At 45.5% G+C, this 144,179-nt stretch overlaps 1 protein-coding gene across 1 annotated transcript; it reads right to left on the bottom strand.

Annotated features, from left to right (window-relative positions):
* Positions 1-15,696: 15,696 nt before the first annotated feature.
* On the bottom strand, positions 15,697-76,013 carry LOC136573472 (vomeronasal type-2 receptor 26-like). The gene is made up of 4 exons (XM_066574764.1): positions 75,825-76,013; positions 50,120-50,281; positions 20,414-20,537; positions 15,697-16,604 (listed from the first exon to the last, which is right to left on the bottom strand). Exons 1-4 carry the CDS (start codon positions 76,011-76,013, stop codon positions 15,697-15,699), a joined length of 1,383 nt encoding a protein of 460 aa, XP_066430861.1.
* Positions 76,014-144,179: the final 68,166 nt, after the last annotated feature.

Here is a 144,179-nt window from a genome sequence, read left to right on the forward strand (position 1 = left end):
ATATACTCACTTTTCCTGGCTCTCTGCATGTCACATGCTGCAGCTCTGGGTCTCAGCTATGCTATATTGTTTACAGGCTGCAGCAGCGCAAAGCTATGTGATTGGCTCCAGAAGCATGTATACAGAACATCAGAGGTTCCTGCATTTAATCATAAACCTCAATACTTGAAGGGCTATGTAATTGATTGCAGTCATTCCTTGACATCCCGTGTAGAAATGAGCGAGCATCAAAATACTCAGGTGCTCATTGCTCGAGTCGAACTTTTCGCGATGCTCGAGAGCTCATTTCGAGTAACGAACCCCATTGAAGTCAATGGGTGACTCGAGCAGTTTTGTATATGACCGATGCTCCGGATAGGTCTTCACTTGTGAAAAACCAGAAAACATCTGAAACCTATGGAAACACCACAAAAACGGATAGGGCAGGGGCAACATGCAGGGTTGCATCTCAGGCTCCCAGGTCCCACTATTAAGCCACAATAGCGGCAAGAGTCTGCCCCCCCCCAACAATTTTTACTTTGAACAAACCCTCATTAGCAAGGCACACCTTAGCAAAGTACCACACTACCTGCAACCAAGCACAATCACTGCCTGCGGGTCACACCACTGCCTCTTCTCCTTGGTTACATGCTGCCCAACCCCCTGCACGACCCTGCGTCCACAGCGCACACAAAAGTTTGCCTGCCCAGCCTTCAGCTGCCCTCATGCCACATGCTCGCTTCATAGCTACACCACCCTCATGTCTATCTCCAAGTGCGTCTGCGATGAGGAGGAACCGGAGGCACACACTGCAGAGGGTTGGCAGGGCCAGGCAGCGACCCTCTTCGAAAGGGGTGGGCGATAGCCCACAATGCTGTTGAGAATTGATGAGAAATTGACGTTCAGTAACATTTCTGTAGCAGCAGTATAGGCAGACCCCTGTAACATTTTTGTAGCAGCAGTATATGCAGACCCCTGTAACATTTCTGTAGCAGCAGTATCAGCAGACCTCTGTAACATTTATGTAGCAGAAGCATATGTAGACCCCAGTACCATTTTTGTAGCAGTAGTATAGGCTGTGAGGAAGGAGAAGCAGCAGCCAGAGGATTCAAAGTTTCAGCAGTGGACTGCGTAGAGGACTGGGTGCTCAATACATTGCTGGATGCATTTTCTGCCATCCACGACAGGATCTGCTCACACTGCTGTGTTTGCAATAAAGGTCTACCACGTGGACCCATAAATTGTAATATGAAGCTGGGGACCCCAGAAACTTGCCTCTCTCCTAATCCCGCAGCAGCTGGCTGGGATACACCTGGACCAGGAACTCGGCCTGTGCCCACACCCTCACCTGGAACTCTGCATCCTCGCCCGCATCCACATCTTCGCCCCCTACCCCTCAGCATGGTGGATTACGATTAGAGCAGACACAGACCGCTGTAAATAATTATGCAATTATATGTGTACACTTTCACGCAGAGAGCGGAATCGTAACGCTAACTCCAGGCAGAAAAAAATGGAAGGAAGGCCGCAAACAGGCCTAGCAATGCAATAGTAATGCACCAAAACTCCCACCAGGCACCCTGTAAAATGCAGACGGTCAGAGGTAGCCCAATGAATAAGCTTTTGGATTTTTTTTTTTAAAGAAGAAAGGCTATATACTGTGTATATCACTTTTCCTCTATAAGTACCTGTGTTAGCGTACGCTGAGCGTCAAATTCACTGCAGACACAGCCCGGTATAAATAATCTTGGAATTATGTGCGTACACTTTGTCACTGAGAGCGTCATAGTAAGGCAAACTCAAGGCAGAAAAAATTGTCAGGAAGGGCAAAAACAGGCCTAACTGTGCAATAGTAATGGACTTCAACTCCCACCAGACACCCAATAAAATTTAAATGGTCAAAGGTAGCCCAACCAAGGAGCTTTTTGGTTTTTTTAAAAAAAGAATACAGGATGTATAGTGTGTATATGACATTCCCTCTATAAGTGGCTGTGTTGGCCATTCACTGTGCGTCTCTAATTCACTGCAGACACAGCCCGGTGTAAATAATCTTGGAATTATGTGCGTAGACCTTGTCGCTGAGAGCGTTATAGTAAGGCAAACTCCAGGCAGATAAAAATAGTCAGGAAGGCTGCAAACAGGCCTAAGTGCAATAGTGATGGACTAAAACTCCCACCAGACACCCAGTAAAATTTAAACGGTCAGCGGTAGCCCTAAGAAGGAGCTTTTTGCTTTTTTTGGTCAAAGAATACAGGCTATATAGTGTGTATATTACTTTCCCTCTATCAGTCACTGTGGCCGTATGCTGTGCGTCTCTAATTCACTGCAGACACAGCCTGATGTAAATAATCTTGGAATTATGTGCGTAGACTTTGTCGCTGAGAGCAGTATAGTAAGGCAAACTCCAGGCAGAAAAAAATAGTTAGGAAGGCCGCAAACAGGCCTAAGTGCAATAGTGATGGACTACAACTCCCATCAGACAACCTGTAAAATGCACACGGTCACAGGTAGCCGTAAGAAGGAGCTTTTATTTAATTTAAAAAAAAAAAAAAGAATACCGGCTATATAGCGTGTATATGACTTTCCCTCTATCAGGGGCTGTCGCCGTACGCTGTGCGTGAAGTTGACGGCAGACACAGAGCAGGTTAAAAATTTTTGGAATTATTGCGTACAGTTGGAGGCTGACAGCGGTTATGTAACGCTGATTGCAGCCAGAAAAAAATTATACGGAAGGCTGCAAAGAGGCCTAGCTGTGCAATAGTGATGGACTAAAACTCCCATCAGACAACCTGTAAAATGCAAACGGTCACAGGTAGCCCTAAGAAGGACCGTTGGAGTTCTTGTACACAGGATCCTACACTACCACTCTCCCTATCTCAGCAACGCTGTCCCTATTCTATGTAGTACAGACTGCAGCCTGAGAAAGCTATAGCCCGATATACAAAAAAATGAATAAATTGCAAAACTGCTACCAGCAGCCACAACAGTAATGCACATGGTCAGATGTGGCCCTAAGAAGGACCGTTGGGGTTCTTGTACACAGGATCCTACACTAACACTTTACCTATAGGAGCACCAGCACTGTCCATGATCTCTCCCAGTGTGTGACTGTGGCGAGCCGCAGCGGCCATACTTTAAATACTCGGGGGTCACTTGATCTCACCAGCCACTCACTGCACGGGGGTGGGATAGATTTGGAACGCTACAGGATGAAGTTGTAATGCCTTCCCTGCGTTTCTATTGGCCAGAAAATAGCGCAAAACTTTCAGGAAAGGAAATGGAATGGACTCGAACATCGTGTGGTGCTCGCCTCGAGTAACGAACATCTCGAGTACCCTAATACTCGAACGAGCATCAAGCTTGGACGAGTATGCTCGCTCATCTCTGGAGAAGGGTGATTGAATTGTGGAGATGTGTAAAAGTACTGGCATCTGAGCCCCCTTTATGCCCACGCTTGTGGCTCATGAAATTTTGTGACATATGTAGCATGGGATTGGAATAATTGGAACCCAGCACTCCTTTTTTAGGACTACAACTTTACTTTTGTGCATTATCAGTTTGGCTGCCTGGGATCTGTAATGCGCACAAAGCTTTCACAAGCATCTTGACTGTATGCTGCATACTGTTACCGGTTCTATACAGTATACTGCTACTGGTGTACACAGACTATAGGGGAACTAACAAAATGCCTCTCGTTTTTCTTTTTTTTGTTGTTTTTGGCTGAAAGCATTTGCATAATAGGCCCAAGTGTTATATAGTGCAGATCGAGAGGACACACATGACTGTACACATTTTACACTGTCTATTTTTGGTTGAAAGCATACGCAAAATACCTCGCAGTTTGCGTAGCATTTTGATGCAGTGCATTATTCAACATGATGAAGACTAGGGGTAAGGGATGTGGACGTGTGCGGCCGTATGAGGGTGTGGGCAGAGGCTGAGGTCCTGGGTGGGGTGAAACAGTGCCTCGTTTGGCCACCTAATTTCTTCAAAGTACATGCTGTCCTTTGCTGGGGCACTGGTTAAAAAGCCCCTCGGGGAGAGGCAGGGGCAGGGACAAGCGGTAGCTTGCCTGTCGGTGGACCGCCACCTGGATCCCATTAGGCAAGTACAAGCTCTACGTTAAAAAAAGGATTTCAGGGGTTCACCTGCACTCTGTGTAAGCAAATCTTTCTGGGGTACACCAATACTCTTGGTCAACACATTTTTCAGGGGTTCTCCTATACTCTTGAAACACAAACTTTTCATGGGCTTTGCCTAAACTCTAGGAACACAAATTCTTCAGGGGCTCGCCTATACTCTTGGTGAACAAATATTACAGGGGTTCACCTATACTCTTGGAACATAAATGTTTCAGTATGAGCTCTTTGTAAAAAAACATTTTCAGGGGTTCACCTGCACTCTGGGTAAACAAATTTTTCAAGGGTACACTTTTACTCTTGGTACACAAATTTTTCCGGGGTTCGCCTATACTTGTGTGTAAACAAATTTTTCAGGGGTTTGCCCTTCACAGTGACAGACAGACTAAAATATAACTTTTATTCAAGACTAACATAAAATAATGACTTGGGCTAAGAACAAGACAAACATAAAGACAGAGAATATTACAGATAGGTGGGTAATTGGAGTTATTAGAATCACCCCACCTAGGCTATGATAAAGACGAGACTGAAGAGTCGCTAGTGATGCATCAGATAGTCCGTAATTTAATGAGTAGAACCACGGGTATCAGATATAAGTCTAAGAACACTTTGGTACTGGAGCAAAATTGCTCAAAAAACCTATGGAGATCGCACTGGTTTAGTCGTCACTTGCGGTTAATCAATCCAATGGTCACTAAAGTGGGGCCCCAGTACCTATAAACTATAAGAAAAGTGTCACGCATCAGTATAGCGACCGTCTGTAACAAAGTGGTCACATTCGGATAGGTTGATGATCACAGGATTTGATAGTTACTTAGCCAATAATATGATTTGAGGAAACCATAAAAGTACCTCAAGTATTTGGCTCAGAGTAGTATCAGTCCATATCATTTGGAAAGAACGGTAAGCTCTCTTTAGTATAAGTATAGCTCAATATACAACTCATATAACTCAAGAGAGAAGAATGGATGACCTCTCTTTATGTGAAAGGGTGATTACTGCTCAGGAATAATTACTGCTCGTAGAAATATGATTACTTGCTCAGGAATAATTACTGCTCAACGCGTTTCCCTACTAGGATTGTTGGTAGTTCATCAGGAGCAATTGTATGAGTTATGCCATACGATATGACAGGTTCATTGAGTTGAAAACTCAAGAGAAAGAGAGAGAAAGTACCACAATCGTGTTTTGAGACACGAAGGGTTAAATACTTTCTGTCAAATTTTGAGAAAGTGCCACAATCTTGTTTTGTGAGTAAAAGAAATGAAAAAGGAGGGTGGAGCAAGACCCAGTGAGGGTAGTGGAATATTTATGGAGTACAAAGAGTTTTCAATGATTGAGTATTTTGAATGGTGGAGGTGCTGCCAACCAGATGACGCTCCACCAGTGTGGGCGTAAGTGTAGCGAAAAGGAAGTGAAAAGAACTGGTATGGAGGCGCAACACTCTAAGCTACTGGAAGATGTAGATCAAAGTCCAATGTGTGATGGTGAAAGCACTTCTTTTTTATTATTTTTTCAGAAATTTTTCCATTGCTGGTTTTTAATTTCTGAAAAAATAATAAAAAAGAAGTGCTTTCACCATCACACATTGGACTTTGCACAATCTTGTTTTGGGACACAAAGAGTTAAGAGAAAGTGCCACAATCGTGTTTTGGGACACGAAGGGTTAAATACTTTGTCAGATTTTGAGAAAGTACCACAATCGTGTTTTGGGACACGAAGGGTTAATTACTTTCTGCCAGATTTTGAGAAAGTACCACAATCGTGTATTGGGACATAGAGGGTTATATAATCTGTCAGATTTTTGTTGGTGTGGTCATGCAGGCTAGTTAGGAGATGTGCAGGAGATATACTGATTTATAGAGAAATACTGCATATCAACTAACCTCAAAGAATTGAAATGGGATCAGAACTAGAAAGTAGGGGCTTATTCAAGACCCATACTTAGTTCATCATCCAATAATCTTTGAACAAGGTCGCTAAATAGCGAAATAATAGCGGTCTGCAACTTGTTCATATAATAAGCTCTATAGATATATAGTAGCCTGGGACTAGTCTATCAAAAAAGAGATAGAGTTCTAGGCTACATAGAGCTTTTTTCAGATCCCTTTCATTCTATCAAGGTCTCTAGGCAGCGCATAGTAGCATAAGCAGAGCGGTGTCTTTGCTGCCTAGATATGAGACCTGCATCCAACACACACACATTCAGATAAAATAACAAAAGTGGTAGAGCCTGGAGCTCTGATGGTGAGCTCAGGCATTATGTCTGTGAGCCCAGAGTGCTGCTACTGATATACCAAGAAGCCCTCCCCTAAAGGGGGTTGGTGTGGAAAATCAGCCAATCAGATGTTATAGTGGGAGGGGTTAGGACGACTCCACTGATCTAAGGGAAAACAGGGAAAAGAAGTCCGTTTATAATCTGCTGTTTGGCTCAAACTGGGTGTATTAGTGAGGACAAATGTTGCAGCAGTCTCCCTCATAGTCTGATCGCCCGTATGTACACATGGATCTTTAAATTTTACTTTAGAAAGATCGCTACCGGTGATCCGCTATTGCGCACGCGCGCGCAGCGCTGTGACGTCATCACGTCAGTCATCTGATATGGTACGTCCTGACGTTCTGTTGTGTCACATGAACGGCTTCATTCAAAGGAATAGCTTATTAGAAGCAATGTAGATTGCCATGGCAATAGCGGTCATGTGATCTGCACTGCCCAGAAGACACATGAGTGAGACTGGGATGTATATAGTGCAGATTAATTAGATGCTACAGCATAGAATATACAGAATGCGTTTAGTGAGGATTTATTGGTTGTTAGTTATAAGACACAGAAAGAAGTTTATTTAAATATATATATATATATATATATATATATATATATATATATACATATACACATACATATATATATACACACACATATATATATATATACATACACATACACATACACAAGTACTGTGTGTCGGTAATGGTTATTTTAAGGCTACGTAATGTAGAAAGAGTCATGCATATACTGCATAAATCTAATAATTAGATGGTTTGAAGAACAACCTATGAACGTAGCATCTTAGATATTGCTCACTTAGCGCTATGACAAGGAAGAATCACATAACGTAACAATGGGCTGATTTTTGAATTCCTTTGTAAAACAGCACTCTAAATGCGTGATAAATTCAAAATATTGGTATTCTCATAATAGAGCCAATGACTGATAGATGCCGGCTGTATAATCAAGGAGAAGAAAGATTGGCTATAGAGGGATTACAAAAAGCAGTTGAAACACAAATTCTCATTTAAGCCACTAGGATTAACTGTATTCAGTCGAAAAATCCATGCTGCCTCTTTGCATAGGAGTTTTTTGTCCGTATCACCGCGACGCCCATGAGTCCTGATAATTTCAATCCCTTGAAATTTCAGTTGTTTTGTATCACCATTGTGGAATTTCCACATATGGTCTGCTAGGGGGGTCGACTCATGGCGTCTGATGTTCCCTAGGTGATCAAGAATTCTGCGACGAAACTGTCGAATTGTCTTGCCCACATAGTTCATGGGGCAAGAACATGTGGCAAGATAGACTATGTTTTGTGTTCGACAGTTAATGAAGTCTCTGCATGAGTAAACTGTATTAGTGGATGATGACTTAAAAGTATTACCGCGCAGAATAAAAGGGCAAGCGAGGCAGCCCTGGCATGGAAAGCTACCTTGGGGCTTGCTGGAACCAAGCCAAGTAATTTGCCTTTCATCGGGAGGGAGGTGACTTTTCACTAGATGGTCTTTTAAATTATGGCCACGGCGGAATGTTAAAGATGGTCTTTCGGGAAGAAAATCATTAAGGTCTTTGTCGCGTTTCAGGATATCCCAATAGTAGTTGAGGATATTCCTTATTTGTATCGAGCAAGTGTCGTAAGTGCCAATAATTCTGGCTTTATTGTCCAAGGAACGGATCTTAGGTTGAAGGAGAGTAGTCCTTTCTTGAGATGATGCAAAGATAAATGCTTGGTCGATGACCTTTTTGGGATAATTGCGATTTTTAAAGCGATCATACAATTTTTTACTTTCCATTTCAAAACTCGAATTATCCGAACAATTGCGTCGGAGTCGCAGAAACTGACCTTTTGGTATGCCACGTTTTAATGGTGCAGGATGGAAGCTGTCCCAGGTAAGTAGGCTGTTTGTCGCCGTGGACTTACGGAAAAGAGAGGATGTTATCTGTCCCGATGGATCTTTTTTAATTTGAAGATCCAGAAAGGACAGCGTAGTGGTATTAATTTCCGAAGTAATCCGAAGATTCAGATCATTATGGTTTAGATGATCAATGAATACCTCAAGGGACGACCGATCGCCATTCCAGAACAGGAGCACATCGTCAATATAACGTATCCACAATGAGATGTTATCTGACCCCATGATGTTATCACTGTTGAAGATCCGTTCCTCCCACCAGCCCAGGTACAGGTTAGCATACGATGGGGCACAAGGAGTCCCCATCGCGGTGCCCCTGAGCAGGTGGAAGTACTTGGCTTCGAACAGGAAAAAATTGTGGTTTAGGATAAATTCAAGGAATTCCAGGACACATTTGTTATGCATATTGTATAAAGGTCCTCTTTGATTCAGAAAGAACTCCGTCGCCTTAAGACCACCTTGGTGGGGGATGGAGCTATACAACGATTCAATGTCCAATGAGGCCATAATTGTGTCTGGATTAACAGTAAGGCCATCTAGGGTGCGTAGGACGTCCATAGTGTCCTGGACAAATGATCGTAAAGATGATACAAAGGGTCTAAGTATCCTGTCAACGTATGTGCTCAGGTTCTGGGGTCTATCTGATGCATCACTAGCGACTCTTCAGTCTCGTCTTTAACATAGCCTAGGTGGGGTGATTCTAATAACTCCATATACCCACCTAACTGTAATATTCTCTGTCTGTATGTTTGTCTTGTTCTTAGCCCAAGTCATTATTTTATGTTAGTCTTGAATAAAAGTTATATTTTAGTCTGTCTGTCACTGTGAAGGGCTCCAATTTGATTTAGTCAGACAAAGTTCTGCCCCTGTGATTCTCTTTTCAGGGGTTTGCCTATACTCTTGGTAAGAAAAATAAAAAAATTTCATGTGTTCGCCTATACTCCAGGTCAACAAATTTGTCAGGGGTTGCCTATACTCTTGGTAAAGCAATTGTTTCTCGGGTCCGCCTATTTTCTTAGTAAATAAATTTTTCTGGGGTTCGCCTATACTCTTGGAACACAAACTTTTCAGGGGTTCGCCTCTACTCTTGGTCAACAAATTTTTTAGGGGTTCGTCCATACTCTTGGAAAACAAATGTTTCAGGGGTTTGCCTATGAGAGGGAAATATATGTGTATGTAGGTAGAAAATACAGATATGTGTATATATTGCTATATGTCTTTCTTTTTTATACGTATGCTAATTCTATGCAATGCTATAATGCAAAAACTTAATATGAACCTTAATGAGGCTTGACTAGATTTTATGCCAAAGCTTTGCAAGGCAGAGCAAATGTATCCTGAGACTAAGAAAATATAAAGAAGAACTGGATACGCAGACCGCATGCTTTGCTGCTTTCCCAGAATTGATTACATGATTCTTTGCACAGAGACTAGAAACCAGAAGCACCTTATCTAGATAATGACTGTTTAACTAACTCTGCCTCAGGCGGAACTGTGGACATCACACATTTTGGTTATGCGGTGGATTTGAGCCAATAGGACAGATACACACTTCTAATGACGTGATAAGTGGTATAACACATCATGTAACCTGCAATAAAGCGTGCAGTTACTCCCGTGTGAGGAACTATACCAGACGTGTGGTGTTTTTTCTTTACCGCCGGCTACGGGGCAATAGGGTGGGCCTGATTGGTGGTGTACATAGGATTGCCCTGACACCTGTACTCTTGGTCAACAAATTTTTCAGGGGTTCGCCTATACTCTTGGAACACAAACTTTTCATGGGGTCCGCCTATACTCTTGGAACACAAATGTTTTGGGGGTTCACCTATACTCTTGGTAAAGCAATTTTTCTGGGGCTCGCCTATACTCTTAGAACACAAATTTTTCAGGGGTTCGCCTATACTCTTGGAATACAAATGTTCCAGGGGTTCGCCTAAACTCTTGGTAGAGCAATTTTTCTGGGGTTCACCTATACTCTTGGTAAACAAATTTTTCTGGGGTTCACCTATACTCTTGGAGTGCAAACTTTTCATGGGGTTCGCCTATACTCTTGGTAAACACATTTTTAGGGGTTCACCTGCACTCTGGGTAAAAAAATCTTTTGTTGTAGAGAGGGGTGGTCTTCTTTATGCCCACGTTTGTGGCTCATGAAATTTTGTGACGTAGATGGCATGGGATTGGAATAATTGAAACCCAACACTCTTTTTAGGACTACAACTCCACTCTGTGTTCCAAGAGTATAGGGTTCACCTATACTCTTGGAACACAAATGTTTTAGGGGTTCGCCTATACTCTTGGTCAACAAATGTTTCAGGGGTTTGCCTATATAGTCTTGGTACACAAATGTTTCAGGGTTCGTCTATACTGTTAATAAACAAATCTTTTAAGGGTTCGCCTATACTCTTGGTAAACAAATCTTTCAGGGGTTCTCCTGCACTCTGCGTAAAAAAATATTTTGTTGTAGAATGGATTGTTGAATTGTGGAGATGTGTAGAAGTCCCCTTTATGCCCACGTTTGTGGCTCATGAAATTTTGTGACGGAGGTGGCATGGGATTGGAATAATTGAAACCCAACACTCCTTTGTAGGACTACAACTTCACTTTTGTGCATCATCAGTTTGGCTGCCTAGGACCACTAGTGCGCACAAAGCATTCACAAGCATCCCAGCTGTATACTGCATACTGTTACCGGTTCTATACAGTGTACTGCTACTGGTGTACAGAGAGTAGATAGGAACTAACACAAATCCTGTCATATTGCATTTTTATTTTGGCTGAAAGCATTTGCATAATAGGTCCAAGTGTTATATAATGCAGATCCAGAGGAAACACAAGACTACACATTTTACACTGTCTATTTTTGGCTGAAAGCATTTGCATAATAGGCCCAAGTGTTATATAGTGCAGATCAAGAGGACACACAGGACTGTACACATTTTACACTGACTATATTTGGCTTAATGCTGAATATATTTACGGGAATGTGGACACATACAGAGTGCATTCTTTGCTTTATTCAAAATAGTGCTTCACATAATCAGATAAGCGGAAGAACGTGTTTCAGCTTCACAGAGCCTTTTTCACCTTAATCTAAACGTCACTACCTGCTTATTTAAATACTAAAATTCATTAAAAACAGCTGATTCACTAACCCCTTGTATATGTGTGGTTTCATTGCTGCCTTATTCCCTTAAGACTGCTTTTTAACCACCTTTGCTGATAAACCCTTCAAATATTGATTGGACAGATATAGATGTTACATATTGCTTAAAATATTCGCATTATATATTGTATGTATTCCGCAAAATATACTTTGTTTGCATTTGTATCACAATGTGAATACAATTCACAGTTTTATTGGCTTTTTCAAATAACATACTATTATATATATATATATATATATATATATATATATATATATATATATATATATATATATACATTCTGTATTAGATATTGCAATAAATTAAATATAATAAAGCCTATGTTAAAAGTATTAAACATTCAATGATGCATATTAAATAACACCACCAATATAATTTTGGTTTTCGGAAAAGAATAGCATATGTCAAAGTGCGGTGTTCAGCACATTGGACAGCACAGAGGTAGAATGTCCGTGTGCTGTCCAATTCAAGTTGCACCTGAGAATTTTGAGCATAACTTTTTTTAACGCATGTACCTTTACTGAATGGATTGTGTGGATTATTTCTACAGCATCTAGAACAGGTCTGTTAAAATATCATCCACTATGCTACTACTATAAATGCTACATATTTTCTATGCAATGTGTTGCCCACTTCCTCCTGCTTCATGATGTTAATTTCTGTGCCTGCCTAATCATCTTCGCTTAGGGCTTCTTCAGATGGCCGTGATTTTGCAGATTTTCACGACTATGAAAAATGATGAAACAAAATCATTGATTCTTGCACAATATCACTAAACGCAGCAAGAAAAATAGGACTTGCCCTAACTTCCTTGCATGTAGTTTTTCTACATGCAAGAAAAGAGAGAGATAGAGAAAACTAAACAGATAAGCTTAGCAAGCATCAACCTCATGTGATTACATATGTCTACCGGTCGTGCCGTACACCCAATTCATTACCCACTTTTCCACTTGTTGTCTAAAATTCTACCCAGGACGGTATGATGGTAATCGGGGTTGGCTGCATCTACTCTTTATAGAGATTATTCCTTTATTCAAAAAAACATTTCATTACCCATTATTCTTTAAAAAGTGGAGATAGTCCTCCATTTCTTCTTGTATTTATTACTGGGGTCGTCCACCATCCTTTTACTATCTTGCTCACCTATTAGAAGTCAATGTGTGACCATTTATCAGGCCTTGTCACATGACTGGAAATGTAAGAGTTTTGTCAAGATAAGGTAGCCATTAGAGATGAGCAAGCATGCTCGGCAAGGTCAGTCTGAGCGTGTTTGGGGGGGCAGCGGGGGCGGGGGGGAGAGCAAAGGGGAGTGGGGGGGAGAGAGAGATCTCTCTCTCCCCCCGCTCACCACCGATGCCCCCCCCTCCCTACCATGCTCAGATGAGAAGGCAGTTACTCGAGAAGAGCGTTGCTCGCTTGAGTAACTGAGCTTACCGAGCGTGCTCGCTCATCTCTAGTAGCCATGTACAGGCAGACTATTTTAGGAGTTTTTCCTCTTGCTGCTGGGTTATTGTAGCATCTCTCATTTGCATTCCATATCTCGGCATCACGCATGGCCTTGTATGTTTCCTCACACCTATTAGTCAATCTCTACAGGGAGAAACTGTACCACTCCCAGCTCACATCATAGGCCGATCACCAAACCAGCCAGAAACCTACTGCACACTGACAAGGGGAAAAAAAACTAAAACCATCAGTCTGTACAAGGTTATATTTTCCTTTTCTGGTTTTAGCTCATATTCCCAGTCATGTCAGAAGGCTTGTTAAAAGGTTAGACACTTAATTGTAGGAATGCTACCTGGGTTTTAAGTCTTACATGCTGTAATTATACAATATTAAACACTTTTATATACAGAAAAAAATAAGTATTATACTGCAGAGGTGATTGTTTTATTGAGAAACTAGAAAAAATATATTTGTAGGCTTTTGCAGCACAGAGACCCTTCATTAGGAAGATAATATATGAATTATTAAAGAAAAGCATAATATTTAAATGTGGCATCAATATACATGTACACGGCATGATACAGCATTAAGGTTAGATCAACTAAACTGAGGTATTTTTCTTACAGAGTTAGGCCTTAGTCACACGGGTGTTTTTTCTCGCGATTTGCGGATCGCATGACGGATGCGCATCCGCAAATCACGTGACCGGGCCGAAAAATCGCCCAAAAAAACTGCTCCTAGCCGCGTTTCAATAGAAACGGGCCGGAGCTGTCCAGCGCATTGAATTCAATGGAGCCGGCAATACAGCCAGCTCCATTGAAAGCAATGGGCTGCCGGCGATCTCACGATGAATTGTCGGAAAGGGCTTAAATATATAAGCCATTCCCTGCAATTCATCCAGAAATGTGTAAAAATAAAAAAAAATATATATACTCACCTTGTCCCGGCAGACGGAGTTCAGCCGCGGCCTGCGGCAGTTCTCCTGAACTGCTCTCTGTAGTATTTAGCAGCCGGGGATTTAAAATCCCCGTCTGCTGAATGAACTGCCTCTGATTGGTCACAGCCTGACCAATCAGAAGCAGCTTTCACTCACACCCATTCATGAATTCATGAATGGGTGTGAGTGAGAGCTGCCCCTGATTGGTCCCTGCGCTGAGCCAATCAGAGGCAGCACTCACTCACCCATTCATGAATCGGTGTGAGTGAGAGCTGCCTCTGATTGAACAGGCTGTGACCAATCAGAGGCAGCTCATTTAGCAGGCGGGGGTTTTAAATCCCCGGCTGCTAAATACTACAGAGAGCAGTTCAGGAGAACTGCCGCCGGCCGCGGCTGAACTCCGTCTGCCGGGACAAGGTGAGTATATATATATTTTTTATTTTTACACATTTCTGGATGAATTGCAGGGAAGGGCTTATATATTTAAGCCCTTCCTGACAATTCATCCTGCGCTCACCCGCAGCCCATTGCTTTCAATGGAGCCGGCCGTATTGCCGGCTCCATTGAATTCGATGGGCAAACATCATTCTTCTCTGCCACAGCTGCTACAGCTGTGGCAGAGAAGAATGATTTGTCTACTATATGTTCTCAATGGGGTCGGCGCTGCTGCCGCCGGCCCCATTGAGCGCATATAGAGAAGAGAACAGGAATCGCAGATCGCAGATAGGTGCGATCTGCGATTTCTGTTCTATAATTTATCGGACGAGCGCATAAAAAGCGCTCATGTGTCCGATACCATTGCAAAGCAATGGTTTTATAAAATCGCCGGACGCATGCGCATGCGCAAATCGCGGCAAAAAACGCCCGTCTGACTAAGCCCTTAGTGCAATTTCCCATGAGCGTATCAACAAAAATGAATGCAGTGGAGCAACGTTTTTGTGACATGAAGAGGTTTTTTGTGTGTGTGTTTTAGAGCATTTTACTGAACTTTTGTGCACTGATGGGGACCTTTTATTTGGGCACGAAACGCACCCGTGCCGTGATTAAAAAGGCTGTGCAGCCTAAATAGTTGAAGGTGTGTTAGTTTTCTGTGAAATTGCGCAGAATAATGTGCAATTACGTAGGTATAGGGTGTACATTTTTGCCCCCCATAGACTCCTACGTGGCCTTAGTGCACAAATGCACACTAAAATAGAGCATGCTGTGTTTTCATTTTGCATGTGCAAAAACGAGAGTGAGGATAAACCCATTAAACAAAGAGTTCTATTCTCCTCGTATTGTGAATGCAAATTTTGAGCGGACAAATACACAAGTGGGAATAGATGAGATGAATCGGAAGAGGTTTGGGGCAATCTGAAGATGGCGTGAAGTGTAGATGTAGTGGGTCAATCATGCAGTGTGCAGAAGCACTGAACGGGGAGCTGTCACACAGGAGGAGAAGCAAGTGAGCCAGCGACATCTAATGAGGTTTTTTAAAAGACTGAAAAATCAGCTTAAACAACCGCAAACGATAAGTGATTGATATTTTCGCTTCACACTAAGCAAATATTGTTCACTTTTGGTTGTTTGAATACATTTTGAGCTATAATCGTTGTGTGGTATCATATCTACAACATTACTTTGTTTAACTTTTTCTCTACATGGCACCAAGCTATTTATTTCAAGGAAATGCGGGACTCCCTTTCTGGTAATCCGTGGGGGTCCCAGCAGTCAGATCCTCGCTGATCCATCAGTTTAAGCATATCTAGTGGACGGATAAAATTTTGAAAAGATCACCAAATAACTGGAATATCTGCTTAATGTTCAGAATCAATCCCTGATAGGGGGTAGTATTTTGCAGTCATTCCTTCCTTTTCTCCAGTAGGTTAGCTTTTATATTCTTTTGTGATTTAAATAAGATGATAAAACATTTTGGGAAAAACACACAACCTAAAAGTCCAGCACTGGACGCCATCACTGCAAATATCTCTACTGCCACCATATATTTCCCTTTGGTGCTCAGGTAAGCTGGGATCATGGAGATCCAGACACTACAGAACAGCAGTATGCTGAAGGTGATATACTTGGCCTCATTAAAACTGTCCGGTAATGTCCTCACCATGAAAGCCAGAACAAAGCTCACAGCTGCCAGGAGCCCCATATAACCCAACATAGAGTAGAAGCAGATATCTGAGCCTTCATTACACTGAATAATGATCTTCCCAGGATTAGACTCAGTGTCCAGGTCCTGGAATGGGGGAGAAACAGACAACCAGATAACACAAATGACAACTTGTATAGATGAACACAACAGCACTATGCTATAGGGCAGCTTCATGGTCAGCCATTTTCTCCAGGGGCTTCCAGGCTTGGTGGACTTAAAAGCTGCACAAACCATAATAGTCTTGGCAAGAAGTGAAGAAATTGCTACTGAGAAGAAAATCCCAAAACTGGTTTCCCGTAATCTACAAGTTACATCACTGGGTTGACCAAGAAACAAGAAGACGGAGAGGAAGCTGAGGATTATAGAGACCAGGAGGATGTAACTCAGGTTCCGATTATTAGCTTTAACAATAGGAGTGTCCCGATAGGAAATAAATATTGAAAATATGATGCCAGTCACAAGACATCCGAAGACCGAGAAACTAGAAAATACATAAGCCATTGTGTCATTTTGGTAAGAAATGCATTCCAGGACTTTGGGCAGGCATCGGTCTCTCTTCTCATTTGGCCATTCATCACTTTGGCATTTAATACAGTTATCAACATCTGTAGGAATATTTAATAAAATATTACACATTAAATCTATCTGGCTGATATGTATATCCATCTAAGAGAAACATCTCTACCACCATGTGGAAGCAAAATCACCTGATATGTTGGCTGTTTTAGTGAGGGTGAGGGCCAAAAAATGTTTCCAGAACTTGTTTCACCTTTTTAACTACCCCTCCTTTTGGGAAAGCGGGTACTGTGACTGCACAGCAATAACAGTTGAGTGACCCTCCTGACTCTTCTTCATCTCCAAGTGCTACTGCACTGGGTTCTGATGTTGTGCAACATCAATACCCAGTGTGCACATAATGTCCTGATGTTGGATAGCATCAGGTACCAAGTACAGTGGTGCACCTGGCTGAAAAGTAGGCAGTAGGGTAAACATATGCAGGGGTCTGATTCAAGTGGTTTGGTCTAGAGTCTGACTTATTCAGGGCGTCTAATCTGGGCTCTTATTAATTTTAGAATCTATGGGTGTGAATATATTTATGATTCTGGTCTGCAATCTGATTAACTAAGGAAGCTAAATATCTGATGAACAATGTGTTCCAACCAAAAATAGTGGTCAAAATAGTGTAAAGTGGTGTAGGGATCAATTGTAACGCTGGGATATCACTGAAAATAAAACAGTGCCCACGTATTGTCTCCTAGATCAAAAATTGTGTCAAGGAAGAAAACAGATGTGCTTCTTATTTTAAAAGTAATGTCATAAAATTTACAAGGAGAAATTTTGCCAGGCAAAACAACTCTCAAGCATGGACCTTCTACAAGGAACAGCTGTAGAGCTACAAAAAATGTGTTACACAAGGCAGCAGGTGTGCTGCTTCTCTTTACCCCCTAAAGACATGACCTATTTTGAGCTTAAGGACGCAATAATTTTTGGCGGATTTTCATCTTCATTTTTCAAGAGCCATAACTTTTTTATTTTTCCGTTGATGCGGCCGTATAAGGGCTTGTTTTTTGCTTAGCGAACTGTAGTTTTTATTATTTGCAATTTTGGGTACATAGACTATATTGTGAAACTTTTATTAACTTTTTTATGAAAGGCAGTGGCAATACAGGATGCCTGTAGGTGGAGTCCTGTTACCATGGCAACCGGCCGGGCTCTCTGTGATTATATCATTAAAGAGAATGTGTAAAAAAATCAGGATAGCGCTTCACGAGTAGGCGGGTCTCTAATAATGCAAAAACGGGCTAATAAAATCTTATGTAACTCACCTGGTGTTTAGTGAAGATCCTGTCTGTGGGATCTCCACTCACACCCCTTATCCAGATAAACCTTCAATACATGGTGCCTTTAGTTTCCTGGTGTCCTGTCGGGCCAGTCAGCTGGGGAGCCGCGTGCATCCTCCGTCTCTCAGCCAGAGAGCCGCTCAGAAAAAAGTGTCCTAATATAATAAACAATGGATCCGCGCTCCGAGAACTAAAGCTTCTTTTTTCCTTTAAAATGGTTTATTTCTACACACAACGCGTTTCGTCCTTCTGTGAGGACTTTAAAATGTTTTTCACATTTTTTGTTATGTGAAGATGGATCTGTTTGGTTTTATTAAGGATCAATTTGATACATGATCCAAAGTAAGTGCAGCATGCTTTTGCTGTGAGCACAAAAACATTTGTGGAGACCGTCAGTCTGTTCATCAAACTGGGTCTTAATAGAGTTGTTTGAAATACATGGAACACATCGTGCGCTCCATGTAAACGTTATGTGAGGGAGGATTTGCCAGCCCCCTCTCCTCAGTACGAGGTCCGCTCTCCGGTTTATCCCGACCGGCTGAAATTTGTAAGTAATTACAACGTGTTCCTATATATGTATGAGATTTTTGTATTATATGTATAAGCTTGAGAAAGGTGTATGTGTTTCACCGTAACGCGTAGCTGTATGGATTAAAAGTGATTTATCTTCACCGATGAGCGCAAAGTATACTTTTTTAAATCGCATATGAAAATCCTGGTACCAGTCTATTTTAGGATATAGGGATAAGTCTAAAAATAAAAGTATTCTACAACATAAACCAAAATTGAGGAGCTTATTTCCCTTTATACCCTGTACACTATAAGTGTTTACAATCTGCACTCCATCTGGTTAACCTCTCAGTGTCAGCCCTAAACTAACTTAGGCCTTCTGTGTACCCCTGGTGGGGCATATAAATCATAATTGGAAAGTAAGAGTAGTTCTCGTTGGGATTAACACTATTGGTTATTTAAACCCATGTACATCTTTATGTTTGTATGTGCATATTTGTATTGTGGTCTCCACTAGCGCTAAATTTTAAAATCTTTATTATTAAAGGTTATATTTTAGTCTGAGTTGATATACCTAGTCAGGTTCTCTACAGTGAGTTGTATTCCAAACGTATATTATCCCAGCAAGTTACCATGATGCCTATAACATCACATTTCTCTTCCTGCTTCAGGAGACCAAATTCTCCTTGACTGTTTGCCATGCTCTTTACCTCTGTGTAGAAACATTTTAGTTTGTGATCGGTATCTCTTGCTCCTCTACTTTCCTTCTGAATTTGTTGTCTTTGTTCTTTATTTCCACTTCTAATAGCGAGGTTCTCAAATGTATTCCTTAGCTGTATATTTTTGCCAGGCCTTTCACTTCCCTTTGCATATTGTTCTAGTTTACTACCCTGTGCCTTTACTGAAGGCTGTGATGGGCTGAAAAAAAGTATTCCAGACCTCTTCTAGACTTCCTCTGCCACTGGTGGTGGTGCTGCTTTGTTGAATTCCTCCTCCACCACCATCACCGACACGTCCCCTGCCCCTTACTGTCTTCATTTTTCCTGTTTATTTATTTATTTTTGTTGGTTTTATAGTTTGCTCTTTAGTGCAGTTTTTTTTGCTACTTATTAGCTAACTTTTTAGTTTGCAGAAAACCACTGTTAGCTGCATATGGCCTGCAATTAATTGATTGACATTCAAGGCTGCTGGCATGCACTGTGTGTATTTGTTGTTTCCCTTTCTGTTTTTTTTTTCTTTAATATTAATGAAAAAACACCACCAACTAAATAAGCTGCAATGCCTTGGAGGCACAATATGTGAGAATGGAAAGGCACAGACTATAGCTTGTATCATTGTGAGCTGTCTCTGTTTTTCATAGCATAATTGAACTCATCAAACCCCACTGCTAGTTGTAAGGTCTGCAAAACATTTATAGTGGCTGGACTAGCAATTTTGATTGACATCTGAGGTCACAAACAGGGAACTGCAATATTCTCTGCAAAAAAAAGCGTATTTTGCTGCTATATATATTGACAGCAGCAGAAATATACTTTCTCGCTAAGTACAGGCCACATTTTGTACAGCCATATAAACGTGATGCAGTAATTTTCTCTGCTCCCTGCAACAGAACACCATTTAAGATCTCTGTTGGTATACAAGCTTTCACAACCAGTAGCAATATATCCACTGTAGAATATATATCCCTATTAACAACAGACCATGTGTTATATAGGCACATAAATATGATCTAGCTTCTCTTTTCTGTCCTTAAAAATAAAATGGCCATTGGTTACACTATACCTATGGAATATATGGCTAGGCTATGTGGTACAGGAATCCAATGAAATTGCTGCTCACATGCAAGATGGAGAACACATTTTGTAACATCAGCAATGCAGCCTGGCTGCTGATTGGCTACATGTAGATCGCAAACAGCAGACATTATGGGTTATTTAATTTCCCCTGCAATTTGAACCAAGAATCCGTTCGGAATAAGCACATTCAATTTTGTGGAAATTGGGATGAGCAACATTAATCATTATCACTGATTACACAGTCCTACGGCTCATACTACCATGTACCAGTAATATTGGATATCTCTCCTTCTGAACATGGCACGCAGTCGTAGCAGCAGGTATGGATTGTTTCTCTTGCCTTTTTCCTGCTTCCAGGTAAACATTGGTCTGAGCAGCGGGATACTGGGATCTGTAGGAAAAGATATGAAAGATAAGAATCTACAGTGAGAGTTTTGACAAACGAGCATGTAACGTAATACGCTCACTCTTGCACAATTTTTTTTGCGCTGTTAAGGAGTGTATTTAGTGCTCATGTCTGAGCAGATATGGAGCGTGTCTACACAGGCACCACTCATTCACGTGGGGGAATTATCCGCCCTGATTTGAAAGGCTAATTTGCCTAAAGAGGTACCAGTTATCCTGGGTATGCACTGTGTTTAGTGCATACCCGCATGAGTAGGTGTGTGTGCTTGCGCACCTCCCAAGGACTTCTGTAAAACTCTTTGGTGCACAAATATGCATAAGGTAGGGCAGGTCCTATTTTTTGCGTCCGCAAAAAGAACGGGTGTATCATGCTCATCTGGTTAAGCCATCAGAAATACAAAATGCAGATGTATGATAAAGGTTTAAAGTTCAGGACAAGTTGAGAGATGGCGCAAAATGATTGCAGGTGAAGACAGATTTCACATGAATTCTCTGCATCACAACTTTACTGTTATTAATACGGTAATCTTTAGATATTATCACTCCATGGGAGGGCACTACAATTTTTATGATCATAGACCTAACTTTGCATAACTGTCAAATTCTAGAACATTCTTAGGGCTTATTCAGACGACCATATATCGGCCTGCGTAAATACCCAGCCGATATACGGTCGTCTGAATAAGCCCTAAGAGAGCATATGCTTCCTCCATGGTGTAAAACTAATCTACAATTGTTTTTTTATATTCTTCTTTATACTAACAGGGGCATTTACCTAGAGCTTTATTCCAGAATTCTGATTTATGTAATTTTTTGTTTATTGACACATTCAAAGCCCCTAAAAAATTATTTTTTTTTGTCAATGGAGCTGTGAAAGGCCTCATGTCCACGGGGAAAATTTGGCCCGCTACAGATCTCCATAGAGAATCCGTAGCGGGTCCCTCCAGCCCCGCGGACATGAGGCATTAAAATAAGAATTTAAAAGAATTAACTCATCCGCAGCGGGCCGGGCACCACTTCTCTTCCTCACAGCCGGATCTTCTTTCTTCGGCCGGCGGATGAACTTGGCACGCCGGCGACATGTCAGCAGCGTGCCGCGCGCATGCACTGGGCACATTCGCCGTACTGAAGCAAGAAAGATCCGGCCGTGAGGAAGAGAAGACGTGCCTGGCCCGCTGCGGGTCAGTTATTCTTATTTTAGGTCTCCCGCGGATCCGGACGGCTTCCTTAGGCTTCAATAGACCGGCACGAAAATGGAGCATGTTGCGTTTTTTTACATGCTCCATTTTTTTAAAATTCACTTTTATTGACCATCCGCGGGTATTTATCTACCCGCGGGTGGTCAATGCATCCCTATGGGGTGCGGATCCGCGGGCGGGAGAAGAGTTAAAATCCGCTGCGGATTTTAATTCTTCTTTTGCCCGTTGACATGAGGCCTAAGAGTTTTTTTCTCTTCTGTGAGTTGAGTTGTAGTTTATAATGGTGTCCTTTGTTGATCTCTGTGATGTTTTAATTTATTTTTTCATGGTGTGCACTTTGTTAGTTAAATAATGTACAAATATTTTTTTATGGGTCATTATGAATGCAGTGATGCCACTAGGATTTTTGTTTATTTTATGTTCTTTCTTTTACATAGAAAGGGCAGGCTCATACAAGCGTGTGCTAAAACGATCAGTATATAACACAGAATTTAGCCGCAGTGTAGACCCACATATTGCCATGTATGGCAGTAATTTTTGGCTACGCATGACATCGTATCTCAGCTATGCTGCCATGCTCAGGCTTCCTGGTTTCATTTTTTTTTTCCCACTCTGTCGCTTAGCGACTTTGCATGCAAACACCACACATATGCAATATGTACAGCATTTTGTAAGCATCCATAGAAAACACAAGGGCTCTATTGCATGTTGTACATGGTAAGATAGAACATGCTGTATTCTTGTTTACTTGCGTATTATATGCAATGAAAAATGCTAGTGTGAGTGTAACAGTGAAAATCAATGTATTTAAATTGATGCAATGTACCATGTATTATACGTGCATTATAATATGCAATTTAAATACCCTCATGTGAGCCTGCACTAAAGGTGGAAAAGTGAGGTTTGACGTTTTTCTTTTTACAATTTTTTAATACTCTAAACTTTTAAGTTTTGTTCTACTAGACAGCCTATAATCCTCATAGGCCAGTGATGGCAAACCTTTTAGAGACCGAGTATTGCATCTTACCGTTGCTGGATTGGAGCCACATGTGCAGTAGCCAAGCCAGTCACAGGCGAGTAGTCAGAATAGCCGAGAGTTGTTATTGGGAAGTCATGGTATGCAGTACAAATGGATGAGACAGAAGCGTAGTCAATAGAAGCCAAAGGTCAGCAGCAGAAGGCATTGGTATGCTTATAGAGCAGCCAGACGAGGAGGAGCTTGATCAAGGTGGTGAAACACAAAACTCACACATTGAAGGAATGGCAGGGCTGGGATTATATAGGAAGTGCAATTAGGAACAGGGGAGCGGTCAGGACCAGGAGGCAGGAACTAAGTAACTGAGAAATACAGAACAAGGCTAGGTTTCAGCAAGGGAACTGTCCAAATTCTGGATAGCCTAGCGGAGAGAGCTGCTAATTGGAACACAAGAGGTTGTGGGTTTGGGCCCTGACACTGAATGCCCAAACTGCACCCAAAACCCACTTATTTATCACAAAGTGCCAACACGTCAGGGGTGGGGCTTATCACAACGTATGATTTCACCTTTGTCATTATAAAAAGGAAAGGGATGTTTCAAAACAGACAGGGTGCAGATTTTGACTGCTTTTTGGATGCAGAAATGCTATGCAATTTGCCCTGGAAATTTCCGCTGATGACATTTTGCAGCATTTCAGCCACATGTAAACATACCCTAGTAGTAATAGTGACCCCCACAGTGCCCTCAGCAATAATATTGACCTACACAGTGGCCTTAGTAGTAATAGTGTCCACCAAAGTTGCCTCAGTAGTAATTGTGACCCCCAAGTGGCCTCACAGTAATAGTGGCATTCACAGTGGCCCCAGTAGTAATAGTGACCCCCAAAGTGGTTTCAGTAGTAATAGTGACATCCTACAGTGGTCTCAGCAGTAATAGTGACCACCCCACAGCAGCCCCAGTAGTTATAGTGACCACCATAACAGCCTTAGCAGTAGAAGAGACCCCCTACAGTAGCCTAAGCAGTTATAGTGACCCCCGCAGTGGCCCCAGCAGTAAGTGTGACCCCCAGAGTGACCTCAGTAGTAATAGTGACCCCCACAGCGGAAAAGTGGTTATGCTAATAGCATCACCTATATCAGCCCCAGCAGTAATAGTGGCCCCTAAATATGGAGGGCTCTGTGTGCCATAGGTTCGCCATCACTGTCATAGGCCATCATAGCAGGTAAATCCAGAGGCCATATTCAAGCCTCTGGGTACCGTAGCAACCCATCTGAACCCCATGATCACATTATGGGAACTCAATGGGTTAGAGAGGGAGCAGCCTCCCTCTGATAGCCTTTTGCATACTGCGGTCACACTGACCACAGCATGTAAAGGGTTAAACAGTGGAGATCAGAGGCTTATCTCGTCCCCGTTGTTTGAGCAGGTTCCAGACCCTCATCCAGCAATCGAGCAACCACTCTCCCTGCATGGAAAACCCATGCCAGACTTGTGATGCAGCTGCCAACAAAAGTGGATGCATCAGAATAAAACTCCTCAGGGGCCATCGCCAAAAGACGTATGGGTGGTTATTAAGGGGTTAAATATGCACACACACGCACACACACACATACACACTTATTGGAGGAAAAAATATAATGCACCTAGAAGGGGTAGGCAGAGTCGAATAAAACATATGTGTAAATGTAAGAGCTGTTTCACACTGGCATAGCATTTTTTGGTCAGCTGTGTCATGGCCACAGCGTGACCAAAAAACGAGTGAACTGACATACAAATCTGCTGTTTGTGCGCCCGTTCAGAAGGCCCGGGTTTGGCGCATATACGCTGAGCGCGCGATGCTGTCTGGCAGGGCGTGACAATTTAGCTCTGCTAAACTGCTTCCACCTTTCCAACCCCTCTCAGCAAGGAAGGGGGGGGGGTGCGGGGAGGGGGCTAGTGTGCTAAGCTCCCACCTACTCTCTGCTCCTTGTTGGCTGCCAACAATAGGAGGGGGTGGGATGAGGCAGAAGCTTAGCAACTAGCTCCCACCCCATCCCACCGCCTTCCTCCCACCTCCCTTCTCCAGCAACTACCATATGCTCCCATAGAAGTCTATGGGAGCCGCCGCGGTATTCTGGCTGGGAAGATAGTTTCTGAACTATCTTTTCTGGCTGATTTAAAAGTGCCCGGCCAAAATGCGCTCCGTATGCGCTATCTTGGCCGGCTGGGTGCTTTTACGCCATGGTAATACGCCCATTTGAACTGATGCATTGTAAACCAATGCATCAGATGGGCAGCGTATATCGGCCAAGTGTGAAAGCGCAGCAGAATATGCTTATGTGAATGAAGCCTAATAGTGAAATATGTAAGTGATTACAATAATAGAGTTAAAGGATACATTTATTGGGGAAAATTGTATATTGCTTGGAGTCATACCGGTTCCATATTTTATCCGGAAAACATTTGCCTATAGAAATTGCATTTGGGCCTCTAGACACATTCATAGGCTGCTAAAGCTGGTATTCCATCTGTTACCATTAATGCTCAATTGGCAATAAATCTAGGGAGAGCAAGGATGTGGCAACCTGGATGACACATTCCTGAATCACCCTACTAAAAAATGCCTGTTGGAAGCCCTGCCATGAGTGTTAACATATGTGGATGCAGGATTTCCGACACACATCACGGAGTTATTAATATCTCTCATATCACTACTAGGGGAACCCGATCGTGATATGCAATGGCTCCCTCGATCATGACAACTGATGTTTAGCGGAGTCATACAGATAACGTGAACTGTAGGCGCAGTTTCATCCTGTGTTTTCCTTCCTGACCTCCAGAATTTGTCTTTCCTGCACTGGTGTGAGAATTTGCCTACTCTTCAAGTAAAGTTCCAGTTACTGATCTTCCCAATGACTGAGGTTGTCAAGTACTTATGTGTGAACTCTATTCTTCTTCCCGTCAAACATCCTGCGGAGCAAGGAACGGTGGCATCACGCATGACATAATTCTTCAGGTCAACCACACTGTTTATTCAGGTAACTGTTGCCCAAGCATTGCCTGGAAGAGGCTTGGCAGCACCTTGGCCAAGGTCGCACATGTCTTTGCAGGGAGCAGTTAGTAGAGCACCGTGGCAAGTGCTATACCAACCCCCACCACCTACTCAGCATTGGGTCTTGAATCTTGGTCGTTGCACTAGTACTACACATGTCACTTGTACTACACTTCACTTTTTCTAGGCATATCACCTGCAATACAGATGTTACTAGCACTGCACATGTCACTTGTATGAGGCAAATCACCTGTACTGCACATGTTACTAGTACTACACATGTCACTTTTACTAGGCACATCACCTGTACTAAACATGTTAGTAGTACTACACATATCACTAGTACTACACGTCAATTGTAGTAGGCATATCACCTGTGCTACACATGTTACTAGTACTACACATGTCACTTGTACTAGGCATATTACCTGTACCGCATGTTACAAGTACTACACATGTCACTTGTACTACCATTTCACTTGTACTACACACATCCTTGCACTATGCATGTCACTTGTTTTAGGCATATCACCTGTACTAAACATGTCCCTTGTACTATGCATGTACCTTGTACTAGGCATATCACTTGTACTAGGCATATCACTTGTACTAGGCATCTTACTAATAAGGGAGATGGAAGAATGCCTCCACAGTGCCACCTATTGGAAGGCATTCCTTCAAGCCAAAGTCAGACTCTTTATACAACGCAGAGATTTTTACTTGTGCATGTTACTTGTACTAGATATGTTACTTGTACTATGTATTTTACTTGTACTAGGCATGTTGAGAAGGATACATATATATCCTTGTAGGTAGAAAAGAAAACACTGGAATATATACATTTATATAGATATAGTTATGTGCCTTTCTTTTTATATGTATACTAACTTTATTCTCATATGTACTAACTCTATGAAAAACGTAATACTTCGCCTTATACCAGATATTCCAAAGGCCTTGCCAGGCGAAGACAAAATGTACAGCAAAGAAGAACCAGACACAAGGCCGTGTACTTGGCCGTTTTCCCAGAAGCGCCATAGCAAGATAACGACTGTTCAACTACGTACATAACTTTCACTGTCTCAGGCCGGAAATCCGGACTTCCCATATATGGTTATGCTGTGAATTTTAGCCAATGAGCCCATCACCCATTGCTAGTGATGAGACCAAAGGGTATAAGATCTCATGTAATCTGTAATAAAGGGGCAGCGCAGTCATGTCCCCGTGTGAGGAACTATACCAGACCTCCGTGTGGTGTTTTCTTCTTTACCGCCGGCAGCGGGGCAAGTGGGGTGTGCCTGATTGGTGCTGTACGTAAGAAATTTTACCCCGACAATTTGGCGCCCAACGTGGGGCGGTAAAACCGGAGCTGTACAACGCAGTCCACCCGGATCCACGCCACAGGGAAGCCGTCCTGCTGCAAACCGAGCCTGATCTACTCACAGAACTCCAGGTAACACCAGCATATATTTATGTTGTGTTTTACACTGCGAGTCTTGCAGCAGGAGGGACTATCTGTGTTTTGTGACCGGACGGGTTGGGTTAAGAGTTCTACACGGTAACTCGTGTGGGCTTCGGGTTTGCCATCACGGACCACTGACCGTGATATGCGCACCAATCGCTCACCCAGGAACTAGTCTGTAGTCTATTTGTTGTTGAAGTCCGTAGTGTTTTAACGATACTGAAGGTTGTTTGTTGTATCTGCAGAATTTTTTTTCCTCTTACTTTTCATTTTGTCTCATAGAAGAAGGGACCCTCGATTTTAGTTTAGTTAGTTAATGGTTTAGCTGAGGAGGAGATGCACTCTATGAGATAGGTCTCATAGAAAAAGGGACTCTCGGTTGTTTTGCCTTAGATATGGGGCTAATGATTTGATTTCAGAGAGATGCATTCTGTGAGGCTGGTTCCATAGGAGAAGGGACCCTCGGTTGTTTTGCCGGTATATAAGGGGCTGACAATTTGGAATTAAGAGGGATGCATTCTACGGAGCGTGTTATTATTATCATTGTTGTTCTAATATGCGTAAGACCTTATTAAAGAAGACAGAGCCCCTCAAGGGCTGCCGCCGTGCGGATGAATTTGTAAACTGTAAGAAAACTCTAATGAAAATGTGTGACATCGACCCGCACGGTAGATTGCAAAAATGGTGTCTGGGAGGAGGTCTTTAGGACCAAGAAGCGTGCCTTGAAAGACCAAGGTTTGCTAGAAAGTGCTGGAGTGAGAAGCAGAGAGACAGTCAGAGAAAGTTAAGTATGTACACGTATTAAGAAAGTATCCGTAAGTGAAAGGTTGAAAAGTACAGTAAGTGATCAAGAGGGTGTCGGGAGAGTGTCTATTAAAGGTTACATTGGCAGTTAGGTAGGGAGAAAGTGCTGAAGGAACAAGCAAAGTCGAGAAGAAAGTTACAATGCATGTGATTTGTTGGCAGAGAGAAAGAAGAAAAGGTGTATAATACAAGATAGATAATAGATATAGATATATATGTGTGTATATATGTATATACTGTATGTGCAAATAGTTAACTGAGCTTGCTTTTAGAAGAGAAGGGTTTGTTTATGTGAAGCTGCAGCTTGTGTTTAGTTTTCAAGGTCAAGCGATAAAGCAGAGAGAATGAAATAATGACCCTGGAAAAAATATCTGCTTGCTTAAATGGAATGGAGGCTTGAAATGAATTTAATTAATTATACTGTCTTACAAGGCAGGAAATATAGCAATTTCTAAGGTATATTCTTACTTATACAGGGGTTGAAAATGAACATGTTGCAAGGTCCCAGCATATGTGTTAATTATGAGTTCAAATGCAGGGAATAGTTAAACTAAAACAACTCAGTCAGTGAATGCATATTCGGAGAGATAACAGTTGGTTTTACAAAGGTGGGGGCTTTCAGATTTCACTCCAAACTCAGGGTCACAGAAACTAAAATACTTTAGCATATAATAGCTTTAGTAAATAAGAAAGATAGAATGTCTCAGTCACTCAGCAAATTTTTTTTCACATAATTTGTCAAAGATAGCGCTCATTCACAATCTCATCTCAATAGAATCATGTACTTTATAACATTATAGCACTCACCTCAATGTTTTTCAACTGATGTATGTTTGTTTGTCAAACTTTTTTTGTCTGTGCATCTGTATGTACTGGTACACCTTCAATGGGGGGTGACGGGGCAGACTTGAGAGCATGGATGGATGAGAGTTAGTGACCAGTGTTCAAATGTGTGATGCAGATATTGACTAGGGATGGAGGTCCCCCCCATGCATGGGACTTTGCTTGGTTGTGGTGTGGATGCTTAGACTGTTAAGCTGAAATGAAGGTTTGAAAAAAGACGCACGCAGCCAGTATCGAAGGGGTGGAGCTAGATGATGTAAAGGACGTAATGTTTCATCCCTCTTGTCCACAAGGGAGGGGGTGAGGATCTTGAGCAGCTAGTAAAAGTTTTTTTTTCTCTCTCAAATTTGATAAGACATTGCAGGCAGGAACAGATTAATAATGAATTTGCTTAAAGGAATATCACATTTCAAATATTAACAGGTGTTTGTAGATTATTCTGCCCTGATGTAACTCATGTCTCTGCTATTGGTGCTAACATCTTACAGGCCTTATCTGCATCCATCAAATCTTTTTACAATGCTGTACTAACTTGAACCCGGCTACTATTCTTCCAATTGAGTACCCTGGTTCCAAGGTAGGGGGAGGAGAAGGCATAGGTTATCTAGGTATTGCAAATCAGCCATTTTTAAATTTTTTGCAAGCCATTTTTAAATTTTTAAATTTTGTGCAACAAGATTCTGATCTTTTTGAAATAGAATATCAGTTTGATTGTCTAGCAGTGATGCAACAAGAAAATTTAAGTTTTAAAAAAGCCCTTGTTAACAATGCATATTTTGAGTTGTTTTTTATAGATGGTACCCAAGGTGATTGACAACTCCACTCCGGTTATGCAGTGGTAACACAACATGACACGGTAAAAGCAGAACCTCTGCCTCCGCATGTCTCAGCACAAGAAGCGGAATTAAAAGCACTCACGGAGGCGTGTAGAGTGGCCACAGGTAAGATGGCAACCATTTACACTGACTCCCGGTATGCATTTGGCATAGCTCATGATTACGACCCAACATGGAAGGCCAGACAGTTTTTTACCTCAGCAGGACAGCCAATTAAGAATGATGCAGCGGTGCAGAGCCTCACGGAGGCTCTACTTCTACCTGACAAGGTGGAAAGCTCACACCAATTCCTACACCGGAGAAACGAGAGGCAACACCATCACAGATCACACAGCAAAGGCAGCGGCCCTCAAGCCGTGGAAGAACAGAAGAAAAGAAGAATTTAACAATAACTTTGGACTTTGACAAAACTTTGGACTTTGACAAAAACTTTGGACTTTGATAAAAACTTTGGACTTTGATAAAAACTTTGGACTTTGATATGCTAAAGACTTTACAGTTACAAGCCAGCAAGGAAGAAAAGGAAAAATGGACTAAAAAGGGACGGCATATGGTGAACAGTCAACAGCACTTGCCTACCACAGTCCCTGTGCCCCATGATGGCCCAGCTAATGCACGGAAAGACGCACCTCTCAAAGCAGCAATGGTGTCGACGCTTGAACGAGGACGGGTTGCTCCTGGGTTTTCTGTAGCTGCTGCATCATTTGTCCAATTTTGCATGATCTTTGCCATAAGCAACAGGGCAGAAGTAAATTTGCCACATCACACTTGCCTAGGCCACTCTACCCATTTCAGGGATTGCAAATTGGCTACACTCAGCTCCCACTTGTTGGGAAGTATGAATATGTGCTTGTTGTTGTTGATGTTTTTCAGGTTGGAGACCTACCCTGTTACCAAAGTAAATAAGCAGGTAACCGCACAGAAGCTCATGAATGAGGTAATCTGCAGATATGGGGCACCGGAAGTGATTGAGTCAAACAAAGGTACACACTTCACAGGTGAAATAATGCAACACATCATGTCTGATTTGGGTATATTCCAGGCTTTTCACACACCCTACCATCCGCAGAGTAGGGGGAAAGTAGATACAAAAGACAATAGAGGAAATGGGCAAATCTTGAATTGAGTGTCTTCCATTAGTTTTTCTTTTTCGTAGGAGGATACATGCCACAGTATCAGAGTTTGGGGAATGATTCTCTTGTTAATTTTGTCCTAGGCCTCTCCAAGGAATTGTCAATAATGCATTCTGCAGTCTCTGCTTTTCTCCCAGGTCCTACAGATGAGTGTCACAATCTAAAACCAGGTGACAGGGTCTATGTGAAAAAAGTTTGAGAGAGAAACCCTGTTTGAATGTCCCTACCAGATGCTGCTTACCACCCCAACTGCAGTCAAGCTCGAAGGAAAGCCCACTTGGATCCACACTTCGCACTGAAAAAAAAAACTCATGATCCTACATATCCTTTACATGCTATAATGTGTTACAATTCCTCTAACACACACCTTTGACTACTGTACACTAGCCCCCTGTTTCAGAACAAATTAATACGAGCAAATGTGCAATATGAAGACTACACTGAGGGTAAGAATCCAACACCGCATCGTGCTAAGAGAGATGTTGACACTCAAGGTGGTAACTTTGATCCACATGTATACATAGATGTTATAGGAGTGCCAAGGGGGGTGCCAGATGAATTTAATTCTAGAGATCAGGTTAAAGCAGGTTTTGAGTCCTTATTTGCTATTGTCACTGTTAATAATAATGTAGATTGGATGAATTATATCTATTACAATCAGCAGAGGTTTGTAAACTACACCAAGGATGCTTTTGCAAGGGTTAGCTGACCAGTTAGGGCCCACTGCATCCATGGCCCTAGAGTGGCCCTGGATATGATTTTAGCAGAAAGAGTTGGGGTATGTAACTTCCTGTATGTGTATTATCCCTTTGATCAAAAAGAGTATGAGTAAGGGACTGGACAATGTGACACCAACATTTCCCTTGTTTGAAAAAGATGAAGAGCCAGTTCCGATAATGACAACCAGATACGTTACCAGAAGAATGGAGAAATGTACTAGTACTGCGCCTGCCCCGATCTCATAAGATGGACTGTCAGTGGAATTCCCATTTGCCTAGGGATAGTGCAGAAGACCTTAGGTTCCGGCGAGGGCACACCCTGTGGGGTGTTAACTTGTACAGATAGAGGGTATGGATGCCCGGAAATAAGCCCAGGGAATCCATGGCCTCCTTCTGAGGTGAGGTAGGGATCCCCCCCCTCCTAGGAGTAGGGCCTTACGGGCAGTGGAGAAACCCTGACGCAAGGGAGAGGCGACCGAGGGAGAGTGCGAGGCCTGGTGCTTGATCTCAGTCTTAAGTTTTTAGGGGGGTTTGAGAAGAATACATATATATCCTTGTAGGTAGAAAAGAAAACACTGGAATATATACATTTATATAGATATAGTTATGTGCCTTTCTTTTTATATGTATACTAACTTTATTCTCATATGTACTAACTCTATGAAAAACGTAATACTTCGCCTTATACCAGATATTCCAAAGGCCTTGCCAGGCGAAGACAAAATGTACAGCAAAGAAGAACCAGACACAAGGCCGTGTACTTGGCCGTTTTCCCAGAAGCGCCATAGCAAGATAACGACTGTTCAACTACGTACATAACTTTCACTGTCTCAGGCCGGAAATCCGGACTTCCCATATATGGTTATGCTGTGAATTTTAGCCAATGAGCCCATCACCCATTGCTAGTGATGAGACCAAAGGGTATAAGATCTCATGTAATCTGTAATAAAGGCGCAGCGCAGTCATGTCCCCGTGTGAGGAACTATACCAGACCTCCGTGTGGTGTTTTCTTCTTTACCGCCGGCAGCGGGGCAAGTGGGGTGTGCCTGATTGGTGCTGTACGTAAGAAATTTTACCCTGACAATGTTATTTGTACTAGACATGTTACTTGTACTAGATATGTTACTTGTACTAGACATGCCACTTGTACTATGTATTTTACTTGTACTAGGCATGTCACTTGAACTATGCATGTCACTTTTACTAGGCATGCCACTTGTACTAGACATGCCACTTGTACTAAGCATGTCTCTTGTACTAGGCATGTTACTTGTACTAGACATGCCACTTGTACTAAGCATGTCTCTTGTACTAGGCATGTCACTTGTACTAGGAATGTCACTTGTACTAGGAATGTCACTTGTACATGTCAGTCGTACATGTCACTTGTACTATGCCTTTCACTGGTACTAGGCATATGATTTGTAGTATGCATGTCACTTGTACAAGGCATATCATTTGTACTAGGCATGTCACTTGTATTAGGCACGTCACTTGTATTAGGCATGTCACCTAGAGGTTCCATTCAGATTTTTGCTACTTCAACCTATAAATTCTGGCAAACTGTTGGACTGCAGTCTGGAAATCAAATGGTCCCCATTATAGTGACAATTTGACAATGTCCAGTTCCATGATAGGACGGATCCATTCAGCAAGTGAGTGCTGTTTTTCTGTTCCCAAATGAAGCAGGGAAATGGTACCGCATGTTGATGTGAATGAGCTCTTCTTTCTTTTTCTCTGCACTAAAACAAATGGAGAGATGGAAATGTAAAACAGAGATGAAAGCCTCTTCATATATTTGTCACGTTGGGAGTCTGTGGAAATTATATTTCAATCACAGTTTGAAATGTCAATCTCAGTAAATTTTCCCCTCAGTAAAATTGGAATGCTGCTGGCATATGACATACAGTATTTCTCTGGTACAAAAGGATATCTTTAAAGCAAAGTATAGGCCACATGAGCGATTGAGAGGGGACATGAGTAAAGATGAGTTTCTTGCACTGAAGAATTTGTCAAGTGATAAGTAACCAACTATAAAGCCAGCTGACAAGGGAGAGGGTATAGTGGTGATGGAGTCTTCACAATACTATAATGCGATTCTGGGCCAACTGAACAACGAGGATGTACATGAGAAACTCAGATTTGATCCTACATCCAAGTTGTTGGTGCAATTGAGAATTATGGTTAACGATGCCCTCCTTCAGGGAGTTATTGACGTAGATCTGGCTACGTTTTTGGATGTGTTGTATCCCAGGGTACCAACCCTGTACACCCTAGCCAAAATCCATAAGGATTTAAATAACCCACCAGGAAGACCAATTGTCTGGGGTGCAACTTGTTGTTCAGTAACCCAGATAAATTCCTTGATAGAATACTACTACCATTTACAGACGAGGCTGCATCGCATATACCTGACACCAGTGATTTTTTGACAAAGATTAAGGATTGTGAAGTAGGTGACACAACAATATTGGCCTCATTTGAAATGGTATCTTTGTACACTTCGATAGAACACCAGAGGGGCTTGGACACAGTCAAGTTCTATATCACTCAGTTAGGCTTGTCAGTTGGGTGCATTGGCTTTGCCCTGTTGCTGCTCAAGATCATACTCACCAAGTACTATTTTGTTTTTGGTGATGTGTGTTACGGGCAGCGGCAGGGCACTGCCATTGGCTCAAATGTCACCTTGACGTACGCAAAAGTGTAACTACGTAGATTTGAGGAGCAACATGTATATCCCTCCAGGCATTGGTCAATGGTCCGCCTATGGTTACACTATATAGACAATATTTTCCTGATTTGGGATGGCATGACGACTAAATTGCTGGATTTTCAGAGAGAGCTTAATTCCATTCACTCTAAACTCCAATTTACCTTGACTTCCTCAAATGTACAATTACAATTCCTTGACACATTGGTATATAAAAAATCTTGAAGATTGGCTACTCACTTGTACACAAAGATTACAGACAGGAATAGTATTCTGCAATACAATAGTAATCACCCAAGAAAAATGATTCAGTCCCTACCATGGAGCCAGTTGTTGCAGGTGAGAAGAATCACTGATGATGTGCATATCAATGAGAGATTGCAAATGAGCTTGAAGTTTATTACCCGAGGGTACCCTAAGGCGTTGGTCGACAAGACGGTAGAGAAGGTACGCGTGACTAATCATGACTGCTGCGTTCAAAGATCCCTAACATTTTTGTTCTCTTGTCACTAATGCTGTATAAGGATTTTTATTTGTGGGATGATTTGTTCTTTACAAGGGTACCAATTTTTGCTCCCTGCGACATTCCAATCACTTTATATTCCAGTTTTGTAAGTCATGATTGGCAAAATTATCTATTTTTGCAATTTTTTTTTTCTTCCCATGATGTGCATTCTGTGGGTTTAATAATGTATGTTTTTTTTCTCTGGGTCATTATGAGCGTAGTGAAGCCATATGTGTGATTTTAAAAAATGTATTATTATTTTTTGTATAGTAAGAGCAGGCTCACACAGGCGGGTGGTACAATGCTGCGTATATAACACAGCATTTTACAGCGTATGGACCCACATATCACAGCATATGGCAGCGACTTTTCCCTGTGTATGAGAGTGTATCTCATGCACGCTGCCATGCACAGACTTCCTGGTTTAATTTTTCTTTTTATTTTGCAGCTCTGCCGCTTAAAATAGAACGTGTTTTATTATTTTTTTACTCGCGTATTATGTGCAACGATAAAACACTAGTGTTTGTGTAAGAGTGAAAATCAATGTATTTAAATTGACGCAATGTACATTGTTTTATATGTGTGTACATCACCCACAAAATACTGTACATCTTTTTAGCAAACTTTCTAGATTAATAATAATTTTAGTCAAAACTGAATTATCAGTAAAAGACACATTTTGTATTATCGCACTATTTCAATTTAATTACTGCTATAAAAATCTTGGTGAAGTATATGTCCAGGGTTGTGATAATGTAAGAGGATCAGAAAGGTTTAGAACGTTGTTTTTCATTTTGTAAGCAACTCTGGATAATATAGGCAATAGGGCTTTTTTGTCCCTTGGTGCATCTTGGACCTTTGACTATGTTGAGTGTTTTTTCTTGATATGAGTCTTGAAGAATTTTGCATTTGGGGAGAATTTAATTAATTAAATCTCTATTTGTTCAATGACTTGATTTCTGATGTATTCCCTTGTCAGTGAGCCTTAAAGGGAAATGTTCTGCTGGGATAATGAAATTAGATATTTTTGCTGTGGCAATCGTTGGGAGAAATATTGATGTATGCTGATGATGATTGTTTGGAAAATCCATTTAGTAAACAACTAAACAAACTTTTGGGATATATAGGATGCAGAGATGAGCGAATGTGCTCGTTTAGAGCAATTATTCAAATGAGCATTGCTCGGGTGAAAAGATTCGGGGGTGCCGAGGGTGAGTGTAGGGTTGCGGGGGGTGGGGGTGGGGGGTAGAGAACAAGGGTTCAGTTGAGGTGAGTATGGCTTCTTCTCTGCTGTTCAACAACAGTGTGCAGCTTTACAATCTTTTTCCCCCTGGGTAACTTCTTTAATTCTCGTATCAAGTATCAATACGTTCATGATCAGTGTCAAACACTATTGCAAAGTCCACTATAATTACATGTATAGCCACCCCTCCGTCCAGGCTTCTACTAATCTTTTCATTAATAAAAGCTCATTTTATAGTTCTTTTTATAAAACTGGGAACAGTGGAACCAAGCAAAGAAAAAAAGGCTCAGCGCTCCAGTAAGAAAAGACCTCGTGTAATATTAGGGATCTGCAACAATGGTCTTTAATTCCATAAAAAACTGGTACAACGCGTTTCGTCGCAACCGCCGCGACTTTCTCAATTACAATAAACAAACATTTCATTTGGCCTTTTTTATATAAAAAATCAGGGACTTACATGTCTGCACACCAATTGCTGGCAATTGTTAGCGGATCTTACTGGGAGGAGGTACGACTGGCCAGGCAGCTCTCCCACCAGGATATAAGGAAAAGACCCGTGGATCTACATGTCTGTGGATTTGTTGAACGCCAACCAGAACGTGAAGGGGTCAATGGGGGACCTATTATCAAGGTCATCCCACTGACGCCGGGTAAGTCCTGTTTTTCCCTATTTTATGCATCTGTGTTGCAAGAGCTGGAGTGCTGTTCCTTACATATGATTTATTTTATAAAACTATGCTGCCAATCACTTATAGTATAATCAGATACTCCTCTTATGAATTTTAAAGGGATTATTCGATATTTAAAAAGTTTTTTTTTAAAAGGGGTGACCCAGTGTAGAGACCTAATATAGAGCTAATAGCGCTTATACTCACCTCTCCCTGATCATCCTCGAGCAGCAGCTCTGGGTCTTCATTGATTTGCTCGTGTAACCCTGTTCAGGGGGGTATATAAACTGACCCCTCTCAACAGACCCTTGCACTAACCCCTATGGCACACAGAGACCTTGTACCATTGCTAATTGGAAGAACGGCCGTAATAGTGAGCTTTCTCTAGTCATTGCCTTCACCCAAGATAGAGCCTTCGACTAACAAGGGTCTCTTGCTGAGAATTACCTATGCATTCATAGAAACAGGCATATATTTGTGAATCCAACTTATTCAATATCAATGATTATACAAGGATAACCGTAATGGATATCATACTTTATAAAACAGTAGGTAAAGATACAATTGATGCATACATATGTTACAATGAATGATATAGTACTTAGTAAGTATTTCCAAATAGTTTTGGTTGAATGCAGACTATATTTCTGGGCATATTCATATACAGGTGTGCATGGTGTCCCTCATACATCAGAAGGGTGAATAATAATGATGCAGGGGTCCCTCTAGCTCGTAGCAGATGCAGGATTCCACAGTAGGAGGAACCACACTCCAGTGCAGGTTAGGAGATAGGAGAGGGTGAGAAGGATAAGAAGCTTCTGTATCTGACAATCGCCACACAGGAAGCCGGATGCTGAAGACAAACCTAACTACACTGTACTATTCTCTCTTCTCTATCTATTCTATCAGTGTGACCGGACTTCTTCTCTCCATATGGGCCATCGGTCACCTAGGCTGACACTGTTCCTAAACTGAACACTAGTCACTACAAACAACAACACAGCAAGCCTAGAGTAGTCAAGCAGTAACAGGGATGCAGCAGAACTGATAGCACCAGATCTGCACAGGAAGACTGAAAATAGTTAAACAGTACAGTAGCTGTTTCTTAATATAGTTTAGATTCAGCCCAACTATTAACATAGTGTGTGGCTGCTGTTACCTACTTGACCCCCCACCACCACCACCACCATATTTTATAACAACTTTCATTTACATATAAGGGGTTTCCTCATCACTTTAAAGGAACTCAGGACAGAACCAACTTACACAGACACAAGGGGATGTTGGGCAAATTCACTTAACATACTTGCAAACCAATATAATAGCAATTTCCTACATTTTCCTCCTTTTGATGTGTACAGGACATATCAATAGGAGTACATACCCACTGGGGCAAAAACAGGCAACATGTTTACCAAATTAGATGCAGCCCACACCCAGACATGGTACAGGTGAGAATGAGAACTGAGTCTGGGGTCCCCCAAAGGACCAAAGGAATTAGCAATCACCAAACAACAACTCATAAAGCCTAGAAGAATCAAGCAGTAACAGGGATGCAGCAGAACTGATATCACCAGCACTGGACAGGAAAACTGAAAATAGTTAAACAGTACAGTAGCTGTTTCTTACTATAGTTTATATTCTGCACAACTATATAGATAGTGTGTTGATGCTGTTACCTACTTGATCCCTGCTAAGGTGAAGCAGCTCTGGTATGCAGAGGGAATATCTGACTCGATGCCCGCAGCAGCTCCACTCTAGCTTCCCATGTGCTGCGGAACTTAAAGGGGTTGTCCCGCGGCAGCAAGTGGGTCTATACACTTCTGTATGGCCATATTAATGCACTTTGTAATGTACATTGTGCATTAATTATGAGCCATACAGAAGTTATAAAAAGTTTTTTACTTACCTGCTCCGTTGCTGGCGTCCTCGTCTCCATGGTGCCGACTAATTTTCGGCCTCCGATGGCCAAATTAGCCGCGCTTGCGCAGTCTGGGTCTTCTGCTGTCTTCAATGGGGCCGCTCGTGCAGAATGCCGGCTCCGTGTAGCTCCGCCCCGTCACGTGCCGATTCCAGCCAATCAGGAGGCTGGAATCGGCAATGGACCGCACAGAAGAGCTGCGGTCCACGGAGGGAGCAGACCCCGGCGGCCATCTTCAGCAGGTGAGTATGAAGACGCCGGACCGCCGGGATTCAGGTAAGCACTCTCCGGTTTGTTTTTTTAACCCCTGCATCGGGGTTGTCTCGTGCCGAACGGGGGGGGGGGGGGGGGGGGTTAAAAAAAAAACCGTTTCGGCGCGGGACAACCCCTTTAATATCTCAACAAAATCACCCCCTTTTATAACAACCGCCATCTACATACAAGGGGTTTCCTCATCACTTTTCAGGGACTTAGAACAGAACCAACATATCCAGACCTGAGAGGGTGTTGGGCAAATCTACTACATATACTTTCAAACCGATATAACAGTGATTTCCGACATTTGTTTACAGATTGCAGTAAACCTGTGACATTCTGTAAATCTGTTACTGTTGCCAATGATAGTGGTGGGTGACGATCGCTGGGCACTGTCATTGGCCACAGCAGCTTGTTCAGAGAAGGATCAGGCTGACTGCTGCCTGTAAAGATAACATGAGCAGCAAAAAACAGAACCGCTGGTGGTGGACGAATGGGGAGAGGTGAACATGAGCTCTTTATTATGTTTCCAAACTGAGGGACTCCTTTTCAAAATATATATATTTTGGACAACCCTTTTAAGCTTACAAGCTATAATTACTCAGGGATGATGTAGAGTTTGTTTGAAATAAAAAATGGACACAGCATTTGCAGTCCATTGGCACTATGTCAATCTCGAGAGTATCTCTAAATATTATGAGGGTGGCTTCACACACAACATTTTTTAGAAGCCGCACTTGAAGTTTTTGATGCAGTTTTTTGAGCCAAAGTCAAAATTGGATCAAGCAGGAAGGAAAAGTCCTTACTTGATAATTTTCATTCTTTTTTAAGTCACTTTGGGCTTTGGATCTAAAAAAGTGCATAGCAAAAATGCTATGTGTGAAGCCACTGGAACAGGGTTGCAAAAAAAGTTGAGCTGATTCGTGAAGAACTCGTGGCTGTAATCCATTTGGTTCTCTACTGACTCCCCATCATTCATTGTCTACCAAATTAAAAAGTGTGTACATTTCATAAACTTACTTTTTATTGGATGGCACTAGATTGTATAAATTTTGTATTCTGACAAATCTGAGTCCATAACAAATTCAATAAGAGTTGAGTGGACACATCTGAAGGCTATAATTCATTTAATGGATATCTCACACAAATGGATGAAAATCCACTCCATGGACTTCCTGTGTGACCTGTTCCTCTTCCAGGACTCTGTTCCTGATCTCACATAATTGCTTAAAACAGAGTAAATCTTGTTGGTGCTGCTCTCTCATAACTTGCTCTGTTTATTGTGTAGTAATCCAATAAATACATCACATACAATAATCCAGCTTTGTGAACTAATGGATGAACAAACAGCCCTGGCATACATTATCTCTAGAGATGAGCGAGCATACACGCTAAGGCAAACTACTCGAGCGAGTAGTGCCTTATGCGAGTACCTGCCCGCTCGTCTCTAAAGATTCGGGTGCCGGCAGGGGGCGGGGAGTGATGGGGGAGAGCGAGGAGGAACAGGGGAGGAGATCTCTCTCTCACTCTCTTCCCCCCCCCCTCACCCCTGCTCACTCTTGCAACTCACCGCTCTCCCCCGCCGGCACCCGAACCTTTAGAGACGAGCGGGCAGGTACTCGCATAAGGCACTACTCACTCGAGTAGTTTGCCTTAGTGAGTACGCTCGCTCATCTCTAATTATCTCCTTAGTTCTATTTCTGTCTACAACGGCTGCTCATTTCTGGTACCTCTTACAACAGCTCCTCCATACACACATCTTCAACATCAGCTCCTCATCACTGGCACCACCTATATCAGCTCCTCAACATTGGCACTACCTACTTAAGCTCCTCAGTATTGACACCTGCTGCATCATCTCCTTAGTACTATTGCTGTCTATAAACAGCTGCTCATTTCTGGCACCGCTTACAGCAGCTCCCCATCCCTAGCACCACCTACATCAACTCCTCAGCATTGGCACCACCTACATCAGCTCCCCATTACTGGTACCACTTACATAAGTCCCTCAGCATTGGCACCATCTACATCAGCTCCCCAGCATTGGCACTACCTATAACTCATTCTTCCTTATTTAGCATACAGAGAACTAAAACACAGAAGTAAATAACCCATGTAGTACAGTTGTTCTGACCTACTGCTCCTCAGTAAAAGTGTAAGTGAATCTAATACTTGGGCACTAAACACAGAGGGGATTATGGACTATGAATACAATGTTTGCGAATTTGCCAGCTTGTGATGCGTTTCAGGATGAAATGCTTATTTTTCAAACAGCTGGAATTGAACGCTGAGAATTGTATAATGTGATCATTCAGAATATTTTCCATCCATAGCCATTGCACTAGTGGTGACTGGAGAAAGGTCCAATCCGTACCTTTAGAGTACCCAATAGTAATAGTGCCCCCAGTAGTGGAGCCAATAATAATAGTGCTCCTACTAGTAATAGTTCACCCAGTAGTAACAGTGCTCCCAGTATCTTCCCCAGTAGTGTCCCTCCCCATCCTGAACCTCTGGTATGCAGCAACTCCACATTATCAAGTCACTCATTCATTGTGCCTAACTCCCGTTTGCCCACCATTACAGGAAAAAGAGGCCATGACCCCTGACATCCCCTCCCAGCATCTGAGTTCTGTAGGTCTGAATGGTTCACTACATGTGTCTGTATGACTAGGACATTATACAAAACGTATCTGTGTGCAAGTATAATACTAAGCAGCCACCCCTATAATGTATAGTAGGTGTGCAAGTGGTTGTTCATTTGTACTTTGCACCTGTCTTATCTCCCCCATATAGCATTTTGCCCTTCTACATACTGCAGGGAGCTGGTGTTTGTACTTACCCATATATCTTTGTATCAGTGATTATGGTCATTTTTAGTGATTTTTTTCAGTTGCTTATGTAGATTAATTCTATTAGTAAACTAAACAATGATGTTTCATGTCAGACAATAGCCTTACAAAATCACCTGCATGATGTAAAGCTTCTTACCTCGTTTGTGTATTTCCATGTTATAGACTGCGGATTTATGTGAAGATTTTCACCACTGAAAGCACACGGTGAAAAATTCCCTATTTCGACCGCATGTGTAGCGTCATCTAAATACAACCAGTTTATGATCTTATATGGATGTACGGCTTCTCCCTGCTCATTAAAGTAATATGAAGGCCTCATTGGATCCGGTGAGGACTTCATCATTTGTATGTAGCGCTGTAACTTCTGTCTGTGATGTAAAAAACCAGTTATTGCGTTATCTTCATATTCATCTTTTATAAATAAGAACATTTCATGTAGAGCTTTTCCCAGAACTTCTACTGCAGAATACACTCTTGGGGAGACCCCTGAAGAGAGGAAATTCCTGAGACTGGGCACGGTATACTGACAAGTGTCATTATACCTTTCATCGGTGAAATTGACTAAAATAAATGAATCTTTGTCATCATTTCCTGCCATTAAATTTAATAGTGTCCAGAAAGACTGATAATGGAATAGATTGGGGAATTTCTTGTATTTTTCAAAAAAAACTTCCATTCCTGAAAAAGGTTGTGATGAAAGGTCCACTGCTAGACTTCCATTCAGTATTGAGTACTGACGCTGTGTGAGCATGGAACTGTACGCCCACGATGGCGGAAGGATGAAGGTTTTGTCAAACAATACAGAAAAAAAAAAATGTAGAAAATGAGTTCCATAATTAGAGTAGGTCCCGCACATTATAATGATATTGACTCCTTCTGGAATATCTAAAACATGTAAATCCGACTCTTTATAATAAACATTCTGTTCTGTAAGTTTTATGGTGAAGGCTGCACAGATCCCGCGCTCTCTCATGTACTTTGTTAGTATTTGCAGCTCATTCTCTCCGCTGTCATCCTCTGATACTAAAATCCCAACCCAGGTCCAGCCAAAGTACTTCAAGAGGTCGGTGATCACCATATTGTGGGTGTGGCTATTTTGGACCATTCGGAAGACATGTGGATAGAGGATTCTATCAGATAATGAGGGGTCGGAGGCTCCATAGCTGATCTGAAAAACACAGAAAAAAAGGAAAACACATTTAGTACAGACTGTTTAAAGTCAATAATTTATTAGGGATGTGCTTGATAATCGATAACTCCACATACATAATACTTTCTGTCACACAGGAAATCCCAGAATCTGTAGGCTGTTATGCAATGCATTAGCGCAAAGACCATTATTTACAGTTGTTCAAAATCATGTGAGCATTAAACAATTAGGATACAATTAATAATATAATATATAAATAAAAAAATACAGTGATCATGTGATTTACAAATACAAAAAAATAAAAACACATTGATCTTTATCTATGTTAGCGATGTTCACCTTTCTTTCCCTATTCCGTTTATTCTCTGATTTGGTTACAAGTGATTCAGTGATTCAGAGCATATCTAATAATATCCAATTGTGTTTTTATGTCTATTTATAATTATAATAATGTACGATTGTATATTTTATATCTTTTTGCTCTTTTTCAGATTTGACATTAACTGTGGGATGACAATTGGGTTTTTATCAAATGTGGAGCCCTCTGAGTACGGCGAGAAAATAAGCAAAAAGCTGAGCTTTGCGGCACTGACCTGAATCAACAACATCAGCTACCGGCACAGAGGGTCCTGACTATCACACACAGGAGGAGAAGAAGCTCTAGATCAGGATATAGTGTCATGAAGAAGAGGAAGGCAGTGCACTCCACTCCTAAGCACCTGATAGAATTATTCACAGCACTGCCGTTGGCAGAGGAGATGGGGTTACAGGAGGCAGCACTATCAGAAGAGGAGGTGGTGGCTGGAGGAGAATCCAAGACCCAGGGTGTTACCATGCAGGGCGGCGCTGGGTCCCACGGCCGGCGCGCGGCGCTCCGATGTCTGCTCCGGCGTCCCGGAGCTCTGCTGTCGGTGCTCTCCCGGCGGCGTGGAGCAGCCAGCGTGCAGCGGCGTGGGCGTGTCCGCCCGTAGGGTGCCGCCCGCTCTCCTCCACCTTCCATATGCAACAGTGGGAGAGTCGGCTCCTCCCACTCTCCACCCCTGGGCGGAGGCTTTAAGTTAAAAGGCTGGCAGTGACCGGAGCTCCCTGCCAGTTATTGGTTCTGCTAGCCTCTAGTCAGGTCTGTCTCAGTCTGCTCTAGTTGATTGTCAGTATCCTGTCAGTTTGCCTGTGAGCTTCATCTCCAGCCTTACTCTGCTTAGTAAGTTTTGTTGGTCTGTTCCACCTGCCTCTTCTGTCGGCACTCTGTCCCCTGTTAGTAGTTCCATCTAGGTAGTCGCCAGGTCCCTAGCCAGTGCAGGGACCGCCGCCCAGTTGTCCACCTGGGGTTAGCCAGGGCCGAGGCAAGTAGGCAGGGACAGTGGGGTGCGGGAAGATCAGGGCACCCCACCTGGCGCTTGGGGGGCAGAGTGCCGTAACATAATAACTGGCCCTTTAAAACTGTTTGTCATGGAGGCGATCAGTTCCCTCACGAACCAGCTGCAGACCCTGGTGCCTGTGATCCAGGATTTATCCGCCCGCATGGTGGCCCAGGAGCAGCGGGGGGTGTCGCAGGGGTCGGACGCCTCAACCAGCCCTGAACCCAAGTGCCCTCTTCCGGAGGTGTTTTCTGCGGAGAGGAACAAGTTTTTTGTTTTCCGACAGGCGTGTCGCCTGTTTTTTCGGATGCGTCCCCGTTCTTCCGGGTCGGAGGCTCAGAGGGTCGGGCTGATAATGTCCCTGCTGCGGGGCTCTGCCCAGACATGGGCCTTTTCTATCCCCGAGGGTTCCTCCTGCCTGCAGTCTGTGGACTCATTTTTTCAGGAACTCGGGGGTATCTTCGACGAATCGGACCGAGCTGGGTTGGCGGTTTCGCGTTTGTTGGCGCTGCGGCAGGGGTCGTCTTGTGTGGAGGATTATTGCTCCAACTTCAGACGCTATGCGGGGGAAACGACATGGAACGATAGCGCGCTGAAAGACGTTTTTCTGCAGGGCCTCTCGGACGCAGTTAAAGACCTGTTAATTTCCCATCCCATTCCCGGGTCCTTAAGGGAGGCTATGGAGCTAGCGGTGAAGGCAGATAGGAGGCTCAGGTCTAGGAAGCAGGACAGGCAGACCCGTAGAGTCAGGGAGGTCGGTTGCCCTGGTCCCTCTTCCTCCTTACCAGTTCCTGTGCCCGAGCCGATGGAGGTGGATCCGCTGGACCCCAAAGAGCGACGCCGGATCCGTTTGTTGCATCGTCTCTGCCTCTACTGCGGGAAAGCTGGACATCGGGTGATAACCTGCCCACTGAGGTCTCAACACTCGCAGCCGGAACCGGCGGAAAACTCCGAGTCCTAGGCGATTGCAGGGAGGATCGCCTAGGACTTCAGGTACTGTGTCATGTTAGATTCCAGGATTTTTCCCGATCAGGGCGGGCGTTTATTGATTCCGGAGCAGCCGCCAACTTGATAAGTCTGTGTTTTGTCCGTTCTCTGATGGTGGAATTTGTGGCGCTGAAGACGCCAATTCATTTTACCAGTATTGATGCTACCCCCCTCACTACAGGCCTGGTACGATGGAGGACCCCAAGATTACAGTTCACGGTGGGGATCCTCCACTCGGAAGAACTGTCTTTCCTGGTTATGGAAAAAATGTCGGTTGATGTGGTGCTTGGTATGCCCTGGTTGGCACTGCACAATCCCCAATTTGATTGGTCCACCCGGGAATTGACTCATTGGGGATCATCCTGTCATAATCACCTGTCTGCCATAGCTGTGTGCTCCACAGATACAGTGCTCATTCCGGAGTATTTGTCAGACTTTCAGGATGTATTCTCCAAAGACTGTCTAAGGCTCTGCCTCCTCATAGGGAGTGGGACTGTGGTATTGATCTAATTCCCGACAGTCCCATCCCTAAGGGAGCCATTTTCAATTTGTCAGGCCGTGAGCATGAAGCCCTCAAGTCCTATGTCTCGGAGGCTCTGGCCAACCGACATATCCGGCCGTCCAAGTCCCCTGCCGGGGCGGGTCTCTTCTTTGTAGAGAAGAAGGACGGGACACTAAGGCCTTGTGTGGATTATCGGGCCTTGAATAAAATCACTGTGAAGAACCAGTGCTCCTTGCCCCTAATTCCTGACTTGTTGAATCAGGTGGAAGGGGCCCACTGGTTCTCCAAACTGGACTTGCGGGGGGCTTACAATTTAATTCGCATTAGAGAGGGAGATGAATGGAAGGCGGCGTTCAACACCCCGTTAGGACATTTTGAATGTCTGGTCATGCCTTTTGGACTTTGTAATGCCCCCGCTGTGTTTCAGGGTTTTATGAACGCGGTCTTCCACGACTTCCTGGGGGTATTTCTGGTCATCTATCTTGACGACATTCTGGTGTACTCGCCTGACTGGGACTCACATGTGCAGCACCTGAGGTTGGTCCTGACCCGTTTGCGCGAGTATCAACTTTTTGTCAAGTTAGAGAAATGTACATTTGGTTCTAAACAAGTATCCTTCCTTGGTTATGTAATCTCACCCACGGAGATTCAGATGGAGTCTGATAAAGTAGCAGCAATCTCCCAATGGGTCAGACCAGACAACCTCAAGGCTCTCCAGCGGTTCTTAGGTTTTGCAAATTTTTACCGCAAATTCATTAGGAATTACTCAGTTATTGCTCAACCTCTGACCGACCTGACTAAGAAGGGGGCCGACTTGGGTAAGTAGTCGCCTGCAGCCCTTGAGGCCTTTAGCCATCAAAAAAAGGCATTCACGACTGCCCCGGTGCTAATACAGCCGGACGCACAACTACCCTTTTTTATTGAGGTAGACGCGTCTGAGGTGGGGACAGGAGCAGTATTGTCGCAGGAAGTCAGTGGGAGGTCTGGGTATAGCCCATGTGCGTTCTTTTCGCGGAAGTTCAATTCAGCAGAGCGCAACTACGACGTGGGTAACCGCGAATTATTGGCTATTAAATGGGCTCTGGAAGAGTGGCGACACCATCTTGAGGGTGCTAGACACCCAATTACCGTATATACTGATCACAAGAATCTGGTATATCTCGCCAATGCGAAAAGACTCACAGCTCGTCAAGCCAGGTGGGCGTTGTTCTTCGCCAGGTTTAATTTCGTCATGACATATATCCCAGGAGAGAAGAACGTGAAGGCGGACGCCCTGTCACGGAGTTTCGGGGTACCGGATAGTGAGACCCTGACTCCCGAGAATATCTTAGCCCCCGGCGTGGTGGTGGCAGCTGTGGAGTCTAACTTCGTCCCTCAACTACAGGATGCTCAGCAGGACGCTCCTTTGGGGGTGCCGGAGGGCAGATGGTTTGTGCCAGACACCCTACGCCCTAGAGTCATGGATGAGTCTCACTCGTCGGTTCTCGCCGGGCATCCAGGGTTCCAGGGGACCCTCGAGCTTTGTTCCAGACACTTCTGGTGGCCAGGCATGTCTCAGGAGATCCGCAACTTTGTGAGGGGTTGCTCGGTCTGTGCTCGCAATAAGAGTCGGTGGCGTCCTCTGGAGGGTCCTCTGAGACCGCTACCGGTTCCTTCCAGTCCATGGTCGCACCTATCAGTAGATTTCATCACTGACCTACCAGAATCTCAGAAGTGCACCACTATCTTAGTGGTGGTCGACCGGTTCTCAAAGATGGCACATTTTGTGGCGTTAAAAAAGCTACCCTCGGCCAAAGAATTCGCCACGATTTTTGTAAAGGAAATAATTCGCCTACATGGGGTTCCCCAAAATATTGTATCTGATCGCGGGGTTCAGTTTGTGTCGCAGTTTTGGCGTGCCTTCTGCAGAAACCTGGGAACGTCGCTCTCCTTCTCTTCAGCGTTCCACCCGCAGACTAATGGTCAGACTGAGCGGAAGAACCAAGATTTAGTGCAATATTTACGGTTGTTTGCTAGCGAAAAGGCTCATCAGTGGGCAGAGTTCCTGCCATTGGCAGAATTTGCACTAAACAACCGCCTTTGTTCTTCCACTGGGGTGTCTCCATTTTTTTGTGTATACGGTCAGCATCCTCGCTTCCTTACAGCAGTCCCTACTCCGTCGGTCTGTCCTGCAGCTGATGTCGCCACAGATACGCTTCGGGGGGTATGGAAAGAGGTACAGAGAAACTTGGAGGCAGCGGGGGCCCGTATGTAGTTGCGTAGAGGGAAGAGTCTGTCTGTGTCTGAACCTTACAGGGTGGGACAGAAGGTATACCTGTCTTCTAAAAATCTCAAATTGCGGGTCCCGTCCCTGAAGCTGGCGCCACGTTACGTGGGGCCGTTTGCCATCACACGTGTGGTGAACCCACTCGCCTACGAGCTGGGGTTGCCAGCCACATGGAGGGTTCACAGGGTATTCCATAAGTCGCTATTGAAACCTTTTGTCCCTTCGGTGATGCCCACCTCCGGTCCCCCTCCGCCCACCCTGGTCCGGGATGAAGTTGAATACGAGGTCCAGGAGATACTGGATTCTCGTCGGTGTTGAGGAACCCTACAATATTTGGTGGCCCAGAAGATCACTCCTGGGTGGCCGCACGTGATGTTCACGCTCCCGTGTTGGTACGGCGGTTCCACCGTCGTTTTCCGGATAAGCCTGGTCGAGTTTCCGGGGGCCCGGAGGTCCCCCGTCAGAGGGGGGGTAATGTTACCATGCAGGGCAGCGCTGGGTCCCGCGGCCGGCGCGCGGCGCTCGGATGTCGGCTCCGGCGTCCCGGACCTCTGCTGTCGGGGCTCTCCTGGTGGCATGGAGCAGCCAGCGTGCAGCGGCGTGGGTGTGTCCGCCCGTAGGGTGCCGCCCGCTCTCCTCCACCTTCCATATGCAACAGTGGGAGAGTCGGCTCCTCCCACTCTCCGCCCCTGGGCGGAGGCTTTAAGTTAAAAGGCTGGCAGTGACCTGAGCTCCCTGCCAGTTATTGGTTCTGCTAGCCTCTAGTCAGGTCTGTCTCAGTCTGCTCTAGTTGCTCGTCAGTATCCTGTCAGTTTGCCTGTGAGCTCCATCTCCAGCCTTACTCTGCTTAGTAAGTTTTGTTGGTCTGTTCCACCTGCCTCTTCTGTCGGCACTCTGTCCCCTGTTAGTAGTTCCATCTAGGTAGTCGCCAGGTCCCTAGCCAGCGCAGGGACCGCCGCCCAGTTGTCCGCCTGGAGTTAGCCAGGGCCGAGGCAAGTAGGCAGGGACAGTGGGGTGCGGGAAGATCAGGGCACCCCACCTGGCGCTTGGGGGGCAGAGTGCCGTAACACTGGGAGCAGGAAAGAGGACACTTGGGCGGTGTGCCTCTTGTCACCCGAGTTTAGGCGTTTCAGCGCGGCCTGCTGACGCTTCACCACCGCAGTGCTGCAGCGCCTCGAGCTACCGACTGAAGGCAACGTCCTCACATGTGGTAATTGAGAGGTGGATGAGAAGGTGGCATAATAAGCCGGAGAAACTGTGACCGAGGTAGGACCCGCAATCCTCGGTGTGGGTAGCACATGAGCGGACCCAGGGTCAGACTCACTCCAGCCTCCACCAGGTTAATCCAATGTGTCATCAGGGAGATGTAGTGTCCCTGCCCGCCAGCACTTGTCCACATGTCGGTGGTTAAGTGGACCTTCCCAGTAACCGCGTTGGTGAAGGTACGGTTGATATTCCTATACACATGCTGGTGTAGGGCGGGGAAGGCACAGTGGCACAGACTGGGGACCGAGTAGCATGGGGTTGCCGCCGCCATGAGGTTGCTGAAAGCCTCACTTTTAATGAGCCTATATGGCAGCATCTCCGGGCTTGCGCACCACTGTTTGCGCTATGGACAGCTTAACAATGCTCTGGGACACATTGGTGGAGACAGTGGAGGACCGCACGGGTGAGGGTGTGGGTGCAGGGTGGGAGATGCTCGTGTCTGCAGCCTGGGAGGGGGATTGCATCTCAGTGCCAGCATGTGACACAGTGGAAGAGGCAGTGGTGTGACCCGCAGGGGGTTAATGGCCATCGTACCACGTTGTTGAGTGCTTAGCTATCATATGCCTGCACATGGTGGTGGTGGTCAGGCTGGTAGTGGTGGCTCTCCTGCTGATCTTGGTGCAGCACAGGGTGCACACCACTGTTTGTCGGTCGTCCACACTCTCCTTAAAATACCTCCAGACCTTCAAACATCTAGCCCTCTGAATGGGAGCTTGCCGTGACGAGGTGCTGTGTGGAACATTTGCAGGGTAAGTTGCTCTGGACCAGCCTCTCCCTCTGCCCACCCCATTGCCACTCCCAAGCTGTTGTGGTGCTGCACTTGCCTACCCCTCTGATGCGGTGTCTACAATAGGCGTATCAACCCAGGTCGGGTCAGTCACCTCATCATCCACCAGCTCTTCCTCAGAATCTTCAGTCTGCTCCTCTCTCAGACTTACTGCCATCACAACAACCTCACTAACAGACAACTGTGTCTCATTATCATTATTATCATGCACAAATACCTCTTGAGACACTACTTTAAAGTCCCCATCCTCATCACTCTGAGACAGATAAATGTCCAAATTTAGGGCATCGCTCACGACTAACTCCTCAGGTGCCTCTGAAACTGTTGTTTGCGAATCAGGGGGGCCACCTGAAAACAGTTTCTGTGAGTGTGTGTGTTCATAATCTCTCCTTTTCCTGGAGTGACCAGGCTTGGAGGAAAAAGGAGCAGACCGAGGATTCAGAGGTCCAGTCTCTTGGCTAGCGTGAGTGGACTGCGTGGAAGACTGGGTGGTGGATAAACTACTGGACACGTTATCCGCTATCCACGTCATTAACTAAACGCACTGTTGTGCATTTAATAATGATCTGCCACGCGGACCTGCAAAATGTGAGATGAAGCTGGGGAGCGTAGATACACGGCATTCTACTACTCCCTCAACAGTAGGCTACGCAAACAGCAAGGAATTTTGCGTACGCTTTAAACCAAAAATTAACAGTGTAAAATGTGTACAGTCTTCTTATATGGTGTGGATCAACAGGACACACACTTGGGCCTAGTATGCAAATCATTTCAGCCAAACACAGCGAAAAACATGAAAAATGAGGAGTTTTGTTAGTTCCTATATAGTCTGTGTACACCAGTAGCAGTATACTGTATAGAATCGGTAAGAGTATGCAATATACAGCCAGGATGCTTGCGAATGCTTTGTGTGCACTATTGGTCCCACGCAGTCAAACTGATGATGCACACAATGAGAGGAGTTGTAGTCCTAGAAAGGACTGTTGGTTTCAATATATTCCAAACCTGTGCCACCTCCGTCATAAAATTCTCAGGAGCCACAAATGTGGTCATAAAGCAGACTCAGATGCAAGTACTTCAAACCATCAGCACAATTCAACAACCCATTCTAAAACCAAAGATTGGTTTGAAGCAGGAGGTTTTGCAAAACTAGCCACCACAGGTCTACAGTGAAACTTTCAATGTCTCATGAAATCAGTTACGCTTCCTTTGATCGCTACGAGGACCTGGTGATCCATGCATTAATTTGAGCGGCCAAAGCAGGACCCCACTCTGGGCAGCAGATCTGGAGCAGATTCTACATAACGACCAGAGCTGACCCCCAGGGATAGGTGCGTTTATCAGGCCTAAACCAGGAGCTAGTGACGGAGCCGGAAGTGACGTCAGACGCCAGGAGCAGCGTGCCGAGACAGAGGCACGAGCGGGGGTCTGAAGGGGACAGCGGAGCAGCTCAGCAGACGATACCGGCTCCGAAGCAGGTGCGGGGGCAGTAAGGAGAGACCGGAGCGCAGTAGCCAGCGCCAAGAGGCCACCAGGTGTCCAGTGCCAGCAGTGGGTGAGCGGGTGAGCGGTAGCAGCAGCGAGTGAGCACTAGCAGCAGCGGGTGAGCGGTTGCAGCAGCGGGTGAGCGGTTGCAGCAGCGGGAGAGCGGTTGCAGCAGCGGGTGAGCGGTTGAGCGGTTGCAGCAGCGGGTGAGCGGGTGAGTGGGTGAGCGGGTGAGCGGTAGCAGCAGCGAGTGAGCACTAGCAGCAGCGGGTGAGCGGTTGCAGCAGCGGGTGAGCGGTTGCAGCAGCAGGTGAGCGGTAGCAGCAGCGGGTGAGCGGTAGCAGCAGCGGGTGAGCGGTAGCAGCAGCGGGTGAGCGGTAGCAGCAGCGGGTGAGCGGTAGCAGCAGCGGGTGAGCGGTTGCAGCCGCGGGTGAGCGGTTGCAGCAGCGGGTCAGCGGTTGCAGCAGCGGGTCAGCGGTTGCAGCAGCGGGTCAGCGGTTGAGTGGTTGCAGCAGCGTGTGAGCGGAGTGTGAACAAGTCTATCTTCACTACTTCCACAAGTAAATTCTAGATCCCCATTAGGATGAGCTCCATATCTGGCAATGTCATCCAGTGTGCTACTTGTGCAATGTATGCGGTCCTTGATCAGCCGATCGAGGGTGCATACTGTTGCGCAAGATGCGTGCACGTCGCATATTTAGAAGCCCAATTTCTGGATCTAAATGAGCAACTGGCAACACTGAGAGCCATTGACAACATGGAAAGGAGTTTGCTGCTCACTGAGCAGACACTCGCTGGGGTAGAGGCGGGGGCGGATGGTAGTACAGAAGTGCAGGGGGAGCAGTCAGTCAGCTGGGTGTCAGATAGAAGGAGGCGTAGAGGGAATAGATCCAGGGAGGCTGGTCCTGAACTGGCACAACCCAACATGTCTGCAACGTTGGCAGATGAGGGCGATGCCATTACAGAGCCAGCACCGCTGCAGCACGACATGCCCTCTGAACGCCAGGGGGATGACTGCTCCGGTGAGACGGGGACAGGGAGTGCAGGGCAGGCTAGACAGGTTCTAGTGATGGGGGACTCAATTATTAGGGGGACAGAGAGGGCAATCTGCCATAAAGACCGGGATCGTCGAACGGTGTGTTGTCTTCCTGGCGCTCGAGTTCGACACATCGCGGATCGGATTGACAGATTACTGGGAGGGGCTGATGAGCATCCAGCGGTCAAGGTGCATGTTGGCACCAACGAACAAATTAGAGGTCAATGGAGGGCCCTCAAAAATGATTTCAGGGACTTAGGGTCTAAGCTCAGGGCGAGGACCTCCAGGGTAGTTTTCTCGGAAATACTACCTGTACCTAAAGCCACACTAGAAAGGCAGCAGGACCTTAGGGAGGTAAACAAGTGGCTCCGGAGTTGGTGTAAGAAGGAGGGATTTGGGTTCCTGGAGAACTGGGCTGACTTTGCTGTCGGCTACAGGCTCTACCGTAGGGACGGGTTGCATCTTAATGGGGAGGGTGCAGCTGTGCTGGGGGATAAGATGGCTAGAAGGCTGGAGGAGTGTTTAAACTAGGGACTGGGGGGGGAGGGTAAAATGAGAAACAGTGGGGTAGCCAGTGTAACTAGCGATCCGGGTCCAAGCAAAGGGAATGGGGGTCGAGCAGGGGGTGGGGTTAGTACAGTTAGAACTGAAAAATCAGCCATAAGTACGAATAGCAACAAAACAAATTTAAAAAACAAAAAAAATGATATAAATTGTATGACCACGAATGCAAGAAGTCTGATTGGTAAAGTGGGTGAGCTTGAAGCCAGAATGACTGATGAAAATTATGATATAGTCGGAATTACGGAAACATGGCTTGATGATAAGTGCGATTGGGCGGTGAATTTGCAGGGGTACAATCTCTTCAGAAGGGACCGAAGGAACCAGAAAGGGGGAGGGGTATGTCTGTAGGTCAAATCGAACTTGAAGCCGAGGCTACGGGAGGATATAGGGGTAGGAGACGAACAGGTGGAATCTCTGTGGGTAGAAATACAGGGAGGAAAAAATAACAAAATCCTGATAGGGGTCTTCTATAGAACACCAAAAGCAACAGAAGAAACTGAAAACTTACTACTAAGGCAGATAGAAGAGGTGTCAAAGCGCAACAAAGTAATTATCATGGGGGACTTTATTTATCCAGATATAACATGGGAGAAGGAAACCTGCAAATCTCACAGGGGTGATAAGTTCTTGAGAGTAATTAAAGACAATTACCTGAACCAACTTGTGCAGGAACCAACAAGAGGGAGGGCCACTCTGGACCTAGTACTAACCAACAAACCGGAACGTATAAAGGGGGTGCAGGTTGAGGGGCACTTGGGGAACAGTGACCACAATATAATCAACTTCCAGCTGTCAATCAATAGGAAGCCTTATCAAGGAGCGACAAAGAAACTGAACTTTAGTAAAGCAAAATTTGATCAGCTTAGAACTACTATCGGTAACATTAATTGGGACAACATCCTCAAAAATAACGGTACAGAGGAGAAATGGGAAAAGTTCAAAAGGATCCTAATCACCTCATGTGAGCAGTTCATTCCCTTTAAAAATAAAAGAAACCCAATGTAGCTCAACAAGACGGTAAGAGAGGCAATAAACGAAAAAAAGAAAGCGTTCAAACTACTAAAGCAAGAAAGCAGAGAAGAAGCGCTAAAATCATACAGGGAAAAAAACAAAATATGCAAAGATAAGATCAAAACTGCCAAGGAGGAAGCAAAAAGACGGATCGCCAAAGAGAGCCAAAACAACCCGAAGCTATTTTTCAACTATAGTAACAGCAAAAGGATTTGCAGGGAGAGCGCTGGCCCTTTAAAAAACAATGCAGGAGAAATCATTGATGATGACGAAGGGAAAGCAAATCTACTAAACAGTTTCTTCTCAAGTGAATTTACAAACGAAAAGGAAATGCCACACGAGATGCAGGGGAATAAAACGAACCCCTCACAAAATATCTCATACCCAACGCAGGAGGAGGTGCGGAAGCGTCTAAGGAAAACTAAAATTGATAAATCGCCGGGCCCAGATGGATTACACCCAAGGATACTAAGGGAACTAAGTGACGAGATAGCTAGGCCGCTATACCTAATATTTCTAGACACTATCAAGACCGGTGTAGTACCATTGGATTGGCGCATTGCCAACGTGGTTCCAATTTACAAAAAAGGGAGCAGAAGTGAGCCTGGTAACTACAGGCCAGTAAGTCTCACTTCAGTAATGGGAAAAATTTTCGAGGGGATTCTGAGAGACGCCATTGATGAGTACCTCAAGGAGAATAAGGGAATAACTCCTCACCAGCATGGATTCATGAAGGGTCGCTCATGTCAGACAAATCTGATCAGTTTCTACGATGAAGTAAGCTCTAAGCTGGACCAGGGAGAATCTATTGATCTCGTATATCTGGACTTCTCTAAAGCCTTTGACACCGTGCCACATAATAGGCTAATATACAAAATGAGGCAGCTCGGACTGGGCGAAAACGTGTGTAAGTGGGTAAAAAATTGGCTCAATGATAGAAAGCAGAGGGTGGTAATAAATGGTTCGTATTCTGATTGGACCACAGTCGCTAGCGGGGTGCCACAGGGTTCAGTATTAGGCCCCACTCTGTTCAACATATTTATCAATGACCTTATAGAGGGGCTGCACAGCAAAATATCAATATTTGCAGATGACACAAAATTATACAATATAATTAATGCAACGGAGGACAATGTGCGGCTACAAACGGACCTGGATAAGCTGGGGGCTTGGGCAGGAAAATGGCAAATGAAGTTCAATGTTGAAAAATGTAAGACTATGCACATGGGCAGGAGAAACGGATGTCACCAATATTCACTTAATGGGGTATCACTAGGGAAAAGTGATATGGAAAAGGATCTGGGGGTATTAGTGGATAATAGACTAAACTGGAGTAACTAATGCCAGTCAGCTACTGCAAAGGCAAATAAAGTCTTGGGGTGCATTAAAAGAGGTATAGGGGCAAGGGACGAGAACATTATCCTTTCATTATATAAGGCACTTGTCAGGCCTCACATGGAATACTGCGTACAATTCTGGTCACCGGTGCTCAGGAAAGATGTCACAGTGCTTGAGGGGATTCAAAGAGGGGGAACTAAACTAACACATGGAATGACGGGACTGGAATACCCAGAGAGGCTATCCAAATTGGGACTATTTACTCTAGAAAAAAGAAGGTTAAGAGGCGATCAAATAACCATGTATAAGTACATGAGGGGACAATACAAGGATCTCTCCCGTGATCTGTTTACACCCAGGACCACGACGGTAACAAGAGGACATCCGCTACGATTAGAGGAAAGTAGGTTTCATCACCAACATAGAAGGGGATTCTTTACTGTAAGAGCAGTTAGACTGTGGAACTCTCTGCCTGAGGAAGTGGTGATGGCAAAATCCATAGAGGAGTTTAAAAGGGGACTTGATGTCTTTCTGGAGAAGAAGGACATTACAGGATATAAATCTTAGGTTAATTGTCAATCCGGGTATACAGGCAGGTAGGAACTATTAGGGGTTGATCCAGGGAACAGTCTGATTGCCATTAGGCAGTCGGGAAGGAATTTTTTCCCCAAAAAGGGCTAATTGGCTTCTGGCCTTGGGGTTTTTTGCCTTCCTCTGGATCAACACAGGAGGATAGACAGGCTGGACTAGATGGACATTGTCTTCATTCAGCCTTACATACTATGTTACTATGTAAACCAATCCGGCTTACCACTCAGGGTATTATACGTCCGCGGACATCCAAAAACAGACAGTGTGCAATAAGTTGTCTTGTTATACAGTGCTGATCAGAATTGCGATCCCGTGCCACCTCCGTCACTAAATTGTCAGGCCATAAAGCAGACTCGGATGCTAGTACTTCAAACCATCACCACAATTCAACAACCCATTATAAAACCAAAGATTGGTTTGAAGCAGGAGGTCTCACAAAACTAGCCACCACAGGTATACAGTGAAGCTATGAAAGTCTCATTAAATCAGTTACGCTTCCTTTGATCGCTACAAGCACAGCATAAACCAAAAAGAAATTTGAGTGGCCAAAGCAGGACAAATCATTCTGTGTATGTGTCAGATAGCTGAACACGGCACTGGGAAACCTTTGTGTACCAAAAGTATAAGTAGACCTCGGATAGATTTGTTGACCAAGAGTATAGGCGGACCCCTGATAGATTTGTTGATCAGGAGTATAGGCGAACCCCTGAAACATTTGTGTACCAAGAGTATAGGCGAACTCCTGAAACATTTGTGTACCAAGATTATAGGCGAACCCCTGAAACATTTGTGTACCAAGAGTATAGGCAAACCCCTGAAACATTGGTGTACCAAGAGTATAGGCGAACATCTGAAAAATTTGTTTACCAAGAGTATAAGCGAAGCCCGGAAAAATTAGTTTGCTAAGAGTACAGGCGAAGGCCTGAAAAATTTGTGTACCAAGAGTGCAAGTTTACCCCTGAAAAATGTGTTTACCCAGATTGCAGGTGAAACCCAGAAAAAGTTTTTAAACATAGAGCTCGTAGTTGCTTAATTTGCTAACAGAGCCTGGAGGCAGCTCTCCGAAAAAAAATTTTTTACAGAGCCTTTTGGCCCTCTTAAGCATTGGCTGTTCCGCGTGCTGACATGCTGGTTTAGGAGGAGGAAAATCAGAGAAGGATAGACCAAGCCACTTCTCCCCTTTTTTGGGGTGATAGAGGGTGCATGGTTATCCTGTTCTAGCTTAAAGAATCTTTATGTTCCGCTGCTTTCCACCGGTGGAGAAGAGACGTCAGGGGAAATCCAGGCTTTGTTCATCTTAAGAAGTGTAAGCCTGTCGGCGCTGTCAGTTGACAGGCAGGTACGCTTATCCGTGATAATCCCCCCAGCAGCACTAAACACCCTCTCTGATAACACGCTAGCGGCTGGGCAGGCCAGCACCTCCAAAACGTACAGCGCAAGTTCGGGCCACGTGTTCAGCTTTGACACCCAATAGTTGTATGGAGCAGAGGGATTACAGAAGACGTTGGTACGGTCGGCTATGTACTCCCTCATCATCTTTTTACACTGCTCCCTCCTAGTTAGCCTAGACTGGGGAGTGGTGACACAGTCTAGCTGGGGATCCATAAAACTGGCAAAGACCTTGTAGAGTGTTCCCCTGCCTGCGCTGTACATGCTGCCTGTTCCCCATGTCTCCCCTGCTAGTTGGCCCACTGAAGTACATTCTCTACCGCTAGCGTAGTCAGATGGAAACTTTAGCATCAGCTTTTTCACCAGGGCCTTGCATCACTCTCGTACTCCTTTCCTCTTTGGGAATGAGAGTGGAAAGGTTCTCCTTATACTGTGGGTCGAGAATCCTGATCGGCCAGAATGCGTCTAATGCGAGGGTCGCAGGAAAGGCAGCTTAACATGAGGTCAGCCATATGTGCCAGAGTCCCAGTACGCAACACATCGCTGTCCTCACTAAGAGGATGACTCTCACTGTCCTCCTCCTCTTCAGCCCATACACGCTGAACAGATGTGAAGGAAGTAGCATGGGTACCCTCTGCAGTGTGGGCAGCAGTCTCTTCCCCCTCCTCCTCCTCCTCCAATACGCGCTGAGAAACAGATGTGAGGGTGGTCTGGCTATCAAGCGACGTATTGTTATCACCATCTCCTGTTCTATCCGCAAAGTGTCGGGATAGTAATGCTGATAATGGCTGCATCGCCGCTCACCATTTGTGTAGACTCCTTAAAGTTTCCTAAGACCTGACAGATGTCAGACATCCATGCCCACTCCTCTGTGAAGAACTGCGGAGGCTGACTGCCACTCCACCGGCCATGTTGCAGCTGGTATTTAACAATGGCTCGACGCTGCTCGTTAAGGCCTGGCCAACATGTGCAACGTTAAATTCCAGCACGTGGGCACGTCGCACAACAGTCGCTACACTGGCAGCTGGAAGCAATGTTGCAGTGTCCTGAGGGTGGCAGCGTCTGTGGTGGACTCTCTGAAATGTGCGCACACGCGACGCACCTTACTGAGCAGCTCAGACAAATGGGGGTAGTTTTTAAGAAAGCACTGAACCACCAGATCAAAAACGTGGGCCAGGCATGGCATGTGTGTTAGTCTGGCAAGCTGCAGAGCCGCCACCAGGTTACGCCCATTGTCCCAAACGACCATGCCTAGTTGGAGGTTCAGCTGCAAAAGCCACAGATCGGTCTGCTCTGTCAAACCCTAAAACAGCTCTTGGGTGGTGTGCCTCTTGTCTCCCAAGCTGAGGAGTTTCAGCACGGCCTGCTGACGCTTCCCCACCGCCGTGCTGCAGCGCCTCGAGCTACCGACTGCAGGCGACATATTCACATGTTGCAATTGAGAGGTGGAGAGGGTGGAGAAGGAGGGGGGTGTTTGGAAGAGGTGGCATAATAAGCCGGAGAAACTGTGACCGAGGTAGGACCCGCAATCCTTGCTAATCTTGGTGCGGTATAGGTTACACACCACTGTCCGTTGGTCGTTGGCGCTCTCATTGAAAAACCTCCTTACCTTCGAACACCTATCCTTCTGCACGGGAGTTTGCCACGAGGAGGTGCTGTGGGGAACAGTCTGCTCCTCCCTCAGATTTAATGGCCTAACAACAACCTCACTGACAGACAACTGTGTCTCATCATCATCCACAAATAGCTCTTGAGACACTACTTGGAAGTCCCCACCCTCATCACCCCAAGTCTATTAAACATCCCAAATTTGGGCATCGGTCATGACTAACTCCTCACGTGGCTGTTTTTTCCGACTCAGGGCAGGGACCCGAGAATAATTCTTGGGAGTAGGCCTGTTCTGAATTTCTCCTTATCCTGGAGTGACCAGTCTGGGAGGAAAGAGGAGCAGCCTGAGGATTCAGAGGTGCAGTCACTTGGCTGGCGTGAGTGGACTGCGTGGAAGACTGGGTGTTGGATAAAGTACTGGACACGTTATCCGCTATCCACGTCATCAACTGATCACACTGTTGTGCATTTAATAATGGTCTACCGCGCGGACATGCAAATGTGAGATGAAGCTGGGGAGCGTAGATACGCGGCACTCTACTAATCCCTTAGCGGCAGGCAATGTTTCCCCCCAGGACCTCGGCCTCTGCACACACCCTCATTCGGCCGCCCACGCCCACATCCTCGTCCTCGACCCTTACCCCTAGTCTTCATCATGTTGGATAAAGCACTTGGACTAAATGCTACGCAAAATGCAAGTACTTTGCGTACGCTTATAGGCCACTTTAGACACAATAAGCAGTGTATACTGTTAGATTTCAGAGATTCCCACCACTCAGACCGGTGTACATTTCAATTTTTGGCTTTCAGCAGGCACAAAAAAAATATGTATACTGTTGTGAAATAGTGCAAATTCCCAGTCCCAAGACACTGAAATAAAGAGTAAGCTCTCAGCACGGCCAGAAAAATTTAGAACAGTGTATACGGTTGTGAAATTGTGCAGATTCACAAGCCCCAGACACCGGTATATAGAGTACGCTGTCAGCAGGGACAAAAAAATGTCTACTGTGTACACTGTTGTTACTTAGCGGAGAATCACAGCCCCCAAACACTGGTGTATAGCATACGCTTGAAGCCCCTAAAAAACTAAAAAAAAGAGAAATGATACTAGTTTTGTTACTTCCTATGTACACCACTGGCAGTATACTGCTTAAGACCGGTAACAGTGGGCAGAATACAGCCGGGATGCTGGAGAACAAATTTGTGCGCACTACAGGTCCCACCCAGCCAAAATGCTGATGCACACAATGAGAGGAGTAGTAGTCCTAGAAAGGACTGTTGGGTTCTTTGAGCAAGGATCTCTGCCTAACCGCAACCTAATCCCTACACTATCAATTTCCCTATATCAGCAGCTCCATCCCCCAGCTCATGCAGCATGCGTCTGAGGTGAACCACGGATGACCATAGTTTTAATACTCCGCGGTCACTTGATCAGCCCAGCCAGTTACTGCTAAGGATGTGCACAGGGTTGGCACGTCACAGCAGGAAGTGGTAAAGCCTTCCCTGCATGTTTATTGGATAAAAAATGGTGCTAAACATGCAGGGAAGGGGAATTAAATTTTCTCGAGCACTGCGTGGTGCTTGACTCGAGTAACAAGCATACGAGTAGTCTAATACTCGATCGAGCATCAAGCTTGGATGAGTGTGCTCACCCATCTCTATTCTTAACTAATCTAACCAATAAGTTCTAGTATCCTAGTCTTTATCCCTTTTATTTTTGTAACAGTTTTTATGAAATGTATGTTCCTTTTTTATATTCTCTTCTTTTGCCTTTAGAAACATTGCAACTTTGCATAATAAAGTCTTAAACTTTATTAAGATCTTTGCCACTAGGCAGAAAGGAAAAAAATGGCAATGTTTTGTGCAAAAACATCTTTTGTGCAACAATTTGTGACTTTTTAATGCCAGAAACTGGTATAAACCCTTTCATAAATGTGCCCCGTTAATTCTGATAATAATGTAACTTGACTGCTGGAGTGCAGTGAGCACCTGTACCAAGAAATGTTGTCAAAGTTTAGGCTATTGACCTACCTTATAATTAAATAGTCAGTGATTGGTAGAATACATTTTTGGGAGGGGCACATAGGACTTGATTGAGTTGTGATCTATGCAATGAGTTCAGAATCGATTGCTTGGAATTAAGTCAACCCTGTGCAGTCATGACCACATCTTATTTTTTCACATGATTACATAGAAAGACAACATGTAGGACACATCCAATGTCCATGCAACTTACACATTGGAGACATCCCTCATATATATTAGATTACACCGGTCAACATTGATTTTGCATCAGCTTTAATTTTAGGTGTACTAGATGTAGTTTTTCTCGCTGATTCCAAATCTGTCTTCAGATTTTTCCCCGCACGTCTGAATCTTGAGATACACATGTCGTTTTTGTGCTAAGATATGGTTTTAACGCAAAAATTAATCCAGTTTTCTCTTTTTCAGACTCATTGAATTTACTCAAATTGCCTTATAATGGCTAGAAATTGCAAAAATTCACCAGACGCCTTTTGTTACATTTGTGGGCAATTTACGCTATTGTCACAGCAAAGAAAAATTACACCCGAAATTTCAAAAATTTATAAATTGTATTTTGGTCGTCCATTGGGAGATCAGGACAAAAAGTGGGCGCCACATGTGGTTTGTACCGGTTGTTCCAGCCTATTACGAGATTGGTTAAACAAACGGAAGCCTTCTTTTCGATTTGCTGTACCTATGATTTGGAGAGAACCGAAAGACCATCTTACTGACTGTTACTTTTGTGCTGTTAATACCACCGGATTTTCGTCGAAAAATAAGCACCTAATTGTGTACCCGAATTTGGATTCAGCCATTAGACCGGTTCCTCACGACAGCTCCCTGCCTGTTCCAGTAACACCGACCGATGGTTTGGACGATTGATGATGCGTCTAGAGACGCGACTGATGTCAAATTTACACCTGACGACGATGGAAAGCCGAAGGTTTTTACGCAAGGTGAACTGAATGATTTGATTAGAGATTTGTCTCTCTCTAAACAAAAAGCTGAACTTTTGGCGTCAAGACTGAAAGAAAAACATTTGCTTGCAGCTGGTGCTAAAATCTGCCACTATCGAAAGCGCAACAGTGATTTATCTAGATTTTTCACCGTTGATGGACCATTGTGTTACTGCAATGATATTAATAGCCTTTTTGAAAATTTATCCCAGGTACATTTCCCTGGTGATTGGCGTCTTTTTATTGATTCGTCGAAGACAAGTTTGAACGCCGTATTGCTGCACAATGGCAATGAGAAGCCTTGCATTCCAATAGCTCATTCGGTACACTTGAATGAAACTCACGAAAATATGAAAATACTACTTGAAGCTATTGATTACAAAACTCATCAATGGAACATTTGCGTCGATTTGAAAGTAATTGGCATGTTGATGGGTATGCAAACAGGATTCACCAAGTTTTGCTGTTTTCTTTGTTTGTGGGATAGCCGTGCTGTAAACGACCACTATACAAAACGCGATTGGCATTTGAGAACTGAATACGAGCCCGGTGTCAGCAGCGTCCATCATACTCCGTTGGTTGATCCACGTAAAATTTTTTTGCCGCCACTGCACATCAAGCTTGGTTTGATGAAAAATTTTGTGAAAGCGATGGGTAAACCTGAATCGGCGGGTTTTCAATTTTTGGTTGAAAAATTTCCCAAGATTAGTGCGGCTAAATTAAAAGAAGGCATCTGCATCGGTCCTCAGATTCGAGAGGTTATGAAAGACGATCGATTTGAACAGTCACTAAACCCAGACGAAAAAAAAACATGGAAAGCGTTCGTGTGGGTGTGTGAGAACTTTCTCGGAAATCATAAATCGCCTGAATACGAAACTAGAGTTCAGCGGCTTCTGGAATCATTTCAAAAGATGGGCTGTCGCATGTCAATAAAAATGCATTTTTTACATTCGCATCTGACATTTTTTCCAGAAAACTTGGGCGCTGTGAGCGATGAACAAGGTGAACGATTCCACCAAGATATACAGGTGATGGAAACACATTATCAAGGGTTTTGGAATGAAAGCATGATGGCTGACTACTGTTGGATGCTTTATCGTGATGAACCAGAAAAAGTCTACAAAAGAAAGTCATATTCACAGAGATTTTGATAGATAGGTGTGATGAGAATGTTGCTTTTAATTTTATATTCGTTAATAAAGTTTGAATGGATGAAAAATGTTTTAATTAACTATTCAGTTCTAAATAAATATTAGATAATGAATTATATTTATATGCTTAACGATATACAGTATGCCAAAAACGGAATTTAGAATATCTCAATAACTAGACGTGCTGGAAAAAAACTAAGAACAGATTAGAAATAAGCGCAAAAAATTGATTAAGAAAATCGTGATTTTAAGCCTGATGCTTCCAAAAAGTTTTTTTTTGTTGACCTGTGGATTATAGGAATAATATAGTACACTTATCATTAATACTACAACAATCACTCAAATATCCCACTTCTATCATTTTACAGCACTTGTAGTTTAGGACAGCACTTAGAGTATCCAATACCTGAGGATATCCATATAGTCCAAGGATTTGTGCAGCTAAAATAGTGGTAGATGAGTGGTGATCTCCAATGATACCGGCCAGCTGGCCACAGCCTGTACATGAGTAATTAGGTATCACCTTATCCGGACCAGAAAGAAGATGTAAAACACGTCTTATCGCCAATCGTCTATCTAAGCATGTGTCATAAAAATGGTATCCCAGAGATATGTTGGGTAAGATGTCAGGATTCTGGTTAATATTATCAATGGCAAAGTGGAAAATCAGAGGGAGTATAAATGTCTCAATCTGTGGCCTGTAAATAGATAAATATTCATATAGATGAGTATCAGCTTGTAAGTAACATAGTAAAATAATATGTAAGGCTAAAAAGACACATATCTATCCAGTTCAGGAATGTTTATCCAGAATAAGATAACATTTTAGCTGAAAAAAATTCCTTCCAGCCCCCAAATCTGGCAATCAGAATAATCCCACGATTACCGATCCTTCTGACATAATCAATGATAACACATGTAATATTGTTGTTCTCAAAAAGGCATCCAGACTCATACTCTTTTAGTGAGTTTGTCATCACCACATCCTGAGACAAAGAGTTCCCTAGTTTCACTGCTCTTAAAAAAAGAACCTCCCTTCTATGTTGGTGTAGAAACCTTTCCTCTAGACGTAGAGGGCGCCCCCTTGGTACACTCCTTAGTGTAAATAGATGATGGAAGAGATCTCTGTACTGACCCCTAATATACGTATACTGTACATAGTTATTAAGTCTTCCCTCAGTTATTTCTTCTAAGCTAGATAACGCCAATTTTGATAACATTTTAGTAATTTAGTTGGCACCTTTGTAATCGCTGAAGCTCTGATATGACCTTCTTGAGTACCGATGCCCAAAACTGTACATAATATTCCATGTGTGAGCTGACCAGGGACTTGTAAAGAGGAAGAACAATGTGCTCATCATGCACCCCTAGATCTCTTTTGATGCAACCCATGATCCTGTTTGCCTTGGCAGCAGCTGCCAGAACCTGGTTGATCCAGTTAAGTTTACAGTTAAGGCTGGGCTCACACAGCCATAAATGTAAAATCCTAGGTTCAGCTGTGACCCTGTGTACTGCCGCGTATGGCGGTGAAATTCTACTGCACATGACTGCATACTCACACTTGCTGTCATTCTCAGTACACCTGTTTTTTTTTTAATTTTGTTTACATTTCCTGTGCCATCGCTTGGTGTACGAAATTGTGTATGAGCGTGTGTATAAAGGTGCCAATGGAGAACAAAAGGCTCTATCTTGTGTAAATAGAACATGCCGCAATTTTGTTGTGCAATTCCGACGCTCTGATGTGATCGGAACTGCGTAAGGCAATGTAATTGATTGCCTGTGAGTTACCGTGTATTACACGAGCCTACAAACCCCGTGAAATACGCAGTAAACATACGACCATTTGAGCCCGACCTAACTAAAAACCCAAAGTCCTTTTCCATGTCAGTTTTGCCCAGTGGTTTCCCATTTAGTGTGTAATGGGGACATGCATTTCCCCGACCATGTGAACACTCATATTTATCACTGTTAAAACCATATTTGCAACTTTTTTGCCCCTCCAGGCTATCCAGATCCATTTGCAGCCGTATTCTGTTTACTCTTTTGTTAATTACTTTACATATTTTTGTATCATCTGCACATACTAATATCTTACTGGTTGAAGAAAAGAAATAAAGTCTCAGCGCCTCAAAAAACATAAAACATGTAATAAATGTAAAAAACGGTGAGTGACAACTCACCTGGTGCACAGTGCGCTCCTACTTGAAGGAGCCACCGGCACCCGATATCCACGTTTGCCTTAAGATAGATCCTGGTCTTCAATCCTGTATTAGCAGGAGAGACGTCCCGGGGTGTAAAGCCTTCAGGCTTCCGATATCCAAAGCAGTATATAGAAAAAAGACCCCCGCGCTCCGAGACCAGGAGCTCCGTCCTTTTATTGCGACGCGTTTCAACGGTACACAGCCGTCTTTTTCAAGCATTACAAACATAATAAAATACACACCTTTATATATATAAATGAATCAATCCTTACTCATTACACCCGGCTTGAATAGACGCCGCGTCCCGGCGCCATCTTGAAACCACGTGGAGTAATCCAACAAACATTCCACGTGATGATACACACGTCATCTATTATATTCATAAAACAAATCTTTGCATCACTATTATATTCACTATTAAAACCAAATCCCGTGGTCAAAAAATAAACTTGCTCCATAAAATTACATGTCAAATAGCATATCGTAATTATCAATAGACTATTGTTCCTATTATATTAAAAAAAACAAAAAAAACACATTTTTTTCCTTTTTTCATTGTATACTAACAAAATATGGTTGTAAATATTTGTAAACTCCAACCATAAATATTCATATATAATAAATATATGTAAAACAATCATAAATAATGCATTTTCAAAATAGGCTATCTATATGAGTGCATAAGAACAAATAAATAATCAAATCCAATTTTATAAATATAGGTAACATTGTATTTAAATAATCATATTCTAATTATACCCTATAAAATTAATAAAGATATTTCCATATAAATATTCATATATTATTTCTCTATAAAAATTGTTCCCCTATATATACACAAAATTCATAATTTATTCCCCAATGAATCTAAATTTTCTCCAATATTTCATTTAAACCCCCAGGTACCAGGGTCTTCAATTTATAAATCCAGTACATCTCCTTGCGTCGGAGATGACTGGTTGATTTGTTCTGAATTTGTTCCAGAGGGGTAACTCTCATATCTTTTGGTTCACAATTGTGCTTCTCCAAAAAATGACGTGACAAACTGTGTTTCAAATATCCCCTCTTGATATTGAATCTATGATTATTAATGCGCATCCTCTGGGAATTTTTGGTTCTCCCTATGTATCTCATGTTACAACTGCATTCTATCAAATAAATAATACGTTTGCTACCACAATCCAGTCTATTTTTACTACCACATTTCACCATTTGATCATCAAGTTCAATGGATATTCTCCCTTGTTGTATGTGTGAACAGCATCCACATTTCGTTCTACCACATTTAAAAATACCTGTTTTTTTTAGGAAATTCCCATCTTTATCTCTCCCAATTTTTTTAAATTCTGCTCTTGAGGGGGCAATATTATCTTTAATAGTTTTATTTTTCCTGAAAATTAGTTTTGGATATTCATCTATATTTCTCCCAAGTACTGGATCACTCTTCAGGATAGACCCTTTTTCTTTGCAAAATCCTACGAATTTCCCGATTTTGGTTGTTATATTTTGTTATAAAAGCTGTTTTATATATATTTTTTTCCTCATTAATTTTTTTAGAAATATTTTCATTTATATTCTCATGCACAAATTCATTTCCTGAACCATTATTACCACCCAAATCACCAGTGTGTTTACGTGACCTATTCTCAGCATTAATTCTTTCTTTCCATATTTTATTATATGCTGTATTAAAAATACCTATAGGATAATTTTTATCTAAAAATCGTTTTTTTTAAATAAGGGACTATTTTTTAAAATCATCATTTCTACTGCAATTCCGGCTAATTCTTTTGAGTTGCCCATATGGAATATTGACTTTCCATGGGCGTGCATGACAGCTATAAAAATCCACATAACTGTTACTATCCACCTTCTTAAAATGGGTACTGGTAATAATTTTGTTATTAAGGTGAGTCAATTCCAAATCTAAAAATACCAAATTATTATAATCTATATTAGATGTAAAACGTAAATTATAATCATTATTGTTTAATGTCGCTATAAAATTTAATAATTCACTTATTCCCCCATCCCAAATCAAAATAATGTCATCTATGAACCTTTTAAAAAAGACTATATGTGTATCTAAAAATCGATGTCTCTCAAAGTCCCCCACATATAAATTTGCATATGTCGGGGCGAATTTGCTCCCCATCGCCGTGCCCCTCTTCTGTTTGTAAAATTTATTATCAAAAGTGAAATAATTATTCTCTAAAATAAATAAGATGGAATCTAAAATGAATTCTATTTGTTGGTGGGGCATTAAAGGGTCTTGTATAAGATGATCATGAATCACTGCCAAACCTTTTTCATGAGGGATGCTAGAATACAGTGCCTCTACATCGAGAGAACACCAAATAAAAGATTCTTTCCATTCTATGTGTTGAATTAGTTGTAGCAAGTGGCCAGTGTCTTTTAAAAAGGACGGGAGACTGCGCATATACTTCTGTAACTGTTTGTCTAAATATTCAGCTAACCTGGATGTAACTGAATCAATCCCCGCAATGATAGGTCTCCCTGGTGGGTCCTGGATGTCCTTATGGATCTTGGGGAGATGGTGAAAATATGGAATTTCGGGTTCTACTTGTAAAATGTATTTACCTTCCATTTTTGTCAAACTATTATTAGATAAACCATTTTCTATATGCATTATTAAAGCTTTATGAATATCACTGGTAGGATCCCCCTTTAATTTAATATACTGTTCCTCATCTTCTAATATTTTCAAACTAACATTATGATATCTACTTCTATCCATAAGAATGATCCCCCCCCCCCTTTGTCAGCCTGTTTAATAACTAACTCTTCATTATTTTTAAAAGAATTTAAAGTGTTCCATTCGGATGTTGTGAGATTAGATTTATATATACCCTTCTTGCTAATATTTATAGATCTCTCTAGTTCCGTTAATTCTTTTAATACTGCATCATAAAAATATTCGATGTGCATACCTTTATTTTCAACGGGATAAAATTTATTATGCGGTTTCAAATCTGTGGGGATGGGATCTTCTAAATTAAATGTAATATTAAATTCCTCAATTTTTTTATCCTTATTCATTAAAAAATACCGGTTGAGTGTCATTTTACGGATGAATTGGTTTAAGTCTACAAATATCTCAAATAAATTAATGTCTCTCGAGGGACAAAACGAAAGACCTTTAGATAAAAGATTTAAATCCTTCTGAAATAATTTAAAGTTCGATAGGTTGTAAACGCCTAATTTTTGGGCTTCTAAGTTAGTTACTTCCTTATTTTCATCGTCGTGATTCTTCTTTCTCGTTGGATTCTTCTTCCTACCCCCTCTTTTTCCCCTTCTACGCTGAGTCTTTCTTTTGAGATCGGTGTTTTGGGAGTTGTAGTGTTTCGTTTTGAAAAATACTGGTTTATCTTGGACCTGGTGATGGGGGGTGTGTTCATTGTTATAGTTCTTTTCTTTTTTACTGTTGACTGTTCTACATCTATTCTGTCTCTTTCTATCGATTGCGGTCCTATCTCTAAAAAATGTTTAGGACTAAAATTTCCATTGCATGTATTGGTTATATTATCCCCATTGAATTCCGGAGGGGAATCACAAGGAGAAACATTTAATAAAACCTGTTCTATATCAATAACTGAAATGGGTGTATTGACAATGTCAACGTCCTTTCTAATCTCATTCAAAATTAACCGTTCTGTTGTAGCAACATTATTCATTCGATTTTTAACAAAAGAACCCGAACTTGATGATCAAATGGTGAAATGTGGTAGTAAAAATAGACTGGATTGTGGTAGCAAACGTATTATTTATTTGATAGAATGCAGTTGTAACATGAGATACATAGGGAGAACCAAAAATTCCCTGAGGATGCGCATTAATAATCATAGATTCAATATCAAGAGGGGATATTTGAAAAACAGTTTGTCACGTCATTTTTTGGAGAAGCACAATTGTGAACCAAAAGATATGAGAGTTACCCCTCTGGAACAAATTCAGAACAAATCAACCAGTCATCTCCGACGTAAGGAGATGTACTGGATTTATAAATTGAAGACCCTGGTACCTGGGGGTTTAAATGAGATATTGGAGAAAATTTAGATTCATTGGGGAATAAATTATGAATTTTGTGTATATATAGGGGAACAATTTTTATAGAGAAATAATATATGAATATTTATATGGAAATATCTTTATTAATTTTATAGGGTATAATTAGAATATGATTATTTAAATACAATGTTACCTATATTTATAAAATTGGATTTGATTATTTATTTGTTCTTATGCACTCATATAGATAGCCTATTTTGAAAATGCATTATTTATGATTGTTTTACATATATTTATTATATATGAATATTTATGGTTGGAGTTTACAAATATTTACAACCATATTTTGTTAGTATACAATGAAAAAAGGAAAAAAATGTTTTTTTGTTTTTTTTTAAATATAATAGGAACAATAGTCTATTGATAATTACGATATGCTATTTGACATGTAATTTTATGGAGCAAGTTTATTTTTTGACCACGGGATTTGGTTTTAATAGTGAATATAATAGTGATGCAAAGATTTGTTTTATGAATATAATAGATGACGTGTATCATCACGTGGAATGTTTGTTGGATTACTCCACGTGGTTTCAAGATGGCGCCGGGACGCGGCGTCTATTCGAGCCGGGTGTAATGAGTAAGGATTGATTCATTTATATATATAAAGGTGTGTATTTTATTATGTTTGTAATGCTTGAAAAAGACGGCTGTGTACCGTTGAAACGCGTCGCAATAAAAGGTATTTAATTTATGTACGGAGCTCCTGGTCTCGGAGCGCGGGGGTCTTTTTTCTATATACTGCTTTTAATATCTTACTGGTACAATACCTCAACAACATTAATAAATGCATTAAAAAAAAGTGTTGATTACTGACCCCTGTGGTACGCTGCTATTATAGGTGACTCGATCAAAGTATGTACCATTAATAACCAGCCTCTGCTTTCTATCACTTACACATATTCTCACCCAGACCAAACATTCTCAATTTATATTCCAACCTTTTATACAACACAGTATCAAATGCTTTGGAGAAATCAATATATACAAGATGTAATGACTTTCCCTGGTATATGTTAAGCATTTGTTTTTATGCTTCACAATAATTTATCACTAGAGATGAGCGAGCACCAAAATGCTCGGGTGCTCGTTGCTCGAGTCAAACAATTCGTAATGCTTGAGAGCTCGTTTCAAGTAACGAACCCCATTGAAGTCAATGGGGGACTCGAGCATTTTTGTATGGGACCGATGCTCAGCATAGGTGACGAATTGTGAAGCACCTGAAAACATCAGAAAGTCATGGAAACACCACAGAAACGGATAGAGAAGGGCAGGGGCAACATGCATGGCTGCATCTGAGGCTCCCAGGTCCCACTATTAAGCCAAAATGGGGGCAAGAGCCTGGCGGTCACCCCCCTAACAATTTATTTGGGACAAACCCTCATTAGCAAGGCACATGCGCTGGCACATCTTAGCTAAGCACCACACTACCTGCAACCAAGGATAATCACTGCCTGCGGGTCACATTGCTGCCTCTTCTCCTGGGTTATATGCTAGCATTGCTGTCCAACTCCCCGCACAACCCCGCATCCACAATGCACACTAAAGTTTCCCTGCGCAGCGTTCAGCTGCCTCATGCCACACGCTCGCTTAATAGCCACACCACCCTCACATCGCTTTATAAGTGCATCTACGATGAGGAGGAACCAGAGACACACACTGCAGAGGGTTGACAAGGCCAGGCAGCGACCCTCTTTGAAAGTGTGGGTGAAAGCCCACAATGCTGTTGAGAATTGATGATGAATTGACATACGATCATCATTCCAATCCTGTGCCTCCTCCGTCACAAAATTGTCAGGAGCTGCAAACGTGGGCATAAAGGGGACTCAGGTGCCAGCACTTCTACACATCTCCACAATGCAGCAATACTCTGTGTGGGAAGCACGTAAACAGGCCCAGGGTCAGGCTTGGTCCCAGCCTCCACCTTGTGTAACCCAAGGTGCCATGAGTCACATAGCAAAGGGAAATCCATATGTCCCCACATAATTCATTCTGTGTGAATGTCAGATAGCTGAACACCACAATGGGAAGTCTTTGTGCACCTACAGCATAGGCGAGCCCAAAGAACTCAAAGATGGTATTACACAGGAAGAAATCAGAGTGTCCAAACATGGCATAGTTTCACCCCGCCAAGAACCTCGGCCTCGGCCCACATAACTGCCCTAGTCAGTCAGTGTATTTGTGCCAGATAGGTAAAACACAGCAATGGGGAAACCGTTTGCACCCTACCCAAGTCAGTCAGTGTATTTGTGCCAGACAGGTAAAACACCCCAATGTTATGTCTTTGAGTTCCTTGGGCTCGCCTATGCTGTGGGTGCACAAAGGTAGAATTACACAGAAAGAATTCAGAGTGCTCAAACATAGGAGAGTTTCACCCCACCAGGGACTTTGGCCTCGGCCCACATTTCTGCCCTGGTCAGTCAGTGTATTTGGGCCAGACAGGTAAAACACCGCAATGGGAAGTCTTTGTGCACCCACAGCATAGGCGAGCCCAAGGATCTCAAAGATGGTATTTCACAGGAAGAAATCAGAGTGCCCAAACATGGCAGAATTTCACCCCGCCAAGGACCTCGGCCTCGGCCCACCTTTCTGCCCTAGTTAGTCAGTGTATTTGGGCCAGACAGGTAAAACACTGCAATGGGAAGTCTTTGTGCACCCACAGCATAGGTGGACCCCAGAAACATTTCTGTAGCAAGAGTATAAGTGGACCCCAGAAATCTTTTAGTAGCAAGTGTATAGGCAGACCCCAGTAACATTTCTGTAGCAAGTGAATAGGCAGACCCCAGTAACATTTCTGTAGCAAGAGTATAGGCGGACCCCTGTAACATTTCTGTAGCAAGAGTATAGGCGAACGACTCAAACCTTTCAGTAGCAAGTGTATAGGCGGACCCCAGTAACATTTCTGTAGTAAGAATATAGGCGGACCCCAGTAACATTTCTGTAGCAAGTGTATAGGCGGACCCCGGTAACATTTCTGTAGCAAGAGTATAGGCGGACCCCTGTAACATTTCTGTAGCAAGAGTATAGGCGGACCCCTGTAATATTTTTGTAGCAAGAGTACAGGTGAACCCCTGTAACATTTCTGTAGCAAGAGTATAGTTGAACCCCTCAAACCTTTCAGTAGCAAATGTATAGGCGGACCCCAGTAACATTTCTGTAGCAAGAGTATAGGCGGACCCTAGTAACATTTCTGTAGCAGTATAGGCAGACCCCTGTAACATTCCTGCAGCAAAAGTATAGGCGAACCCCGGAAACATTGGTGTACCAAGAGTGTAGGCGAACACCTGTAAAAATTTGTTTACCATAGTATAGGTGAAGCCCAGAAAAATTAGTTTGCTAACAGTATTAGCAATGGCCTGAAAAATTGATGTACCAAGAGTACAAGTGTACCCGTGAAAAATTGCTGAACGCTGAGGGCAGGTGAAACCCATAAACATTTTTTAGAGATACAGCTCGTTATTGGTTAATTTGTAACAGAGCCTGGAGGCAGCCCTCCACAAAAATTCGTTTATGTTTAACTTTTAAAACTTTTAAACATAGCCTTTTGGGCCACATAGAAATTGGCAATTCAGCGTGATGACATGCTGTTTTAGGAGGAGGAGGAGGAGGAGGAGGAGTAATAATATCCGAGAGGTTTACACAAAGCTAATTACCCTCCTTTTTTGGGGTAATAGAGGATGCATTTTTTTCCTGTTGCAGCGAAAAGATTTTTTAGGATCCGCTGCTTTCCACCGACGGAGAAGAGAAGTCTGGGGAAATCCAGCCTTTGTTCATCTTTAGGAGCGTAAGCATGTCAGCGCTGTCAGTTGACAGGTGGGTACGCTTATCCGTGATGATCCCCCAAGCAGCAATAAACACCATCTCTGACAAGACGCTAGCGGCAGGGCAGGCCAGCACATCCAGGGTGTACAGCGCAAGTTCATGTCAAGTGTCCATCTTTGACACTCAATAGTTGTATGGAGCAGAGTCATCACGGAGGACGGTGGTATGGTCGGCTATGTACCCCCTCACCATTTTTGTTACAGTGCTCCCTCTGACTCAGTCTTGACTGGGCAGTGGTGACATATTCTTGCTGGGGAGCCATAAAGCTAGCAAAGGCCTTGGAGAGTGTTCCTTTGCCTGCGCTAGACATGCTGCCTGATCCCCGCACCTCCCCTGCTACATGGCCCTCAGAACTGCGTCTTCTACTGCTAGCGCTGTCAGATGGGAACTTTAGCATCACTTTTTCCACCAGGGCCCTGTGGTATTGCATCACTCTCATACCCCTTTCCTCTTCGGGAATGAGAGTGGAAAGTTTTTCCTTATACCGTGGGTCAAGAAAGGTGTACACCCAGAAATCTGTGTTTGCAAAAATGAGTCTAAGGCATGGGTCATGGGAAAGGCATGCTAACATAAAGTCAGCCATGTGTGCCAGAGTCCCAGTACGCAACACATCACTGTCCTCACTAGGAAGATGCTCCTACACCTCTTCAGCCCATACATGCTGAACAGATGAGAGACAAGCAGCATGGGTACCCTCTGCAGTGTGCCCAGCTGTCTCTTCCCCCTCCTCCTTCTCCTCCTGCTCCTCCTCCAAAACCTGCTGAGATATAGACGAGAGGGTGGTCTGGCTATCAAGCGACATACTGTCATCCCCCATCTCCTCTTCTAACCGCAAGGCATCGGTCTTTATGCTTAGCAGCGAACTTCTCAGCAGGCAAAGCAGCGGGATGGTAACGCTAATGATGGCTGCTTCACCGGTCACCATTTGGGTAGACTCCGCAAAGTTTCTGAGGACCTAGCTGCCATCCATGCCCACTCCTCGGTAAAGAACTGCGGAGGCTGACTACCACTCTGCCGCCCATGTTGCAGCTGGTATTCCACAATTGCTCTACGCTGCTCGTATAGTCTGGCCAACATGTGCAGCGTAGAATTCCAGCGTGCCAGCACGTCGCACAGCAGTCGGTGCTCTGGCAGCTGAAATCGATGTTGCAGTGTCCTGAGGGTGGCAGCATCTGTGGTGGACTTGCGGCGCACCTTGACGTGCAGGTCAGACAAGTAGGGGTAGTTTTTCAGAAACCACTGAACCACCAGATTGAAGACGTGTTCCAGCCATGGCACGTGTGTAAGGCTGCTACGATGCAGGGCTGCCACCAGGTTACGGCCATTCTCATACAGGACCATGCCCGGTTGGAGGCTCAGCGGCGAACGTCAGAGGTTGGTCTGCTCTGTCATACCCTGCAACAGTTCAGGGCCGTGTGCCTCTTGTCACCTAGGCTTAGTAGTTTTAGCACGGCTTGCTGACGCTTGCCCACCCCTGTGCTGCCGTGCCACATGCTACCGACTGCTGGCGACGTGCTAACACTTCGTAATTGAGAGGTGGAGGTGGCGGAGGAGGAGGAGAGGGGGTTGGGGGAAGTGGCAAATTATGCTGCAGATACCAGCACCGAGGTAGGACCCGCTATTCTTGGTGTGGGTAGCACATGAGCGGTCCCAGGCTCTGACTCAGTCCGAGCCTCCACCAAGTTCACCCAATGTGCCATCAGGGAGATATAGTGGCCCTGCCCACCAGTACTTGTCCACGTGCGTTGTTGAGGGCGCAGTTAATGTTGCGGGAGACATGCTGGTGTAGGGTGGGAACAGCACACCAGGAAAAATAGTGGCAGCTGGGGACCGAGTAGCGTGGGACCGGCGCCGCCATCATGTTTTTGAAAGCCTCCGTTTCCACAAACCTGTACAGCAGCATCTATAGGCTGATTCATTTGGCAACGTGCATGTTTAAAGCTTGTGCATGCGGGTGGGTGGTGGCGTATTTGCGCGTTCGCTCCAACGCTTGTGTTAGCGACAGCTAATTGCTGTGCTGGGAGACATTGCTAGAGTCCATGGAGGACTGTGGAGGTGAGGGTGTGGGTGCAGGCTGGGAGACGCTCGTGCCTGCATCATGGGAGGGGGATTGGATTTGTGTGGCAGGTTGTGGCACAGGGGAAGAGGCAGTGGTGTGACCCGGTGGGGGTGAATGGCCTTCATATCACCTTTTGGGGTGCTTGGGCATCATTTACCTGTGCATGCTGGTGGTGGTGAGGCTGGTAGTGGTGGCTCCCCAGCTGATCTTGCTGCGGCACAGGTTGCACACCACTGTTCGTCGGTCATCTGCGCTCTCACTGAAAAACATCCACACCTTTGAACATCTAGCCCTATGCACGGAGGATTGCCGCGAGGGGCTGCTGTGTGAAACAGTTGGGGGATTCTTTGCTCTGGCCCTACCTCTCCCCCTGGCCACCCCACTGCTTCTATCAACCTGTCCTGCTGCTGCACTTGTCTCCCCCTCTGAAGCCCTGTCTTCAGTAGGCTTAGCAAGCCAGGTGGAGTCAGTCACCTCATCGACCAGCAACTCTTCGTCTGAATCCTCTGTGCGCTCCTTCCTCAGACTTACTGCCCTTACTACTACCTTACTGACAGACAACTGTGTCTCATCATCCTCATCCACAAAAAGCTCTTGAGACAGTTGCTGGAGGTCCCCAGCCTCATCACCCGGACTCCCGGAACTTGGGCAAAGGTTGGGCATCTGTCAGGACAAATTCCTCAGGTGAGAGAGGAACAGTTTTTTCCCACTCTGGGCAGGGACCTCAGAACCGTTCCTGGGAGTCTGCCTGCTCATAATCTGTCATTTTCCTGGAGTGATGAGGCTGGGAGGAAGGAGGAGCAGTCAGAGGATTCACATCTGCAGTCCCTAGGCCGGGAGTAGTGGACTGCGTAGAAGACTGGGGGTTTGATAGATTGCTGGCCGCGTTATCTGCCATCCACGACAGGACCTGCTTGCACTGCTCTTCTTGTAATAAATGTCTACCACGGGACTCCGCAAATTGTGATAGGAAGCTGGGGAGAGTAGGGACTTTGCGCTCTCCTAATCCCTCAGCAGGCGGCTGTGATATACCCTGCCCAGGACCTCGGCCTGCACCCATGCCCTCACTTGGACGCCCGCGGCCGCGTTCACATCCACATCCTCGACCCTTACACCTACTCCTCATCATGTCTGATTAAGGATAGAGCAGGGCCAAAATAAATTAGTCCACCGTATAGCACTGAGAACTGTGGCTAATTTACCGCACACAGAGACTTGTAGATACTGAAGGGTCTATGCTGTGACCGGAAAAAATTAAAAACGCTGTCTTGCACTGATACCGAGGGGTTATTTACAGCTCACAGAGACTTGTATATAATAGAGAGAGTATGGAGTGGGAGAAAACTAGAAATCCAGTGGATAGTGCTGGTAACTGCGGCAACTTCATCACACCCAAGGAAAGGGTATTGTGCAACGCTCTGCCAAGGGGCAGAAAGCTATACAGCCAGTGGATAGTGCTAATAACTATGGCAACTTTACCGCACCCAAGGAAAGGGTATTGTGCGATGCTCTGCCCAGGGGCAGAAAGCTTTACAGTCAGTGGATAGTGCTGATAACTGCAGCTACTTGACCCAATACATAGAATGGTATCTATGAAATGCTGCTTTGCAGTGGCCCAGGAATTTTTTCGTACTATTTAGTGATGAGAGTGAGCCCTCTGCCTAAGGCACTGCACACATAGGACAGTATAGCTGCAATGATCTGCAGTGTCCCAGAAATATTAGGGTTCTGATTAGAGATGACAGTCAGCCCTCTGCCTAAAGCACTGCACACACAGAACTGTATAGCTGCAATGATCAAGAGTGGTGAGACCTCTGTTTAATGCACTGCAGACTGAGAACCGCATAACTGCAATGGTTTGCAGTGTCCCAGGAAATATTAGAGTACTGTTTCGCGGTGAGACCTCAGCCTAATGCACTGCAGACTGAGAATGCTATAACTGTAATGCTTTGCAGAGGGATAGATGTTTAAAAAAAACAAAATTGGTGCACTACTGCTCCTAGCCAGCCACAACTGTAATGCACACGATGATGAGTAGCCCTAGGAAGGACCGTTGGGGTTCTTGAAGACAGGATCCTACTCAAACACTTTCCCTATATAAGCAGCTCTTTCCCTCAACTCTGCCAGCATACGTCTGAGGAGAGCCGTGGGCGGGACCGGTTTAAGTACTCGGCGGTCACCTGATCGGCCCAGCCCCTCACTACTGTGGGGGTAGGAGGGGCAGAGGGCTGGCATGTCACAGCAGGAAGTGGTAATGCCTTCCCTGCATGTTTATTGGCTGGAAAATGGAGCTAAACATGCGGGAAAGGGAAATGCAATTGACTCGAGTACCGCGAGGTGTTTGTCTCGAGTAACGAGCATCTCGAGCACCCTAATACTCAAACGAGAATCAAGCTTTGACAAGTGTGCTCGCTCATCTCTATTTATCACAATAAAATTACACAAAATGGTCATTTTATTAGAGACACTGGCTCTTTTCTAATTGGAGCTTCCCTGTATGAAAATAATACCCTTGATCCTTGAATAAAGCATACAAGCAAGTGACAGGTTTTCCGTGGATCAGTTTCAGTGTGAGCCCACATTAGATGTGAAAATCCAATGATTTGAGTGACTTCCAATGGGGTCTGGTCATCGGTACTAGACCACCCGTGGCCAGGATTTCTCTGCTAACCTTGTGGGGTTTTCTTATGTAATTGTGTGGTGAGTATTCAGAAAATCATGTGATTGAGGAAAAATCTCCAGAAAATGTAGGGCCTGTGGACAGAAACAACTCATCACTGAATGAGGAATTGTTCTGATGGACAGGTGGTGCAAAGTGAAGAAAACTGCAGTCAAGCACAACTGCTGCTCCAACTAGTGTGTCAGAGGGCAAAATTCATCATTCCTTAGCAAGGATGGGCTATAACACAAGACAAACAGTTTTACTGCTATTGCTAAGAAAAAAAGATTGGTGAGACTATTGGGCAAACAAGTGCAGTAATTGTAACATGCTGATGGGAAAATTTGGCACATTCTTTATGAATCAATGAACCATTTCTGTCAGCTATCAACAGATAAGGCCAGTAAAGGTAGAAAAAAGTGTTGGGAATGTTTACTTGGCAAACACTCACTCCTCTGATATCTGTGGTTGGACATTTAGCATTAGGGCTTACCTAAACATAGTGGTCAACCAAATTCATTCATTCATAACAGACGTTTACCCTACACCAGAAAGTCACTATCATCAGGGCAATGCACTGTGCCACAAGGAATATAGTCATGGGTTCTAGAAACATGGCAGTGAGTTTTTCTTGCTTCCTAACTATCGCACTGCCCAGATCTCACACGAGTAGAAACAGATCCACCACCAGCAGCACAATCCAGAGCACTTTAGTAGTGAGAAATAAGAGCCAACATCCAATACAACGCCCCTGCATATAGGAAGTGAACAGAGATTTATTCAGTGTCGACACAACTGGGTTTAAGAGACATAAAGGTTCTCAAATCCAGACTGCATTGTGACATCACAACAGAATCTTAAATACTAGGTAAGCAGTCTTATTAGAAGCTAATACTTATTAGTTCATCTTATCTCTTATACTAGTTACATGTACAGAAAGTAGTGGTAGGCAGAGCTAGGGGGCAGCATTGCTGCAACCCTATTGCAAATAGGGCCTGGAGATAAGGGGCATCCCTGGCTTGTTCCTCGTGACAATGGGAATTCCATTGATGGTATATCATTGACTATCACATTAGCCATGAGTGACCTATATAACAACCTGATCCATCTCAAAAACTGTGGTCCAAAACCAAAACGGATCAGGCAGGCCTCTAGAAAATTCTATTCCAAAGAGTTAAATGCTTTTTTAGTATCTAACGACGCTACTGTCCAGGGTTTATTATGCATTCTGCCCAGTTGTACTATTCTTTGGGTTCTACGTATATTAATTGTGGTTGATTTTCCGTGCATAAAACCTGTCTAGTCTTCATGAATTATAGAAAGGATTACTTTATTCTGTCTAGTGGCCAATATTTTAGTCAGTATTTTATAGTCGACATTAAGCAGTGATATTGGCCTATATGAGTCGCATTCAGTTGGGTCTTTCCCCGGCTTTGGTAATACTATTATTGATGCTTCGTAAAAAGAACCTGGGAGAGTATCTTCCCGACATCGCCATTGTTAAGCGTCGCATAATATTGGAGTGAGTTGATCTATATATTTTCGATACACTTCCAAAGGAAGGCCATCCGGTCCAGGGGATTTATTGAGTGCCATTTATTCAATTGCTAGTTCAATGTCTTCCATTTCAATTGGGGCTTCTAATAAATCTACCTGTTCTGGTGAGAGAGACGGGAAAACTAAATCTTTGAGGTAGCCCAAGTTATCTGTCACTGATTTATTATTTGAGGAGGTATATAGGTTAGCATAGTATTCTTTGAATCTGGTCACAATAGATTGTGCCTCTGTCAGTAACTGTCCGTCATCCGCTTTTATTTTAAGCACGGAATTAGATTATCCATTTTGTTTAATTAAATTGGCCAGGAGATGACTGGATTGATTGCCCATCTCGAAAGAATATTGTTTTGTAAAAAAGAGTTTTCTTTTGGTTTTAACATGTAATTGGTGCTTGTACAGACGAGTCAGCCCTAGCCATTGTATTTTATCAGTTTATGTAGGGTTTGTGATATATTGCTTTTCCGCAGCGGTCATCTGTTGTTCCAACTGAAGATCAGCCTAGGAGGTGGCTCTTTTAATATACGATATAGTTGACCTAAAACAGCCTCTAAGGTAGGCTTTCATGGTATCCCATTTTAATGTTTCCTGCGCTTCTTGCTCAGGTATTTGAAGGAACATATCTATTTGGTCTGGTATACCGTCTTGTGCTCCTATCAGCTTTAAACAAAAGGGGTTAAGTTTCCAGGTATGAGTAAAATATTGTCCTGGGAATTGTAGCGTGAGTAGAATCGGACTATGATCCGGTATCCCTCTGGTACCGCGTGCTATTGAAGTTAGATATAGAGTGAGTGTCAGGGATCCAAATATGTAGTCTATACGGGAAAGAGATCCTCTACCAGGGGAATGGCACGTATTCGCAGGTATCTGGGTTTTTAAAACGCCATAGGTCAACCCATCCCACCCCATCAAACATTTGGCTCATCGGAGAGTCACGAGTGGTCGCAGGTATTTGCTGTGTATTAAACCTATCCTTTATAGGATCCATGATCTGATTGAAGTCTCCCATACATATGATTTCTGCTAATGGATACTGGTGTGCAAACATAACTGCTGCTTGTAGTACAAATACTTTATCATTCGGGGGTGATAAATGCATAGAATAACATACTGTTTGGCGTTAATTTCAGCGTAGACAAAAACAAATCGACCCTCCGGGTCCCTATGGGTGTTTGTCGGGTTCCATCGTAAAGTACGAAGGACCAAAAGAGAAACACCCCTAGAATATGAGGTGTGTAGGGACTGACAAACCCATTGAATCCAGGGTTTTTTAAGGCAGTCTATCTTATGTAGAATTAAATGCATCTCCTGTAAACCAATGATATGGGGAGCAAATTGTCTAATATAGAACACTGCTGTTTTTTTAGTTGGGGTGCCCAATTCTCGCACATTCCATGTCATGCATTTTAATGACATCTGTATCTATCGATTTGTGTAGTAGGATAGTACATACCTATACTTTTGTCTTTCAGTAGGTATGGTAGTATACGTCTAATATCAGTTGAGGAATACACAAACCAAAATATAATACGGTAGTTATCATAACTTAGATCAACATAACAGTTTATACAGCTAATAATGGATTTTCTAAAAAAATCCACAGATTATAGAATCAAATATTCTATTCCACTTTCCTTCTCTTACTCCTTCTCTTTAATGTTAGAATATTCTTATAGACACCCTAGTGTTCAGCGGACAGAAAGAGGCTTCCAGCCAATGTGCCCTTAACTGTCAGGGCATTTGTATAGTATTGATTTATATAACCTATTTGGAATTGACTATTTGCCCCCCCCCCCCAACCTCCAAACAGCATAAATTCCAAAATAACAACCTCCTTCTTAATCTCTTCCACTATAGTTCCTTATCTGACATATATTTTTTTTTCTTTGCCGGACAAGAAAATATTATCTGCAATTTAAACTTTCCTTGCTCTCTCTTTCGCCCTTAAATGGATATTATATTGAATATCTTGTTTTGTTAGTCTCTAGAGATGAGCGTACCTACTCGACCACGCCCCTTTTTCGCCCGAGCGCCGCGATTTTCGAGTACTTCCGTACCCGGGCGAAAAGATTCGGGGGGCGCCGTGGGTGAGTGGGGGGTTGCAGCGGGGAGTGGGGGGGAGAGGGAGAGAGAGAGGGATCCCCCCTGTTCCCCGCTGCTACCCCCGCTCCGTCACGCCTCCCCCCGCCCCCCGGCACCCCCCGAATCATTTCACCCGAGTACTGAAGTACTCGAAAATCGCGGTGCTCGATCGAGTAATTACTCGAAACGATTAGGTTCGCTCATCTCTATTAGTCTCTCATCTGTTATTTTTCCAGGATGCATACGTAACCAGTTCTCAGCTTCCTCTGGCGAGTGCAGGAACACCGCCTTTCCTTACGAGACTATTCACAGTCTTGCCGGGTACGCTATAGAATATGGAATTCCTCTTTACTTAAATTTCTTTTTAGTGTCGATGAATGTGGCCCTTTATTTCTGTAGCTCTGCTAAGAAGTCGGGGAATATTGATACCACTGCATTGTTGTATGTAATTGGACTTTTCAGTCTTGCCTGTTGCAATGTAATATCTCTGTCGCCACAGTTAAGGAGTCGGGCCAATAATGGTCTTGGGGGCGCATAGGGCACAGGCGGCTTCATTGGCACTCTGTGCGCTCTTTCCACTGCGAACATAGGTGTGAACACATCTTCCCCCAGTGTTGATTTCAGCCATTGTTGTAAGAAATTTTCTGGGGATGAGCCCTCCGCTTTTTCTGGCAGGCCAATAATGCGGATATTATTTTGTCGTAGACGGTTTTTCATATCATCTGTTTTGGAGTGACATAGATCTGCCTTTTTAGTTGCCATTTGTATTTAAGCTGGAATGGGCTGTATTTTATCCTCCACTGCAGAAACTCTCTCCTCCATTTCATGTAGATGTCCTCTGACATTTTGTAAATCTTGGCGGAGTAAATTAACGTCTATTTTAATTTCCTCGATTTTCCCCGTCAGAGATGTTTTGCAGGTATTAAAGGGGTTGTCCCGCGGCAGCAAGTGGGTCTATACACTTCTGTATGGCCATATTAATGCACTTTGTAATGTACATTGTGCATTAATTATGAGCCATACAGAAGTTATAAGAAGTTTTTCACTTACCTGCTCTGTTGCTAGCGTCCTCGTTTCCATGGATCCCGCCTAATTTTCGGCGTCTAATGGCCAAATTAGACGCACTTGCGCAATGCGGGTCTTCTTCTTTTCTCAATGGGGCCACTCGTGCAGGATGCCGGCTCCGTGTAGCTCCGCCCCGTCACGTGCCGATTCCAGCCAATCAGGAGGCTGGAATCGGCAATGGACCGCACAGAAGCCCTGCGGTCCACCGAGGGAGAAGATCCCGGCGGCCATCTTCAGCAGGTAAGTAAGAAGTCACCGGAGCGCGGGGATTCAGGTAAGCGCTGTTCTTTTTTAACCCCTGCATCGGGGTTGTCTCGCGCCGAACGGGGGGGGGGGGGGGTGTTGAAAAAAAAAAAACCTGTTTCGGCGCGGGACAACCCCTTTAATAGCCTCTAGCACCTGATGTAATGTGGGTTCAGATTCTTGTTCTGGTTCTGCACCAGCATTTTTAGCTTTAACAGGTATAAATTTAGCCATTTTAGGTGGTATTTCAGAGCTGTCAGCTCATGCAAAGTCCTTTAATTTGTCAATCGCTGGAGTATTTTTTGCGTGTGCTCATATTTGCAGATATTTACTGTCCTGTATCTGTGTGTATGAGGATATGTCCTCTGTGCTTAGTATTAGAGATATATTTGGGCAGAAGCAGCAGATCGAGGAAGCTTTTTGCATACAGGGGAACCCACAGAGTCCAGCAAGGTATTATAGTATATGCAAAGAGACCCGCAGTCACTATAAAGTTCTTTGCTCGATATATCTTTAGAAATCCAATTTTTATAGAGCTAGTGCTCTCTGTGGGCTTTCAGCTACTGCAATGGTTACGCTGCACTGCTCCTTGTCGGCTGTTACTTTTGGCAATGCTTTGGGCGCAACGACAGCTCCTTTGGTCTTACTTCATCAATAGCAGCTATCTCTAGTTGCACTGTATTAATTATGCATGTGTAGTGCATGAATGATTTGGTTTTACACGTAGCCCGGCACTAGCTTCCTTGTATCTTTAAACAGGTGTTAATATGTGAATGCAGTGACTTTTAGTCTCTGTGAGTGTTTATTCCCCTGCAGCTCTACCCCTGCGCTCTGTGTAATGGCGGTGCCACGTATTATGAGTCCACACCTGTTAATGGCGGCTGCCCCCGGACACACTGTGCTAGTTGTTCATGCACTTGTTGGGGAAAAATCTTACTCTTATTTTAGCCAAATGTCAGTCTGCCTCTGTCCTCAGGTGTATATCAGTGCAAGGATCTGCCGGCAGGTACCTCTTCCCTGTGTACTTTGCCTATTAACCGCCATCCATGCGCGGGTTCTCGGGCCCCGACATCTCCCACATCCTGCCCGTTCCGCTGCTGCAGCTGAAAGAAGCACAGTGCTGTCGGGTACCTCTTCCCTCTGTACCCTGCCTCTTCATTGCCATCCGTGCGCGGGTTCTTGGGCTCCCGATGTCTCCTTGATCCTGCCCGCTCCGCTGCCGCAGCTGAGAGGGTCACAGCGCCGGCGGGTACCTCCTCCCTCTGTTTCTTGCCTGTTCACCGCCATCAGCGCGCGGGTTCCCGGGCCCCCGATGCCCCCTGCATCTCCTCCGCCTCGTTACTGCCACTGCACCATGTCTCCCGCTCACTTCACCCACCTTCCTGCGAGCGAGCACCAGGGGGATAGTTCGTACAGGTTCACCTCTCCTCAGCCAGGTCTGTACCGCTGTGCCGCTCAGCCCAGGCCTCACTAGGCTCCAGATCAGGGCGCCTCTCGGAGCTTAACTTTAAGCCTCTCGTCGTGACTGGTCACCGAAGTCAACAGGGAGCTCCTCGGCAGTTCAGTGCAGTGTTTCAGCTGTTTGATAAGTCTTCCTTTCAGGATTTAGCATAGTTTTAAGGGTGTCTTAGGCGGGAGCTCAGCTCACATGTGACCGTCCATTTTGCCTGCCAGCTACGCCCCTGTGCTGTGAACTTTATGTGCAAAGTTTGCGACCCTGTGAATTTTACAATGTGATGCTGGCTTCGGTCATGCAAATTTTTGATGCATGAGATTTGCGTTTGTTTCACGCAACTAAATGCACAACAAAAAACACATGTCTGACTGAGCCCTGAGTCAGGCTGAAACATACATGCCGACCTCTCCGATTTTCTTGGAAAAGCTGACCTATGTTTTAAACAGTTATCCATTACATAAAAGTCCAGGGCCAGACGGTCTTCCCTTAGTATATTATAAAAAATTACAAGATATAAATTTATCACATCTAGCTCTGTCATCTAAAGCCTTACTGAAGGGGGCACAGTTGCACAAACAGAGACATGAAGCCTTTATCGCAATTATCTATAAAGAAGGGAAAGATTCCCTTCTCTGTGGTAGTTACTGATCCATTTCCATTTTTGAATTTGGACATAAAAATGTTATGTTACCTGAAATGACAAAGCCATGCATCGCTGCCATCTGAATGAATGCTTGTCTGTTAATTGCTAAGCCCTATAATCTGGCTTGTCTGAATGAATGTCCATCCTGAATATATCACCCTGATGAATCAGTTAGCAAACAATTACTGAGGAAATACGTAGATGCATTTAAACGATGGGGACAGGAAGATTTAAGCCTTTTTAAGGATGGAAAGATAAAAAGGTGAAGGAAAAGACAAGAAGAAATAGAAACAACAGAATATTCATTTGGCTAATAGTATTTGAGAACAGAACTAAAGGCCTATTTAGACACAACGATTATAACTCAAAATTCGCTCAGAAGCTGTCGTTTCTCTCTGCAGGGGGGGAGCCTGGAAGAGCCAGGAGCAGTGCTCTGAGCTCCTGCGCCCTCACTGCCTCCTCTCTGCTGCTCTGCACTATTTGCAATGGGGAGAGGCGGGATGGGGCGGGGCTAATTCTCAACACTTAGCCCTGCCCTCGTCCTGCCTCTTTCATTGCAAATAGTTCAGAGGGGCGGAGAGGAGGCAGAGAGGGAACGGGAGCTCAGTTCCTGCTCCTGGCTCTTCCATCCTCCCCCCCTGCAGATGAGGACACCGTATATCGGCTAGGCGTGAAAACCAAGCCCATATACGATCGTCTGACTCCCCCCTAAAAAAAAAAAAAGTAATAAAAGTTTCACCTTCCTTTTGCCATATCTATAATAAAAAATCTAAATCATAAAAGAAAAATACATATTTCGTATCGCTGCATCCGTAAAAGTCCAATATATCTAAGAAGTGCATTATTTACCACATATGGTGAACGTAGTCCAAAAAAAAAATTAAGAACGCAAGAAATGCACTTTTTTAGTCAGCCTATCTCCCAGAAAAAATGCAATACAAAGTGACCAAAAAGTCGTATGTATTCCAAATTGGAACTAGCGTAAACTACAGGACATCCCACAAAAAATGAGCCCATGCACAACTACGTTGACAGGAAAATAAAAAAGTTATTGTGCGCAGAAGATGCAGGAGACAATTATTTTAAAAATTAAATGTCTACAAGTACTACAGCAAAAAAAAAAAAAACTATACAAGTTTGGTATCGCAGTAATCTTATTGACCCATAGAATAAAGTTATCATGTCATTTTTGTTGTAGTTTGTGTGCAGTAGAAACAAAACCTACTGAAAGATGGTGGAATGTCATTTTTTTTTTCATTTTACTCCACTTAGAATTTTGTAAAAGTTTTTCAGTACATTATATGGTACTTTAAATAGCGCCATTGAAAAATACAGCTCATTCCACAAAAAACAAGCCCTCATACAGCGATGTCGATGGATAAATAAAAGAGTTATGATTTTTTAAAATGGGGAGGGAAAAACAAAAGGGGGGGGGGGAGCCTCGTCATTAAGGCATTAAATAATGTACTATCTTCCTTCTCTGGGTCATTACGAACACAGGGATACCACATATGTAATTTAGTTTTTCATTTTTTACAAAATAAAGCGAGAAAGGTGTTTTTATTTTTATTTGTTTAATATTTTTTTTTACTTTTTTTAAATTAGCTTTTTAAACATTTTTGTCTCTCTAGGGGACTTCAACAGAGACCCATCAGGACCCCCTGATCACATTGTGGGGTCCGATGGTGTCAGCTAGAGATGAGCGAGTATACTCGCTAAAGGCAATTGCTCGAGCAAGCATTGCCTTAAGCGAGTACCTGCCCGCTTGAGACGAAAGGTTCGGGTGCCGGCGCGGGGGAGCAGTGAGTAGCGGCAGTCAGCAGGAGGGAGCGGGGGGAGAGAGAGAGATCTCCCCTCCATTCTGCCCGGCTCTCCCCCGCAGCTCCCTGCCAGCCGCCGACACCCAAACCTTTTGCCTCGAGTGGGCAGGTACTCGCTAAGGGCAATGCTCTCTCGAGCTGTCTCATAGACCGTGGCATGTAAAGGGTTAACACAGCACAGATCTGAGGCTTTCTCTGATCTCTCCTGTAAGAGCTGGTGCCTGGCTATCCGCTGACAGCCAAGTACCAGCTCTCCCTGCCATAGAGACCATCAGCTGACTTCTGACAAGCCAATGGTCTTCATGGCAACCAGTAAACAAAGCAGTGCAGGAGTTTAAAAATAGAATCGGGAAGTTGCTGGCAAATCGGTAATATCTTCCTGCTTCTTTGTTTAAAATCCTGCACTGTTCTCTGTGGGACTGTGCAGGCTGACCACAATGCCACAGCTTATGGCATTGTGCTCTGCAGGTCCCATAGTGAAACATAGCCTGGAAATCGTCCGGGCTGTATCACTATGGGCAGTGGAGCTTGTCCCATAAAATTTCTGTCCGTGCCACTCAAGGGGTTAAACCTGTGACCTAGTACTCAGAAATATCTAGTAGGGAATTTGGTTGGGCAACACCCAATACTAACCACTAGACTAGTGACTTTGTACATATGGTTAACTGTGTGTTTGTGCAATAGTGTTTGTATGTGATCTGCCTAAATACACTATAAACCATCAATTGGGTACATTCCATTTCGTTGGCTCAATATATAGAGGATGTAGCCCTGTATTATAGTTTCTACAAAAGTTTGTTCCTATAAAAACAAAGGAAAGCATATGTGGACTTATCTATACTTTATCTATATGGAACTCTGGAAGTACAGGGCTGTAGGTTCAGGTCCAGTAATAAGTAAAAATTAAGAATCAATAACAAGACTACAGTATATATTATACTCATTTTTGCGATGCTCGAGGGTTCGTTTCGAGTAACGAACCCCATTGAAGTCAATGGGCGACTCGAGCATTTTTGTATATCGCCGATGCTCGCTAAGGTTTTCATTTGTAAAAATCGGGCAATTCAAGAAAGTGATGGGAACGACACAGAAACGGATAGGGCAGACGAGGGGCTACATGTTGGGCTGCATCTCAAGTTCCCAGGTCCCACTATTAAGCCACAATAGCGGCAAGAGTGGACCCCCCCCTCCCAACAATTTTTACTTCTGAAAAGCCCTCATTAGCAAAGCATACCTTAGCTAAGCACCACACTACCTCCAACAAAGCACAATCACTGCCTGCATGACACTCCGCTGCCACTTCTCCTGGGTTACATGCTGCCAATTCCCCCCCCCCCACGACCCAGTATCCACAGCGCACACCAAACTGTCCCTGCCCAGCCTTCAGCTGCCCTCATGCCACGCCACCCTCATGTCTATTTATAAGTGCGTCTGCCACAGGAAAAGCAGGCACACACTGCAGAGGGTTGGCACGGCTAGGCAGCGACCCTCTTTAAAAGGGGCGGGGCGATAGCCCACAATGCTGTACAGAAGCAATGGGAAATCCAATCCTGTGCCACCTCCATCTGGAGCTGCACACGTGGGCATAGCAATGGGGAACCTATGTGTAACACACTATTCATTCTGTCAAGGTGTCTGCACGCCCCAGTCAGACCGCGGTTTTTTATAAATAGTCACAGGCAGGTACAACTCCGCAATGGGAATTCCGTGTACACCCACAGCATGGGTGGCTCCATGGAACCCACCCGCTGTACATAAATGTATCCCATTGCAGTGCCCATCACAGCTGAGGTAGTAATTAGAGATGAGCGAACGTGCTCGGCCCCGCCCCTTTTTCGTCCGAATACCGTGATTTTCGAGTACTTCCGTACTCGGGCGAAAAAATTCGGGGGGCGCCGTGGCGGCGCGGGGGGTTGCGGCGGGGAGTGGGGGGGAGAGAGAGAGAGGGCTCCCCCCTGTTCCCCGCTGCTACCCCCCGCACTGCCGCGCCTCTCCCCGCCCCCCGGCGCCCCCCGAATCTTTACGTTCGAGTACTGAAGTACTGGAAAATGGCGGTACTCGGGTGCGTAAGTACTCATTACGAGTACGTTCGCTCATCTCTAGTAGTAATGTCATGTTTAATGCAGGTGGGCTTCGGCCCACACTGCATGCCCCAGTCAGACTGGGGTTCTTTAGAAGTGGAAACAGATGCATTTACAACTCCCTGTGGACCGACAGCATGGGTGGGTGCCAGAAAGCCACCGGCGGTACATAAAAATATCCCATTGCAGTGCCCATCACAGCTGAGGTAGTAATGTCATGTTTAATGCAGGTGGGCTTCGGCCCACACTGCATGCCCCAGTCAGACTGGGGTTCTTTAGAAGTGGAAACAGATGCATTTACAACTCCCTGTGGACCCACAGCATGGGTGGCTCCCTGGAACCCACCGGCGGTACATAAAAATATCCCATTGCATTGCCCAACACAGCTGAGGTAGTAATGTCGTGCTTAATGCAGGTGGGCTTCGGCCCACACTGCATGCCCCAGTCAGACTGGGGTTCTTTAGAAGTGGACACAGATGCATTTACAACTCCCTGTGGACCGACAGCATGGGTGGGTGCCAGGAAGCCACCGGCGGTACATAAAAATATCCCATTGCATTGCCCAACACAGCTGAGGTAGTAATGTCGTGCTTAATGCAGGTGGGCTTCGGCCCACACTGCATGCCCCAGTCAGACTGGGGTTCTTTAGAAGTGGAAACAGATGCATTTACAACTCCGTGTGGACCGACAGCATGGGTGGGTGCCAGGAAGCCACCGGCGGTACATAAAAATATCCCATTGCAGTGCCCATCACAGCTGAGGTAGTAATGTCATGTTTAATGCATGTGGGCTTAGGCCCACACTGCATGCCCCAGTCAGACTGGGGTTCTTTAGAAGTGGAAACAGATGCATTTACAACTCCCTGTGGACCCACAGCATGGGTGGCTCCCTGGAACCCACCGGCGGTACATAAAAATATCCCATTGCATTGCCCAACACAGTTGAGGTAGTAATGTCGTGCTTAATGCAGGTGGGCTTCGGCCCACACTGCATGCCCCAGTCAGACTGGGGTTCTTTAGAAGTGGAAACAGATGCATTTACAACTCCGTGTGGACCGACAGCATGGGTGGGTGCCAGGAAGCCACCGGCGGTACATAAAAATATCCCATTGCATTGCCCAACACAGCTGAGGTAGTAATGTCGTGCTTAATGCAGGTGGGCTTCGGCCCACACTGCATGCCCCAGTCAGACTGGGGTTCTTTAGAAGTGGAAACAGATGCATTTACAACTCCCTGTGGACCCACAGCATGGGTGGCTCCCTGGAACCCACCGGCGGTACATAAAAATATCCCATTGCATTGCCCAACACAGCGGATGTAACGTCAGCTGTAATGCAGGTGGGCTAAAAATTCATTTGATTACACTGTAGGCGAGGGCCCACAAAAATTGCTGTATCAACAGTACTAATGTACATCAGAAAACTTGGCCATGGCCAACCAAGAGGGCAGGTGAAACCCATTAATCGCTTTGGTTAATGTGGCTTAATTGGTAACTAGGCCAGGAGGCAGCCCAGTTAAACTAAAAATTGTTGGAGGTGAAAGTTTCAACGCTTTAATGAGCATTGAAACGTATAAAAATTGTTTAGAAAAATTATATGACTGAGCCTTGTGGGCCTAAGAAAAATTGCCCGTTCAGCGTGATTATGTGAGGTTTCAGGAGGAGGAGCAGGAGGAGGAGGAGGAATATTATACACAGATTGATGAAGCGAAAAGGTCCCCATTTTTGATGGGGATAGAGAACGTAGCTTCCATCCGCGGGTGCAGCCTACGTATTGCTTAGGTATCGCTGCTGTCCGCTGGTGGAGAAGAGAAGTCTGGGGAAATCCAGGCTTTGTTCATTTTGATGAGTTTTAGCCTGTCGGCACACAGGCGGGTACGCTTATCTGTGATGATTCCCCCAGCCGCACTAAACACCCTTTCTGACAAGACGCTAGCCGCAGGACAAGCAAGCACCTCCAGGGCATACAGCGCGAGTTCAGGCCACGTGTCCAGCTTCGACACCCAGTAGTTGTAGGGGGCAGAGGCGTCACGGAGGACGGTCGTGCGATCGGCTACGTACTCCCTCACCATCCTTTTACAGTGCTCCCACCGACTCAGCCGTGACTGGGGAGCGGTGACACAGTCTTGCTGGGGAGCCATAAAGCTGTCAAGGGCCTAAAAGAGTATTGGCCTGCCTGTGCTGTACATCCTGCCTGATCTCCGCGCTTCCCCTGCTACCTGGCCCTCGGAACTGCGCCTTCGGCCACTAGCGCTGTCGTATGGGAATTTTACCATCAGTTTGTCCGCCAGGGTCCTGTGGTATAGCAACACTCTCGAACCCCTTTCCTCTTCGGGTATGAGAGTGGAAAGGTTCTCCTTATACCGTGGGTCGAGCAGTATGTACACCCAGTAATCCGTAGTGGCCAGAATGCGTGTAACGCGAGGGTCACGAGAAAGGCATCCTAACATGAAGTCAGCCATGTGTGCCAGGGTACCTCTACGCAACACATGGCTGTCCTCACTAGGAAGATCACTTTCAGGATCCTCCTCCTCCTCCTCAGGCCATACACGCTGAAAGGATGACAGGCCAGCAGCATGTCTACCCTCACCAGTGGGCCAAGCTGTGTCTTCCCCCTCCTCCTCATCTTCCTCCTCCTCCTCCTCACCGCGCTGAGATATAGACTGGAGGGTGCTCTGACTTTCCAGCGACATACTGTCTTCCCCCGGCTCTGTTTCCGAGTGCAAAGCATCTGCCTTTATGCTTTGCAGGGAACTTCTCAGAGGAATGGTGACGCTAATGATTGCAGCATCGCCACTCACGACCTGGGTAGACTCCTCAAAGTTTCCAAGGACCTGGCAGATGTCTGCCAACCAGGCCCACTCTTCTGAAAATAATTGAGGAGGCTGACTCCCACTGCGCCGCCCATGTTGGAGTTGGTATTCCACTATAGCTCTACGCTGCTCATAGAGCCTGGCCAACATGTGGAGCGTAGAGTTCCACCGTGTGGGCACGTCGCACGGCAGTCGGTGCACTGGCAGATTAAACCGATGTTGCAGGGTGCGCAGGGTGGCAGCGTCCGTGTCGGACTTGTGGAAATGTGCGCAGAGGCGGCGCACCTTTCCGAGCAGGTCTGACAAGCGAGGGTAGCTTTTCAGAAAGCGCTGAACCACCAAATTAAAGACGTGGGCCAGGCATGGCACGTGCATGAGGCTGCCGAGCTGCAGAGCCGCCACCAGGTTACGGCCGTTGTCTCACACGACCATGCCCGGTTGTAGGCTCAGCGGCGCAAGCCAGCGGTCGGTCTGCTCTGTCAGACCCTGCAGCAGTTCGTGGGCCATGTGCCTCTTATCTCCTAAGCTGAGTAGTTTCAGCACGGCCTGCTGATGCTTGCCCACCGCTGTGCTGCCACGCCGCGCGACACCGACTGCTGGCGACGTGCTGCTGCTGACACATCTTGATTGCGAGACAGAGGTTGCGGAGGAGGAGGAGGGTGGTTTAGTGGAGGAAGCATACACCGCCGCAGATACCACCACCGAGCTGTGGTCCGCAATTCTGGGGGTGGGTAGGACGTGAGGGGTCCCAGGCTCTGACTCTGTCCCAGCCTCCACTAAATTCACCCAATGTGCCGTCAGGGAGATATAGTGGCCCTGCCCGCCTGTGATTGTCCATGTGTCCGTTGTTAAGTGGACCTTGGCAGTAACCGCGTTGGTGAGGGCGCGTACAATGTTGCGGGAGACGTGGTCGTGCAGGGCTGGGACGGCACATCGGGAAAAGTAGTGGCGACTGGGAACTGAGTAGCGCGGGGCCGCCGCCGCCATCATACTTTTGAAGGACTCCGTTTCCACAACCCTATACGGCAGCATCTCCAGGCTGATAAATTTTGCTATGTGCACGTTTAACGCTTGAGTGTGCGGGTGCGTGGCGGCGTACTTGCGCTTGTGCTCAAACACTTGCGCTAGCGACGGCTGGACGGTGCGCTGAGAGACATTGGTGGATGGGGCCGAGGACAGCGGAGGTGAGGGTGTGGGTGCAGGCCAGGAGACGGTAGTGCCTGTGTCCTCAGAGCAGGGTTGGATCTCAGTGGCAGGTTGGGGCACAAGGGGAGAGGCAGCGGTGCAAACCGGAGGCGGTGAACGGCCTTCGTCCCACCTTGTGGGGTGCTTGGCCATCATATGTCTGCGCATGCTGGTGGTGGTAAGGCTGGTGGTGGTGGCTCCCCGGCTGATCTTGGCGCGACAAAGGTTGCACACCACTGTTCGTCGGTCGTCTGCACTCTCAGTGAAAAACTGCCAGACCTTTGAGCACCTCGGCCTCTGCAGGGTGGCATGGCGCGAGGGGGCGCTTTGGGAAACAGTTGGTGGATTATTCGGTCTGGCCCTGCCTCTACCCCTGGCCACCGCACTGCCTCTTGCAACCTGCCCTGCTGCTGCCCTTGCCTCCCCCTCTGAAGACCTGTCCTCAGTAGGCGTAGCAAACCAGGTGGGGTCAGTCACCTCATTGTCCTGCTGCTCTTCCTCAGAATCCTCGGTGCGCTCCTCCCTCAGACTTAATGCCCTTACTACTACCGCACTGATAGACAACTGTGTCTCATCGTCATCGGCCTCCTCACCCACTGAAAGGTCTTGAGACAGTTGCCGGAAGTCCCCAGCCTCATCCCCCGGACCCCGGGAACTTTGCAATGGTTGGGCATCAGTCACGATAAACTCCTCTGGTGGGAGAGGAACCACTGCTGCCCAATCTGAGCAGGGGCCCGAGAACAGTTCCTGGGAGTCTGCCCGCTCCTCAGAATGTCTCATTTTCATGGAGTGAGGAGGCTGGGAGGAAGGAGGAGCAGCAGCCAGAGGATTCTGAGTTGCAGCAGTGGAAGGCGCAGAACTCTGGGTGGACGATAGGTTGCTGGAAGCACTTTCTGCCATCCACGACAGGACCTGCTCACACTGCTCATTTTCTAATAAGGGTCTACCGCGTGGACCCATTAAATGTGCTATGAATGTGGGGACGCCAGAAACGTGACTCTCTCCTAATCCCGCAGCAGTCGGCTGCGATACACCTGGATCAGGAGCTCGGCCTGTGCCCACACCCGGACTAGGGCCTCCGCGTCCTCGGCCGCGCCCACGTCCTCTAGGCCTACCCCTACCCCTCAGCATGCTGTATTACCAGGAATGCAGAAATACAACACTGTAATTTAATGTGCCACTTATTGGCCTGTGGTTGGAGGCTGAGTTCGCTTACGGAACGCCAGGAAATAATTTGCCGCAAGCCTGCTGTAACACTTAGCTCGCTGCGTATTTATTTGGAGAACTGCTACCCCCAGCAGACACAGACCCAGAACACTGAGCAGAGTGACAGGCAGGCCAAATAGTTTTTTTTCAAATATTTTTTCAAAAGGACCACTGCGTATATTCAATCTATATATGTCTTCTGGCCCTGCCTACACAATTCTGTCCCTGATGTGTGTGTCACGGAACTGCAGTGTTGCACTGTTATTAAGTGCAACAGAGCGGTGATTTCAGAGCCAGGAAATAATGTTGCGCAAGCCTGCTGTAACACTTAGCTGGCTGCGTATTTATTTGGAGAACTACAACCCGCAGCAGACACTGACCCAGAACACTGAGCAGAGTGACAGGCAGGCCAAATAGTTTTTTTTCAAATATTTTTTTCAAAAGGACCACTGCGTATATTCAATCTATATATGTCTTCTGGCCCTGCCTACACAATTCTGTCCCTGATGTGTGTGTGACGGAACTGCAGTGTTGCACTGTTATTAAGTGCAACAGAGCGGTGATTTCAGAGCCAGGAAATAATGTTGCGCAAGCCTGCTGTAACACTTAGCTGGCTGCGTATTTATTTGGAGAACTACAACCCGCAGCAGACACAGAACCAGAACATTGAGCAGAGTGACAGGCAGGCCAAATAGTTTATTTTCAAATATTTTTTTCAAAAGGACCACTGCGTATATTCAATCTATATATGTCTTCTGGCCCTGCCTACACAATTCTGTCCCTGATGTGTGTGTGACGGAACTGCAGTGTTGCACTGTTATTAACTGCAACAGAGCGGTAATTTCAGAGCCAGGAAATAATTTTGCGCAAGCCTGCTGTAACACTTAGCTGGCTGCGTATTTATTTGGAGAACTACTACCCCCAGCAGACACAGACCCAGAACACTGAGCAGAGTGACAGGCAGGCCAAATAGATTTTTTTTCTAAAGGACCACTGCGTATATTCAATCTATAATATATGTCTTCTGGCCCTGCCTACACAATTCTATCCCTGTAGTATTAGTGCAATCTGCACGGCCGATATACCAAAAAAAAAAAAAGTGCAACACTGCTAAAAGCAGCCTCCACACTACTGCACACGGTTAGATGTGGCCCTAAGAAGGACCGTTGGGGTTCTTGAAGCCTACACTAACTCCTAACACTCTCCCTGCCTAACCACCACTTCTGTTCCTGTAGTATTACTGCAGGGCGCAATGCTCTGCACGGCCGATATACCAAAAAAAAAAAAATGTGCAACACTGCTAAAAGCAGCCTCCACACTACTGCACACTGTTAGATGTGGCCCTAAGAAGGACCGTTGGGGTTCTTGAAGCCTACACTAACTCCTAACGCTCTCCCTACAGCAGCTCCAACACTATAGCACTGTCCCTCAGCTATCTCACAACGCATCTGAGGCGAGCCGAGGGAGGGGACGATTTTTATACTCGGGTGACACCTGATCTCCCCAGCCACTCACTGCAGGGGGGTGGTATAGGGCTTGAACGACGCAGGGGGAAGTTGTAATGCCTTCCCTGTCTTTCAATTGGCCAGAAAAGCGCGCTAACGTCTCAGAGATGAAAGTGAAAGTAACTCGAACATCGCGTGGTACTCGTTACGAGTAACGAGCATCTCGAACACGCTAATACTCGAACGAGTATCAAGCTCGGACAAGTACGTTCGCTCATCTCTACTAATTATATATATATATATATATACGTGTTTAATTTGTTCGTTCTCTGAAATGATTTTAATCAATTATAATAAAGGTTATTTTTAATTAACTTAAATTCAATTCTCAGTGACATGGATATAAAAATCCATGTCATTCTGCGAGAGCTGCCTGTGATTGGCTGAGCACCTCAGCCAATTACAATCAGCTCATTCAGCAGGCGGGAATTTTAAATCCCCGCCTGCTCAAAGAACAGGACCACAGAGCTGGGGATAGCGCAGAGAAGTCGCGGCTGAGCCCCGGCAGCTGAAGGAAGGTGAGTATCTATTTTTTTTTTTTATACAACTTTTACTGTTTTTTCAGGGAAGGGCTTATATTTAAAGCCCTTCCCTGAAATTCAATGATGGAGTTCCTGCAGCAGTAACCTGTACCGCAGCTGTCCTGTGTGACAGCTGTGGTAGGGAATTGAAGTATTCCTCTGCAGCATCTATCACAGATGTCGCAGGTGCAGCAGCAGGGATTTTTTTTTACTAGCGGGCATGAAGTAAACATCCTCTGCATGCAGCAGATGTGTTCTGCATCCCCACAGGGAACATGGCAGCAGTGGACAGGTAAGTTTATTTATTTATTTTTTTACACTAAAATTTTTGTTTTTCAGGGAGGGGCTCATATGTAAAGCCCTTCCTTGAAAAACATTTCAGGGGTGTCGGCAGACTATTGTTTTCAAAGGAGCCGCCCACAGCAGCCGCAGCTCTATTGAAAACAATACACGCTTCTCCCAGTGGAGGGCTGACTCTGTTATCTTAAAGGATGATTTGATGAAGGCTTCCAGCCGTTTACCATACTGTTTTTGAAATATAATTCATCTGCCATGGGCATATTAATACATTTTGAAAGGCTAGACACAGGAGGATCCACCAATGGGTAGGAGGGCCTCTTTTTAATCAAATTCCTAGGGAGTGGATACATTATATTAAGGTGTTTAGGAGTAAAAAAAACACTTATCCAGAAGGGACCACTAGTTGGACAAAACATTCTCAAAATTGATGAGTGTGGGATATCTCATGTTGGTCTGGGCTTAATGGCTGGGCACACATGGTGCAAAGTGTCCTGGATCAAGTGACTTATGCAGTCGAATTCTGCAGTTAAACAGTGCAATAATTAATATTAACAGTCATCTACCTTCTCTCTCTTATCAACAGGTATGTTCCTACATTGCTCTATTCAAACTGAATTGACTGATTTGACTCTACTCTGCTCGACTGCTGTCTGCTGTGCCACTGTTCCATGTTCATTTAATGTCATCATCTGTGTGTGAATAAAATGTTTATACATTGCTCGACTCTATTTGCTGCCATATGCATTTTTACCTATCATCTCCCTAACAGCATTTCCCCCACCTCTGTCTCATCTTAGTGTTGCTGGGCACATTTTGCTCATCAAAAGACCGCAACTAACCTCTCCACCCCCCACTCTACCCCTCTCTCATCCTGTCTACTAGCCTTGCAATGATAGGCCCAGCTGGTTAAGCAATGTAATCTAACGACCCACTCCCAGCTGTAGTCTTATAGCTTGATCTATCAATCTAGTGGATCCTCATTGGTACGCAAGTGGCTGGGAACACATGGTGTGTCCTGTACGAAGTGTCCTGGATCAAGTAACATATGCAGTTAAAAAGTGCAGTTCGACAGGACAGGAGACAGGTAAACTCCACATTCACCCACTCTCTGCACATTAACACCCTCATCTTTGCACTAACCTCCACCACTATCCTTACCACAAGCCTTAACAAGTTCTTCCAACATCCAACTCCAACACACTCCATTCATATCAGCCCCTCCCTGCTCTCATCACTCATGTGCAGCTCTCATACACTCCACTCCTTTCTCAAATGAATCCATCCTCCTATCACCACCAACAATGAACACCATAGCTACCCTCACAAATCCCTCAATCCCCCAATCCCCTGCTCACCCTTGCTACCCTACTACTTTTAGCTGTGGGAGACACCACTCTTAACCTTGGCACTGCTCCCTGTCAAACCTCCCCCCAATCACACCAAAATACCCCCTAAGCCCAACTATTAGTCGGCGCACACCCCCTCAGTACCGCCTTCAAATATACCCTTTGGAACTCCCAATTAGCATGCAACAAACGCCCAACCATCCACAACCCTTCATTGCCAAGCATCTCAACCAGCTTGCCCTCACTGAGATGTGAATACAGCAGTCTGACTCAGCCTTCGCCGCTGCATTGTCCTTTGATGGCCAGCAGTTCTCCCACACCCCCAGTTTAGAAGACAGACGTGGCGGAGGAGTAGGTGTTCTCCTTTCGCCAACTTGCACCTTCCAGGTCATATCCCCGGTTCCCTCCCTCACCTTCTCGTCATCTGAAGTCCATCTGAAGGACCATTTTGTCACCTGGCTCACCCATTTCCTATCCTGAGAACTCCCAACCCTTATCCTCGGTGACTTCAACATCCCAGCTTTTAACGCTCACCTCCTCCCTCCCTATCACAACTCTCAGACTCCCCCACTCAGAGACAGAAACACATGACCTAAATTTCCTATGCCTCTGCACTGTCTCCCAATTCACTAACTTCCTCCTCCTACTCTCTGACCACAGTCTCCCCAGACCCTCCCACCTATTGTACCTCTAGGAACCTCCAGACCATCCACACCCAGCAGTTTGCCGAGACCTTACAGTCCTCTCTGTCCCCCATCTCTCTTCTCTCCTCACATTGCTGTGTTCCACCTGCCCCTGCATCTTCTGTATCACCCCGACCCCATTGTCTCCAAATAATTGAATATCACATGTAATTTTTGTAATTTCTGTAATTTCCGTACTGTGTGTTTCTATGTACCTCGAAAGCACCACAGAATAAGTTGGCGCTATACAAATAAAGATTATTATTTTGCAAATGTTTTGGACATAGGAAGGAGAAGGCATTCACAGTGGCAGAAGACTCTGGAATGTCTTTTTAACTGCCTCTATGAGATTGTTCACCATGGTGGAAACTTTGGATGACTGTCCCTCATCTAAGAAAAAATCAGAATCTATTTCATCCTCCGAGCAGGAGCTGTCCCTAGAGAGACTATCAGAGTAGGACACTGTTAGCAGAAGCAAAGCAGAGGAAGGAGGCAATGAAGTATGACCACGTGACCTTGGAGAAAATAGTTGTTTCTTGGTTCTGCCACATGTGCATTCTGGTATGAACGATTCCTCAGCATTTGATTTTTCAGTTGGGTTCTGGCTGGCTGTCTTATCCAGCATCTTCCCATTGGAGCTGGAGGCTGTCATAAGGTCTGAAACAGCCATGGAGAGGGAGCATGCCCATTTAGGTTCACGGCCCTGTAAGAGCATGACGGTGGGTTCACTAACTGCACTGGGAAGCAGGTAGTTTGCACAAAGAGGATCCTGCTGCTGGTATGAAAATTTGGTGCAACAACGGGAGCATGAAAAGTGCATTGCAATAGCCATATAATATGACATTTTAATTGTATGCGCAGAATGAGAAAATGCCTTAATGCAATGCGTGCATATTGAAACAGAGGCAGGCTACGAACTACTACACCAATGCCTTCAGCCTGTACCAGTCACTGCACTGGCTGCCCATCCACTACCAAATATAATACAAACTCATCACTCTCATGTATAAATCTCCCTGCAGTGCTGCACCTCCCTATATATAAAACATACAAAGTATGTGTATGCGCAATTGGTTGATGCCGATACAGCGTGCTAGTTAGTGTCTCGCGAGGCTATTACTCTCACGCATGTGCACTTGAGGGGCCGCTACAAGGTGGAATTGGCATTATCCTCTCACGGGCCTGGTGATCCCGCGTATACGCTATTCACCTCTAGAGATATGGGGAAGCCATGATGGAGAAGGAGCCACAGCTAAAATGCTGGACCACCTGATGAATATATGGTTAGTAGATGTTTTTTTACACCTGTATGACATCTTGATTTTAATGGGTGGTGGGCGGTGTGGTCTGTTTATTTAAGTCGTGTATGTCTCTTCTTTAACTAACTTGAAAAAAAAACATTACGTGTTGAAACGTCACTGGCACTTGTACCATTGGCAAAATAAAGGCTTTTTAATAGAGATGAGCGAACGTACTCGTCCGAGCTTGATGCTCGGGCGAATATTAGGGTGTTCGGGATGCTCGTTACTCTTAACGAGCACCACGCGGTGTTCGGGTTACTTTCACTTTCATCTCTGAGACGTTAGCGCGCTTTTCTGGCCAATTGAAAGACAGGGAAGGCATTACAACTTCCCCCTGTGACGTTCAAGCCCTATACCATCCCCCTGCAGTGAGTGGCTGGCGAGATCAGATGTCGCCCGAGTATAAAAATCGGCCCCTCCCGCGGCTCGCCTCAGATGCGTTGTGAGTTAGCTGAGGGAAAGTGCTGTTGTGTTGGAGCTGCTATAGGGAGAGTGTTAGGAGTATTTTAGGCTTCAAGAACCCCAACGGTCCTTCTTAGGGCCACATTTAACCGTGTGCAGTACTGTGCAGGCTGCTGTTAGCAGTGTTGCACTTTTTTTTTTTTTCAAAATCGGCTGTGCAGAGCATTGCGCCCTGCAGTAATACTACAGGGACAGAATTGTGTAGGCAGGGCCAGAAGACATATATTATTGATTGAATATAGTCAGTGGGCCTTCCCTTTAAAAAAAAAAAAGGGAAACATTCTATTTGGCCTGCCTCTGACAGTCCTCAGCGTTCTGGGTACGTGTGTGGTGGGTGGAGAACGTAAAGAAATCATACGCAGCCAGCTACGTTTAACAGCAGGCTTGCGCCAATTTATTTCCTGCCTGGGAAAAATCACCGCTCTGCTGCACTTCATATAACACTGCAGTTCTGTGGAACACATTTCTTATCTGATTGAATATAGTCAGTGGGCCTTCCCTTTAAAAAAAAAAAAGGGAAACATTCTATTTGGCCTGCCTCTGACAGTCCTCAGCGTTCTGGGTACGTGTGTGGTGGGTGGAGGACGTAAAGAAATCATACGCAGCCAGCTACGTTTAACAGCAGGCTTGCGCCAATTTATTTCCTGCCTGGGAAAAATCACCGCTCTGCTGCACTTCATATAGCACTGCAGTTCTGTGGAACACATTTCTTATCTGATTGAATATAGTCAGTGGGCCTTCCCTTTAAAAAAAAAAGGGAAACATTCTATTTGGCCCGCCTCTGACAGTCCTCAGCGTTCTGGGTACGTGTGTGGTGGGTGGAGAACGTAAAGAAATCATACGCAGCCAGCTACGTTTAACAGCAGGCTTGCGCCAATTTATTTCCTGCCTGGGAAAAATCACCGCTCTGCTGCACTTCATATAACACTGCAGTTCTGTGGAATACATTTCTTATCTGATTGAATATAGTCAGTGGGCCTTCCCTTTAAAAAAAAAAAGGGAAACATTCTATTTGGCCTGCCTCTGACAGTCCTCAGCGTTCTGGGTACGTGTGTGGTGGGTGGAGAACGTAAAGAAATCATACGCAGCCAGCTACGTTTAACAGCAGGCTTGCGCCAATTTATTTCCTGCCTGGGAAAAATCACCGCTCTGCTGCACTTCATATAACACTGCAGTTCTGTGGAACACATTTCTTATCTGATTGAATATAGTCAGTGGGCCTTCCCTTTAAAAACAAAAAAGGGAAACATTCTATTTGGCCTGCCTCTGACAGTCCTCAGCGTTCTGGGTACGTGTGTGGTGGGTGGAGAACGTAAAGAAATCATACGCAGCCAGCTACGTTTAACAGCAGGCTTGCGCCAATTTTTTTCCTGCCTGGGAAAAATCACCGCTCTGCTGCACTTCATATAGCACTGCAGTTCTGTGGAACACATTTCTTATCTGATTGAATATAGTCAGTGGGCCTTCCCTTTAAAAAAAAAAGGGAAACATTCTATTTGGCCCGCCTCTGACAGTCCTCAGCGTTCTGGGTACGTGTGTGGTGGGTGGAGAACGTAAAGAAATCATACGCAGCCAGCTACGTTTAACAGCAGGCTTGCGCCAATTTATTTCCTGCCTGGGAAAAATCACCGCTCTGCTGCACTTCATATAACACTGCAGTTCTGTGGAATACATTTCTTATCTGATTGAATATAGTCAGTGGGCCTTCCCTTTAAAAAAAAAAAGGGAAACATTCTATTTGGCCTGCCTCTGACAGTCCTCAGCGTTCTGGGTACGTGTGTGGTGGGTGGAGAACGTAAAGAAATCATATGCAGCCAGCTACGTTTAACAGCAGGCTTGCGCCAATTTATTTCCTGCCTGGGAAAAATCACCGCTCTGCTGCACTTCATATAACACTGCAGTTCTGTGGAACACATTTCTTATCTGATTGAATATAGTCAGTGGGCCTTCCCTTTAAAAAAAAAAGGGAAACATTCTATTTGGCCTGCCTCTGACAGTCCTCAGCGTTCTGGGTACGTGTGTGGTGGGTGGAGAACGTAAAGAAATCATACGCAGCCAATTTATTTCCTGGCTGGGAAATCACTGGTAATATAGCATGCTGAGGGGTAGGGGTAGGCCTAGAGGACCGTGGACGTGGCCGAGGACGCGTAGGCCCAAGTGAGGGTGTGGGCACAGGCCGAGCTCCTGATCAACGTGTATCGCAGCCGAATGCTGCGCGATTAGGAGAGAGGCACGTTTCTGGCGTCCCCACATTCATCGCCCAATTAATGGGTCCATGCGGGAGACCTTTATTAGAAAATGAGCAGTGTGAGCAGGTCCTGTCGTGGATGGCAGAAAGTGCTTCGAGCAAGCTATCATCCACCCACAGTTCTGCGCCGTCCAGTGCTGCAAATCCGAATCCTCTGGCTGCTGCTCCTCCTTCCTCCCAGCCTCCTCACTCCATGAAAATGAGACATTCTGAGGAGCGGGAAGACTCCCAGGAACTGTTCTCGGGCCCCTGCTCAGATTGGGCAGCAGTGGTTCCTCTCCCACCAGAGGAGTTTATCGTCACTGATGCCCAACCATTGGAAAGTTCCCGGGGTCCGGGGGATGAGGCTGGGGACTTCCGGCAACTGTCTCAAGACTTTTCAGTGGGTGAGGAGGACGATGACGATTAGACACAGTTGTCTTGCAGTGAGGTAGTAGTAAGGGCAGTAAGTGCGAGGGAGGAGCGCACAGAGGATTCGGAGGAAGAGCAGCAGGACGATGAGGTGACTGACCCCACCTGGTGTGCAACGCCTACTCAGGACAGGTCTTCAGAGGGGGAGGCAAGGGCAGCAGCAGGGCAGGTTGCAAGAGGCAGTGCGGTGTCCAGGGGTAGAGGCAGGGCCAAACTGAATAATCCACCAACTGTTTCCCAAAGCACACCCTCGCGCCATGCCACCCTGCAGAGGCCGAGGTGCTCTAAGGTCTGGCAGTTTTTCACAGAGATGCCTAACGACCGACGAACAGTGGTGTGCAACCTTTGTCGCGCCAAGATCAGCCGGGAAGCCACCACCAACAGCCTCACCACCACCAGCATGCGCAGACATATGATGGCCAAGCACCCCACAAGGTGGGACGAAGGCCGTTCACCGCCTCCGGTTTGCACCGCTGCCTCTCCCCCTGTGCCCCAACCTGCCACTGAGATCCAACCCCCCTCTGAGGACACAGGCACTACCGTCTCCTGGCCTGCACCCACACCCTCACCTCCGGTGTCCTCGGCCCCATCCAGCAATGTCTCGCACCGCACCGTCCAGCCGTCGCTAGCGCAAGTCTTTGAGCGCAAGTACGCCGCCACGCACCCGCACGCTCAAGCGTTAACCGTCCACATAGCGAAATTTATCAGCCTTGAGATGCTGCCGTATAGGGTTGTGGAAACGGAGTCCTTCAAAAGTATGATGGCGGCGGCGGCCCCGCGCTACTCAGTTCCCAGTCGTCACTACTTTTCCCGATGTGCCATCCCAGCCCTGCACGACCACGTCTCCCGCAACATTGTACGCGCCCTCACCAATGCGGTTAGTGGCAAGGTCCACTTAACAAAGGACACGTGGACAAGCACAGGCGGGCAGGGCCACTACATCTCCCTGACGGCACATTGGGTGAATTTAGTGGAGGCTGGGACAGAGTCAGAGCCTGGGACCGCTCACGTCCTATCCACCCCCAGAATTGCGGGCCCCAGCTCGGTGGTGGTATGTTCGGCGGTGTATGCTTCCTCCACTAAAGTACCCTCCTCCTCCTCCTCAACCTCTGTCTCGCAATCTAGATGTGTCAGCAGCAGCAGGATGTCGCCAGCAGTCGGTGTCGCGCGGCGTGGTAGCACAGCGGTGGGCGGAGTCTAACAGAGCAGAGCGACCGTTGGCTTGTGCCGCTGAGCCTCCAACCGGGCATGGTTGTGTGTGACAACGGCCATAACCTGGTGGCGGCTCTGCAGCTCGGCAGCCTCACGCACGTGCCATGCCTGGCCCACGTCTTTAATTTGGTGGTTCAGCGCTTTCTGAAAAGCTACCCACGCTTGTCAGACCTGCTCGGAAAGGTGCTCCGGCTCTGTGCACATTTCCGCAAGTCCCACACGGACGCTGCCACCCTGCGGACACTGCAACATCGGTTTAATCTGCCAGTGCACCGACTGCTGTGTAACGTGCCCACACGGTGGAACTCTACGCTCCACATGTTGGCCAGGCTCTATGAGCAGCGTAGAGCTATAGTGGAATACCAACTCCAACATGGGCGGCGCAGTGGGAGTCAGCCTCCTCAATTATTTTCAGAAGAGTGGGCCTGGTTGGCAGACATCTTCCAGGTCCTTGGAAAGTTTGAGGAGTCTACCCAGGTGGTGAGCGGCGATGCTGCAATCATTAGCGTCACCATTCCTCTGCTATGCCTCTTGAGAAGTTCCCTGCAAAGCATAAAGGCAAATGCTTTGCGCTCAGAAACGGAGGCGGGGGAAGACAGTATGTCGCTGGATAGTCAGAGCACCCTCCTGTCTATATCTCAGCGCGTTGAGGAGGAGGAGGAGGAGCATGAGGAGGAGGGGGAAGAGACAGCTTGGCCCACTGCTGACGGTACCCATGCTGCTTGCCTGTCATCCTTTTAGCGTGTATGGCCTGAGGAGGAGGAGGCGGAGGAGGAGGAGGAGGAGGATCCTGAAAGTGATCTTCCTAGTGAAGACAGCCATGTGTTGCGTACAGGTACCCTGGCACACATGGCTGACTTCATGTTAGGATGCCTTTCTCGTGACCCTCGTGTTGCACGCATTCTGGCCACTACGGATTACTGGGTGTACACACTGCTCGACCCACGGTATAAGGAGAACCTTTCCACTCTCATTCCCGAAGAGGAAAGGGGTTCGAGAGTGTTGCTATACCACAGGACCCTGGCGGACAAGCTGATGGTAAAATTCCCCTCCGACAGCGCTAGTGGCAGAAGGCGCAGTTCCGAGGGCCAGGTAGCAGGGGAGGTGCGGAGATCGAGCAGCATGTTCAGCACAGGCAGTGCAACACTCTTTAAGGCCCTGGACAGCTTTATGGCTCCCCACCAAGACTGTGTCACCGCTCCCCAGTCAAGGCGGGAGCACTGTAAAAGGATGGTGAGGGAGTACATAGCCTATCGCACAACCGTCCTCCGTGACGCCTCTGCCCCCTACAACTAGTGGGTGTCGAAGCTGGACACGTGGCCTGAACTCGCGCTGTATGCCCTGGAGGTGCTTGCTTGTCCTGCGGCTAGCGTCTTGTCAGTGAGGGTGTTTAGTGCTGCTGGGGGAATCATCACAGATAAGCGTACATGCCTGTCAACCGACAGTGCCGACAGGCTTACACTCATCAAGATGAACAAAGCCTGGATTTCCCCAGACTTCTCTACTCCACCAGCAGACAGCAGCGATACCTAAGCAATACGTAGGCTGCACCCGCGGATGGAAGCATCGTTCTGTATCACCATCCAAAACGGTGACATTTCTGCTTCATCAATCTGTGTATAATATTCCTCCTCCTCCTCCTGCTCCTCCTCCTGAAACCTCACGTAATCACGCCGAACGGGCAATTTTTCTTTGGGCCACAAGGCTCACTCATATAATTTTTCCAAACAATTTTTATACGTTTCAATGCTCTTACAAGCGATGAAACTTTAACTTGAACCAATTTTTCGTTAAACTGGGCTGCCTCCAGGCATAGTTACCACTTAAGCCACATTAACCAAAGCGATTAATGGGTTTCACCTGCCATCTTGGTTGGGCATGGCCAATTTTTTCTGAGGTACATTAGTACTGTTGCTACACCAATTTTTTTGGGCCCTCACCTACAGTGTAATCATTGTAATTTCTATGTTCTTCGCCTGCACTCATGGTACAGAAAGGTGTGTGGGGTTGGCCTACACTTTTGCTACATAAATGTAACTGGGGCCTTGTCTATACTGCAGCTACTGAAATGTGAAAGAGACTGTTATCTCCCTAAACTGCTGCAATGGGAATTGTTACTGGGGCTTGTCTTGAGTGCTACTATTACTGAAATGGAACTAAGACTGCGCTCCTCCTATACTGCTGCAATGGGAATTGTTACTGGGGCTTGTCTTGAGTGCTACTATTACTGAAATGGAACTAAGACTGCGCTCCTCCTATACTGCTGCTTCGGAATTGTTACTGGGGCTTGTCTTGAGTGCTACTATTACTGAAATGGAACTAAGACTGCGCTCCCCCTATACTGCTGCTAGTGATATGTTAGTGGGGCCTGTCCCTAATACTACCGCTGAAATGTTAATAATTCGGGGCTCTGCCTATACCGCAGCTAATGGTATGTCACTGGGGTGTGGAAAAAGAGGCTTCACAAAGACATGATGGCGGCGAGGCCATTTCCCACCAACGCTGTTACTGTTAAGGTGCATATAACCACGGACACGTGGAGAGGACACATAGTGCCTCCAAAACATCCCCCTCCTCCTCCAACAATGAAAACATTCTTGGCAAATACCTTTGCATTGGTCCGTCTGGTGGCAGTCCAAGAATTTCACCTTTAACGACACTACAAGAGAGCACCACCACCATCCCCCCGCCACGGCCCACTTAATCATGGCCACATTCCGAAAACCAACTACATAAAACCGCGCTACTAGGTCCGCAGTCACCACCACATTACCACCAACGAGGTTACTGTTAAGGTACATATTACCAGTCTGACTGGGGCATGCAGTGTGGGCCAAAGCCCACCTGCATTGTATCTGACGTTAGCTCTGCTGAGTAGGGCACTGCAATGGGATATATTTATGTACCACCGGTGGGTTCCAGGGAGCCACCCATGCTGTAGGTGCACACGGAGTTTAACCTACATCTGTCCACTTCTAAAGAACCCCAGTCTGACTGGGGCATGCAGTGTGGGCCGAAGCCCACCTGCATTAAACGTGACATTACTACCTCAGCTGTGATGGGCACTGCAATGGGATATTTTTATGTACCACCGGTGGCTTCCTGGCACCCACCCATGCTGTCGGTCCAAAGGGAGTTGTAAATGCATCTGTTTCCACTTCTAAAGAACCCCAGTCTGACTGGGGCATGCAGTGTGGGCCGAAGCCCACCTGCATTAAGCACAACATTACTACCTCAGCTGTGTTGGGCAATGCAATGGGATATTTTTATGTACCGCCGGTGGGTTCCAGGGAGCCACCCATGCTGTGGGTGCACACGGAATTCCCATTGCAGAGTTGTACCTGCCTGTGACTATTTATAAAAAACCGCGGTCTGACTGGGGCGTGCAGACACCTTGACAGAATGAATAGTGTGTGGCACATAGGTTCCCCATTGCTATGCCCTCGTGTGCAGCTCCAGATGGAGGTGGCACAGGATTGGATTTCTCATTGCTTCTGTACAGCATTGTGGACTATCGGCCCGCCCCTTTTATGGGGGGGTCGCTGCCTAGCCATGCCAACCCTCTGCAGTGTGTGCCTGCTTTTCCTGTGGCAGACGCACTTATAAATAGACATGAGGGTGGCGTGGCATGAGGGCAGCTGAAGGCTGGGCAGGGACAGTTTGGTGTGCGCTGTGGGCACTGGGTCGTGGGGGGGGGTTTGGGCAGCATGTAACACAGGAGAAGTGGCAGCGGAGTGTCATGCAGGCAGTGATTGTGCTTTGTTGGAGGTAGTGTGGTGCTTAGCTAAGGTATGCCATGCTAATGAGGGCTTTTCAGAAGTAAAAGTTGTTGGGAGGGGGGGGGGGGCACCCACTCTTGCCGCTATTGTGGCTTAATAGTGGGACCTGTGAACTTGAGATGCAGCCCAAATGTAGCCCCTCGCCTGCCCTATCCGTTGCTGTGTCGTTACCATCACTTTCTTGAATTGCCCAGATTTTCACACATGAAAACCTTAGCGAGCATCGGCAAAATACAAAAATGCTCGGGTCGCCCATTGACTTCAATGGGGTTCGTTATTCGAAACGAACCCTCGAGCATCGCGAAAAGTTCGTCCCGAATAACGAGCACCCGAGCATTTTGGTGCTCGCTCATCTCTACTTTTTAACCTTTTTCACATATGCACTCCTATGCTGCCTTTCATTTATAATTCATTTACTTACTGTAAGATGTTCATACCTTACAAGAATAAAAAAAACTTAGTAATAGGAGAAAATCACTGGACTTGAGAAAGGTACCGTGGAGGTACAGAAACGCGTTGTCCTTTCTACACGTGTGTGTTGCACACGTACGGCATTTGTGTTGGTCTGCTTTACAGGTGTGTGTTGTACACATACTGCAGGTGTATTTTAAGAAGGATTAATAAATCTGTGAAGAACCTTTCTGATATATTGGTCGTATGAGGATTGGTTTTATTTGTTTGGAGTCTTCACTACAAGGAGGGGGATTCTGCATCACATACCCCCCTCCTAGAAAGTAAGTGTCTGTTTACCATCTTGTTTTCAAACTAATATAGACAAAGAAAAAAATGTTTTATTCTCACCATCTCTGGCAGCGCAGAGTTTTTGTTTTTTTAACTGTGTATTGTTTTCTTGTCTTTGGGGGCTCTCTACTGGGAACCCCTTTTCCACCCTGCAGCTCTCCCTATGCAGGGGATTTGAGATCGGTGACTTCATTAAGGAACAACAGGACCTTGTGGCGCACATTCCATCTGTTTTTTTACCATCTCTACTTTTTAACCTTTTTCACATATGCACTCCTATGCTGCCTTTCATTTATAATTCATTTACTTACTGTAAGATGTTCATACCTTACAAGAATAAAAAAAACTTAGTAATAGGAGAAAATCAATGTCTTAATTAACCCCTTAGTGACGAACCCATAGTGTTTTTATGTACTGCTTAAGTGGGCTTTAATCCATGAGGACGTAAAAATATGCATTCTGCAGGGATTAAGGCCATGTGGGCTATGGACGTGACAGCTCCATGCTGTTGGTGCCTGGAGGTAGCTGACAAGATGGAGCTGTGGTTTTGGGCTGCAGTGAGTCCCTCACCCCCATTCTTCCCGGGAATGCGATCGGCGCTATCCGCTGGATAGCGCCGATTGCATTAAAGTGCAAAAAAGAGCATTAAGAGCAAAATTTCATCTCTGCTTACAGATTGTATCCGTGAGGGGAGATGAAATTACACACCCAAGGTCCCTGGATTTGTCCCCCAAGGGGATCCTTATCCACGGACCTTACCTCTGCGTCGGCAAATTCACCCGTCAGCATAATGGCAGACGCACGCGCAAAAGTCAAGGATTGCCTGGGAAATTTAAAATATCCATGCTCCTGGCTACTGGAGGGGCCGCGGTATGTGGTTAATGGTCACATGATCACCGTTATCCAAGGCGTAATGGCGATCACGTTAAAGTTTAAAAAAGAGATGCGATCAGTGAGAGGAGGTGAAACATCTTCCCTGAGGCCTCCACATTTGAAGCCCAATACGATAATCCTCCATGGACCATTCCGGACACATGCACAGGAGCCGGAGAGCCTAGAAAATGTTAAATGTCCTTGCTCACGGCGACCAGTGGCCTTGTTGAGTGGTCCCCGGTCACGTGATAAAAGGTAGCGATCTACCATTAGGCCATTCTTACATGACCGGATAGAAATTATGGATTCCGCTTGCGTTTGAATAGCTGTAATATGCAGATAAACCAAATTCACTGGATTACACAATTCCGCTCACATTAGCGGGTCAGAATTACGTAATCACTCGCATAAAACAGAATGCAGCATTTTCTATTTTACTGTGGATATCTGTGACGTAGAGCCCATTGTGCTCTATGGTTGTGGATATACCTGCAGCCTATACACAACTATATTGTATATGGCTGCAGGTGCCCACATCATCACTAAGCGACAGTGGGGGAAATATAAACAAAAAAAGATGGACTGCGCATGACCGCCTGTGTGGGTACGCAATCATGCACAGTACAATAGGCCGGGCTCCCAGCTGGGATCAGCTGCAGGTTTCTGCAAGCGGATTCCACATATTGCCATGTGAGTCTGATGTTGTTATTCAGATCGCTACTAGAGATGAGCGAGCGTACTCGGATAAGCGGTACTCGCTCGAGTAATTGGCTTTATCCGAATACCGCTGTGCTCGGGGCTAAAGATTCGGGTGCCGGCACGGAGCGGGGAGCTGCAGGGGAGAGCGGGGAGGAACGGAGGTAAGATCTTTCTCTCCTTCTCTCCCGCCCGCTCCCCCCTGCTCCCCACTGCGACTCACCTGTCAGCCGCAGCGGCACCCGAATCTTCAGACCCGAGCACAGCGATACTCGGATAAAGCCAATTACTCGAGCGAGTACCGCTTATCCGAGTACGCTCGCTCATCTCTAATCGCTACCTGTTATACGTAATTTACGATAAGCCCTGGAACCCTCACCTTCCTGAAGTTCCAGGAGCAGCTTGTTGAGCACCTTCTGTGTGAGACCGCCAAACCTCAGCAAGCTTGCAAAGCCTCACAGAGCGCCACTTTTTACACCCCATGCCTGTGACAGAGGTCAGGAATTACGCCCCAAAAAAGCATGAATGGAAGAGGGATACACGGTTTTAAAAGCATGTGCCCATCTCAAGCAGCCTCCGTAATTACCCCTGTCTTCAGACATACCAAACAGTTTACATTATTATTTTTATCTAAGATTTAGGGAATGCCAAAAAATGCGGATGGGTTGGGATCATTTTTAGGGAGTCAATTTTTTTCTGCACAAGTGTACAGTGGGGCCTGGAATTTATTCAGCTGTGCCCTGAAATCCAATGGGTACTCCCTCCATTATAGACCTAGCCATGAGTGCTATAAGTAGATTTGGTACACAATGCATATGTTTCTCAACACAGGACAAACAAAGGATCCATTTTGGGTTGAAAGCCTTCATTCATGTGTGTGCTGAACAAAAAAAACTGTTTTTAAAAAGACACAATTGCCAAAAAAATGAAAATTGTTATTATTTCCTTCTGCTTTGCTTAGATTCATTCAAAATACGCAGTACACTAATAGAGGAATATGCTACGAGGTTTTTAAAATGGGGTCATTTGTGGGGGTTCTCTATCATTTTGTTCCCTTCATTATAGGCCTAACCATGTGTCCTGTAAGTAGATTAGGGCAATGGGTATGTTTCTGAGCACAGGACAAACAGGGGTATCCATTTTGGGGTGAAAGTCTTCATTCATATGTGTGTTGTAAAAAAAAATGTTTTTAAATTAACACAATTGCCAAAAAAAAATGAAAATCTGAATTATTTGCTTAAGCTTTGCTTAGATTCAGTCAAAATCTGTGCAATCAAAATATGCAATTTACCCACAGATAAATTCGCTAAGGGGTCTAGTTTTCAAAATAGGGTCATTTGTGGGATTCTCTGTCATTTTAGCCACTCAAGGGCAAAGTGTGTTATGGGGCATAAAACACCTTCAAGCAAAATGTCTGTTCTGAAAGCCAGTGGCTGCTTTTGATTTGGGCCCCGTAGTGTATACAAACAGAAGTTTAGGTCCACAATGGGTATGTCTCTGAATATAGGACAAACTGGGGTATCCATTTTGGGCTGCAAGTCTTCATTCTTATGTGTGCTGTACAAAAAAAACAGTTTATAAAGTGACACAATTGCCAAAAAAATGAAAATCGTAATTATTTCCTTCTGCTTTGCTTCGATTCATTGAAATACTCTGGGGACAAAATATGCAGTACACGTCTAGCTTAAATTTGTCAAGGGGCCTAGTTTTCAAAGTAGGGTCACTTGTGGGGGTTCTCCATCGTTTTGGTGGCTCAGGGGCTCTACAAGTGTGCTATGGGGCCTAAAATCCCTTCAAGCAAAATGTCTGCTCTGAAAGCCACCAGCTGCTCCTTTCGGTTTGGGCCCCGCTGTGCACATGGACATAATATTAGGGCCACAATGTGTATGTTTCTGAACACGGAACACATAGGGCTATCCATTTTTGGGGTGTAAATTATCATTTTCATGTGCAATCTAGAAAAGAAAACTGCCTTTAAAATGACATAGCTGCAAAAATATGAAATTGTATTTTTTCTCCTCTAAATTGCATTAATTCCTGAAAAAAACTGTGGTGTCAAAATACTCATGACACCCCTCAGTGAATACATTAAGGGGTATCGTTTTTAAAATTGGGTCACTTGTGGGAATATCTAACATTCTTACACACATGAGCCTTTGCAATGTTGGCTTGGTGTAGGATAACAAAGTGTTCCTCAAAATGTTGATAATCAATGTTAAATTTGTACGTCTCCTAAATAGTTTTAAAAAAATTAAAGTTTTTCAAATATGCATCTAAAATAAATTAAACAGATGGAAATATATATCTTATCAAAAATTTTTTACAGTATGTTTGCACATATTTAATATATTACAAGTGAAAATGTGAAAAAATAACAATTTTTAAAACAAATTCCCAATTTTGGCGCTTTTAATGAATATACACAAATTCTATCAGAATATTTTTTTCCACCTAAGGGCTTCTATCCTCTAGCATTTTTTAACGCTGTGATATCGCTGCGTTTTTTTTCAATGGGACTTTCTAATGTTAAAATTGCATCGCACAAAAAACGCAAATGCACAAACTTGCGATTTTTGTGCGATGCGATTTTAACATTAGAAAGTCCCATTAAAAAAAACGCAGCAATTTCGCAGTGTTAAAAAAAAAGTTAGTGGGTAGAAGCCCTAAATGAAGTACAGCATGTGGCAAAAAAACAATGTCAGAATCACTTGGATATGCAAAAGCTTTACAGAGCTATTCTTAAAGTGACACATGTCAAATTTCCAAAATTTGGCTCGGTCATTAAAGCACCAACAGGCTTGGTTACTAAGGGGTTAAGATGTAACGCAAGCAATAAATAGTATAAAGAAAGCGTTTAAACAACTTCAACAAGAAGGCAGCAAAGAAGCACTAAAAACCTATAAGGATGAAATAAATTATGTAAAAATCAGATAAAAGCAGCATGAGACAGAGAGGCTTTTTGCCAAAGAGAGTAAAACTAACCCTGAAGTGTTCTTTAACTATATAAATAGTATAAATGATTAATACTGAAATAGTCTGTCTTTTAATAAATAATGTAGGAGAAATTGTAGAGGGCGATGAGGAGAAAACAGATCTATAAATATTTTTTTCTCCAGTGTATTCACAGAAGAAAATGAAATGTCAGATGAGATGCAGAGTGATAATGTAAACTCTCCACTAAATGTCACCAGTCTAACCCTGGAAGAAGTGCAGAACCATCTTAAAAAGACTAAAATAGACAAATTGCCAGGTCCCAATGGCATACACCTCCAGTCTTTATGGGAATAAGTAATGTAATACAAAGACCCTTGTTTCTTATATTTAAGGACTCTATAGTGACAGGGTTTGTTCCACTGGATTGGCACATAGCCAATGTGGTGCTTACATTTAAAACAGGTTAAAAAGTGAACTTGGAAATTACAGGCTGGTAAGTCTTACTACTATTGTGAGTAAAATGTTTGAAGGGTTTCTAAGAGATGCTATCCTGGAGGACCTCAGGAAAATAGCTGTAAAACTCCATATCAGCATGGGTTTGTGAGAGATTGGCATTGTCAAACTAATTTGATCTGCTTCTATGAGGAGGTAAGTTCTTGATTAGACCAGGGAGACCCATTGGGTATTGTGTATCTGGACTTTTCCAAAGCGTTAGATACTGTGCTGCATTGTTTGGTATATAAAATGAGAATGTGCATACGTGGGTAAGTAACTGGCTCAGTGATAGAAAACAGAGGATGGGTATAAATGGAACATACTCTGATTGGGTCACTGTTAGTATTGGGGTACTACAGGGGTTGGTTTTTGGCCATATTCTTTTTAATAGATTTATTAATGACCTGGTAGAAGGATTGTGCAGTAAATAGAGATGAGCGAGCATCAAAATGCTCGGGTGCTTGTTGCTTGAGTCGAACTTCCCGCGATGCTCGAGAGCTCGTTTCTAGTAACAAACCCCATTGAAGTCAATGGGCGACTCGAGCATTTTTGTATATGACCGATGCTCCGCTTAGGTTTTCACTTGTGAAAATCCGGAAAACATCTGAAAGTCATGGAAACGCCACAAAAACGGATAGGGCAGGGCAGGGGCAGCATGCAGGGCTGCATCTCAGTCTCCCAAGTCTCACTATTAAGCCACAATAGCAGCAAGAGTGTGCCCCCCCTAACAATTTTTACTTTGGACAAACCCTCATTAGCAAGGCACACCTTAGCTAAGCACCACACTACCTCCAACCAAGCACAATCACTGCCTGCGGGTCACACCGCTGCCTCATCTCCTGGGTTACATGCTGCCCAACCCCCCACACGACCCAGCGTCCACAGCGCACACAAAAGTGTCCCTGTCCAGCCTTCAGCTGCCTCATGCCACACGCTTGCTTCATAGCCACACCACCCTCATGTCTATTTATAAGTGCATCTGCGATGAGGAGGAACTGGAGGCACACACTGCGGAGGGTTGGCAGGGCCGGATAGCGACCCTCTTTAAAAGGGAGGGGGGGCAATAGCCCACAATGCTGTTGAGAATCAATGAAAAATTGACGTTCGATCTTCATTCCAATAAAGTGCCAACCTCTGTCAGGAGCTGCAAACGTGGGCATGAGTTACATAGCAATTGGAAATCCATGTGTCCCAACACAGATAGCTAAACACTGGAAGGGGCAGTCTTTGAGTTCCTTGACCTAGCCTATGCTGTAAGTGCACAAAGATGGTATTGCACAGGAAGAAATCGGAGTGCCCAACCATGGGAGAGTTTCGCCACGCCAAGCAACTTGGCCTTGGCCAGCAATTCTGGCCTAGTCAGTCACTGTATTATTTGTGCCACATAGGTAAAACACCGCGATGGGAAGACTTAGTGCACCCATAGTATAGACAGACCCCTGTAACATTTCTGTAGCGAAGGTATAAACAGACCCCAGGAACATTTCTGTGGCAGCAGAATAGGCAGACCCCTGTAACATTTTTGTAGCTGCAATATGGGCAGACCCCAGTAACATTTCTCTAGTAGCAGTATAGGAAGACCCCTGTAACATTTATGTAGCAGCAGTATAGGCTGACCTCAGTAAAATTTCTGTAGCAGCAGTATAGACAGACCCCTGTAAAATTTCTGTAGCAGCAGTATAGGCAGACATCTGTAACATTTCTGTAGCAGCAGTATGGGCAGACCCCTGTAACATTTCTGTAGCAGAAGTATAGGGAGACCCCAGTAACATTTCTGTAGTAACAGTATAGGGAGACCCCAGTAACATTTCTGTAGTAACAGTATAGACAGACCCCAGTAACATTCATGTTGCAGCAGTATAGACAGACCCCTGTAACATTTCTGTAGCAGAAGTATAGGAAGACCCCAGCAATATTTTTGTAGCAGAAGTATACGCAGACCCAAGTAACATTTATGTAGCAGCAGTATACGCAGACCCCTGTAACATTTATGTAGCAGCAGTATACGCAGACCCCTGTAACATTTATGTAGCAGCAGTATAAGCAGACCCCAGTAACATTTCTGTCAAAAGAGTATTGGCGAACCCCTGAAACATTGGGGTACCATGAGTGTAGGCGAAGGCCAGAAAAATTAGTTAGATAAGAGTATAGGTGAGGGCCAGAAAAATGAGTGTAGCAAGAGTACATATGTACCCCTAAAACATTGCTCAACCGAGAGGGCAGGTGAAACCCATAAATATTTTTGGAAAGATACAGCTCGCTGTTGCTTAATTTGTAACAGAGCCTGGAGGCAGCCCTGTTAAAAAAAATTGGTTCATGTTAAAGTATCAATGCTTTTGAAACTTTGAAAAATTGTTAAAAAATTGTTAGATGAGCATTTTGGGCCGCAGAAAAATTGGCAGTTCAGCGTGATGACATGATGTTTCAGGAGGAGGAGCAGGAGGAGGAGGAGTAATATCATACACAGATTGACAAAGCTAAATGTCCCTTTTTTTTCCGGTGATAGAGAAGAATGCTTGTATCCGCGCTTGCAGCAAAAAGAATCTTTAGGTTCCGCTGGTCTCCGCTGGTGGAGAAGAGAAGTCTGGGGAAATCCAGGCTTTGTTCATCTTTATGAGTGTAAGCATGTCGGCGCTGGCAGTTGACAGACGGGTACGCTTATCCGTGATGATTCCCCCAGCTGCACTAAACACACTCTCTGACAAGACGCTAGCGGCAGGGCAAGCAAGCACCTCCAGGGCATACAGTGCAAGTTCGTGCCACGTGTCCAGCTTTGAAACCGAATAGTTGTATGGAGCAGAGGCATTACGGAGGACGGTGGTACGATCGGCTATGTACTCCCTCACCATCTTTTTACAGTGCTCCCTCCAACTCAGCCTTGACTGGGGAGTGGTGACACAGTCTTGCTGGGGAGCCATAAAGCTGGCAAAGGCCTTGGAGAGTGTTCCCCTGCCTGCGCTGAACATGCTGCCTGATCTCTGCGCCTCCCCTGCTACTTGGCCCTCGGAACTGCGCCTTCTGCCACTAGCGTTGTCAGATGGGAAGTTTACCATCAGTTTGTCCACCAGGGCCCTGTGGTATTGCATCACTCTCGAACCCCTTTCCTCTTCAGGAATGAAAGTGGAAAGGTTCTCCTTATACTGTGGGTCGAGAAGGGTGTACACCCAGTAATCCGTAGTGGCCAGAATGCGTCTAACGCGAGGGTCACGAGAAAGGCAACCTAACATGAAGTCAGCCATGTGTGCCAGCGTACCAGTACGCAAGACATCGCTGTCCTCACTAGGAAGATGACTTTCAGGATCCTCCTCCTCCTCCACAGCCCATACATGTTGAACAGATGAGAGGCAAGCAGCATGCGTACTCTCTGCAGTGGGCCCAGCTGTCTTTTCCCCCTACTCCTCCTCAGGCTCCTCCCCCTTCTCCTCCTCCTCCTCCAAAACGCGCTGAGATATAGACATGAGGGTGCTCTGACTATCAAGCGACATACTCTCTTCCCCCGTCTCCTGTTCCGACCGCAAAGTGTCAGCCTTTATGCTTTGCAGCGAACTTCTCAGCAGGCATAGTAGAGGAATGGTGACGCTAATGATTGCAGCATCGCCGCTCACCATCTGGGTAGACTCCTCAAAGTTTCTGAGGACCTGGCAGATATCTGCCATCCAGGCCCACTCCTCGGTAAAGAATTGAGGAGGCCGACTCCCACTACGCCGCCCATGTTGGAGTTGGTATTCCCCTATTGCATGGCACGTGTGTGAGGCTGTCGAGCTGCAGAGCTGCCACCAGGTTACGGCTGTTGTCACACACAACCATGCCCGGTTGGAGGCTCAGCGGCGAAAGCCAGAGGTCGGTCTGCTCTGTCAGACCCTGCAATAGTTTGGGGGCCGTGTGCCTCTTCTCTCCTAAGCTGAGTAGTTTCAGCACGGCCTGCTGACGCTTGGCCACCGCTGTGCTGCCACGACGCGCGACACCAACTGCTGGTGACGTGCTGCTGACACATCTTAATTGCGAGGTAAAGGTTGTGTAGGAGGATGAGGAGGAGGGGGAGGGTTTAGTGGAGGTGGCATAAACCACCGCAGATACCAGCACCGAGCTAGGACCCGCTATTCTGGGGGTGGGTAGGACGTGAGCGGTCCCAGGCTCTGACTCTGTCCCAGCCTCCACTAAAATCACCCAATGTGCCGTCAGTGAGTTATAGTGGCCCTGCCCGCCTGTACTTGTCCACGTGTCCGTTGTTAAGTCGACCTTCCCAGTAACCGCGTTGGTGAGGGCGCTTATAATGTTGCGGGAGACGTGGTCGTGCAGGGCTGGGACGGCACACTGGGAAAAATAGTGGCGACTGGGGACGGAGTAGTGCGGGACCGCCGCCGCCATCATGTTTTTGAAAACCTTCGTTTCCACAAGCCTGTATGGCAGCATCTCCAGGCTGATTAATTTGGCAATGTGCACGTTTAAAGCTTGAGCGTGCGGGTGCGTGGGAGCGTACTTGCGCTTTCGCTCCAACGCTTCTGTTAGCAACAGCTGAACGCTGTGCTGAGAGACATTGCTGGATGGGGTCAGGGACAGCGGAGGCGAGGGTGTAGGTGCAGGCCGGGAGGCGCTCGTTCCTGTGTCCTGAGAGGGGGGTTGGATCTGGGTGGCAGGTTGGGGCACAGGGGAAGAGGCAGTGGTGTGACACAAAAGCGGTGAATGTCCTTCACCCCACCTTGTGGGGTGCTTGGCCATCATATGCCTGCACATGCTGGTGGTGGTGAGGCTGGTAGTGGTGGCTCCCCGGCTGATCTTGGTGCGACACAGGTTGCACACCACTGTTCGTCGGTCGTCCCCGGCCTCACTGAAAAACATCCACACCTTTGAACACCTAGCCCTCTGCATGGTGGCTTGGTGCGAGGGGATTCTTCGCTCTGGCCCTGCCTCTACCTCTGGCCACCCCACTGCCTCTTCCAACCAGTCCTGCTGCTGCACTTGCCTCCCCCTCTGAAGACCTGTCCTCAGTAGGCTTAGCAAACCAGGTGGGGTCAGTCACCTCATCGTCCAGCTGCTCTTCCTCCGAATCCTCTGTGCGCTCCTCCCTCGGACTGACTGCCCTTACTACTATTGCACTGATAGACAACTGTGTCTCATCATCATCGTCCTCCTCACCCACTGAAAGCTCTGGAGACACTTGGTGGAAGGCCCCAGCCTCCTCACCTGGACCCCGGGAACTTTCCAAAGGTCGGGCATCGGTCACGACAAACTCCTCAGGTAAGAGAGAAACCAGGTTTTCCCACTCATGGCAGGGACCCGAGAACAATTCCTAGGAGTCTGCCTGCTCAGATGATGTCATTTTCATGGAGTGAGGTGGCTGTGAGGAAGGAGGAGCAGCAGCCAGAGGATTCAGAGTTTCAGCAGTGGACTGCGTAGAAGACTGGGTACCCGATACATCGCTAGATGCATTTTCTGCCATCCACGAAAGGACCTGCTCACACTGCTCTGTTTGCAATAAAGGTCTACCACGTGGACCCATAAATTGTGATATGAAGCTGGGGACCCCAGAAACTTACCTCTCTCTTAATCCTGCAGCAGGCGGCTGTGATTCACCTGGACCAGGAACTCGGCCACATCCTCACTTGGACCTCTGTGTCCTCGCCCGCGTCCACGTCCACGTCCTCGACCCCTACCCCTCAGCATGGTGGATTATGAATAGAGCAGACACAGACCACTGTAAATAATTATGGAATTATGTGCGTACATTGTCACGCTGAGAGCGGAATCGTAACGCTAACTCCAGGCAGAAAAAAAATGGAAGGAAGGCCGCAAACAGGCCTAGCAATGCAATAGTGATGCACCAAAACTCCCACCAGGCACCCAGTAAGATGCAGACGGTCATAGGTAGTCCAACGAAGGAGCTTTTTGGGTTTTTTTTTTTTAAAGAGGGCAGGGTATATACTGTGTTTATCACTTTCCCTCTATAAGTGGCTGAGTTGGCCGTACGCTGTGCGTCAAATTCACTGCAGACACAGGCCGGTGTAAATAATCATGGAATTATGTGCGTACACTTTCACGCTGAGAGCGGTATTGCGAGGCAAACTCCAGGCAGAAAAAAATAGTCAGGAAGGCCGCAAACAGGCCTAACTGCAATAGTGATGGACTAAAACTCCCACCAGACACCAAGTAAAATTTAAACGGTGACAGGTAGCCAAACGAAGGGGCTTATTGTTTTTTTTTTTTTTTTTATGAATACAGGTTGTATAGTGTGTATATCACTTTCCCTCTATCAGTCGCTGTGGCCGTATGCTGTGCGTCAAATTCACTGCAGACGCAGGCCGGTGTAAATAATCTTGGAATTATGTGCGTAGACTTTCTCGCTGAGAGCAGTATTGTAAGGCAAACTCCAGGCAGAAAAAAATTGTCAGGAAGGCCGCAACACAGGCCTAACTGTGCAATAGTAATGCACTAAAACTCCCACCAGACACCCAGTAAAATTTAAACGGTCAAAGGTAGCCCAACGAAGGGGCTTTTTTGTTTTTTTGGTAAAGGAATACCGGCTATATAGTGTGTATATCACTTTCCCTCTATAAGTGGCTGCGTTGGCTGTACGCTGTGTATCTAAAATTCACTGCGGACACAGGCCGGTGTAAATAATCATGGAATTGTTTGCGTACACTTTCTCGCTGAGAGCGGTATTGTAAGGCAAACTCCAGGCAGAAAAAAATAGTCAGGAAGGCTGCAAACAGGCCTAACTGCAATAGTGATGGACTAAAACTCCCACCAGACACCCAGTAAAATTTAAACGGTTACAGGTAGCCCAATGAAGGGGCTTATTGTTTTTTTTTTTTTTAAAGAATACAGGCTGTATAGTGTATATATCACTTTCCCTCTATAAGTGGGTTGGTTGGCCATACACTGTGCATCTCAAATTCACTGCAGACACAGACCGGTGTAAATAATTATGGAATTATATGCGTATACTTTCTCGCTGAAAGCGGTATTGTAAGGCAAACTCCAGGCAGAAAAAAATAGTAAGGAAGGCCGCAAACAGGCCCAGCTGTGCAATAGTGATAGTGATGGACTAAAACTCCCACCAGACACCCAGTAAAATTTAAACGGTCAGAGGTAGCCCTACAAAGGAGCTTTTTGGGGTTTTTTTGTAAAAGAATACAGGCTATATAGTGTGAATATCACTTTCCCTCTATAAGTGGCTGTGTTGGCCGTACGCTGTGCGTCTCAAATTCACTGCGGACACAGACAGGTGTCAATAATTATGGAATTGTTTGTGTATACTTTCTCGCTGAGAGCGGTATTGTAATGCAAACTCTAGGCAGAATATTATACGGAAGGCTGCAAACAGGCCTAGCTGTGCAATAGTGATGGACTACAACTCCCACCAGACACCCTGTAAAATTCAGACGGTCAGAGGTAGCCCTAAGAAGGACCGTTGGGGTTCTTGTAGACAGGATCATACACTACACTACCACTGTCCCTTTCTCAGCAGCACTTCACCTATACTCTGTATTACAGACTGCAGACTGAGAACGCTATAGCTGTAATGGCCTGCACAGCCCAATATAAAAAAATTGGGCAAAACTGCTCCCAGGAGCCGCAACAGTAATGCACACCGTCAGATGTGGCCCTAAGAAGGACCGTTGGGGTTCTTGTAGACAGGAACCTACACTACCACTTTCCCTGATCTCTCCCAGTGTGTATCTGAGGCGAGCCGCGGGCGGGACCGCTTTAAGTACTCGAGGGTCACTTGATCTCACCAGCCACTCACTGCAGGGGGATAGAGCTGGAACGTCACAGCAGGAAGTTATAATGCCTTCCCTGCATGTCTATTGGCCAGAACATGGCGCTAAACATGCAGGGAAGGAAATGGAATTGACTCGAGTACCACATGGTATTCGTCACGAGTAACGAGCATCTCGAGTACCCTAATACTCGAACGAGCATCAAGCTCGGACGAGTATGCTCGCTCATCTCTAGCAGTAAAGTATCAATATTTGTAAGATAACACAAAACTATGTAAAGAAATCAACACAAGAAAGGATGCAAGGAGATTGTAAGGCGATCTGGATAAGTTGGGGGCAGAAAAGTGGCAAATGAGATTTAATACTAGTAAATGTAAGGTTATGCACATGGACAGAGGAAATACATGTCCCCATTACACACTAAATGGGAAATCATTGGTCAACTGTAAACTTTTCTGGAGCAACCAGTGTCAAGCATCTGCTGCTAAGACAAATAAGATCATGGAGTGCACATGATGAGAACATTGTTTGTCCTCTTTACAAGTCATTGGTTAGACCACACATGAAATATTATGTACAGTTTTGGGCATCGGTACTCAAAAAAAACATATCAGAGCTTGAGTGGATACAAAGGTGGTCAATTAAAGTAGTAAACAAAATGGATGGACTGCAATACCCAGAGAGGTTATTAAAATTGGGAATATTTAGCTTAGTACAAATACGGCTCAGGGGCAACCTTATAACTATGTATAAATATATTATGGGGCAATACAGAGATCTCTCCCATGATCTGTTTTTACTAAGGACTGTGACTGTAACAAGGGGCAAGTAAACAATTGAGGAGGGCAGCACCTTGATATTTTCATATATAATCAAAATTAAAAAAATAAAAGATTTGACTTATATGGCACCAGATGGGGGGTCTCAAAAGACTCGACCTCACCCACTGGCACATGAAGTCCTAGCAGGCCTTGATATTACTTGCTTGATTTTTTGTCCCACAGTATATGCATAAATCTGGAACAAAAGGGGCATCCTTTACATATTTTGGAAAGGCTTCTACACTGACATATAAGGGGGTTCTTTACTGCAAGAGCATTGAGAATAAGGAACTCTCTGACTAAGGATGTGTAGATGGAAAAAAAATTGATAAAAGAGTTCAAGAGGGGCCTTGATATATTTCTTGAGTGATACAATATTACATGATAATTATTAATATCTTTAAAAAGTTTTGTTATCCAGGCAATATTCTGATTGCCAGATTTGAGTCAGAAAGAAATTCTTCCCTTAAATAGGGAAAATTGGTTTCTACGTCATTTGTTCTCCTTTGCCTTCCTCTGGATCAACATTCAGGGTTAATAGGCTGAACTGGATGGACATATGTCTTTTTCGGCCTTACATACTATGTTACTATGTGATATACTTTCAGGAAATTGTTTTTGTTTTACCACTGAAACTAAAGGCTGAAGTGCAGCCCTTCTGGTATCCACTGCTTCCCTAGCATCTGAAACATTTAGGACTTTCCTTATCTGTGCGGCAGGGGCTGTCTTCAGAAAATCAGCTCTTTCCTGCACGTACTTCTCCTACTTTCAGACCTGCCGTCAGTTTGTGCACAATCTCTGCCAAACCTAGCCTGCTATGTGCAGTTATCTTTATGTGTGTTTGCATAGTCACATCATACATAGAGATCTCTGTATATACTCACCTATATGTTGTGGTCATACAAACACAGAAGAGCTATTAACACAGCTGATAATGATCAGTCTATTATATTGCTTTGCCACAGCAAACTGGAGACACATGGAATCTTTACATAAAGATTATGGTACATGACAATTTAAGAGTAGTAGATATTGTGCATACATTGACTGCAGGTCTGAAAGACGTGGATGCAGGGAAGAGCTGATCTTTTCAAGACAGACCATCCCTAACAAATAAGAAACTTCCTAAATGTCGTAGTTACTAGGGAAGCTAAATTACTGATGGATTGCAGAGTGGGTATAGTTCAGCCTTGTTTTTCAGTGTTAAGATTAAGATTAAGTTGTTTTTTTCTAATGAAAGTATATTACAAAATTAATAAGGTACACAAGTGAGGTAGACTTAAAAAAAAGCATAAAAAAAGAGTGAAATTCTGCTAAAGTTACATGTTACATGTTCTATGCACATATGAAACCAAACTAAAACTGTTTGACAATATATGCCAGTGGTATGTTTATAGATGATGAATTACAGTATAGAAAGAAAAGTGCATCACGTTCATAACATTGCTTTGCTATCTCTGGAACTAGAGATCTTAAATGTGTCACAGGAAGAAGAAAATCAGAGTATTTGCAAAGTCTTTTAGAGTGAAATGTTTTTCCAAGTTTGGTTTAGGCCTTGTTCACATGGGCTACAAAATCTCGCTACAAAACGTGGTTTCCAATGGGTTCTTTCAGGCTACAAAACATAGCGATGATTTTGTAGCAATATTTTGTAGCCTGTGTGAATGAGGCCTAATTAAATTGAACAAAATGAGGCTTACAGTAGGAAAGAAACCCAAAATGCACATCCAAAATTACCAATAATATGAGATTGGCAGCAACAAGTCCTGATCTCAATTCAATTGAAAATCTTTGGAGAGATCTGAAATCTGCTATTGGATAAGGGCACCCTGCAAACATTCAGTGCAAAAAACTACCAGCAGATAGATGGGTGCAAGAAGCTCACAGGTGGCTACAAAAACACATTTGGAGGCTGTTATTGCTGCCAAAGTTTGGGAAACCAAGTATTAGGGAAAGCGCCTGTAGTCCCGCCCATGTCATATATGAGGTTTATTGTTTACTAGCTGATATACCTGGCTTCGCCCGAGTTAATTTGATGCTGGTGTTTATCCGGTGTTCACACGGAAATCTTATGAAGTCGTGGTTACTTTAGAGATACCGGAAAAACATATGTTCACCATTTTGCATAGTTCTCTGTGTTACCCAGGAAACACCACGGGAGGTAACCATGCGACGTTTCCTTTATATAAAATGACATCAGGAAGTGATGTCAATACTTTTGCGCTTAGAATTGAACAATCGAGGTGGGACCCATTAGCTTTTCCTATTTATGACATAATCAATGCTCGTGCCAAATTTCACATTTCTATGACACCGGAAAGTGAGAAAATTACATTCCGTACGTAAAATTTGGACGCTAATTCTTTTGCGCATAGAATTGAATAATCAAGTTGGGACCCATTAGCTTTTCCGATTTATGACATAATCAATGCTCGTGCCAAATTTCATGTTTCTATGACACCGGAAAGTGAGAAAATTACATTCCGTACGTAAAATTTGGACGCTAATTCTTTTGCGCATAGAATTGAAAAATCGAGTTGGGACCCATTAGCTTTTCCTATTTATGACATAATCAATGCTCGTGCCAAATTTCACGTTTCTATGACACTGGAAAGTGAGAAAAATACATTCTGTATGTAAAATTTGGATGCTAATTCTTTTGCGCATAGAATTGAATAATGGAGTTGGGACCCATTAGCTTTTCCTATTTATGACATAATCAATGCTCATGCCAAATTTCCTGTTTCTATGACACCGGAAAGTGAGAAAATTACATTCCACGCGTAAAATTTGGACGCTAATTCTTTTGCGCATAGAATTGAATAATGGAGTTGGGACCCATTAGCTTTTCCTATTTATGACATAATCAATGCCCGTGCCAAATTTTAAGTTTCTATGTGAGAAAATTACATTTCGTACGTAAAATTTGGACGCTAATTCTTTTGCGCATAGAATTGAATAATGGAGTTGGGACCCATTAGCTTTTCCTATTTATGACATAATCAATGCTCATGCCAAATTTCGAGTTTCTATGACACCGGGAAGTGAAAGAATTAGATTCCGTACGTAAAATTTGGACGCTAATTCTTTTGCGCAAAGAATTGAATAATCAAGTTGGGACCCATTAACTTTTCCTATTTATGACATAATCAATGCTCGTGCCAAGTTTCCAAGTTTTACATTTCTATGACATTGGGAAGTAACAGATTTAGATTATGTACGTAAAATTTCGACGCCAATTCTTTTGCGCTAGAATTGAATAATCGAGTTGGGACCCAATTACTTTTCCTATTTTGGAGATAATCTATGCTCTTGCCAAATTTCATGCTTCTACGACATCGGGAAGTTGGAGAACTTTTGGCGAGTCAGTGAGTGAGTGAGTGAGTGAGTGAGTGAGTCAGTCAGTCAGTGAGTCAGTGAGTCAGTGAGTGAGTGAGACAGTCAGTCAGTCAGTGAGTCAGTGAGGGCTTTCGTCTTTATATATATAGATTTCTCATGTTTGGTCACAGGGAAACTTTTTGGTTGAATGCGTTTGGTCGTGATATTAGCTATTCTATTGATACAAAGTCAGTACATATCTGCTCATTTCTGAAGATATTGACTTTTTATACCAGACAATCAAGAATGCTGATAGTGTTCTCCACAACTGTATCTCTGCGGCGGTCTCACTATTCACACCCCTTTACTTATGGACAATAATTACATGAAACTACACCATGACTTACAGTGTACAGATTATATTTGCATAAAGTTCCTTGTGGAAATTTACATTTTGGTCTTCTACATCTTCTGCATGAAATAAATCTCCCCGGCGTACATCTTCTGCATGTTGATTGAGTGTGAACAACCCACCAATGATGAGGTCTCCATCCTGGTAATATTTCATTGAGTAATCATGCACTGTTCTTATCTTGAGATCACAGAATAATTGTGTTACAGGAAGCCATAGAAGAATCAATATAATGAGATTTAACATCTCGTTGTAGGAATGGGATGGTGATGAAGAAGTATATACTCCTATAAGAAATACTGGAAGAATGAAAGGAGCAAGAAGACACAGAGAGCTCACAGGATCAGTGACATTATGCTGACTGCTATCATCTCCCCTCTTTTTATACAGTATGATGGGATATATTTTACATTGTCTACTCTCATGACACATCATTCTGGATCCGCTCCCCGGTGATTGTGGCCTGAACCGTCTTTACATTAGAGAATTGTATGTACAAAGATTGTCATGATTAGTGATGAGCGATTATTAGAATGATCAAAACTATTTTCATAACATAATCAGGATCCCAATTCCCATTAAAGTCAATAGGAGAAAAAGATAGTTTTCATTACTATGCCTTCCAGAAGGTCCCTAATGGAGACAAAATACCCCACATCTAGAGAACACTGCTCATCAAAAATTAGTTAAAATAGTGTACAGCAGAGTGGAGTTAATCCAATAATAACTCATCACTGGTCATTCACAGCACAGATGTGTCACTGAAAATGAAAGAAGGCCCGTGAAGGGTCTTCTAGACCAAAAGTTACACCATTTCTAAAAATAAATATTACACCAGGTGAAGAGAAGACCCAAACACGGGCCTCCTCCAATGAAAAATATTAGCCCTTAATTTCTTTCTTTTGCATTTTTTTATATTTTTCTTTTGGGAGAGGGGAAGGGGAAAATGGAAGGAAAGATGGTGTAGGCAGAAGGACAGCATTAGCACCAACACCAACTTGAGGGCAGACTATGCTCCTTGTAGACAAATTACACCTACAGTTCTTTTTTGTGGTTGGTAAATATTTTTGTTTTGGGGGATAGGAGAATGGAATGTAAGAGGAGAAAACATGGTGGAATAAGGAGAAGGACAGCAACACGACCACCTTGAGGTCAGAATGTGTTCCTTGTAGAAACATTACAGCTATAGCTTTTTATTGTGCTTTTGAAATATGTTTTTTTGGAGAGGGAATTAGGAGGAGGAGGATATATGGTGGAAGTAGGACGGCAGCAGCATCACCATCAAAACTAACTTGAGTACAGACTGTGTTTTTTATATAAATCTATGCTCAGTCACAAGTGACTAAAACTTGACAGAATGGTGTAATTAATCAGTGGAATCTGCTGCGGGGGTGCAGAGGTCATGTAAAATCCATGCCTGGTTCATTTTTATAAAGATCAGGTGATCCACATTAAAATCCAATATCTGGAACAAATGTTTGTGTGCAAAAACTCCTGTTTAATAATAAAAGATTGTGCTTGATCACAGAAACAAATGGAGAACGTGTTTCAGTTTTTTATCGAACCTTCGATAATCAGGAGGCTGGAATCGGCACATGTGACGGGGCGGAGCTACGCGATGACGCGTACAAGGCGGCGGAGCCAAAACACCGCTGCTGCCGAGCGGAGCCGAAGGGAGAAGACCCATCTGCGCAAGCGCGTCTAAAAAAGCAAGAAGACACCGAAATTAGACGGAGCCATGGAGACGGGGACGCCAGCAACGGAGCAGGTAAGTGAATAACTTCTGTATGGCTCATATTTAATGCACGATGTATATTACAAAGTGCATTAATATGGCCATACAGAAGTACTTAACCCCACTTGCTTTCGCGAGACAACCCCTTTAAAGCGTACGGAAAATACCTCGCAGTTTGCGTAGCTTTTTGACGCAGTGCTTTATACACCATGATGAAGACTAGGGGTAAGGGCCGTGGACGAGGACGTGGACGTGGATGCCTGAATGAGGGTGTGGGCAGAGGCCAAGGTCCTGAGCGGGGTGCAACTGTACCAGGTTTGGCCACTCAAATTTCTTCATGGTTCATGCTGTTCTTGGAGCGATCAAAGGATCCGTAACTGATTTGAGACTTTCACACATTCACTGTATACCTGTGGTGGCAACTTTAGCCACACCTCTTGCTTCAAAGCTATCTTTGGTTTTAGAATGGTTTGCTGAATTGTGCAGATGTGTAGAAGTACTAGCAACTGAGTCCGCTTTATGGCCACGTTTGTGGCTCCTGACAATTTTTTGATGGAGGTGGCACAGGATTGGAATAATTGGAACCCAACAGTCCTTTCTAGGACTACTACTCCTCTCATTGTGTGCATCATCAGTTTGGCTGCCTGGGATCAGTAGTGCACACAAAGCACTTGCAAGCTGTATAACAAAACAACTCATTGTACACTGTCTGTTTTTGAATGTCAGCGGACGTTTAATGCCCTGAGTGGTAAACAGCTGGATTGGTTTAGACCTGATGAATGCACGCATCCCTGGGGGTCAGCGCTGGTCACCATGTATTTTCTCTTCCCTCTTCCCGTGACATCTCTGCACCTTTACTCCAAAACATCACTGACTGTCTGTCCGCTGTCTCTAACACCATGTCCTCTCTCTACCTAAAACGAAACCTCTCTAAAACTGACCTGCTGGTATTTCCACCCTCCACTAACCACCCTCATCCTGACATCTCCATCTCAGTGTGTGGCACCACCATAACTCCTAGACAACATGCCCGCTGCCTTGGAGTCATATTTGATTCTGATCTCTCTTTTACCCCCTACATCCAATCTCTGGCCCGAACATGTCAGCTGCACCTCAAGAACATCGCAAGAATCCGCTCTTTTCTCACCGTGGACACGTTAAAAACACTCACTGTTGCCCTCATCCACTCCCGGCTCGATTATTGCAACTCGTTGCTGATCGGCCTCCCCTGCACCAGACTCTACCCTCTCCAATCCATCCTCAATGCAGCAGCCAGGCTCATCTTCCTGTCCAGCCGCTACTCGGACGCCTCTGCCCTGTGCCGGTCACTGCACTGGCTGCCCGTTAAATACAGAATTCAATTTAAACTCGCCACCTTCATCCACAAAGCCCTCCACAGTGCAGCGCCCTCCTATATCGCCTCCCTCATCTCAATCCATCAACCAGCCCGGGCTCTCCGCTCTGCTAACGAAACCAGATTGAGCTCCCCTTTAATTCGAACTTCTCATTCCCGCCTCCAAGACTTCTCCAGAGCAGCACCGGTCCTCTGGAACGCACTACCAAAGGCTACCCGAGCAATCCAGGACTCGCAGAACTTCAGGCGTGCTCTAAAAACGCACCTCTTCAGGGAGGCATACCTAATTCCCTAAACAAACCCCTCTGTACTCCGCCTGATAACATGCTCCCTGACCTACTGACTGCAATTCCTGCTAGCCATCGTAAACCGCTCCTGCAGTCATACTGTTTCTGCCGTCACACGGCTAAATGTCTGACCATTGTCTATGTGTATATCACCCCTCACTCTCCACCTCGCCATACAGTGCACATCTCCAGCCCCTTTACCTTCTGTATCACCCCATTACTTGTAGTATGTAAGCTCGTTGGAGCAGGAACCGCACCCCTATTGTTTCCATCAATTGATTACTATGTAACTGTGGTTCTGTAATGTTTGTACTTTTGTCTTTCTGTATCCCCTGTCTATGTAAGCGCTGTGGAATATGTTGGCGCTATACAAATAAAGTTTATTATTATTATTATTATTCTCTTGTGTTACCACAGTTATCTGAGATACTGGATTGGAGCGTTCACAGGAAGCGTAACTGATTTCATGTGACATAGACAGTTTCACTGTAGACCTGTGGTGGCTACTTTTGTGACACCTCCTGCTTCACACCAATCTATGGTTTTAGAATGCGTTGCTGTATTGCGGAGATGTGTAGAAGTACTGGCAACTGAGTCCCCTTTATGCACATGTTTGTGGCTGATGAAATTTTGTGATGGAGGTGGCATGGGATTGGAATTATGACCGTACGTTAATTTATCAGCAATTCTCATCAGCATTGTGGGCTATCACCCACAATATCAAAGAGGGTCGCTGCCAGGCCCTGCCAACCCCCTGCAGTGTGTATCTCCTGTTCCTCCTCATCCAATACACCATTATAAATAGACATGAGGATGGTGTGGCTATCAAGCAATCGTGTGTTGTGAATACAGCTGAACGCTGCGCTGGGAAAAATTTGAGTATGCTGTGGATGCAGGCTCATGTGGGGGATTGGACAGCAATGCCAGTATGTAACACAGGAGAAGAGGCAGATATGTCACCCGCAGGTGGCGATTGGCCTTGGTTGCACCTAGTGTAGTCCTTAGCTAAGATGTGTCAGTGCGTGTGCCTTGCTGATTATGGTCTGGCCCAAGTGAATTGTTAGGGGGGTGACCAGCAGGCTCTTGCCCACAATTTGGCTTAATAGTGCAACCTGGGAGCCTCAGATGCATCCATGCATGCTGTCCCTGCTGTTCCCTATCCGTTTCTGTGGTGTTTCCATCACTTTCTGATGTTTTCTTGTGAATTACACAACCTGCCCTATACAGAGCATGGGTCACCTTGAAAAATGCTCAAGCCTCCCATTGACTTCAATGGGGTTCTTTACTCGAAACGAGTTCTCGAGCATGACAAAAAGTTTGACTCGAGTAACGAGCACCCGAGCATTTTGGTGCTCGCTCATCTCTAATCTTGATGTGCCACTGTATTTAGCAATTTGGCAAACTTTCTGGACAGAGTATTGAGACCTTCTACAGAGTGGGCGGCATCTTATATACATGACACGAGCGATTTCTTGATTAAGATTAAGGACTGTGAGGTGAGTGATGTGACTATTGTAGCCTCACTGGACGTTGTATCTCTATACACTTCTATTTAAAATCATAGATGCCTAGAAGCCGTTGAATTTTATTTCATGGACTCAGGCATTCCAGTCAAGTGTGTTGGCTTTGCCTTGTCACTGCTTGAGTTCATACTTACCAAGAGTTATTTTACTTTTGATGGGGTGTGCTATGGGCAGCGACAGGGCACATCTATGGGTTCAAATGTCGCACCGACATATGCGAACATATTTGTTCGTGGATTTGTGGAGCAATATGTCTACACCTCCAGTTAAGATATGGTTGCATTTTATAGACAACATTTTTCTCATTTAGGACGGTACATTGACTGATCTGTCTGCTTTTCATGTTGAGTTTAATTTGATTCACCCTAAGTTACAATTTACCTTCACGACCTCGAGTGAATGGATACAGTTTCTTGATGTCTCGGTGTATAAGAAATTGGGGAAGCTCTCCACTGATCTATACACCAAGGCTACCGACAAGAAATGTATTTTATGATATGACAGAAGTCATCCAAAGCAGATGATACAGTTTTGCCCTGGAGCCAACTCTTACGAGTGAGGCGGAAAACTAATGACACATTGAAGAGAGGCTGCAACAGATGGCTTATAAGTTTATTAGGAGGGAATACCCTCAACATATGGTCAATAAAACAGTGGAGAGTGTATGTAAGATCAAAAGGAAAGATTTGTTAATTCGTTAAATTAAATCCTCCTCTATGACTAGAATTCCCTTTGTTTCTATCTACGGAGCAGCAAGTAGTAACATCTCTGGCATCATTAACAAGCATTGGCCATTACTAGTGAGTGGGTGTCATTGTGTCAAAGAATTTCAACAAAGCCCCATTATGGCATACAAGAGAGCTATGAACCTTAAAGATAGAGTGGTCTGACCACCACTCGCTATGGAAGCCTTCAAATGCACAAAAGGTCCTTGCCTCCCTCAAAACTCCCTCACAATTGTTCTTGCTGTAGCAATACGACAAGGGGTGATGTGTTCTATCACCCCTTCACTGGGGAGAAATATAAAATTAGGCATTCGTGTATTTCGTCCTACGTTGTCTATCTCATCACCTGCCCCTGCAGTTTGAGGTACGTCTGTGAGACGACAGTGGAGGTGAGGTCACGAATAACAGAGCACAAGAGTACTATATGTAGAAAAAACAGCTCCCACTTCCTGGAGAAAGAACATATGATTAGAGATGAGCGAACGTACTTGTCCGAGCTTGATACTCGTTCGAATATTAGCGTGTTCGGGATGCTCGTTACTCGTGACGAGCACCACGCGATGTTCGAGTTACTTTCACTTTCATCTCTGAGACATTAGCGCGCTTTTCTGGCCAATAGAAAGACAGGGAAGGCATTACAACTTCCCCCTGTGACTTTCAAGCCCTATCCCACCCCCCTGCAGTGAGTGGCTGGCGAGATCAGGTGTCACCCGAGTATTTAAATCTGCCCCGCCCGCGGCTCGCCACAGATGCATTCTGACATAGATCAGGGAAAGTGCTGCTGATACTGGAGCTGCTATAGGGAGAGTGTTAGGAGTTATTTTAGGCTTGAAGAACCCCAACGGTCCTTCTTAGGGCCACATCTGACTGTGTGCAGTACTGTTGAGGATGCTTTTAGCAGTGTTGCACTTTTTTTTTTTTTTTATATCGGCCGTGCAGAGCATTGCGTCCTCAGTCTGTGATTGTGCATAGTATAGGGCCAGTACTGGTGAGGCAGGGACAGTGGTACAGGGAAAGAGATATACTGTCTATATAGGCAGTGGGCTTTTTCAAACAAATTTGGGAAAAAAACTATATTTGGGCTGCCTGTGACCGTCCTCAGTGTACTGCGTGTCTGTTGGGGGTAGTAGTCCTAATTAGTACGCAGCTAAGCGTTACAGCAGGCTTGCGCAAAAGTGTTTCCTAGCTCTGCGTTGCCCGTTACATCACCGTTGTCATCCTGTCCACATTGAAACAGTATACATATATACGCTGCCTACCGTATCTGTCTACTGTCTCAGCTCTGCCGTTCAAAAAATAGAAGCAAAATACTTAAGGCCTACTAGTGGCGTTTGGCCACTTGACTGCTACTGCGCTGTGAATTCCACTATCTCAGTCATACGCACCTATGTCTCACTACAGGCGTGCGCAAAAGTGTTTCCTGGCTCTGCGGTGCCCGTTACATCACCAACGTCATCCTGTCCACATTGAAACAGTATACATATATACGCTGCCTACAGTATCTGTCTACTGTCTCAGCTCTGCCGTTGAAAAAATAGAAGCAAAATACTTAAGGCCTAATAGTGGCGTTTGGCCACTTGACTGCTTCTGCGCTGTGAATTCCACTATCTCAGTCATACGCACCTACGTCTCACTACAGGCGTGCGCAAAATTCTTTCCTGGCTCTGCTGTGCATTCCGTAAGCGAAGTCAGCCTCCAACCACAGGCCAATAAGCGGCACATTTTATTACAGCGTTCTGTTTCTGCTCTACTCGTAATACACCATGCTGAGGGGTAGGGGTAGGGGTAGGCCTAGAGGACGTGGACGCGGGCGAGGACGCGGAGGCCCAAGTCAGGGTGTGGGCACAGGCCGAGCTCCTGATCCAGGTGTTTCGCAGCCGACTGCTGCGGGATTAGGAGAGAGGCACGTTTCTGGCGTCCCCAGATTAATCTCACAATTAATGGGTCCGTGCGGTAGACCTTTATTAGAAAATGAGCAGTGTGAGCAGGTCCTGTCATGAATGGCAGAAAGTGCATCCAGCAATCTATCGACCACCCAGAGTTCTACGCCGTCCACTGCTGCAACTCTGAATCCTCTGGCTGCTGCTCCTCCTTCCTTCCAGCCTCCTCACTCCATTACAATGACACATTCTGAGGAGCAGGCAGACTCCCAGGAACTGTTCTCGGGCCCCTTCCCAGAATGGGCAGCAATGGTTCCTCTCCCACCGGAGGAGTTTGTCGTGACCGATGCCCAACCTTTGGAAAGTTCCCGGGGTCCGGGGGATGAGGCTGGGGACTTCCGGCAACTGTCTCAAGAGCTTTCAGTGGGTGAGGAGGACGATGACGATGAGACACAGTTGTCTATCACTCAATTAGTAGTAATTGCAGTAAGTCCGAGGGAGGAGCGCACAGAGGATTCGGAGGAAGAGCAGCTGGACGATGAGGTGACTGACCCCACCTGCTTTGCTAAGCCTACTGAGGACAGGTCTTCAGAGGGGGAGGCAAGTGCAGCAGGGGTAGAGGCAGGGCCAGACCGAATAATCCATCAACTGTTTCCCAAAGCGCCACCTCGCGCCATGCCACCCTGCAGAGGCCGAGGTGCTCAAAGTTCTGGCAGTTTTTCACTGAGAGTGCAGACGACCGACGACCGACGAACAGTGGTGTGCAACCTTTGTCGCGCCAAGATCAGCCGGGGAGCCACCACCAACAGCCTCACCACCACCAGCATGCACAGGCATATGATGGCCAAGCACCCCACAAGGTGGGACGAAGGCCGTTCACCGCCTCCGGTTTGCACCACTGCCTCTCCCCCTGTGCCCCAACCTGCCACTGAGATCCAACCCCCCTCTGAGGACACAGGCACTACTGTCACCTGGCCTGCACCCACACCCTCACCTCCGCTGTCCTCGGCCCCATCCACCAATGTCTCTCAGCGCACCGTCCAGCCGTTGCTAGCGCAAGTGTTTGAGCGCGAGCGCAAGCGCAAGTACGCCGCCACGCACCAACACGCTCAAGCGTTAAACGTGCACATAGCCAAATTGATCAGCCAGGAGATGCTGCTGTATAGGCTTGTGGAAACGGAGGCTTTCAAAAGCATGATGGCGGCGGCGGCCCCGCGCTACTCGGTTCCCAGTCGGCACTACTTTTCCCGATGTGCCGGCCCAGCCCTGCACGACCACGTCTCCCGCAACATTGTACGCGCCCTCACCAACGCGGTTACTGCCAAGGTCCACTTAACAACGGACACGTGGACAAGCACAGGCGGGCAGGGCCACTATATCTCCCTGACGGCACATTGGGTAAATTTAGTGGAGGCTGGGACCAAGTCAGATCCTGGGACAGCTCACATCCTACCCACCCCCAGAATTGCGGGCCCCAGCTTGGTGCTGGTATCTGCGGCGGTGTATGCTTCCTCCACTAAACCACCCTCCTCCTCCTCCTACGCAACCTCTGTCTCGCAATCAAGATGTGTCAGCGGCAGCAGTCGGTGTCGCGCGGCGTGGCAGCACAGCGGTGGGCAAGCGTCAGCAGGCCGTGCTGAAACTACTCAGCTTAGGAGAGAAGAGGCACACGGCCCACGAACTGCTGCAGGGTCTGACAGAGCAGATCAACCGCTGGCTTTCGCCGCTGAGCCTCCAACCGGGCATGGTCGTGTGTGACAACGGCCGTAACCTGGTGGCGGCTCTGTAGCTCGGCAGCCTCACGCACGTGCCATGCCTGGCCCACGTCTTTAATTTGGTGGTTCAGCGCTTTCTGAAAAGCTCCCCACGCTTGTCAGACCTGCTCGGAAAGGTGCGCCGGCTCAGCGCACATTTCCGCAACTCCAAGACGGACGCTGCCACCCTGCGCACCCTGCAACATCGGTTTAATCTGCCAGTGCACCGACTGCTGTGCGACGTGCCCACACGGTGGAACTCTACGCTCCACATGTTGGCCAGGCTCTATCTGAAAAGCCCTCATTAGCAATGCATACCTAAGCTAAGCACCACACTACCTCCAACAAAGCACAATCACTGCCTGCATGACACTCCGCTGCCACTTCTCCTGGGTTACATGCTGCCCCCCCCCCCCCCCCGCACGACCCAGTGTCCACAGCGCACACCAAAGTGTCCCTGCGCAGCCTTCAGCTGCCCTCATGCCACAACGCCCTCATGTCTATTTATAAGTGCGTCTGCCATGAGGAGGAACCGCAGGCACACACTGCAGAGGGTTGGCACGGCTAGGCAGCAACCCTCTTTAAAAGGGGTGGAGCGATAGCCCACAATGCTGTACAGAAGCAATGAGAAATATAATCCTGTGCCACCTCCATCAGGAGCTGCACACGTGGGCATAGCAATGGGGAAACTATGTGCCACACACTATTCATTCTGTCAAGGTGTCTGCATGCCCCAGTCAGATCGGGGTTTTTTATAAATAGTCACAGGCAGGTACAACTCCACAATGGGAATTCCGTGTGCACCCACAGCATGGGTGGCTCCCTGGAACCCACCGGCTGTACATAAATGTATCCCATTGCAGTGCCCTGGACAGCACAGCTAATGTCAGATTAAATGCAGGTGGGCTTCGGCCCACACTGCATGCCCCAACCTGACCGGGGTTTTTAATTCATAGACACAGGCAGGTACAACTCCCTATTGTGAAGTCCCTGTGGACCGACAGCATGGGTGGGTGCCAGGAAGCCACCGGCGTTACATAAATATATCCCATTGCATTGCCCATCACAGCTGAGGTAATGTCATGTTTAATGCAGGTGGGCTTCGGCCCACACTGCATGCCCCAGTCAGACTGGGGTTCTTTAGAAGTGGACACATTCAGTGACAACTCTGTGGGGACCGACAGCATGGGTGGGTCCCAGGAAGCCACCGGCAGTACATAAATATATCCCATTGCAGTGCCCTGGACAGCAAAACTAACGTCAAGTTCAAAGCAGGTGGGCTTCGGCCCACACTGCATGCCCCAGTCAGATTGGGGTTCTTTAGAAGTGGACACATGCAGTTACAACTCCGTGTGGACAGACAGCATGGGTGGCTCCCTGGAACCCACCGGCGGTACATAAATATATCCCATTGCAGTGCCCAGCACAGCTGAGGTAATGTCAGGTTTAATGCAGGTGGGCTTCGTCCCACACTGCATGCCCCAGTCAGACTGGGGTTCTTTAGAAGTGGACACATGCAGTTACAACTCCGTGTGGACCGACAGCATGGATGGGTACCAGGAATCCACCGGCGGTACATAAATATATCCCATTGCAGTGCCCTGGACAGCAAAGCTAACGTCAGGTTTAATGCAGGTGGGCTTCGGCCCACACTGCATGCCCCAGTCAGACTGGGGTTCTTTAGACGTGGACACATGCAGTTACAACTCCGTGTGGACCGACAGCATGGGTAGCTCCCTGGAACCCACCGGCGGTACATAAATATATCCCACTGCAGTGCCCAGCACAGCTGAGGTAATGTGATGTTTAATGCAGGTGGGCTTTGGCCCACATTGCATGCCCCAGTCAGACTGGGGTTCTTTAGAAGTGGACACATGCAGTTACAACTCCGTGTGGACTGACAGCATGGATGGGTCCCAGGAAGCCACCGGCGGTCCATAAATACATCCCATTGCAGTGCCCAGGACAGCTGAGGTAATGTCATGTTTAATGCAGGTGGGCTTCGGCCCACACTGCATGCCCCAGTCACACTGGGGTTCTTTAGAAGTGGACACATGCAGTTACAACTCCGTGTGGACCGACAGCATGGGTGGGTCCCAGGAAGCCACCGGCGGTACATAAATATACCCCATTACAGTGCCCAGCACACCTGAGGTAATGTCAGGTTTAATGCAGGTGGGCTAAAAATTAGTAGGATTACACTTTAGGCGAGGGCCCAAAAAAATTGTTGTACCAACAGTACTAATGTACCGCAGAAAAATTGGCCATGCCCAACCAAGAGGGCAGGTGAAACCCATTAATCGCTTTGGTTAATGTGGCTTAATTTGTAACTAGGCCTGTAGGCAGCCCAGTTAAAATAAAAATTGGTTCAGGTGCAAGTTTCAACGCTTTAATGAGCATTGAAACGTATAAACATTGTTTACAAAAATTATATGACTGAGCCTTGTGGGCCTAAGAAAAATTGCCCGTTCGGCGTGATTACGTGCGGTTTCAGGAGGAGGATGATGAATATAATACACAGATTGATGAAGTTAAAAGGTCCCCGTTTTTGATGGTGATAGAGAACGATGCTTCCATCCGCGGGTGCAGCCTACGTATTGTTTAGGTATCGCTGCTGTCCGCTGGTGGAGAAGAGAAGTCTGGGGAAATCCAGGCTTTGTTCATCTTTATGAGTGTAAGCCTGTCGGCACTGTCGGTTGGCAGGCGGGTACGCTTATCCGTGATGATTCCCCCAGCCGCACTAAACAGCCTCTCTGGCAAGACGCTAGCCGCAGGACAAGCAAGCACCTACAGGGCATAGAGCACGAGTTCAGGCCATGTGTCCAGCTTCGACACCCAGTAGTTGTAGGGGGGAGAGGCGTCACGGAGAACGGTCGTGCGATCGGCTACGTACTCCTTCACCATCCTTTTACAGTGCTCCCGCCGACTCAGCCTTGACTGGGGAGCGGTGACACAGTCTTGCTGGGGAGCCAGAAAGCTGTCAAAGGCCTTAGAGAGTGTTCCCCTGCCTGTGCTGTACATGCTGCCTGATCTCCGTGCCTCCCCTGCTACCTGGCCCTCGGAACTGCGCCTTCTGCCACTCGGGTATGAGAGTGGAAAGGTTCTCCTTATACCGTGGGTCGAGCAGTGTGTACACCCAGTAATCCGTAGTGGCCAGAATGCGTGTAACGCGAGGGTCACGAGAAAGGCATCCTAACATGAAGTCAGCCATGTGTGCCAGGGTACCTGTATGCAACACATGGCTGTCCTCACTAGGAAGATCACTTTCAGGATCCTCCTCCTCAGGCTATACACGCTGAAAGGATGACAGGCAAGCAGCATGGGTACCCTCAGCAGTGGGCCAAGCTGTCTCTTCCCCCTCCTCCTCATCCTCCTCATGCTCCTCCTCCTCAACGCGCTGAGATATAGACATGAGGGTGCTCTGACTATCCAGCGACATACTGTCTTCCCCCGCCTCTGTTTCCGAGCGCAAAGCGTCTGCCTTTATGCTTTGCAGGGAACTTCTCAAGAGGCATAGCAGAGGAATGGTGACGCTAATGATTGCAGCATCCCCGATCACCATCTAGGTAGACTCCTCAAAGTTTCCAAGGACCTGGCAGATGTCTGCCAACCAGGCCCACTCTTCTGTAAAGAATTGAGGAGGCTGACTCCCACTACGCCGCCCATGTTGGAGTTGGCATTCCACTATAGCTCTACACTGCTCATAGAGTCTGGCCAACATGTGGAGCGTAGAGTTCCACCATGTGGGCACGTCGCACAGCAGTCGGTGCACTGGCAGATTAAACCGATGTTGCAGGGTGGCAGCGTCCGTGTGAGACTTGCGGAAATGTGCGCTGAGCCGGCGCACCTTTCCGAGCAGGTCTGACAAGCGTGGGTAGCTTTTCAGAAAGCGCTGAACCACCAAATTAAAGACGTGGGCCAGGCATGGCACGTGCGTGAGGCTGCTGAGCTGCAGAGCCGCCACTAGGTTTCGGCCGTTGTCACACAAGACCATGCCCGGTTGGAGGCTCAGCGGCGCAAGCCAGCGGTCGGTCAGCTCTGTCAGACCCTGCATCAGTTTGTGGGCCGTGTGCCTCTTCTCTCCTAAGCTGAGTAGTTTCAGCACAGCCTGCTGACGCTTAGCCACCGCTGTGCTGCCACGCCGCGCGACACCAACTGCTGGCGACATGCTGCTGCTGACACATCTTGATTGTGAGACAGAGGTTGCGTTGGAGGAGGAGGGTGGTTTAGTGGAGGAAGCATACACCGCCGCAGATACCAGCACCGAGCTGGGGCCCGCAATTCTGGGGGTGGGTAGGACGTGAGTGGTCTCAGGCTCTGACTCGGTCCCAGCCTCCACTAAATTCACCCAATGTGCCGTCAGGGAGATATAGTGGCCCTGCCCGCCTGTGCTTGTCCACGTGTCCGTTGTTAAGTGGACCTTGGCAGTAACCGCGTTGGTGAGGGCGCGTACAATGTTGCGTGAGACGTGGTCGTGCAGGGCTGGGGCGGCACATCGGGAAAAGTAGTGGCGACTGGGAACCGAGTAGCGTGGGGCTGCCGCCGCCATCATGTTTTTGAAAGCCTTTGTTTCCACAAGCCTATACGGCAGCATCTCCAGGCTGATCAATTTGGCTATGTGCACGTTTAACGCTTGAGCGTGCAGGTGCTTGGCGGCATACTTGCACTTGCGCTCAAACACTTGCGCTAGTGACGGCTGGACGCTGCGCTGAGAGACGTTGCTGGATGGGGCCGAGGACAGCGGAGGTGAGGGTGTGGGTGCAGGCCAGGAGACGGTAGTGCCTGTGTCCTCAGAGGGGGGTTGGATCTCAGTGGCAGGTTGGGGCACAGGGGGAGAGGCAGTGGTGCAAATCGGAGGCGGTGAGCGGCGTTCGTCCCACCTTGTGGAGTGCTTGGCCATCATATGCCTGCGCATGCTGGTGGTGGTGAGGCTGGTGGTGGTGGCTCCCCGGCTGATCTTGGCGTGACAAAGGTTGCACACCACTGTTCGTCGGTCGTCTGCACTCTCAGTGAAAAACTGCCAGACCTTTAAGCACCTCGGCCTCTGCAGGGTGGCATGGCACGAGGTGGCGCTTTGGGAAACAATTGATGGATTATTCGGTCTGACCCTGCCTCTACCCCTGGCCACCGCACTGCCTCTTCCAACCTGCCCTGCTGCTGCACTTGCATCCCCCTCTGAAGACCTGTCCTCAGCAGGCTTAGCAAAGCAGGTGGGGTCAGTCACCTCATCGTCCTGCTGCTCTTCCTCCGAATCCTCTGTGCGCTCCTCCCTCGGACTTACTGCAATTACTACTACCTGAGTGATAGACAACTGTGTCTCATCGTCATCGTCCTCCTCACCCACTGAAAGCTCTTGAGACAGTTGCCGGAAGTCCCCAGCCTCATCCCCTGGACCCCGGGAACTTTCCAAAGGTTGGGCATTGGGCAAACTCCTCCGGTGGGAGAGGAACCATTGCTGCCCATTCTGGACAGGGGCCCGAGAACAGTTCCTGGGAGTCTGCCTGCTCCTCAAAATGTGTCATTGTAATGAAGTGAGGAGGCTGGGAGGAAGGAGGAGCAGCAGCCACAGGATTCAGAGTTGCAGCAGTGGACGGCGTAGAACTCTGGGTGGTCGATAGATTGTTGGATGCACTTTCTGCCATCCACGACAGGACCTGCTCACACTGCTCATTTTCTAATAAAGGTCTACCGCGTGGACCCATTAATTGTGAGATGAATGTGGGGACGCCAGAAACGTGCCTCTCTCCTAATCCCGCAGCAGTCGGCTGCGAAACACCTGGATCAGGAGCTCGGCCTGTGCCCACACCCTGACTTGGGCCTCCGCGTCCTCGCCCGCGTCCACGTCCTCTAGGCCTACCCCTACCCCTCAGCATGGTGTATTACGAGTAGAGCAGAAACAGAACGCTGTAATAAAATGTGCCGCTTATTGGCCTGTGGTTGGAGGCTGACTTCACTTACAGAACGCACAGCAGGATGACGGCGGTGATGAAACGGGCAACGCAGAGCCAGGAAACACTTTTGCACACGCCTGTAGTGAGACGTAGGTGCGTATGACTGAGCTAGTGGAATTCACAGCGCAGAAGCAGTCAAGTGTCCAAAGGCCACTAGTAGGCCTTAAGTATTTTGCTTCAATTTTTTGAAAGGCAGAGCTGAGACAGCAGACAGATACTGTAGGCAGCGTATATATGTATACTGTTTCAATGTGGACAGGATGACGGCGGTGATGTAACGGGCAACGCAGAGCCAGGAAACACTTTTGCACAAGCCTGCTGTAATGCTTAGCTGCGTATTAATTAGGACTACTACCCCCAGCAGACACGCAGTACACTGAGGACGGTCACAAGCAGCCTAAATATATTTTTTTTTTCCCAAATTTGTTTGAAAAAGCCCACTGCCTATAGACAGTATATCTCTTTCCCTGTACCACTGTCCCTGCCTCACCAGTACTGGCCCTATACTATACTATGTACAATGACTGCAGACTGAGGACGCAATGCTCTGCACGCCCGGAAAAAAAAATGTGCAACACTGCTAAAAGCATCCTCAACAGTACTGCACATGGTCAGATGTGGCCCTAAGAAGGACCGTTGGGGTTCTTTAAGCCTAAAATAACTCCTAACACTCTCCCTATAGCAGCAGCAGCATCAATAGCACTTTCCCTGATCTATGTCAGAATGCATCTGTGGCGAGCTGCGGGCGGGGCAGATTTAAATACTCGGGTGACACCTGATCTCCCCAGCCACTCACTGCAGGGAGGTGGCATAGGGCTGGAATGTCACAGGGGGAAGTTGTAATGCCTTCCCTGTGTTTCTATTGGCCAGAAAAGCGCACTAATGTATCAGAGATGAAAGTGAAAGTAACTCAAACATCGCGTGGCGCTCGCCTCTAGTAACGAGCATCTCGAACACGCTAATACTCGAACGAGCATCAAGCTCGGACGAGTACGTTCGCTCATCTCTACCCATTACCTTTTCCTATTTATGACATAATCAATGCTCGTGCTAAATTTCAAGTTTCTATGACATTGGGAAGTGACAAAATTAGATTCCGTACGTAAAATTTGAATCCTAATTTTTTGGCGCTTAGAATTGAATAATCGAGTTGAGACCTAGTATATTTTCCTATTTATGACATAATCAATGCTCATGCCAAATTTCATGTTTCTACGACATTGGGAAGTGAGAGAATTGGTGGCAATGATGGAAATCAAACGATCTACGTGGGGGGGGGGGCGTAACTGTCGACGCTCGCACGCGCGCCATTTATCATAGGATAGTTGTGCTATGCCTATAATCTTCCCAGGAGTGTACTAAACAATTTCCCAAAGTTTCAAGGCGATCGGATGAATGGTGTAGTAGCGCATAAAGGACAAACAGACAGACACACAGACACGCAGACAGACACGCATACATTCAATTTTATATATAAAGATTATTCTATTGTGTTTATACGACTGAGGTACTAGTTTTCCTGCAAGTTCTTCCCCTGATGCTCTCCCTGTGTTCCTTGAAGACACTACCAGGGATATGTGTATGGATATAATAAAAGGAGCCCTTGGACTGGCAGCGTGGACGCCAGTCACCCGACGGGCATTGCACATCAGGTGGGTCCTAATTTTCCCAAACACTAATTGATCTACTATCCATTGATCAGAGCGCTTATCCATTCTTTGTTGCCAAAGAACTGTTGACGGCTGAAGTCAGACAAGATTGTGTGTTGCAATAGTCCAACTGCGGGTAGCCCTTTGCCTCAGAAATCTTATACACGTATCTTGCATGACCTAAGTGCTGAACTTGGTAGTCCAATGCTTACCAACTAATTAGTCAGATTTACATCCACTGCTAGTAAAAGGCTGAAAAACTGCACTCACACTTTCAGCTTTCACACTCAGCCACACTCATGTGGCAGAGGTCCAGTTTGGGCTACCAGCTAACCAGCATTGTGAGGTAATGATACTGCTTGATCGTCACCCATCTTTCTGTGTCAGTTTGCCACCCTTCAGGTCTCAGGAAAGTTGACTTGACCTAGGCAGCTGGTTAAGTGCATTTGCTGCTAAGTACACCTCATCAATATTCATTCCACTGCTGTTCACACCTGTGAATTTTTGATGTCACTTGCTCTTTCTGGGACCAGCAAGGAAACCCTTTGTTGTGATGTTAACAAAGTTACAATTGGATGTCAATTACTATGTCCGCCAAGCACTGTATCCACTATACACAACCCAGACTTGCAGCAAACAGCCTTTATACTGTAATAATCAGAGGAGGTATTAAAAACGAGTATTATGGGTCATCTGAAGGTCTCAGAGCAGCAGCAGTTATATTTTTAGAACCATGAGTGTACCGTGGACCCAGTGCATTTTCTTCTGTCACAGTGTGACCACCAGAACGTATAGAATCACATATCGGAGTAGCTGATTATCTGTTGCCTATCAAATTTGGTATCTACAAGTAGGTGGATTCATGATATTAAACATGGTGGTCACAGCTTCCTATTGGAGAGCCTACTTGGGAAATATGGTCAAAATATTAAGGTGAGCTTCTATCCAGAAGATCTGCGCATATACTCAATCACCCATCAATGATGTAAAAAGATTATCCTTTTTTGTTTTCATACTGTTTGATGTGTATTTATATGCTTCTTACCCCCCGTTTGTAAATACAGTAAAACCTCTGCTAATGTTAGTAATCCGTCCAAAAGCAATCGGCTTTACCTGAAACAGTTGCTAATCGGGGTAATTATTTTGATAGGAATCAATGTAAATCCAATTAATTTGTTCTAAACATTCCAAAAAAACATGCCAAATCACATTGAAGGGGGAATAAATATAATCCTTAATACCAAAAACAACAACAATAATAAATGAATATAAAGGACTACTGTAAAGAATAAATGAACATTTAAGATGTTATTGAACATGTTACTGTGTTTTATCTGTGGTGTTACATAGGACTGCAGACCACATCTACTACATCATCTGTCCTTAGC

This window comes from Eleutherodactylus coqui, chromosome 7, assembly GCF_035609145.1.
Source record: "Eleutherodactylus coqui strain aEleCoq1 chromosome 7, aEleCoq1.hap1, whole genome shotgun sequence".
Taxonomy (NCBI): domain Eukaryota; kingdom Metazoa; phylum Chordata; class Amphibia; order Anura; family Eleutherodactylidae; genus Eleutherodactylus; species Eleutherodactylus coqui.

Coding starts and splice junctions, on each gene's coding strand:
- LOC136573472 (XM_066574764.1), bottom strand. CDS start 76,013: ATGCCCAACCTTTGCCCAAGTTCCGGGAGTCCGGGTGATGAGGCTGGG. Junction 20,538..50,119: donor AAGAGCTGGTGGATGATGAG/GTGACTGACCCG, acceptor CTTTTCCTACAG/ATCCCAGTATCCCGCTGCTC. Junction 16,605..20,413: donor AGAGATATCCAATATTACTG/GTACATGGTAGT, acceptor ATATTCCTACAG/ATGTTGATAACTGTATTAAA.